Raw genomic sequence first — 144,179 nt, forward strand, 5'->3', positions numbered from 1 at the left:
ATGCTAAGACTTCAGAATTTCAATTCTGTTGCAGGACAATGTTATTTTCTCCCCTTGCCAAAAATCCAAATCCATTATTGACGAGCTGCTGTGCCTGTTGGTCCCAATCTTCCATCAAACTATACAGCAAGTATTTCAGATTCTGTAGAAACGGGCAGTCAAACAGTGGCCATTCAATGAATGAAGCATGCTGATTGCATCATGTTAGACACTTATGCTTTTGATTCACTAATTTTGACAAATTCTGCAGATGGAATGTTGTCAGTAAATTATACATCTTCTGATTATCAGAATGTTCTGAAAATAATGTTACTACTGTATTAGGCCTTTGCTGATCAGCTGATGGGTTTTAAACATGGAGAGTACTCAGTCTTGGACAGAGAGAAGTGACAGAAACTCTTCAACTGACTTTGCAGGTCTACATGTATGATGTATAAGTTCTGTCAGGCTACTTCATGTAGCCTGCCTGTTCTGATAAAGAAAATAGTTCTTAATCTTAAACACTGTTACAAGAATTGGTTTTCATGCTAACCACAGATCTTATATGCTGTGGCATTCGTTTCTGGTGAAAATCTGCATGATGTAATCAGATACAAGGCCATGTGTGGATCTCATGTGACAAGTGTTGAAAACCACATTGATTAACCAGTGTCAGTGACAGTAACCATGTACAGCCCTTTCAGTTTTAAATCATACTACCAATGTGAGTGTGCAGCTCCAATGCCGATAAAATATCTAGATCAGAAGCTTTTGTTTCCTTCATCTCAACATCCTGTATGCAGGTATCACAAACTGTATCGATCAATTTGATGCCCCGGGAACTGCTGGACGAATGAAAATAAAGCATGCATTGTCTGCTGAATGGTAACTAAGTGTACATACATGCATCCGTGCATACATGCGTGTGTGTGTGTGTGTGTGTGTGTGTGTGTGTGTGTGTTGCTTTCTTATAATGTTTTATGTGTTACAAATAACGAAACAAGGAGATATTTTTGAAAATAAAATAAATGAAACTGGCTGCCCATGGGCCATTCTAGGTTGACACATTGTATCAAAGATCTCTGTGATTTGTTTCAGACACATTGTATCAAAGATCTCTGTGATTTGTTTGATTGTTTTTGGTTGTTTTGTTGTTGTTGTTGTTGTTTTGCTCTTGAAATATTGGCTGTATGCATGTATTCAACTATTTTAAGTATCCAGCATCAGTGATGCTTGAATTGTCGATTTGGTTCCATGTGGACTTCTTTGCACACTGACCGAACTTTTGAAAAACATTCAAAACAAACTGCGACTGTTGATCACAGATCAGCAGACACCTTACCATGCTTGGCTTCTTTTCCCGTGAACTGGGAGGGGCGTCGTACTGTTCCAGGTCGACTGATTTATTCGGGACTCTGCCACAGAATCAAAAAAGCAGACTACAGCACTTGATTTTGTCAGTGGGTATACGACCCCTCGTGTCCTCGCTCTTTTGCCAAATCAATCACGGCGAGTTAAGTCCCCTGAGGAAGTGAGTTTGTTATGGAGACACCAGCAAATGCACGAACGAGGGTCATACCACTGGCTTACGTGGTTCAGTATAAGGCTGTGGGGTCACACACACACACACACACACACACACATAGTATGTGTCTGCGTATTGCCAGGATCATTTGCTAATGCCAGTCAAAACATAGACCTTCCAATCTGAAGATTGAAGAATCATCCCTTCTTCACGCTTACTCCCACTCATGTTTTGCCAGATTGTTCATCGAAGTGATAACGATTTTATTTTCGTATTGCCATTGGCGCCACGTACACACACACACACATTAGAGGACACACACACGTGCATCTTATATTAGCTTCTGTTCCCTTGACGAGAATGTCTGTTGTCTGTACATCAGACGTTAGAAAATACGATAGGAAAGTCCACTCGATCTGAGACAATGCAGGAAAAGCCCAGAGAATGGTCAGGGCATAGAAAACACTATACTGAAAGCCACAGCTGATTTGTAGATAATGCAATAACCAGTCATAACTGACGATGCGGTTTCTCTGTTCACTGCCCACTCTAATTGTCTCTCTGTCACTGTCTCTTTCGAAATGACTGGGTGTCTGCCTCAGAAACCTTTTTGATGGACTAATACTTTGAAACTTGCCAGAAACTGAAAGACGCCAGAGCTGATCAATGTGCCAAATTTGAGCTTGCTCAGTTAAGATGGATGGGCTGCATAGGTTTGGATGACAGACTGACTGACTTAGAGAAAGTAAATCCTGTAGTCATTTCCAGAACACAAAAGGAGGGGCTTTAAAATATTCAGTATGTAAATTTGCATCCAGTCACTTTGTGTGTGTGCGTGTGCACGCGCCGTGTGTGTGTGTGTTGAAGAGAGAATAATTATGATATATCCAGTGCTTGTGATGCTGTACAGAACTTCGTTGTGGCAAATGGCTTATGGGTCTCTGATACGGTCCTCAAGGCCACAGCAGTCAGTGTTGATATGGGCGATCCACTTTCGGGCACTGCCATACGACAGTCATATTAATAAGTGTATTTTCAGGGCAGCCAACTGGAAATCACATCATCCGATTGCCATGATCTGGTGTTTCCCTGGGCTTTCCCAAATACATTAGACTGAGCAACATGGTAGACTGCATGCATCAGATATCTTTTCCAACCCCTCTTGGCAAATCAGTGGCAGTAAATATGTGTGTGTGTACATATGTGTGGTGTGGGGATGGAGGTGCATGAGTGTCTTGTGGGAGCTGTGTATATTGGAATGTGTGCTAAAGTGTGTGTGTGTCATATGTAGAAATGTATGTGGGTGGGAGTGTGAGGGGTAACGTGGGTGATGGGAAATGTAGATTATCTTTGGTGTAAATGGCTCAACAATTGACTTAAATCAGAGGCTGACATAAGCTTACAGTTGGGCCAAGAGCAAAGTGCGAGCTGTATGAATTGTTTCTCTGTTGCAATGGGAAGTCAGAACGTTCTGACAAGTTAGCCATGCTGCCCATTCTTTGTGGACTTCAAAGCATCTTAAGATAGGCCAGAGAAACCTGTTTACCTGGTGTGCTTATGTCTGTGTGAGTACACATTTATATCATTTTGTCCATTCTGCAGGCATTTGTTGTTTTTGTCTGTGTGGGTGGTGCTGTCAGCATGCCCTGTATAAAACTTATTTCATCTGGAGTAAGGTGTTTGGACATGAGTTACTCAACACTCACAATCATATTATAATCATGTGACACCAGACCCAACTTCTCACAGCTTCTGCAGCATTCAGAACACAAAACAGGTGCGGAGTGGTTCAAGTGTTGGACTTTCAATCTGAGGGTCCCGGATTCAAATCTCATTGACGGCTTTTGTTGGGTAAAGGGTGAAGATTTTTCCAATCTCCCAGGTCAACATATATGCAGACCTGCTAGTGCCTGAACCCCCTTCATGTGCATACGCAAGCAGAAGATCAAATATGCATGTTAAAGATCATGTGATCCATGTCAGCGTTCGGTGGGTTATGGAAATAAGAACATACCCAGCATGCACAGCCCCAAAAGCGGAGTATGGCTGCCTACATGGCAGGGTAAAAACAGTAATACACACAAAAGCCCACTCGTGCACGTACGAGTGAACGTTGCAGCCCATGAATGCAGAAGACAAAAACAAAGATAAGACAACTCAGGCACCATACTGTCACAGTAACATACACAGGCACTCCTCTTTCAAAGAACACACCTCTGCTTTCTCTCAAACATTCATGCATCCTTGCTCACAACAAAATCTCCAGTCCACGTTCTGCTTTCTCTCAAACATTCATGCATCCTTGCTCACAACAAAATCTCCAGTCCACGTTCTGCTTTCTCTCAAACATTCATGCATCCTTGCTCACAACAAAATCTCCAGTCCACGTCTTGTTAGCAACTACAGCTTTACTGACAATAATCAAACCAAGATTCTTGACTCAGAACAACACCAAAGGAACCACAGAACTGAACACATTGTGATTAATGTACAAGGGAAAGTCCCAAACATGAGGCTATCAGTGTCACTCAACAAGACAAAAACAGTGATGGTATTACAACAGCGAGAGCCACAGCAAAGTCAAATGCAAGTCAAACTGTATGCAAACACGCATTTCAGAAGCAACAGCCAACACAAATCAAATCTTCATCATACCCCCTTTCCATCCGGACACTGACTGCCCCAATTTTATGGATAATTCCAGACAGCTGCAACAGCACAGTGGTTACGTCGTGTTGGGCTTTCAACCTGAAGGTCCCGAGTTCAAACCTCACTCACAGCACCCGTTGGGTAAAAGGTGCACATTTTTCAAGTCTCCCAGGTCAACAAATGTGCAGGCCCAGTACTGCCTGAACCCCCTTCTTGTGTATATGCACACAGAACATCAAATGCACATGTTAAAGGTCCCATGATCCTTGTCAGTGTTTAAGTGGAAACCAGAACATTCCCAGTATGCACACCTCCTCCCCCAAACACCGTATGGCTGCTTACATGGTGGGGTAAATATGGTCATACACCTTAAAGTCCACTTGCATACAAAAAGGAACAAGGAAGCTGTGTCCCAAAAACACAGAAGAAGAAGAACAAAAATAAGTAACCAAAAGCAGCTGTGAGCACTATAGGCAAACCAAGTTTCAGACAGAGACAATGAAGAAAATTTTTTCTGCTTAACATTTCAGTTCACAAGCAGTTCTAGAGCTGACATTTGGAAGAAAAAAAACTACAACACTGGACTGGAAGATGGGAGGAAAGAATGAAGTAGACATCCCAGGATGGTGCTTGCTGTATCCATCAAGTCCAGTAAGTCCTGCATTGTACATCCTCTTCTTCCACAGCATGTGAAACCATCTCTTGAAAAACACTGGAGGTACCAACAAAGATATAAAACAAGACACTACTTTTCACTACATTCAAGGTGGAGGTTCAAGGAGCTATGCAGCTTTTTTTTCTTTTTTTTTTAATATTGTAGGGAAAACAAACATTCAATAACACAAACAAAAACCAAAGTTAAAAGTAATACATTTTTTTTTTTTAAATCAAACTGCAGCAGTAATGTTTAAGTAACCATACAGAATGTGACATAATGAAGAAGAAAAAAAAGCACATTCAAAGTTCACAAATGTGTGTAAATGGTGGCGGCACGTACATGCCTGAATAAAATGAAGCTGTTACTGTCACTGCTGCTTGTTTCCCACCCAACAACAAAGGCCCACGTCAGGGCTGAGAACTCTTGTCAGTATCAATCCCACAGAACTTTGACAAACAAAACATGAAAAAAAATGGAAAAAAAAAGGTAGGCACACGTACAGTCACATTCCAACTGAATCCTGCACACAAAACAAGAACATGCATCTGACGTGGACTATTCCATCATTTTTCCACCAGAAGATTTGAAAACAAAAGTTATCTCAACACAATACACAAACTTCTATTCAACAGGCACACAAAACAAAACGAAAATCCAGTAGGTAACTCGCTTAAACAAGAATACAACACAGTAAGAACGTCTCATCATAAAGTCCAGAAAAAGACCACACACAAAAATATTCAAGAAAGCTGAATTCAATTCAACAGAATTCACATTTACTAAAATGACTGGACACAAAGGCAGAAAACATGGAAATAACGGACATATTTTGTACAGAATATTGCAAACTGTCAATTCTGGTTTCAGTATTTTTCCTGAAATCCTCAAATAATTCTGGTTTCAGAATCTTTCCTGAAATAGTTGATTTTATATTCCACTGTGAGTGTATCCACAAAATGTTCATAGATTATCAACAACGAAAGAAAGAAAGAAAGAAAAAAAAAGGTGGAAAGTCATCAAAAAAAAAAAAAAAAAAAACTTTTAAAATTGGAAATGGGAAAACTACTTTTACTGAAAAGAAAACTTTTAAAAATTGACTGAAGGCCAAATATAATTTTTCAAAGGTAGGTTTGAAAATTTTAAAACATTAAAACCGTACATAAGTGGCGCTTAGAATAAACACAAAACGCAGAGACAGAGAAACATCCAGCATCATTTTCAGCTGACAATGACCTTCAATTCATTTACAATTCATACAACACACACAGGCAAGGAAGACCATGTTTCCACACCAAATTACTGAAACAGTGCTCTCTGCTGCTTAAGACATTAGGATACCTTTATATACATGCATGGTTTACATGTGACTGTGAGCTATGTACACTTCAAGATTACACATGTAGCTGCCTCCACGTTCCAGTTTTATTTACACGCTGTCCTTGTGTCACCATGCATCTGTACACTATTTTCAAAACTTTGACCAATCTATCAAACAATTAAGTATTTGTGTATCCCTATCAAACCAAGCCACCCGTTAAAAAGTTTTCAACAACTGTAAATCCAAAAATGAAGAGATAAGTCTTCACAAGGGAGCATGGGTAATCAGTGTCAGAATTCAGACCATGGACATTTCACAATGCAATCAGTTTCAGATAATGGGTATTTCAATGCAATCACTTTCTAAATTCAGACAATGGATATTTCACAATCACAATGCAAGGAGTTTCAGACAATGGATATTTCACAATGCAGTGAGTTTCAGAATTCAGAAAATGGATATTTTACAACGCAATCAGTCTCAGAAATCAATGAATATTTCACAATGCAATGAGTTTCAGATAATGGATATTTCACAATGCAAGGAGTTTCAGACAATGGATATTTCACAATGCATTCAGTTTCAGAATTCATACCATCATCAATGCATATATGCAAATGTCAAGCTGAGCACATAATCCTCACTGAAACCAGTGTCTGTAAATATAATGCAGCTTATTAAACCAGAGTTCAGTCACTACGTTAGATACAACACTTATCGGAATATTACATAGCTTGATCAGGAAATGTAAATGAAATAGAGCCCCAATTAAGTTATTCTTATATACTAAAAATAAAAAAATTTAAAAAAAGAAGAAAGAAAAAAAAAACTTCTAAAAACTAGACCACAAAACTTAATCGCACTGTGCCTGTGGTCATGTGTATGCAGTGAACGCTTGCATTTTTTGACAGAAATCTTCTGAGCCTGATATGAAGTCCGAGAGAACGGGATGCTCACAGAGAGAGAGGCAGGGGGAGGAGGAGGAGGCTGGAGAAGTGAAGCCTCATCTTTGAAAGACCCCTGACATCCCCAAGGGGGGAAACCTAACCTTGTATCAAAACAAAACTCTGCAGACTTAACTCTTTCCATACGAACGGTGAAAGAGACGACGTTAACAGCGTTTCACCCCAATTACCATCATCAAAATATTGCAAGCGGAAGGCTCTTATACTGAAGACGTGAATGTTGACAGAGAATACCACAATTCTGACGACGGAAGCTTAAGGTTGGGTCATTCAGACACCCACTGGACATCCGAGGGGTCTGTGTAGAGGAGAAGAGAGGACTGGCCGTACTGAGTGAGTTAAAACCAGCATCACTGTCACTTCAGCATGGGACATTTTACTCTCTCTAGTTGTCAGTGTCAATACTATTACCAAGCAGAAACATTAATTTCAGAAATTTTAAAAAAAAGGTGGAGAATGGAAGAAAAAAATGAAGAGGATTATGTTCCGAGTTCTACAAAAACACAAGACAGACAGCAAGCTATCTCCAGACTACCCATTCTTTTCTTGCTGCTCTCTCCCTCTCTCATCTCTGCCTTAAAAGTCATTTTAGCCAACTTTAGTTTAATGAAAGACATTACAACTCTCTCCCTCTCTCATCTCTGCCTCTATAGTCATTTTAGCCAACTTTAGTTTCATCAAAGACATTACAAAGCTTGTTCAAAAAGCACTGCAAAAGAAAGTGGCTTGTTACATATAAAAGGGGGAGAAGAAAAAAAAAAAACCCACCCCAAAGAACCGTAACATAATGAATAATAAATCAGCCTGCACACCATAAACCTCAAGTCAACGTTACCACTGTGCAGGGGGAGGTGAGGAGAAGGGGGGTGTGGGGGGGAGACTGTAACCAACAGGAACTGAACCAGTCTTGTTCAGGCAAGCAGTTGAATCAATTTCAACAATGTTTCAGCTCTCACCAGTTAGTTTCACAGTAAATCTGACGCAGGATGTGATTCATATCGTGCTTACAAAGACGTTCAGCACACACACAAATTAAGCAGCGTCACCATGACATGTCTGTTTTGAGGGAGTAATGAAGCAGATGTGTCATGAGTCATGGTTATGAATCTTAAACTCACAACCCTCCCCCATTCATTCTGCTTGTTCTGTGAAGTTATGTGTAGAAGGGGGAAAAAAGTTATATATATATAAAAAAAAATTTTTTTAAAAAGCTGGATGTTATCTTCTTCAATGCAAATATATTCTATTTTTGACAGCTTTTTTATTCTTCACAAACACACACACACACACACACATACATATTGAAAACAATACAATATTACACTGTAGGTTCATTAAGCTTGGATGAAGAAAAGAAAAGGCCACAAAACAGTATTTAATGGGGAAAAAATCAAAGAAAGATATCCATCTAAATTAACCCAAGGTTTGTCTAACAAGTGTGGTCAGGTGTTCTTTGTCACTTCACTGAATTCACTATCATTTCCTCCAATGCAATGATTCAACAGATGACTTTAAATTTTTTTTAAATTAAATACAACAACAAAAAACCACAATAGTAAATCATTAAATGAAATAAATTACAACAGAAAGCAACAATGATCAATCAGATTTGGAACCCTGCCAAGACAAGTTCCTAATAATAGCGCACTTAGCGCATGTAAAAGAACCCATGGCAACAAAAGGGTTGTCCCTGGCAAAATTCTGTAGAAAACTTCAATAGGAAAAACAAATAAAACTGCACACAGGAAAAAATACAAAAAAATTGGTAGCACTGTAGTGTAGCGACGCACTCTCCCTGGGGAGAGCAGCCCAAATTTCACACAGAGAAATCTGTTGTGATCAAAAGAAAAACAAATATTCATAGATGTTTGACAAAATATTTTCAATCAAGTTGAAACAATTAAAAATAAAAAAAAGAATTAAAAAAAAAATCCCAACACACATACACACACATTTACATGTATATTATGTATACATATGAGATACAACAAATATTCAACAGAATTCAAATCTTTCAGCAAAATATCCATTTGGAGAGAGAGGACTATGAGAATGGGTCAATATTGGCACCGACTGCGGACTGGTTTCGAACCCTTTTTACTCCATCGCCACAATGGAGCTTTCATCTTACATCTTAACTTCGGAGATACAGAAATGACTAAGTAACCACAGTATATCTGAACATAACCGAAACACGTCAAGATACAGAAAGCTTCATAAGGTGTACATGTGTCATTGTATGTGTGTATGTGTGCAAGCATGCGCGCCAGGAAGAGAATTTAGCTCAGTTCAACTGCAGATTTACACTGCAAATAAACCTTCGAGTGATGTAGTCTAGTTCTAATCATTTAACCTCCTATCACCCATGAGCTGGATATTGTGGTATTATCATAATCATCGTGGTGATGAAGGGGCATGGTCCACAGACGACAGATTCTTCTTTCATGAAATGACCATCCATTTATCATGGATCAGCAATTTTAGTACTAGTTAAAGAGGATGTAAGCTTGCTCCAGACATATTTCTTTCTTGTAATATTTCTTTTTGTGGGGTCTAAAAACAGTATCCAATCATAAAGTCTGGAGGAGAGATTATATGCAACAACGACACATGAAAAAATGCAGTGTACAAAATGCTGAATAGACTAGGAACACAGAAAATGATAAAGAAACAAAAAGATAGAAAAGTAAACCAAGCTATGTTATGGAGAGGATGACATATATGCACACACACACACACACACACACACAATCAAAACATGCACAGCATCCTGTTAATGATCACATTTTTTTTTTTTTTAAACTGCAATCTCACACATATGCTCCCTTTCTTGAACTCCCCATTCATGGAAAATGGACATACACATTAGTCTAAAAGTCTAAACAAACCAAATTCGGTTCACCTTTGTTGCCAGATATATGATTTGTACAAGTTCCTGAGCACTTGACCTGTCACAAAAGCATTATGTAACACAAATCAAAACACTTCAAACTATTCAAAAGCAGAGATCAAGAAGAAGAAAAAAAAAACCCACTGACAACCATACATGTTCCACTGGGTAAGGTGAATCAATCAATGAACTGATGAAGGGTTTGATGTTGATCAAAAGAACTCGAGTTACAAACTGGTGCAAGAAGAAAACATGACTAAAAAGAAACTAAAGTATGCATTTCATTCAAAGCACACAGCCCTGACTTAATAAATGACAATGCACACTATCATCAACAACGTTTCAAAGTTCCCTTCTTTAGCGCTTGTCTCAGAAAGCAATATATATCAATCAAATGAACAATATATATACTTATACATAATTTTATATTACTTTTAAATACCTGGTTGGTGAGATATCGGTTACAGCTGTAGCCTGTTGTTGTGCAATATATATATATATATCAATCAAATGAATAATATATACTTATACATGATTTTATATTACTTTTAACTACCTGGTTGGTGAGATATCGGTTACAGCTGTAGCCTGTTGTTGAACAGTTTCCCAGAATAGACAAGCCCATTGTACTGTTTAGTTATTTTCACACTACTGTCCAAAGATTTCAATGTAAAGAACAAAATGAACATCCCACAGGCATATCAAAATTTAAAATAAATGTCACATTTATCATTTCAATGACAAAGGTATCAACAACAAAGTAAAACTATTATTTCAAATGACAGCAGGTAAATAAAAGTTTTAAAAAGTTAAGGTGAAATGAATTATTTGTAATCTGCAATATTACAAAACCTTTAGTACCATAAATATTAACCAGAGAAAATCAGAGCTATAACTAGGCTGTGGAGGGCAGAGGAGGGAGGTGGGGATTATTACAAGTTTAACAACTTGTCCTGTTTTATTCTATGAGATTCTGACAGTCAATGAATAGTAATTATTATTAAAAACTACAATACAGCATAGTTAGAATTATGATAATAAATATGTGTTATAAGGAGGGAGGCAGGGGGGTGGGGGTTATTAAACTGCAACTCACTTCGAATCAGGTTTGAATCCAACTGAAACACTCTAAAAGCAAACACTGAAAATTAAAAAAACAAATAAACTTCCCAAATAACTTCAAATAAAATGAAAAGTCTTCAAATGTAACCAAACTATCATTATGACTTTCATCAGACATAATGGCTAAACCTAATACTGAAACATACATAATTCATATAAAAAAATGTTTTAACAAATTAAAAAGAAAAGAGAAAATTTTGCCATGGAGAACGGGACAAGATTCAAAGGGAGGCAACTACATTTCTGAATCACCAAAACATACAAATTTGTCTCCTCTTATTCAACAAGATCATCACCCTCAAACCATACCCCCCCCCCCCCCTCCCCCAGCTTTTCCTTTGCAGGTGACCAGATAAACATAGGGGCATTTTAAAAAGATTTCCAAGTTTAAATAAACAAAATCAAATGTCTTGAATACAACAATCGTCAAAACATATTCATCATCATGACTGAACTACTTTTATTATCATGAACATTGAACCATTGTCCAAAAACAAAAGAAGTTAAAAATACCAATAACTGGGAATTATCTAGGTTGGACGTTACAAATATGTGTTTAAAAAAAAAAAGAAGAAAAGATAAAAGAAAAAAAGAAAATATTCCAAATAATAAATATTTGGCCAAATTTAGAACAAATGAACCAAACTACACTGATTTAATTTTTTTGGGGGGGTGTTTTTTTGTTGTTAAAATATACGTTTACTTGTGGAGTTATCCATACACCCTGTACACCTGCTTAAAAAACCAAACGAAAACACTGAGGTGGGAGAGGGTGGTGGTGAAAATGTCTGATAAAACAGAATTACAACTGACACAACAATTAAATTTTGTTCACGATATATTTCCAAACAAAAGAAGATATTATACTGTCTTTAAATACGTTCCCTGAAACACAATGGCCAGCACTGGCCAACCAAGCAACATAAATCATGAAAATGTTTTTAATAATTAAAAATAATCAAAAGAAAAGAAAGCCACCAACAATAAAGATAATGAACACAGCAACTGATTTGTCCAATTATTAATTACAAAATCCATTAGTCACCGCACTTTGATGCTTGGCTGAATTAGTTCTGTTATATAACTCCCAAGATGTATGTGACTTCAAAGCACAAGTTTTCTAAGAGCTGGGTTCAGGGGAGAGAACTGGCATGGCAGGGTCATGCTCCACTTCAGATTTGTCATGACTGTTCTTTTGCATGGTGGGCATCTTCAAGGGGTTGCAGCAACCTCGGCAACTGCAGTTGTGGCATGGCAGCTTTCTGCTATAGCACGCGCAACGTTGATTGAAGCAAGTGAAGCGTGAAGGGAGATTCAGGCGTGCACATTTACACACTTTCCTGGTGGGAACAGCATGGTTCTCTGAAACATTCAGACTGGAAGCCAGACGAGTGCGCTTGCACGGCGGTTCAAAATCAATTTCCGGCTTGAATGGTTTCTGCTTTTTCTGGTACTTGCCTTTGATTCTGAGTTTGGTTTGAAGGACAACAGAGTTCTTCAGTTTAGTTTTGGGAGGTAATGACTGCACCACTTTCTTCGGAGAGATCAAATTCATGCTCAAAGGTTTGGATATCCTCTTTCCCCGCATTTTTCGTCCCCGCTTGCCGTGGGAAGGCTTGGACCAGTGACCAGGCCCTTGTTGATCCAGGACGTCTGCACGCTGGGGCCCTGCCAAAGGTGGGGACAGTTTTTCATGGGGAATAATTTTCTGTGTGCATGGAGCCAGCAGTGCGGGCATCAAATCCAGCTCATCATCCAGGCGGCCTAATTTCAATGGACCGTTGTTGGGTGCTGGTTTGTCCTTGTCTGCAGCTTTGGTGACGTTTTGGACACTGGTCAGCTTTGGGGGGTTGTCTTTCCCGTCCTTCTCTGCCTGGGACTGGGAGGGCGCTGAAGTGCCGCTGTCGCTGCGTTTTCTTCCTACGGCACCGCTGCCCGAGGTCGATGGCTGATTCGGACCTCTCGGCAAAGACACAAGTTTAGGTTCAGGAGCCATACCCCACGTGGGAACACAAGTTGGCATCACCTTGTTTGAAATGACATAATCGTCCTCAAATGCCGCCGCCTCGTCGAGCACTCGGATCAGCGTGTTTGTGTGGGCGCCATTGGTTGCCGCTTTACGAATCTCGCGCCCTATTGCCGTGTTATTTATGTATTCGCACATTTTCTTAAAGCAAAGAATAAGAATTCTCATACTAGGGTTCTCGGTAAATCCTTCGTGAGTTCGACACCAACTGCAAGCTGGTCGGAGGCGCATTTTTCCTCCGATGCAGGACGAGCAAACATGATGTAAACAAATGGCGTGACTTGGACCTTTAGGTTTTAGCATGATGTTGCCACAAACACAGCACGACAGCATTTGCCGCAGGCACGGCAGGTAGCCATACAGATCCACCCAAGTACTCTTGTTGGATGGATCAGCCAAAAGGACGTACTTGCAGGTTGACAAATAAAACTCGTAGGCGTTCATCTTGTTCAGAATATGATGGCGCAGTTTTCATGGGGATTTGCGCACTTCCGTGCTACACTATTCAGAGTTCTGATTGGTTCATGTGCCAGATAGGATGACGTAAATTGCACTTGTATCTTTTTTCCGAAAACTGATAAATTTGTCTGCATTTCATCTTGGAACTGACAAGAAAAGTGAAGGCAAAATGCGATCACTTGTGCATTTCTTTGTAAATCCGAGTATCAAGGACAACGTTTCAAGTAAAATGTTCAAACACAGACTAGCGAATTGTACTGATGCATAGATCCTGGTGCTATGAGGGACGTGTTTGGTCTTCTTTTGGTATGTTTATATATATATATATATATATATATATATATCAGTCCTAACTGAAGGATGCCCCCTCTGCAAATTAAAGAAAAATCTTGATCTTCATGGTTTTGTCTTCTGTCAGATGTTTATATGTGTTTCAGTTAGAACGTGAATTTCTTCCCACACATTTTAATCAAATGAAACCAACAAGCTTTTGCATTTATGTTCAGAATTCAGTATATTTATTAACAGACATTTGTTCATCGACTTTTCATGGGTTTGCTTTCAGAGGTTAAACTATGGGCATGAAGAGAAAGTATTTGAAATGTCTGCAAATGTGTCTGTACATATGTATGTATGTATGTATACACATGTACACAATTTAAATGAGAAGAAACAAAAATGTTTACTCCAAATTAGTAATTCTATCATAGGAATGAATTGATATACCAAAGACTAGTACTTTCAGTTTTAACAGATTTTGCAGATCAGTGTAATTTTTTTTTTCCAAATTGTCAAAAGATCACTTTTTGACTCACTTGTGTAAACAAAGTGAGTCTATGTTTTAACCCGGTGTTCGGTTGTCTGTGTGTGTCTGTGTGTCCGTGGTAAACTTTAACATTGACATTTTCTCTGCAAATACTTTGTTAGTTGACACCAAATTAGGCATAAAATAGGAAAAATTCAGTTCTTTCCAGTCATCTTGTTTAAAACAATATTGCACCTCTGGGATGTGCACAAAAAAATAATGAAACCTAATTATATGCAAAACTGCATTTACTGTTAGTGTTATATTTATATTTTTTGTATTCTCTAAACTTGGCACTTTGATCTGATATTCTGATCCAACAAGAGCAGTCATTATTATCATTTTTTGTTCAAACAGGAACTTCTTTTCCTAAGCATGGAAGCTTTATTCATTTTGCAAACGTTTTGGTGCAGATAGTAAAAAAGAGAAATTACTCTGTAATTAATGCTATGGGACTTAATTTGCTTTAAACTGATCTTTCTCATCTTAAACATAACATTTTTAGATTATACTCAATACATAAAAAGCTTGGGTTTTGGGGGGTTGGGGGTGGTTGTTGTGTTTTTTTTCAGTGTATCACAAGTGAGTCTTGAAGGCCTTGCCTCTCGTTTACTTTCAGTTTTAACAGATTTTGCAGATCAGTGTAATTTTCTTTCCAAATTGTCAAAAGATCGCTTTTTTACTTTCAGTTTTAACAGATTTTGCAGATCAGTGTAATTTTTTTTCCAAATTGTCAAAAGATCGCTTTTTTTCTTTGGTGGTTTTGTGTGGATGTGTGTATTGTATAGGGGCTGGTGGTGCACGCGTTGTTTTTCTGTAGAAGAGTGGTTTATGTGATCAATATCCTAGTGACAGGTGATGGAATGCTGAGAAATGACTCAAAATGCAGTGCTGTTTCCCATGCCTGACTGTGCACGAGTCAATGAGTGCATGTGTGTGTGTGTGTGTGTGAGAGAGAGAGTGTCTGTGTTGTGTATGTGTGTGTGTGTGTGTGAACATCTGCATGAAATGTTAAAGTGCGTGGAGAAGGGACCTAAGAAAGAGTATTTTCACTGTATATTATTGTGAATTGTAATGGGAGAACTATGGTTCTGTAATGGTACAGTGAAGGCATGCGTATGCTTTGACTTTTTTTTTTATTTGTTTGTTTGTTTTTTTGTTTGGTTTAAATGTGCAACATATAAATCCTGATGCATGTGTGTGTCTGTGTCTGTGTTTGTGTGTCTGGGTGTGTGTGTGTGTGTGTGTGTGTGTGTCTGTGTGTGTGTGTGTGTGTGGTGTCACTGGATTTTAGAAGTGAAACAGAGAAACTGGAAGTGGAGAGCGAGACAGAAGAGAAACAGAGACAGAGACGTGGAGATCGAAGAGACGCAAACAATAAGGCAAAGAATGTCAAACGTCTGCACTCAAGACACATTCAGCCTAATTCATGTCTGTCTGTTCTTTATAACAATAAGACAAAGAATGTCAAACGTCTGCACTCAAGACACATTCAGCCTAATTCATTTCTGTCTGTTCTTTATAAGACAAAGAATGTCAAACGTCTGCACTCAAGACACATTCAGCCTAATTCATGTCGGTCTGTTCTTTATAACAATAAGACAAAGAATGTCAAACGTCTGCACTCAAGACACATTCAGCCTAATTCATGTCTGTCTGTTCTTTATAAGACAAAGAATGTCAAACGTCTGCACTCAAGACACATTCAGCCTAATTCATGTCTGTCTGTTCTTTATAACAATAAGACAAAGAATGTCAAACGTCTGCACTCAAGACACATTCAGCCTAATTCATGTCTGTCTGTTCTTTATAACAATAAGACAAAGAATGTCAAACGTCTGCACTCAAGACACATTCAGTCTAATTCATTTCTGTCTGTCCTTTATTCTTCAGCAATAAAGAAACATTGTTTACCAGCAAGGTTAACACTTGTATTCTTCATACCAACTGTATGTATGTCGAATGAAATTAAAAGGTGGGCATGAATAAAGAAACAAAAGGCAAACAAACAACAACAACAAAACCAGCACAAAAAAAAGCATGAATACAAAATAAAAAGGGATTTTAAAAAAACAAACAACAACCATGAAATAAAAATTGAAGAAATACAACATAAAATAAATGGCTCTTGTTGATATTCAAATGAAAGTTAAGTTTCTGTTTCAGTTTGTTTCAAGGTGTGGAAGCATGCAGACTGATCCACATACACCACTACACCACATCTTCTGCTAAACATAGAGGAAAAGAAGCAGATGCCTCATCTTCTCATTCGGATACACCGAGGTCCCGTGTGCAACATGCACTTAGCGCACGTAAAAGAACCCACGGCAACTAAAGGGTTGTTCCTGGCAAAATTCTGTCGAAAAATCCACTTCGATAGGAAAAACAAATAAAACTGCACGCAGGAAAAAAAAAACAAAAAAATGGGCGGTGGCGCTGTAGTGTAGCGACGCGCTCTCCCTGGGGAGAGCAGCCCGAATTTCACACAGAGAAATCTGTTGTGATAAAAAAGAAATACAAATACAAATAAACCTCACTCTAGACCCATCTCCTAACTGAAAAAATACAAAAAAACAAAACAAAAAAAACCAACGAAATTACTGCCAGAGGTCAAGGAAATAAGTAGGAGGAGTTTGTATTATACTCCATGTTTGGTGTTAAATATACTTACCATGTCAAACTGATGTAAGTTTATTCACTGCCTTTGTCTAAAAAAAAAAAAGGAATAAATACATTTTGTTCACAGGTTTAAAATCAAAGGTCACGGCAATACTTTTGACACACATACTGACTTTCCCTGGAACATGAACCTAAGTTGTTTATACATCTGAACTTAAGTTGTCTACACATCTCTTGCCTGATAAACAGACAGAAAGACTGAGGTGGACAGAGAAATGGACACCCAACCAAAGGAGAATGGACACCCAAAGGAGAATGGACACCCAACCAAAGGAGAATGGACACCCAACCAAAGGAGGAGAATGGACACCCAAAGGAGAATGGACACCCAACCAAAGAAGAAGGAGAATGGACACCCAAAGGAGAATGGACACCCAACCAAAGGAGAAGGAGAATGAACACCCAAAGGAGAATGGACACCCAACCAAAGAAGAAGGAGAATGGACACCCAAAGGAGAATGGACACCCAACCAAAGGAGAATGGACACCCAACCAAAGGAGAAGGAGAATGAACACCCAAAGGAGAATGGACACCCAACCAAAGGAGAATGAGAATGAACACCCAAAGGAGAATGGACACCCAACCAAAGGAGGAGAATGAACACCCAAAGGAGAATGGACACCCAACCAAAGGAGAATGGACACCCAAAGGAGAATGGACACCCAACCAAAGGAGAAGAATGGACACCCAAAGGAGAATGGACACCCAACCAAAGAAGGAGAATGGACACCCAACCAAAGGAGAATGGACACCCAAAGGAGAATGGACACCCAACCAAAGAAGAAGGAGAATGGACACCCAAAGGAGAATGGACACCCAACCAAAGGAGAAGGAGAATGAACACCCAAAGGAGAATGGACACCCAACCAAAGGAGAAGGAGAATGGACACCCAACCAAAGGAGAAGGAGAATGGACACCCAAAGGAGAATGGACACCCAACCAAAGGAGAATGTGCAAACGACCCTGTGTTTGTAAAGCGCTTAGAGCTTGGTCTCCGATCAAGGATAGGCGCTTTATAAGTATCCATATCAATCAATCAATCAAAGAGAAAGGCGAGAATGACAGAATGCTGAAGACAACAAAATGAAAGACTAACCTCTTTCCATCTTTAAAAAAACAACAAATGAAAATTTAAAGTGGTTACAAAAAAGTAACTGTAAACTACTCAAATAAAATAAAACAAAAACAGAAAGAGGAGAACTTGTTCTCAAGCACAAGAATTCTGTCATGTAAGGGCACAATAACATGTGGTTCGTCCGTCGGGATCGACGAGGAAAAAATGAGCCACCTGTGTGCAGGTCCGCGGCTATGGAAAGAGGAGAATTTGTTCTCCAGCATAAGAATTTGGCCATGTAAGGGCACAATAATATGAATTACTCCATAAAGAGCAAAAATGAAATGATATTTTAAAAAGTATTGCAGTTGTCATAATACAATCTCACTTCACAGAAGAAAGTGATTTGAATTCTGAGTTATGGTTATTGTTTACTGAGCCATATATTTCTTGTATACAATGATGACATACTATGGACACACCTTGTCATACATTATACATATACTTGTAAAAAAAATAAAAAAAATCAACCAACACACACCACACACACACACACAACATATGACACCTAAAATCACATGACACAATTAAAAATCACTTATCTATTTTTTCCCACCATGTGATGAATGAGCTATACTTCCATCATTAGATGTAAGATTTCACTGCCTACATATCTTGAGTACCAGTATATTCCAGAAATACTTACAACCACATCTTGGGTTGATGCTTGTCCTTGTCTAAAATACACACACACACACACACACACACACACACACACACACACACACACACACACACATCATTCATAAATCTAAAGTAATCACACTTATCACCAGGTTTTCCAACCAGTTTAGAATCAGCTTGTTAGTTCATAATTGGCAACAAATTACTGCAGTAAAAATTCATTATCAGAATGAGATCAGACGTACACACACACACACACACACACACACACACACACACACACAGAGGTATTGCAAAATATATCAACAGGAAATGTGATTACTGTAGACATTCACTTATGCATAAGTTTATTTTTTGTTTTGTTATGCGATCCATGCTTCCCCCCCCCCCCCCCCACCCCCCAAATTATATAGCATTATACTTTAAATGTGTCAGATCAAATGTTCTCCTCTGCTCCTGGTAACCACGTCATCTTGTACCACCTGCCACATGTGGAGAGTAAACCCAACAAGGAAATCCTATCTGGAGATGGACAGGCTATGCCAATTAAACGTGCATAAGACACACCGCATTATCAATATGACGGCATTACTAAAACAGTTCTCCAAGGAGGTTATTTGTAACAACTGATTTCTTGCCCAAGCATAAACTTGTAAGCAATAGGTACTGCTGCTGCACTATTTACTCACAGTCCAAAGCCTAAATCTTATTATCGATTATCAACACATTTCTTCACCTTGGATCAAAACACATCAAGTGACAAATGCATATAAACACACATACATACACAGCTTGTGATTCTAATAGGCTGATTCGGCTCATAAAAACACATCCATCACACACGCAATTAATAAATTTGCAAATGCTCACCCACACAGTAATATATCCATCAGTAATGCATTTTCATAAAGGCACACACACATACACACACGCTCACCTCAGTCTGTAGTTCTTGCTCCTAGCTAAATTGTCACTAAAATGCCAAACGTCTACTCTCTTATTTAAAATACACAACACAGGCTAAAATGTAAAAGAAAAGAGGAAGAGGGCATTTCCCAAAGGCTGTTCATGTGTTTTCCAAAGAAGTATGTGCGCGCGCGCACGCACACACGCACAATTAAATGACAGACACATATACATTCAATCTGGAAGACTGATATCAGTCTTGCTTTTCCTCATCATGAACCTCCTTGGAATATCATACAGATGACAACACATGTTTACATTGACAAAAATGATGTCAAAACATGAACAGAACATTTCACAGTTACAAAACTTTGCAATCAAATAGAACTTGTACCCTTTACCAAAGAAAAAAAGAGAAAAAAAAAAAAGAATGAAAGCAAAGAAAAGAAAAAAAAAAAAGGAAAGAAAGGAAGAGAAAGAAAAAAAAAAAGAAGAAAAAGAAAAAACAACAACAAAACACACACAAAAAAGTACAGCAAGAACTGAAAAAGGCTGACGACGATTATGCCCCCTTACTACTTCAGAGTGGTTTACTGTTTATCAGATTAACTCACTCAGTACGGCCAGTCCTCTCTTCTCCTCTACACAGACCCCTCGGATGTCCAGTGGGTGTCTGAACGACCCAACCTTTAGCTTCCGTCGTCAGAATTGTGGTATTTTTTGTCAACATTCACCTCTTCAGTATAAGAGCCCTCCGCTTGAAATATTTTGATGATGGTAATTGGGGTGAAACGCTGTTAATGTCGTCTCTTTCGCCATTCGTATGGAGAGAGTTAACGGGAACTTCTCAACACTTTGCCCTCCAATCCTTGTCCCTAGTTTTTCTTTCAACCACACTGTCTGAAAATAACAACAACAACAACAAATTCACCAAACTATACCTCACTAGCTGACCATTTAACAACTCATCCAAATGTGAAAACAAAATAATAAAATATCACAAATTAAATAACTTAAGTACAATAAATTCTATAAAAAAAGAAAAGAAAATAACAACAACAACAACAAATTCACCAAACTATACTTCACTAGCCGACCATTGTAACAACTCATCCAAATGTGAAAACAAAATGATAAAATATCACAAATTAAATAAGTAAAATAAATTCTAAAAAAAAAACACCCCCCCCCCACCCCCCACCCCCACCCCAAAACAACAAAAAAACTATGACAGTGAACCCACAGGACTTTCATCAAAGACTTGGAAAAAAAAAAACCCCACATCAACACCACTTTGCAAGTTTGAGTGTGTACATGCATGTGTGTTGAGCTTGAAGAGAAGGACCCACAAGCTGCATAAAGACCCTAAAAATTCATAAATTAGCAACTCTGTGCTCGTTTGTGTTTGTACGTACATGTGAACTGAAGCAAATAATTCACAAGTTGCACAAAAACGTGAAAAAATAAATCAATTCTTACAACAAATTTGCAAGACTGGGCATGTGTGTATACAGTGTGTTGAAGCAAACAGATTACACGCTGCCATGGTCAGCCTTGGAAAAAAATTAATTCTTATACAACAATTTGCAAGACTGTGCATGTGTGCATACAGTGTGTTGTAGCAAACAGATGACATGCTGCCATGGTCAGCCCACAGACTTCAGAGCACCGCCCGTCAAGGAGCACTGGGCAGGAGAACAACACTGGTCCCTGGGCAGCAGAACAAAGTTGCGAAGCTGCAGCTTCCACCGGGACGTGCTTTCGAACGCCGCGGCCATCAGAGCGATGGTCCTGGGGAACACGGTTTGACAGTCACGGTCCAGCACCCCCAACCACGACATGGCGTTCAGACTGCTGACGCACAGCCAGGGCTCAGTGGCCAAGACCGGCGCGTTACCTTTCAAGTGACGGCTGAGATGTATGATGAGCGCTTGGGGGATGTTGTAGAAAGAGACCTGCAGGCGACGAGACAGCCTGAAGACAGTCTCCACTCCCACCAGGAAGACCGACAGCTCTCCCCAGTTGACGTACAGCCTGTCGTTGATTCTGAAGCAGGACAGGGTTGGGGGCGCAGAGCGAGGTTTGGCGAGGTCCAGTGTCAAGGTGCCTGTCAGGACCAGGTGGTGGGTGGAGAACTTCTCCCCTATCCACTGGCTGACGTTGTTTGCGTTCAGTTCACGGAACCCGACTCCGGTCTTTAGACACAGGGTCTTTTCTTTGAACAGCTTGGGCAGCATGGCCCCCTCAAACACATTTGTGGACTCACACTTGCCTTCTGACGGCACAGTTTCCTGGTCACCATAAACAGACACCACTTTCTGCTTCACAATGTTGGATCCCCCTCCAGAAGAATTGGGGCTGCAGACATAAACAGAAATACCCTTTGGTGGAGGCCTCATCACCAGTTCATTTGTTTTTATCTTTCTCAAATAAACGGCACAATCTTGAAATCTCTCCATGCTGCGGGCAACAGACTGTGATGCGGACTGAAGATGCCTCTTCACCTCTCTGCCTGACGAGAGGTGAGGGAGGCCACCAGAAGAACCGTCACAGACATGCTGGACCTGGTCACCCAGCTGACCAGCCATCCTCCTGTTCTCCAGCTCCTTCAGCTGATCCTGCAGAGACATGCTCTTCAACCACGCCTTCAGCACCTTCTTCAGCCACTTCTGCTCCTTGCTGTCAAACGCAAGTGTGGTGCTGTCGGCACAAATGTGCCCCGTTCGATGCAGGTGGATGTCGCTCTGTCGAAGTCTCTGTCTGACAACGTCCTTGTCGAAGGACAGAAAGCACAGCAGTTCAGCGCTGATCAGGTAAGGCAGAGCCCTGTCCACAGCGCCATCTGTCACATGATCAGAGAAGCAGCAGTAGGTAAGGAAGACAATCTCTGTCGGACCAGCTTCCAGGATCCAGTGGCGGGGAACTCTGGACGTGTGAGTGTTGAACTCTTCTCCGCACTGCACCACACCCACAGCCTGCAGCTGGGCCAGACTGAGGTACAGTGTTCCACCGTGGGTGAAGGTGAAGACCACATGGCCGCACACGATGGCCTGACCCACCTGATGCAGCCTCACCATGGTGCTCTTGGCCAAGTTCCAGTAACACTGCACCACGGAGAACGGCTTCAGAATCCCATCGTTCACCTCCTCTGCACAGGAACAAGACCGCGGGTACAGGTCCATCTTGAAAGAGAGCATCGAAAGATCTTGGGAAGATGGGTCCCACTCGTGTCTCGCTTCCTTCATGTCTTGCTCCTTGGCACCAGATTGGTCAGTGCCACCAGCCTTATCATCGTCTGTCTCAGTGCCACCACGTTCATCATCGTCTGTCTCACTTTCACCGTCCGCATCAAACTGGACCTGAATGCTTCTGCAGCCTGTGGATTGTTCCTCCTTCAATACGCATGTCTTGGGTTGGGTCTGGATGGAGTGAGACACAGGCTGAGAGATGGGTACGGACTGAAGACTGCTGTCTGAGGCAAGAGACTGATCGCTCATCTCTCCCGCGTCCCGTGTGACATGACTTGCACGCACCCGGCTGCTCAAAGACCCTGTGGATCTTGTTACCTTTCTTGCCGTGTTGAGGACGCAGTCTTTCTGTACATCATCACCTGCCTTCAAGCCCTGCCTGTCCTGGCTAACTCCTCGGGAACTCTCGTCCACCTCACGTGAGTCACTGTCCTGCTGTTCCTGCCCAGTTTGAGTCTTCCTCTCCTCTGACTTGTGGATCACCCGCACGCACCTGCCGTCCTTACTGTTCAGCTTGTGTTCATAGAACTCACTCTGTCCCTCAACCATCTTTCCATTCACAAAGAGATGGCATGTGTATCCTAGCGGTTTACTTTCTTGATTGGTAGTGCTGGTACCAATGTCTTTTGTGTGCTTTACCAGCTGTGATGACGGCCTTGACATCTCCTGCACGTGTTTGGCATAGTGGTCATGGTCCTCTTCAATGACTGCAGCCTTGTCAGGTCTTTGGAGACTTTCTTTACTTTCTTTCTGATGGAGACTTTCTTTCCAAGCCGTGTCCGTGTCACTCTCTTCCTCATCTGTGTCACTGGACTCGACCAGATCAATGATTTCCATCGGCTCTTCCACCTTGACCTCCTGACGGTCACTCCTGGCACTGTGCTGTGGATGCTGTGTGAGAGGATCGCTCCTCCCCACCACCACCCACTTCTCCTCGTCCCAGGTGGAGTTCACTGCAGTGTCCACCATCCCCTCATCATGGCAAATGACCTCAGGAGGGCCCTCCATCCCCTCATCATGGCAAATGACCTCAGGAGGGCACTCCTGCAGGTCAGCTATGTCCCCCCCATCCTCCGTCCCACGCTCCCTCCCTTGCACTCTCTCCGTCCCATCACTGGCGCATGCCGGAGGTTCCTGCTGTGTTTGTGAGGAGCCGGCCAGACACCTGTCCTCCACTGCCACTCTCTGCCGTGTGTCACTGTGAGGGGAAGTGGTGCTCAAGTCCTGGAGGGCCAGTCGGCACAGGGAGGCGCTGTCTTCCAGGGGACAGATGTGGGGCCACATCTTGATGTAGAACTTGGCGTCCGCATGATCGTGGAACGCAGCGTCCGCCTTGGCCAGTTCTCGATACACCTTCCTCAGGTAGATCAGGTTCACCAGCAGGTCCTCCCTGAGCCTGGGGTCTTTGCCGCTGCTGCACCTGCACTCCTCTTCCAGCCTGGCCTGGGCTTCCAGAAAACGGATGATGGCTGCCTGCTGCTCCTCCTGGCTGACCAGTGGTCTCCTCCCAGCGCCGGTGGGGACATCTCTCCACGTCACGTCCATCCGGAGCTGGGTCAGGAAAAGCTTCTCTGGCTCAAGCATTGCACAGACATCCTGCTCCGGGACGGCGGCAGCCAGCATGGTCTGCACGGTGCAGTGGTCACGCGGGAGGTGGCCCTTGTGCACGAGTTCGGACACACTGATGTAGAAACCGCTGGGTCGCTTCCAGCAGTGCAGGGGCTCTGAGGAGCTGAGGAAAGAGACGTGAGTCACCTGGGGGAAGGGGATGTTCTTTATGTTCAGCGGCCTGCAACACAACACCACAGCCAAGTCAAGTCAAGTTTATCATGCCGCCTGAAACACAAAAGCCAAGTCAAGTCAAGTTTATCATGCCGCCTGAAACACAAAACAAAAGTCAAGTTTATCATGCCACCTGAAACACAACACAAAAGTCAAGTCAAGTTTATCATGCCACCTGAAACACAACACAAAAGCCAAGTCAAGTCAAGTTTATCATGCCGCCTGAAACACAAAAGTCAAGTCAAGTTTATCATGCCGCCTGAAACACAAAAGTCAAGTCAAGTTTATCATGCCGCCTGAAACACAAAACAAAAGTCAAGTCAAGTTTATCATGCCACCTGAAACACAACACAAAAGCCAAGTCAAGTCAAGTTTATCATGCCACCTGAAACACAACACCAAGTCAAGTCAAGTTTATCATGCCGCCTGAAACACAAAACAAAAGTCAAGTCAAGTCAAGTTTATCATGCCGCCTGAAACACAAAACAAAAGTCAAGTCAAGTTTATCATGCCACCTGAAACACAAAACAAAAGTCAAGTCAAGTCAAGTTTATCATACCTCGAGAAAAAATGCCATGTGATCTTGTAGGTCACAAGACAACCATAAGATATACACTTAAAAGACATGCAAAGTCAAGTCTAGTATACCATATTTCAAGAGAAATTGCCACACGGTCTTGTAGCTCACAATACAAACATAAGATATACACTTAAAAGATATTCAAAGTCAAGTTAAGTTTATCATATCTGAAGAGAAACTGCCATAAGGTCTTGTAGCTTACAATATAAATTTAAGATATACACTTAAAAGACAAGCAAAGTCAAGCTTATCATCTTTCAAGCACTCAAGACTTGATTAGCATGTTGGATTATGCTGCTGGTCAGGCATCTGCCTAGCAGACGCGGTGTAGCATGTATGGGTCTGTCTGCATGCGGTGATGCTTCCTTGAGAAACTGATACTGAACGAATGAAGGTATCTTTTTTTATCAAGGGAATAAGGGATGAGCGCAAATGGCTTGTCATCATCCTGCCCTCTTGAAAAGGGAAAATAAATACTCAATACAAAAGCATAAAATTACATGAATAAATCTCAAATTATGTCACCAAAAAAAGAAAAAAAAGATGAACAATGTAAGTAAGACCTATGGACACAGATCGTTTTCTTTTCAATCGCCAAAGACGTGGAGCAAGCACCCTGAAACCTCCGTCATTCTGATTCCCTCGCATCTTTTAAATCTCGTCTCAAAACTCACCTTTTCCCTCAGCAATAAGTTCAATCGTGGTAGGTCCACTTCCTTTGCGTTAGCTGTGCTTGACTATGTGTATCTATATATGTATGTGTACATAACTACATGCATGTATATGAATGTGTATTGTGTGTGTGCGAGCGTGTGTTTATGTAAGATTGTGCCTGCCTATGTGTGCGTATGTGTTAGGGTAGCTGTTAGATACACATGTATGTTAAAATGTATGTATGCAGCGTGTGTGTGTGTGTGTGTGTGTGTGTGTGTGTGTGTGTGTGTGTAGTCACATTTTGGTGTGTGTATGTAACATAGATAGGATGTTTTATGTTTACAAAAGCGTTTTTGTAAAGCACCCAGAGCAGATTTCTGGACAGTGTGCTATATAAGTATCCATTATTATTATTATTATTATTATTAAGTACATGCACAAATAATACACAGATCAGAAAGAAAAGGAGAAAGAAGAGACAGAGACAGAGTGAGAGACAGAGTGAGAAACCCATGGCAGGACCTGTAGGCCAGAGGCTCATTCACGTCCAGCTCACAGCTGCAAAACGGCTTGGCAATGTCCGTCAGGTGAAACATCTCCAGGCAGAACTTGAGAGCGCTCTTCAGTGAAGGAGACAGCCTGTGGTTGGAGATGTTGGTGCCCGCTCCTCCGTCACGCACCGGCACGATCGCGGCTTTGTACTGTCACAGTGAAGGCAAAGAGCACTCTTGTTTAATTTCAAGCCAATATGGACATTACTGAATTGTGTTGTGCTGTGTTGTGTTATCTTGTATTGTTGTATTGTGTTATATCACATTGTATAGTGTTGTACTGTATTGTATCCAATTGTATTGTATAGTGCTGTATTGCAGTGGATTGCATGGTATTCTATTGTATTGTACTGGATTGGATTGGACCAGATGCGGAGAACAATTTAAAACTTCAATTATGATTTTTGAAGAAAACTTTACCATGGATAAAAAAAAAAAAAAGAAAAAGAAGACAAACTAATATCATACACAATTTTTTTTTTAATGTCTACTAATGCACAATGTCTTAAGAAATGTCAAAAAGCAGTAGTTTGACAAATGTTATCCATATCAACCATCCTGCCAAGTTTGATTTCTATACCACTAAAAACTGTCACAATTAAAATTCAACACACACACACACACACACACACACACACACAAACACACACTACACACACATACACTACACACACACACACACCACTTGCGCACACGCACACCCGCCACACACAATCCTTAAAGATTTCATAACAACAAATTGAATCAAGTCGAGCTGAGTCGAGTCACACACACACACACACACACACACACACACACACACACACACACACACACCCTGCGCACCCACCCCCCACCCCGACACAGATGAAGCACCAGAAGAAAAGGAGAAGGAAACCCAGCTCCACCCACATGGTTCTTGTTCCGTGTGTCCACAAACGTGCGCGTGAGGGTTCTCTCAACCACAGGGAAGGGCCAGGTGCCAAGCATTTTCTTGTTGATCGGTGGAGTGACCTGCAACCAAACACCACCACCATAACGTCAGCACTGTGACCTGCAACCAAACACCACCACCATAACGTCAGCACTGTGACCTGCAACCAAACACCACCACCATAACGTCAGCACTGTTACGCTTGGCTCGCTCAGTGACCTGCAACCAAACACCACCACCATAACGTCAGCACTGTTACACTTGGCTTGCTCAATGACCTGCAACCAAACACCACCACATAACGTCAGCGCTGTGACCTGCAACCAAACACCACCACCATAACGTCAGCACTGTTACGCTTGGCTCGCTCAGTGACCTGTAACCAAACACCACCACCATAACGTCAGCGCTGTTACGCTTGGCTCGCTCAGTGACCTGTAACCAAACACCACCACCATAACGTCAGCACTGTGACCTGCAACCAAACACCACCACCATAACGTCAGCACTGTTACGCTTGGCTTGCTCAGTGACCTGCAACCAAACACCACCACCATAACGTCAGCACTGTGACCTGCAACCAAACACCACCACCATAACGTCAGCACTGTGACCTGCAACCAAACACCACCACCATAACGTCAGCGCTGTGACCTGCAACCAAACACCACCACCATAACGTCAGCACTGTGACCTGCAACCAAACACCACCACCATAACGTCAGCACTGTGACCTGCGACCAAACACCACCACCATAACGTCAGCGCTGTTACGCTTGGCTTGCTCAGCTTATATCAGAGAAATACACAAGCTTACAGTTGGGCCAACAGCAAAGTCAGAATTACTTGGCTTATACCAGGGACTGACAAAAGCTTACAGCTAGGCCAACAGCAAAGTGAGAATCAATAATAATGATATGATAATTGGTTTTTATATAGCGCTGAATCTTGTGCAGAGACAAATCAAAGTGTTTTCAAACCCGTCATTCATATGCATGCATAACTCTAAACTTGATAAACTGAAGACAAAGAAGAGGCAGAGAAAGGAGGCTATCTTGGAAGTAGATGGGTTTTAAGGTCAGACTTGAAAGAGCTGAGTGCGGGGACCTGACGAAGCGAAAGAGGAAGTTCATTCCATAAGCAAGGTCCAGAGACAGAGAAAGAAACAGCAGTCAACAGTGAAGTGTTTGAATCTGGGTATGCGTAAACAGAGTGGATCTGAAACCGATCGTAGAGAGCGAGATGGAGTGTAGAGGTGAAGGCAGCCGCAGAGACAGGAAGGGCAGATCTAGGAATACAATTATAACATAGAGTGCTGATCTTGTACTTTATTCTGTTTGAGACAGGGAGCCAATGGAGATGTTGCAAAAGAGAGTGACGTGCTCAGATTTTTTCTTTCTGAAACAAGTTGGGCAGCAGAGTTTTGTATGCAATGAAGGGACTGAATGGATGAAGCAGGCAAGCCAGACAATAGGGAGTTCCAGAAGTCAAGGCAAGAGAGAATGAGAGAAATGACGTGTACATGTTGCATCGGTGGACAGAGACTGAAAAAAGGCTTACAGCTGGGCCAGTGATCAATGGTTTTTCCAGTGCTATTGGAATTCTTTTATAGCACATATCCTTATATAGTGCCCCTTCCTATCTCTGTGGCCCTTCACCTCTACGCTCCATCTCGCTCTCTACGATCGGCTTCGGATCCACTCTGTTTACGCATACCCAGATTCAAACACTCAACTGTTGGCCGCCGTTCTTTCTCTGTCTCTGGACCTTGCTTATGGAATGAACTCCCTCTTTCGCTTCGTCAAGTCTCCACACTCAGCTCTTTCAAGTCTGGCCTTAAAACCCACCTCTTCCCAAAATAGCCTCACTTGCCTGCCCTTCCTTGTCTATAGTTTCTACAGTTTTATAGAGTTATGCATGCGTGTGAATGACTGGTGCGAAAGCGCTTTGATTTGTCTCTGCACAAGATTCAGCGCTATATAAATACCATTATTATTATTATAGTGCCTATCCTTGGTCAGAGCCCAGGCTCTAAGAGCTTTTCAAACACAGGGTGATTTTCACTACAGACTGCCTACCTGGGTAGAGCTGACTGACCAATGAATTTGGGCGCTCATCATTCGTTTCCTGTGTCATTCAATCAGATCTCAGGTACGCACACATACACACTCAGACAGACATCTAACATTCTACGTGTATGACCGTTTTGTTTTTATTTACCCTACCATGTAGGCAGCCATACTCTGTTTTCGGGGGTATGCATGCAGGGTATGTTCTTTCCATAACCCACCGAACACTGACATGGATTACAGGATCTTTACCATGCATATTTGATCTTTTGCGTGACGGGCACCATAGCCGAATGGTTAAAGCGTTGGACTTTCGATCTGAGGGTCTTGGGTTCGAATCACAGTGACGGCGCCTGGTGGGTAAAGGGTGGAGATTTTTACGATCTCCCAGGTCAACATATGTGCAGACCTGCCAGTGCCTGAACCCCCTTCGTGTGTATGCGCAAGCATAAGATCAAATACGCACGTTAAAGATCCTGTAATCCATGTCAGCGTTCGGTGGGTTATGGAAACAAGAACATACCCAGCATGCACCCCCCCCCGAAAACGGAGTATGGCTGCCTACATAGCGGGGTAAAAACGGTCATACACGTAAAAGCCAACTCGCGTATATACGAGTGAACATGGGATCTGAAGCCCACGAACGCAGAAGAAGAAGAAGAAGAGATCTTCTGCATATACACACAAAGGGGGTTGAGGCGCTAGACACCCAGATCTTCTCTCTTTCTCTCTCTCTCTCTCCCCCCCTACCTGCAGAGTCCAGCGGCAGTGGTGGCCCAGCTTCATCTGGTAGAAGAGGGAGTGTGCCGGCAGGAGCCAGCGGCGGTCGAAGCGCAGGCACTGGTACAGGCCCTGGAAGAGCAGGTGAGCGCCCAGCGGCGTGATCATCTGACACAGCCACTGGCGTCGCCGCAAGGTGTCTCCCATCCACAGGTACTGCTCCACATACTCCAGCTCCAGCTCCGTCATGGGCCGCAGCTGGGGTGGGCGAGAGAAAACACAGGCCACACGTGGGTCAGAGAGAAAGGAGGAGTTTGTATTATACTCCAGGTTTGGTGTTACATATACTTACCATGTCAAACTGATGCAAACTAGGCCTATCGGTTTGCTCTGCTTGGCCAAATTTCGCGCGGCTAACAGTGAAAAAAACGAGCCGTCTTGCCCCGGTCCGCTTCTCAGCCAATCAAACGCCTCTAAAAGCTATAAGCGCTGAATCATTCTGTGGGCCAAGGCTCTCCATGCCATCTTGTCAGGTTTACGCTCTGTCTCGTCTTACGCTTTTTTTGGCTATTAAGTGTATTCATTTGGCCTTATTTTGCTGCATGCGGCTTGTCTGTATTGTATTCTTACATTCTGTGTACTCGATTGAGAAATCAAAATTGAAACTGAAACATTTTTATCGAGGAGGACAAAAGAGCTAATGTGACGATAGCCTTGAGACAGCTTTAGTGGTGGGCGAGGCCCTAAGCTCCATAATTTGATTTGATTTGAGGGGAGAAGGAAGAAGCCCTTATTCAAGTTATTGGCCTGTTTTCATCCTGCCCTTGTAAAGAAATTCAATAAAATAGTCTAAGGATAAAGATTAAAAAAAACAGAAAAAAAAATCCCACTGGAAAAATAACAACAAGAATAATAAAGACAAAAGTGAACAAAATTAAACTGCATAGAAAAGACACAACTCTCCACACACAAAAAAACAACATAGTAAGCAAGTGTAGATGAGGGAGGGAAGGAAGCAATGAAGAACGAGATTGCAAGGGAGAAAGAGAGGGTGGATAGACAGGTGAGGAGAGAGAGGGGGATGGAGAGAGAGAGGGAGAGATAGGGAGAAAGAGAGGGTGGATAGACAGGTGAGGAGAGAGAGGGGGATGGAGAGAGAGAGAGGGAGAGATAGGGAGAAAGAGAGGGTGGAGAGACAGGTGAGGAGAGAGAGGGGGATGGAGAGAGAGAGGGAGAGATAGGGAGAAAGAGAGAGTGGATAGACAGGTGAGGAGAGAGAGGGGGATGGAGAGAGAGAGGGAGAGATAGGGAGAAAGAGAGAGTGGATAGACAGGTGAGGAGAGAGAGGGGGATGGAGAGATAGGGAGAGAGAGAATGTTTGTGTGAGCCAGTGTGTGTGTGTGTGTGTGTGTGTGTGTGAATGTTTCACAGAGAGAGAGAGAGAGAGAGACAGAGAGAAAGAGTGAGTGAGTGAGTGTGTGTGTGTGTGTGTGTGTGTGTGTGTGTCTATGTTTGAGAGAGAAAGAGAGAGAGAGAGAGTGTGTGTGTGTGTGTGTGTGTGTGTGTCTGTGCCTGTGTTTATGTTTGAGAGAGAGAGAGAGAGAGAGAGAGAGTGAGTGTGTGTGTGTGTGTGTGTGTGTGTGTGTGTCTGTGCCTGTGTCTATGTTTGAGAGAGAGAGAGAGAGAGAGAGAGAGAGAGAGAGAGAGAGAGAGAGAGAGTGTGTGTGTGTGTGTGTGTGTGTGTGTGTGTGTGTGTGTGTGTGTGTGTGTGTGTGTGTGTGTTCATTCTTTTGTTTTTCGATCCACAATAGTGGTTTTCAACAAAAACCCACCCCCCTTTACCAAATCCACCCTTACTTCCCAGTACCTAAGATTTAGAGTCTTTGTAACTGAGTTCAACATATGCGCAGTCCTGCGAGTACCTATACCTGCTTTGTCTGTGTGTTCTGGCATGCAGATAATCAAGTGCAAGTTCAAAATTCTTCATCCATGCCACACTCTGGGGGAAACAGTGACGAGAATGCATGCGCCCAGACATGTATAATCAACAGGATCTCATACACTCACTTCCTTACACATTTAAACATGAACGATTAAAAAAAAAAAAAGTATGGAAATTGATGACAGAACGATAACTGTCTCACCTCATCAGAAATAAGCGGAGTCTTCAGCAGCTCACGGACCAGAGTTTCTTCCCTCTCCAGCGTCTGCAGCAGCCCTCGAAACTCCAGCTCAGGCAAGAACACGTACTGCTGACTGGAGTGGGAAAAACTGAATAGGCTCCTATCCATAAATCGTAAGAGACCAAGATTGTCCATACTCGAAACCTGAAACATGCAATAAACACATAATTATTGAGACAAACAAGCAAGATTGTCCACATTAAAAAACTTTAAAAATCAGTAAATGAATGTGGAGACAAACAGACAAGAGTGTTCTTATTGAAAACTTAAACCATGTATAAACAAATATTGAGAAAAAATCCACTCTAATGGGAAAACGAATACCCTTGCCAGCAGAACAGAAGGAAGACACTGCACTGCAGCAGCATGCTCTCTGCTGGAAAGAGCAGCCCACATTTCACACACACAGCAATCTGTTGTGACAAAACGTAATACCCTTGCCAGCAGAACAGAAGGAAGACACTGCACTGCAGCAGCATGCTCTCTGCTGGAAAGGGCAGCCCACATTTCACACACACAGCAATCTGTTGTGACAAAACGTAATACCCTTGCCAGCAGAACAGAAGGAAGACACTGCACTGCAGCAGCATGCTCTCTGCTGGAAAGAGCAGCCCACATTTCACACACACAGCAATCTGTTGTGACAAAACGTAATACAATGGAGTGACGGCCTAGAGGAAATGCGCCCCCCTATGAAGCGAGAGAATCTGAGCGCGCTGGTTCGAATCACGGCTCAGCCGATGATATTTTCTCCCCCTCCACTTGACCTTGAGTGGTGGTCTGGACGCTAGTCATTCGGATGAGACGATAAACCGAGATCCTGTGTGGAGCATGCACTTAGAGCATGTAAAAGAACCCACGGCAACAAAAGGGTTGTTCCTGGCAAAATTCTGTCGAAAAATCCACTTCAATAGGAAAAACAAATAAAGCTGCACGCAGGAAAAAATACAAAATAATGGGTGGTGCTGTAGTGTAACGACACGCTCTCCCTGGGGAGAGCAGCCCGAATTTCACGCCGAGAAATCTGTTGTGATAAAAAGAAATACAACTACAAATACAAATACAAATTACACAATCCACTGCAAATGGTAATACTGACCATACAGTTCTGTGAGGCCAGCACCACACTCCTCCACAAGGTGGCTTCTTCCTTCTCAAACCAGGAAGGGAACATGCACTGACAGTCAGGGTACACAACACTCCGTGAAGAGCTCCCTCCCAACTGCTGCACACCATTCCGTGAAGAGGCCCCTTCTGTCTGGCACATGTCGTCCGTCTCTCCACCAGAGCCGACGATCTCAATGGTGCTGTGACCACTGCCGCTGTTCTCAAACGCCTTTCTCCCATCAGCCGGAGCTCCCGGAATCATGGTTTCATTTCGTGGTGCGTGTTTCTGGCTGTTCAAAGACCAGTCCCCAGAAATGGCTGAGAGGGACTGAGGAGTGACAGCAGGACTGTGACTGAAGGGCAGTTTAGGCAACGGTCCTGGAAGTTCTGCAGCATTGAGGACTGGATACACCTCATCTTCTGTGGAGTTGTTTGCCGCACCCATCTTGTCTTCACAGCTGGAAAAGGAGTCACTGTCTTCACTGCTAGAGTCCACACTCGTGGATGGTTTGGGTCTCCTCCTCGTCGGGGGCTTTGAGCCAGTGGAGTAATGCGACGCCTGCTGGCGTTTGGGCAAACGTGATTTCTGTCTGTCAGGTTTTCCGGTGTGTCCAGATGGGACATAGCCCGAAAATTTCGGAAAGCTACTTCCATGCAAGCAAGCCTGGGGTTTCTGCAACAGCGCAGCTTTGGCTGCAATACTGTGGAGTTGGACGCTGTGATCTGTGGGGGCAGGAGGACGGAGGGGGAAGCAGCAGATGATGTCCCCTTGGGAGGTCTTGACCCACACAGGGTGGGCAGGCTTATCAGGACACTCCACCTTGATGAGCTCCACCTCCTTGTGTTTCATCACAGCACTACCCCTGGTGCCAGTCTCCATGCTCTCCTGACGTTTCCTTTTCCTCCGGTTTCCACAGCTGTCGTCTGACCTCCCGCAGAAATTCTCCTCAAAGAAAACTGGTTCAGTTTTCACATCAACAGAGTGGCTGTCTGCCAGTGGATCTGGGGACGCTGTGTGACTACCAGGCATCAAAGCGGAAACTATGTCCTCGTCTAAACGCTGGAGTCTGACCACCATGCTGGACAGATCAATATGTTTCACAGATGTTTTGTCCCCGTCCTCTGACGTGGCCTCACTCTCATTTTCTCTGCCCGTTCTAATTCCTCGGTCTTCTTCTTCAGGTTCAAATTTGACCACTACGGGGTCCGTTCTGTCTGACCTGCAACTTTGATTTACTTCAGATGATTCGGAGTGCCTCTCATATTCCATATCCATGGGTTCCGTTTTGATGCTGACGCTGTCTGCTTTATTTTTCTTCTCATTCTTGTTTTGTCTCTTTTTGTCGCCATCGCCATCATGGTCATCCCTTGGTTCCGTGTCGACGGTCAGCCCTGAGTCTGTATCCATGGTGTTACTTGCTGTGTGCTCAGTCTTCTGCTGATGGCTTCTTCGCTGATCCGTCAGCCGGTTTTCTAAACTGCGAAACATAAATGAATAAGTGCAGAAAAACAAATGAACAGGAAAAAGAAATGGACGAAATGTTACTCAAAAAAGAAGAAAGTTCTAGAGAAAGCAAAAGTTTTACTTCTCTACATTGGAGAACGAGACCTACTTGCTGTTAAAAGCTGTTCGTCATTCTCTTGTCTGATTTATTGCTCATACTGAACTACGTATGAACATTCTTCTCAACGAATAAAAAGCTTCTGATGAAAACATACACTTCCTCACACAGAATATTTTTAAAAAATACAACACACTAAAACTACACAATTACTCACAAATGCTAAAACTGATCTAACAATATATGGATCAAAGCATCATGTTCACAATTTTCAATCTATTTCATTCACAAGAAAGAAAAAAAAAATCAATATGACCATCACCATGCATATCACACCACCACGGTCAGTAATAAAGTCCAACAACAGTGACTGACAGCAGTGGCACCACCATCACAGACAACAGGCTGGACAAGGTTACAGCTGACTGATTCTTCTTCTTCTTCTGCGTTCACTCGTATGCACACGACTGGGCTTTTACGTGTATGACCGTTTTTACCCTGCCACGTAGGCAGCCATACTCCGTTTTCGGGGGTGTGCATGCTGGGTATGTTCTTGTTTCCATAACCCACCGAACGCTGACATGGATTACAGGATCTTTAACATGCGTATTTGATCTTCTGCTTGCGTATACACATGATGGGGTTCAGGCACTAACAGGTCTGCACATATGTTGACCTGGGAGATCGTAAAAATCTCCACCCTTTACCCACCAGGCGCCTTCACCGTGATTCAAACCCGGGACCCTCAGATTGAAAGTCCAACGCTTTAACCACTCGGCTGTTGCGCCCGTCAGCTGAGTGATTGAACCACTGGACTTTTAATCGGAGGGTCCTGGATTCAAAACCCACTTGTGGTGCCCGGCTGTTTAACTTTAGGGGCAGATACCTTTCCAACAGATGGGCACTTGCTACAGCTTGAACCACCTTTACCCCTCGCGTGTATGTGCATGCAGAAGATCAAAGCACATAAAGGACATTTTTTATCTAAAAGGAAATTTTCTATCTAAAATTACGTTTAAGTAACATACTTACTGTGACCCAGCTAGTGCAGACTCCGGCTGGGGTCTGACATTCCTGCCTGTGCAAACTACTATCCGCCTATGCGGAGAAAATGAAACTACGGCCGATAACCTCCCGGAAGTAGGTAACCTCCCCTTTGTCCCGCTGGCTAGCGCCCTCTTTTGACGGCAGCCATTATGACTCCTGTCCTGTGCTCTCCATACGGTATGTAAAATTACGTTTAAATAACATACTTACCATGACCCAACTAGTGCAGACTCCGGCAGGGGTCTGACATTCCTGTCCTGTGCAAACTACTATCCGCCTATGCGGAGAAAATGAAACTACGGCCGATAACCTCCCGGAAGTAGGTAACCTCCCCTTTGTCCCGCTGGCTAGCACCCTCTTTTGACGGCAGCCATTATGACTCTTGTTCCTGTGCTCTCCATACGGCTAAGTTTTTTTTCGTATTTTCTGTCTGTCTGTCGATTCTCTGGCGTTCTTGTTTTTAGTCGAATTATGTCTCCAACCAGGTCACATAATTATGTAGCTCGATTGGGCGATCGCGCTAAAATTAAGGCGCGATCGCAATCGATTCGCTAACACTATGGGCCCTCTACTCCTGGCCCTCTCAACAACGCAAACCTGCCGCCTCCTCCACTTCCTCCGTTCAGTGGGTACAGAAACACAATACACTGAGCATGTACACACCTGAAAATGGAGTACGGCTGCCTATATGGCTGGGTAAAATCAGTCAGGCATGTACCTGAGTGAATGTGGGAGTTGCAGCCCACTAACCCAGAAGAAAAAGAAGACTAGAGGCTTCCTTCCTGGAATCAGTCAAGTGACTCCAAAATGGTGTGTAATCCTCATTGACGTTGGGAGTTCTTTGTTACAGAAGTGTATATTGTTATTCAATATTTCATCAAATGGGAGGGGTGTGATTTAAAAAAAAAATAAAAAAAAAAAAACAAAAAAACCCAACCTGCTGCTCTACCTGCAGTGTCCCACATGGCTTTCTGTTCCTTAGTAAATGCTCCAAAATAAGTATCACTTCACTGTTTGATCATCTTACGGAGTTCTGAATCTGATCAAAATGTTTCAAGTTGGGGAATACGACATCACTCCCGTCACTCAACCTCTCCCCACTCAAGCAAAGTTCTGTCAAACTGCCACTGCTATTGCACAGTACTGGAACACTAAAACCGTCACCCATTGCAGACCGACAGCTTTGACAGAATCGCTAAAAGCTTTTAACGCGATAAAGATCTCACCTGACTTTTAACACGATAAAGATCTCACCTGACTTTTTCAGGCTCGCTTTCCCCACAGGTTTTTGTGTCTGCATCTGAGCATGTGTAGAAATTCTCCTCCACTGAAAGTGGCTCCACTTTCACAGCAACAGAGCTGACTGAAGGTGGTCGGGTCAGCTGTGGTTCATCACCAGCCACCAAAGCAGAAACAGTGTCATGATCTAGACGCTGGACTGGCACAACCGCTTTGGACAGATTTACACTCCCCACAGAATTTTAATCCTGGCATACAGTTAAACGCGGCACCTCCTGTACTTTTCCTCTTCCCATGAAAATTGTTTTCTCCGCGCTCAAAATCTGACAACGGTGTTCTCCTGATGGTGTTTCATAAGTGACTACCATTTCTGTTTAAATTTCCTCAAGTAATCTCCTCCACCACCCATGGAAAATGTTCTAATCAACCTGCTCTCTGTGCCATTCTGATTTACTTCAGCAAGTCTGGTATCCCACATCCATGGGTTCAGTATCAATGACTACATTTCTAAACATTATTTCCAAGGTGGTGGTGGTTGTTGTTTTTTGTCCATTTCTTGTCTTGCTGTTATTTTCTTTCTCATCTGCAGGTCCTGTTTCGACTCACTGGGTCAGGTCCACACGGCTTCTGACAGTGTCAAGGTTTTGCTGCATGCCTGGCTGAGCCGCTTCCTTGTCTGGAAAACAAACATGAATATGAAAATAAACAGAAATGACAACGTATATATATATATATATATATATATATATATATGTATGTATCTCAGTACTACAGCACCATATGGCCTCAACATCAAGGACTAAACCAAATCACAGCTTCCCTCGTCCCCACCATTCGGATGAGACGATAAACTGAGGTCCCGTATGCAGCATGCACCTAGCGCACGTAAAAGAACCCACGGCAACAAAAGGGTTGTTCCTGGCAAAATTCTGTCGAAAAATCCACTTCGATAGGAAAAACAAATAAAACTGCACGCAGGAAAAATTTTTTAAAAAAGGGTGGCGCTGTAGTGTAGCGACGCGCTCTCCCTGGGGAGAGCAGCCCGAATTTCACACAGAGAAATCTGTTGTGATAAAAAGAACTACAAATACAAATACCCTGCCCATTTCCCCCTTCCCTCCCCTCCCCCTCTTTTTCCTCTTCCCCCGCCCCCCTTTCCCCTCACTGTCTAGATTCTCTCTCACTTCCTTCACCCATCCACCTTTTCCAACCAGCAGTGAACTGTTCTCAAGACAAGTGAATTTTATTCAACAGCCAGAAAACTGCACTTGTGACTGCTGCTATCTTCAGTTGCTTTGAAGACTCTATGAGTCGAAGTGCACGACTTCTCCTCTCCCCAAGTGGGTTCATCATTTTTTCTTCTTGTTTTTTTGTATCCTGTTTTGAAAGAACCCAGGCAGTCAAACCCCTTTTTTTATACCCTATATCTATATCTGTGTTTGTGTGTATATGGTTGCATACTCTGTGTGTGTGTGTGTGTGTGTGTGTGTGTGTGTGTGTCACTGTGTGTGTGTCAGTGTGTGTGTGTGTGTGTGTGTATGTGTGACTCTGTGTGTGTGTGTGCATAATTTCAGAATAAACAAATAAACTTATACCTATGGTGTAAAGCAACCCCCCCCCCCCCCCCCCCCCCCCCCCCCCCCCCCCCCCAACCCCTCCCTACACCACCCCCAAAATGGGATTCATCACCAAATTTACTCATATTACATTCTCTATGTATGATATTTCTCTTGTCTATAAGTATGACAACAACAACAACAACATTAATAATGATTACATCAAGACTAACAACCTAATAATATGCAGGCACAACCACTACTATCAACAATAATAATACTAACAGGGAGAATGGTTGGTGTAGGAGAGGAGGGAGAAGGATTATAAAGCCCAATGCAGTAGAAAAGCTTGGATTCAGTCATTGACAGCCTACCCAATACTCCTTGTTTGGGAGTGTCTCTTTCAGGATGTGATTTGAAAGTAGCTTTGTTTGTGTGTCCTCCTGTGTGATCTGTACTGCATGTGTTTTTTTGGTGTTTTTTTAATATGTATGATATATATATATCTATATATCTATATCTATATATATATATATATTGTATATATCTATATCCACACACACACACACACACACACATTTTGTTTTTGTTTTAGAATTTGCAATCTCATTAAACCTGAATATGGATATTTTTCTTATATTTCAGAACTTCATCTTCCATCAAAGTGGCTTTCTCACGTACATATGCACACACACATGGTGTGCAACATAAAATGACTGAAGATGGAACATGTTAATGCAGACGTCTGACAGTTGATGCACACATTAAATCATTGTGCCACCAGCTCCCCTGCCTCTTTGTATGATTATTGCCGGTACAGTCAACACATCGTTAACATCATGTGTACACATTTTCCTGAATGATGGGGAACTATTCTTCTGTTCTACGCTGTCTATAGTTCGCATAGATCAACTTTTTCATGGAATATTTTGCATTTTCATTGTGTGTACACATGTGCCTGTGTTTGTGCATGCTCATCAGCAAATCATTGTGTGTGGGCGAGACAGACTAAAGAGAGAGAGAGAGAGAGAGACTAAACACTGTGTGTGTATGTGTGTGTGCATGTGTGAGTGTGTGCGTGCATGTGTGTGTGTGTGAGTGTGTTCATGCGTGTGCATGTGTGTTGATCTAGACCCGACTGAAAGTGTTAATCTCAAACTCGAAATTGACCTACCCAGTCAAACTAGTAAAGTAGTGTGGTCAACCTTTAACCTAAACATAATTTCCCTTTTCCTGTTAAAAAATATAAACTATCCCATAGACAGTTCCTGTTCCCTGACTATAAAGAAAGAAACAGCATTATTGTGTGTGTATTGCAATTGCAAAATGTGTCATTAGTTGACAATTTGCTGTATTTATGTAGTGTGTGGAGCAGAGCTGTCATTGTGATGATGTTAAGAGATAATACAACCTTTTACACAAGGGAGGTAAAAAAAAAAAAGTAAAATGGAAAGGGAAAAAAAAGGAAAGAAATGATGCATTCGGAATAAAAGCATAACCATACAGTAATAATAATAATAATAATGGATACTTATATAGCACACTATCCAGAAATCTGCCCTACGTGCTTTATAAAAACGCTTTTGTTAACCTAAAACATTACATCAGTGTTACATACACACAGCAAAATGTGACTGCACACACACACACACACACACACACAATGCATAATACATTTTAACATACATGTGTATCTAACAGCTACCCTAACACATACGCACACATAGGCGGGCACAAACTTACATAAACACATGCACACTATACACATTCATATACATGCATGTAGTTATGTACACATACATATGTATACACACATTGTCAAGCACAGCTAACGCAAAGGAAGTGGACCTGCCAGTCTACCTGATAAAGGGCCCCTCTTCAGGCTGATACTGGGCAGTCCACCAAAGACTGGTCAACATGTGATGCTTAGTGATGTGTGCATAGCATAGCCTGCATGACAGTGAATGATGATCAGTTTATTGTTATGTTACAATGTGATGCATGCACAATATGATGTAATGCGGATGACAAAGATTGGTGATCTGTTATTGTTGCAATGCAGTGTATGCACAATAGAGTCTGCATGCTAGTGATTGAATATCTGTTGTGTCAGAGTCAGTATCAGTTTCTCTCTTTGTTTTTTCTTAATGAAGTGGATTTCCCTACAGAATTTTGCCAGGAACAACCCTTTTGTTGCCGTGGGTTCTTTTACGTGCGCTAAGTGCATGCAGCACACTGGACCTCGGTTTATCGTCTCATCCGAATAACTAGCGTCCAGACCACCACTCGAGGTCTAGTGGAGGGGGAGAAAATATCAGCGGCTGAGCCGTGATTCGAACCAACACGCTCAGATTCTCTCGCTTTCCTAGGCGGACGTGTTACCTCTAGGCCATTACTCCATATATATATATATATATATATATATATATATATGTGTGTGTGTGTTTGTGTGTGTGTGCACAAATGTGTGTGTGTGACTGTGTGACTGTCTGTGTGTGTGTGTGTGTGTGTGTGTGTGTGTATTCCAGTATAAACATGGGGTTCCAGTTTAACAGGGTTTTGCCACATTTTGCACAGTAATGACTGAATAGGTCATTTAGCATTTTGGTCATAATGCCCAGTCAGAGTTGCATTTCTGCGTGTCAAACTTCAAAAATAAATCTTTCTTTCAAATACTTTTTTAATAGTTTTCATTTCACTAGGTTTGTCACTTTTGAACTGCTGAGCTCTGCTATTTCTCTGCTGGGAGTGGGGATGCAATTTTAAAACAATCAGCCCATAAAATGATAAAATCACTGGAGTTTTGTACTAACACAACAAGTGCATCAACTCTGCTATTTCAAATAATATAAACGTTTGGGCCATGGGAATATTGTGTTCTTGGTTCAGTTCAGTTCAGTTCAGTTACTCAAGGAGGCATCACTGCGTTTGGACAAATCCATATACACTACACCACATCTGCTAAGTAGATGCCTGACCATTGCACTTACACCTTCAGAACAGAAAATAAATGGCATAAACAAAGAAGTGGATACATAATTAAATCACTGAATAAACAAATAAAAAATATTAATAAATAACATAAAAACAAAGCTGATAGATAATGAAATAACATAAATTCAGGGGAAAAAATAATAAAATAAACAAATAAGCAAATAAATGTAAACACACACACACCAACTATAACATGCAGTTTCACAGATATGAAAGCACAAACAAAAGCGCATAGGCCTAGCCAACGCTACACATAAAAGTATACGACCCCCGACCACCACCACCACCACACACACACACACACACTCTCTCTCTCTCTCTCTCAAAAGTCAAATAACTTGCAGCTGGATCTACCCCAATACGCCTAGCCTAGAGTTTAGAAGATTAAGAGGTGATCTCATTGAAGTATATAAGATCATGCACAATATTTATGATCCTTGCACCACCTCTTCCTTGTTTACTATGGCTAACTAGGATAAAACTCGAGGGCACAACTTCAAAATAAACAAAACTAATTTCGTAACTAACCAGTTCAGCAAGTTCTTTACTAACCGTATCATAAATCTGTGGAATAACCTTTCCTATGACACCATCAATGCACCATCGGTAAACGCCTTCAAAAATCACATTGACAAAAAGTTTAAGGACCATGTATTTTCCACAGAGTTAAATCTTTATTGAGCTGTAGATAAATGTAGTATACACTATGCCAGATTTAAACAAGGGTCTATTCACAACAAGTGATCCAAAAGCACATAAATGGGCACTGATTATGAGGGCAAAAGGATTTTAGCCTATGGCCAAACATTTCTGTGATTCTGTGAATAAGTCTGCGCAGAACTTCGGAATGCGTGAGTGTGTGCAATTCACTCTCGAGTTTGAAACATGACGTCATAAGGCTTTTTTTTTTTCATCTACTGCATTCCTATCACGTATTTTTTTATTCTCACGACTGTCACATTTTCCTGTGTGTGTGCGTGCAGCCAAAATCGCCCACCCATGAGCCCACCAAGGCTGAACTGACTCGTCAATAGACTCACAACATATCACTTCATTATAACGAAACAGTTAGGGCTCATATTTCTTGCCAAGGAAGGCAGGAAACAGACAATATCGAAACTGAAGTTCTAAAGTTTGCTTGGTTAACATTGCTTTTAAAACTAATTGTACACTTGCCCAAACAATCTTGTGTTTTTGCCCTTCCGTTGACGTTATCTGCTCTTGGCGTTTATTATCTCCCTTGGATAAGAAAGATAACTCCTTCAAACCGCGGTCACCTCATTCGGTTGTCTACAGGTTTGAAAATACGGGACACAAACCTCCGATATTCAGTTGTTGTGGTGTCAGTTGTCGGCACCCGACCCAACCGCAACGAGCCTGTGGATTTATGAACAGAATTCTAAAGCCCCTGCAACAAGTGCTAACAGTGACCAATCAACTCAGTCAAATAACCACAACCAGCACTGAGGAACCAACCGCAACCAACTAAAATAACTCACATGTGTGTGCAACACTCCAATGTTTCATCCTGGAACCGTCACTCTCTCTCTCTCTCTCTTCCTGATACGCAAATCGCCTCGAGCGAAGTTTTAATCGCACACGGTTATTAATTAGGTTGGGATCAGTGGGGGAGAGAAGGATTAAGGGATGAAGGTTTAGAGGAACTGAAAGCGGAGATAGAGGAGTGGGGGAGAGGACAAGTAACAAGACTACTTATTTCAGTGAACAATATATAGAAAAGCACTTGAATGCTTTCCCCCCCAGTCCCCGCCCTTGAAAATACGAAACGATAAAGGCATAATCAGCATGACACTGATAAAAATATATTTTTAAAAAGGACAAAAAGAGAGAGAGAAAAAAAAGAAATGCACACATCAGAATATCAGAATAATGTTGTTGTGTTGGAACTGAAAGTTGGAAACTGAAGGAACGAGATGAGAAGGTTCAAGACTGGGAACCTTGAGAGACACCCAAGACAAGACAAGACAAGACAAAATTCTTTATTTTCGAGGATAATAGATAAGCACTGGTGTGTTTGTCAGCCCCCGCCGCCCCGTGCACAGGGTCTACACTTCACAATACTAGATAAAGTCATAAGCATGGTGATGATAAGATGCACATTTTTTTTAACAATTAAAGTATACGACACACACAAACACACTGTGACACACACACACACACACACACACACACACACACACACACACACACACACACACACACACACACACACACACACACACACTTCGAATAACACAGGACATATTCCCAGTCAGGTGATGCTAACAGATGATGAATATATACAAACAAGATTGGGAAAATTTGTTTATGAATGCTGCTGCAATTTACTGCATTAACTGATTGATTAATTGTGTGTTTTTCATTCGTTCATTCATTTACCATTGCACTTGTGTCTTATAAACCTTACGGTTTCATGACAATAAAATCTATTCTATTCTATTCTATTCTATTCACACACACACACACAACTTGACTGAGCATCGTGTTAATAAAATACACTGTGACAGAACAGATACAGACAGACAGACTATCAGAGATAACTTTTTATCTATTTACACCGACAGTGAACACTAACACTTTCAGAAAATTACATCATTTGATGGAGACAGGTCCTGATAGATACTACTTTGTGGCCGGCGGCAACTTCAACAGTGTCCTGACATTGCGCTGCACACACTGAGGCAGTACACCATCTGGAATACCAGAACGACACATTCAGGAAGCCCTTATAAGCTTGACAAGTGCAGTTCCGCTTAGCCAGGTAACAAAAGAAAGTAAAGTACTCGACTTCGTCTTAGTCACACCAAACCCCACAGACGTGAAGGACTTTGCATCAGTGCCAGGAATTTCTGACCGTTCAGTTCAGTTCAGTTACTCAAGGAGGCGTCACTGCGTTCGGAAAAATCCATATAAGCTACACCGGGCCACATCCCAACTAGGATGCCTGACCAGCAGTGTAACCCAACGCGTTTCTGACCATGCTATCATAGTGAATGACCTCGACACCCATGTTCAGTACCAGACTCAGAAGAAGCGGAAGATACATCAGTTAGAAAAGGCCAGTTGGGACAATCTTGAATGCTAACCCGAGTAAGACAACACGGAGGGTTGGGTCACACGATGACTGATTCAAGAGCGGACACAGGTCTACCTTCAACAGCGTTTTGGCAGTAGCAATCAACACCCAAGTACCCATCAAAGTGAGTACAAGGAAGAAGGAATGCCCCTGGATAAACTGAAACATCAAGAAACTCCCAGCCAACTTCAATCTCACCCAGAAACTGCACAAAGCTGGGTGGAACTACATCAACACCACCATCAACGACAGCCGACAGACAAACAACACCAGACCCTTCTGGCGATACATAAATATTGGCACTGAGAAATGTTGACCAAAACTCACTGGACACAGGCCACCCGCCTCAGGTCTGGATGACAGCAAACATCTCCGGTGCTTTCAAGAATGGTGACAAACATCTGCTAACTGAGAATCACCCAATTTTCCTGACATTGTCTGCACCAGTACTTCAACCAGCACAAAATCCTGTCAGAATAAAGCCACGGCTTCAAAGCAGGTTTCTCATGTGAGGCGCAGCTGCTCATCGCTATACACGACCTTAAAGTCCTATAACAACTGTGCACTGCACAGGTTGACCTAACCATCTTTGACTTCAGTAAGGCATTTGACACCATCCCACACTAGGAGCTACTCCACAGTCTCTCCCACTTTGGCATCAAAGGAATAATGATAGACGGATTGAGTATTTCCTGACGAACAGGACTATGAGAGTGGTTCTGGACGGTGAGACTTCCAAGGAAGTCAGACTGGAATTAGGAGTCCCCAAGGGTACAGTCCTAGGATCCTTATCTTCCTGTGCCATATAAACGACCTGCTGGCAACAGATGAAATCACAGGTTTGACTGTTTGCAGATAACTGCCTCTGTCAGTACCGGGAGATGAAGAACTTTCGAGACCACATGGCAGCACTGCCACCAGATAGGTATCTACAAACACACGCAAACAAAACAAGCGTTATATACAGCCTAGACGCTACAGTGACTGTATGGCGCAAAACATCGTTGAACGATCAGCAGTCTTAGTTTCAATTTTTCAAGAAGTTATGGGGTTCGGACAAATCCATATACGCTACACCACAACTGCTGGGCAGATGCCTGACCAGCAGCATAACCCAAATGTGCTTAGTCAGGCCTTGAGTGCATGCATACATTTGTGTATCTGTCGGACTGAGAGGATTTCTTAGAATTTCGCCAGAGGACACTTTTGTTGCCATGGGTTATTTTTCAATGCACAAAGTGCGTGTTGCACACAGGACATCGGTTTATCGTTTCATCCAAATGACTAGATGCTTAGTTGCTTTTTTTTCAGGGCGAGAGTGGGATTCGAACCTGGCAGACCTCACGGACTATTATTGACCATTGAGTATCTTAACCATTCTTCAACCTTCAAGTTCCTCCTATGATCAGCAGTTGACAACAACAGATGTATTGCCGGTAATACCACAGTACAATACAGAAACTCCTTCTTCATCAGTACAGTGGAATGCGTGGATCAACCTGTCTGACGACGACAACAATTAAAATCATCTAGGTGACATATGAGTTCAGGCAGACCACCAAGAGTCAACACTGTCAGTCATACTCCCTCCTGTTGTCGTCATCGTCAATTTTTGGCTCTACTGAGCAACGTGCAAATCCAGATCTAGATGATTGCACACTGGCTTTAGTTGCCAGTTCCCCCAAGATAGTGTCGTGAGTGTATGCATAAGTCATTATGCAGTGACATTGAGGATGTTCAGCGCAGAGCAACAAAACTGCTATCACGCCTGAAAGACAAACCCTATCAGGAGAGACTGCGTGAATTAAAATTACCATGCCTGGAACAGAAGGAGGCTCCATGGAGACATTATTGAGGTATACAAATACTTGCATGGGTTTTACTCAGTCGCGACCTAGCTTCCAACTGGTGTCCACACGTGATCTCAGAGGCAATGCTTTGAAATTAGAGAAACACCAGTGCCGTCTTAATATCAGAGCAGACTACTTCTCTGAAAGAGTTGTTAACACCTGGAATGGTTTACCAGACTCTGTGGTGACGGCACCATCTGTTGACTCTTTTAAAAGCCGCCTGGACAGCTACTGGACTGAGCTGCCTTCAGTGTATGTACCTGCCTGCCAGTGTTAGCCTAACCAACACCTTTGTACTTGCCATTGCCCGCACGTCGCATGCACATAAGTAAATAGATCTCGGACGACGATAAGGCCCTTGACGGGGCCTCAACCGTCTAATAGTCAAGTCAGTCAAGTTAAACTTATTGAAATGTGATGCTGGTTAATAATTTGCCAAGTATTTATTTCGTTACAGTTTGAATTGCAATGGACGACGTTTTGATTCATCGTGAGTTAACATTAAATCAAAGGCCCATAGGGCAGGTAGATCTCGTGTAATTGCGAACGGTTCGTGTACCGCCCCACTTCGAAGCGAGTTTACTACACACATTTCACATTTTTACGCCTGCTTTGACCTCGTTCTAATACCTGAATCAATCTTCATTTTCAAGAACCAGTCAAACATAAGCTATTTCTGGCTATTCCCGCGCTCTTTCTCGTTCTCCGTTCGCACCACATGCTCGAACAATCCTAAAATCAATGGAAGGCAGCAACACTGAGGACTTGAACTTCGGCACAGTTTAAAACAGCTGAATTGATTGGATATTTTGAATGAATTGTGCATTACCAGTGCTGGGAGAATGTAGAATGCATGTTGGCGACAGGACTGAATTCCCCAAGATAGCGTCGTGAGTGTATTTGCGAACGATATTATGATATTAAGCACAACTTAATTTCCATGTGGATTAATAAAGTGTTTTTGATTTGATTGATTTGATTTGATTTGATATGATGATATGATACCGTTGCAGACCTATATTTTAGGCTTCTCAGCCTTTAGTCTGGTCTTAGTACTCAAAGTCTTATTATCACAAACGTCAAAACACTTTTTCTTGTTTCTTTTTCCTATTTTCAGCTATTTGTACATGCGGTCTGCCCAGTGATTGTCCAGCCTAGCTTTGAAAGTGTTGAGAGAGGGGGCGCTGACCACAGAATCTGGTAGGGCGTTCCATGGGTTCACCACCCGGAAGGAGAAGTAGTGCTGGCGCATTTGTCCATTGCATGGCCTCTTCTTGAGCCTCAGGTTATGCCCACGGGTCTGTCTGTTACTGTTTTCTAGGACCAGGGGGCTTTCCACTTCATACAGTCCATGGGTAAACTTGTAGGCCTCAATCATGTCTCCTCTGTCCCTACGGTACTGCATGCTGGGTATTTTCATTCTGGCTAGGCGCTCCTCAAATGTACTGTTTGCCAGCCTGGGGACCATTTTTGTTGCTGTCCTGAGAACACCCTCGATGAGGTCCTTGTCTTTCTGGTAGCAGGGTGACCACGCAACATTGGCAAATTCCAGGTGTGGGCGTATCAGTGCAATGAAGAGCTGTCTCATTGTGTCCATGTCTTGGTACTGGTATGACCTTCTGATCAGCCCTAAGATCCTGTTGGCCTTGTTGACTTGTGTCTCAATGTGCTGTCTGAACTTGAGTTCCTGGTCCATCAGTACTCCCAGATCCTTCTTGCCTTTTGATGCTTCCAGCACCACTCTCTCATCACTGTTGTGTAGTCTCATGTTGTACTCAGCTTTGGGGTTATTGCGTCCTAGATGTAGGACCTTGCACTTTGATGCGTTGAAGCGCAGTTGCCAGAGATCAGCCCAGCTGACAAGGTTGTCAAGGTCCTGTTGGATCCTATCTCTCTTACTTTCTATTTCCACCGAGTCATACACTTTCGTGTCGTCTGCGTACATTTCACAGAAGCAGTTGACCATTTCCGGCAAGTCATTTATGAAGAGGACGAACAGCACTGGGCCCAGAACACTACCTTGAGGGACTCCGCTCATCACAGGTTTGTCTCCTGCCCACCAAGAAGTCTGTGATCCATGCCACAACCTGAGAGGTGATTCCATATGATTTGAGCTTGATGATGAGACGTTCGTGGGGTACAGAATCAAATGCCTTTGCAAAGTCTAGATAGATTGCGTCTATTGGTTTCCCTTTTTCTAGTGACTTGGTCCATGCGTCTAGCACCCTCAGGAGGTTGCACAGTTACTGAGCGCTCTCAAAAGGTGTGTGTGTGCGCGTGTGCGTGTGTGTGTGTGTGTGATCAAAACCAAAAATAAAACAATCTGGTGATGGAGATAATGTTCCAATCAATAATACTGATGTTATATCTAATGGATTCAATACCTGCTTCTGTTTTAAATGTCCACATGTACCTAAACTCGTCGTTCCCATGTAGACTTGCCTGATCGCATTTACCTTCAAGCACCCCTACTATTTCTTTGACGAATGATTTTCATGAATTGCAGTGAATAAATGAGACAGGACAGCGAGATAGCATATGGGTACAGTACTCTCACAAATAAGCGAAAAGAGGCAGATATCCAAGGGGGTACAAAAAAAAAAAAAAAAAAAAAAAAAAAAAAAAAGGCCGTGAGACCTAGGCAGACAACCTGTCAGTCCATACTACCCCTACTACTGCTATTTCAACCGTTGAACCCTCCCCCCCACCCGTCCATGCCCCCCACCAAAAAACAACAACAACAAAAAACGTTGAAAAGGAGCAGACGAACTTTTCCTGGTGCAACCAATCGGAGAAGGCCTTCAAAGACAGGAAAGCTATTTTTGACGATCGAATGACCTGTTACCTGTACAATACACACGTTGAGCTGGTCGCTTCGACTGGATGTTTCGCCGACATATATACCCATGCAGTGTCTTTGAAGAAAAGAAGTTACCAAGGGAATGAAGTCAAGGTCTCTATTCCATTGATATTACATGAATTGCCTCTCTTCTACAGTTAAAGAAAGACAACTGTGTTTACGAAAAGAAGTTTCCGAACAGATCGGAAAACGGCGCCATCCGCAGATTTTCCACAAGTTGGCTTGTCACCGAGGAATTGGTGACATGAATGATACAGGTATGTATATAGAAGGATTGTTAGCTCGTGGAAAATGCCTTTCGTTTATCATATTTATACGTTAAAGTGTTATGTTTTGAAGGCCGCTATTTTTAACACATCCATCAGTTACTGAGCGCTCTCAAAAGGTGTGTGTGTGTGCGTGTGCACAAGGGCGTGAAGCAGTCCAGGAATTTGTTGCATTTAAAGTTGCATAAGACGAGACACATTTACTGTAATTTAGTGAAGTATTTGCACTCTAAACTGGATTAAGTTGTCCTATGTGTTTGCACGACTGGCAAACCACATGCACCCAAAGATTCATTCCCACGTATTTTCTGTTTGAACTCCCACACCCGCCATGCCCCTGTCGAACTTGCGTGTCCGTATTATTTACATTACATTGGATTAGAAAACTCATGCAGTTATTCTTGATCAGTCAGGATTGATTTTATTTTTTGTTAAGATTAGTCAGGGTAAGAGTACACACACGCACACATTTTTATAATTGCATTCATGATTAAGGAAAAACAAAACAACAACAACAACCAAAAAACAAAACAAAAAAAACACAACAACCCCCCCCCCCAACAGTCACTCACAAGTTTCACAGCCTGCATGATGAGTTAAACCAGGCATACAGTAGTTACGGCCATATTGTCAACATGACGGGTTAACCAGTCATTGAGTGTTGCCAAATTTTCCTTCAACTAGAAATAGAATTATAACTGTTGTCAAACCCAGAAGAAGACTGTATTTCAATAATGAATAAACATGAACAGCATCCTAATATGTTGTATCATATGGTGTGATTTGTTGTCTCAAAGAATTGACGGTGGGAGAGAGTATGTATACATGCTCTTTCTCATTGTCACCCCCTCCGGAGGAAAAGATAGGTCTACTTGGGTTTAAGCTAGGTATTTACGCCTCTGCGCACACAGGTCATTAATAGTCAGTAATGACGGCTGACCTTCCAATTTGAATTTGAAGATTGAATTGACCAGCAGCCAGCCCAATCAGTGTGGAAAGCGAACAAGCAGATGACACGACCAGATAGTGTTCAAGCAACTTAAAGCTGTTTACGATGACCTGAGTTATACCACAGACACTGATTTTCTCAGTTTGACTCAGAATTGACAGATGAAACAAACTATTGAATCAACTGCACACAGAATTGACAGATGAAACAAACTATTGAATCAACTGCACACACTTTGTCCTTGTAAATGGAAACCAGTCTGTTCCGTCTGTGCACAAGGTTCTGTCCTGGGACCTGTACTCTTTACAATCTACGCACGTCTAAGTTTGATCATCCAACAGTCTGTACCTCACTATCATCTGTTTGCTGACAATTCTCAACTGCATGATTCTACTGTTCCCTTTGAAATTCCATGTTTAGCTTCTAAATTTAAAACTGGTATCAAAAATGTAGCAAAGTGGATGAAACAAAACAAACTAAAAATGAATGATGACAAAACAGAACTCATGTTGACTGGTAATAAAAATAAGCTCAAGCAGATAAATACAATGTCTATCATTTGTTCTGGCATAGAAATTTCTTTTTCTAGTTCTGTCTGCAATCTTGGTTTTTACCTTGATTCATCCCTCATGATGGAAACTCATGTGAACCACCTGTGTAAAGTTCTTTACTTTCAGCTTCATAAGATTAGTAAAATCTGCCCGTTCCTGTCTGTTGATGCCGCCAACAAACTTGCTGTTGCCTTCATTTTATCCTGCCTAGATTATTGTAATTCTCACTTAGCTGGCCTTCCCAATGATAAACTCTACAAGCTCCAGAAAATACAGAATAGTGCAGCTCGACTCGTCCTTAAAAAGTCGAGGAGAGAGAGCACTACTGCTCTCCTGCGGACACTTCATTGGTTGCCTGTTCAAGCCAGAATTGAATATAAAGTTGCCTGTCTATGCTTTCAGTGCCTGAATTGTGATACCACACCCTCATATCTTTCTGAGCTTGTTAACCTGTACTTGCCAAACAGAACATTGAGATCTCTTGATTCCTCCCAGCTAACTGTTTCCCGATACTTCCTTTACTCCTGTGGAAAGAGGTCATTTTCCGTCTTCGGCCCAACAACTTGGAATTCTCTGCCTATTGCTCTCAGACAAACAACTCATCTATCTACCTTTAAGCAAATCTTAAAACTTATCTCTTTAAAAAATACTTGTCATAACTCAAATAGTGCTGTTGTCTCAGGCCTATGGCAATGTGAGTGTGTGTGATGGGAGAGTAGAGAGAATGGGGGTGGGTAGATGGATGGTGGTGGTGTGGTTCGTAAGGGAGAATGACCCGATTTTTACCCCTTTTACCTTTTGGCTTTTTCTATCCAAAATTTTATTTTACAATTTTTACAAAATCTGTGGCATGCAGATTACAGTTATGTTCCTTTTTATATGTATGTATTTTAAGTGAAAATTGCTGTCATCTCAGCCATTTAATCATGTGTGTGTCCGTGCGTGTGTGTTAGTGTGAGTGTTGGAGTGTAACAGTTGTAGTATTGATAGTATGTTACTGTGTGAGTTTTATGCATTGTGTTTTTATAATATTAATGATTCTGTTTTATGTTTCTACTACTTTTTGTATGCTTTCATGTTTCACTTTAGGTACTGGATTGTAAAGCGCTTAGAGCTTGCTTATGCTTGTATTATAGCGCTTTATAAAAATAAAATATTATTATTATTATTACTCCGTGAGTAGTGTGGGTGGCTGGTCAAGGGAGTGGGAGTGGGAAAGGGTAAAGGTGAGCTTGACCACAGTTATCTATTTATCATAAGTCTATGTAGCTTGATGAGGGCAAAATGAGTATTCAAGAGGAAGAGAATGGGGTGGCATGGAGATAAAGAGTAAGACTAAGAGGGGGGTTTAGGGACATCAGTAAAATAGCACACAGTTTTTACCAAAATGTTTGGTCTTGACAGTTGATAGCTTTGTGTGCGTGTGTTTATGTAAGTTTGTGCCTGCCTATGTGTGCGTATGTGTTAGGGTAGCTGTTAGATACACATGTATGTTAAAATGTATGTATGCAGTGTGTGTGCGTGTGTGCGTGTGTGTGTGTGGTCACATTTTGGTGTGTATGTAACATAGATATAATGTTTTATGTTAACAAAAGCGTTTTTGTAAAGCACTTAGAGCAGATTTCTGGATAGTGTGCTTTATAAGTATCCATTATTATTATTATTATTATTATTATTATTATTATTATTAATTTAGTTTACTAATAAACATCTTGGATACCAGGACTTCATTTGGTGGTGTGTTTTTTTCTTGGTTTGCATATTTATTTATGTTGCTATTTTGTCTCTTGTTGAAACATTCAATGATTCACAGTGATGCTATGAAATTGCATACGCAGCATAACAATAGCAAAATATGTATTCTGTTGTTCAACTGGCTGTCATATTCTGGACCATCCCATGATTTTATAATTGCTTTAAGTATAATTTCCTTTCAGGATAACATGATATACTTTGCATACATGTTTGTTGCATATCTGTTATGCGTGTGTGTGTGTGTGTGTGTGTGAACGTGTATCTGCATGTTTTACATTTATTTGCCTATTCATCATCATTGTTTTGTTTTTTTCTGTGCACTTAGAGTTGACTTAATCAAGATTTTGCGCCTTATAAATATGATTATTATTAGTTGTAGTATTTTTATGTATTTATCTATTATTTTTATTTATTTATTTATTTATTTTTAAATGTTATTTATTATTATTATATAATAATAATAATTATTATATATATATATATTTAAAAAAAAAATTGTTTGTCTTTTTTTCTTTAAATTTTTTTATTTTATTATCATCATTATTATCATTATTGTTATTATTATTATTTTACCTTTTTTAAAATAATTTATTTATTTATTTATTCATTAATACATATGCATTTTAAAATTTTTATTTAATTTTATTTTATTTTCTCAAGGCCTGACTAAGCACGTTGGGTTATGCTGCTGGTCAGGCATCCGCTTGGCAGATGTGGTGTAGCGTATATGGATTTGACTGAACGCAGTGACGCCTCCTTGATCTACTGATACTGATACTGATTGACAAAAAATGTAGCCTCTAGAATGTTTTGTTAATTTACACCTGTTTTCGCTTAAAATTTCATGGCAGATTCCCTGCAGCAAGAGTTGTGTTTCTCTGTCAGTGACAAGGTCAGTGAGATGAAAATAATCCCTAAATTGGAGCTCATTGTGTTGTTGTTTCTTTTACATGTTATAGTTTACAAGTGCATGTTTGCCCATCAACACATGCGTTATATGCATGTCTAACTCTAAGAGCATGTCAGCTGCTATAGCGTTATGGTTAGCACTGGACTGACAACTAGTAGCTTCTGTTGTTGTGGCATTGAAGACAATCAGTGGCGTAAAAAAAGAAAAAGAAAAAAAGATGATGTGATTTTTCTGTCCGGATCATTTCCTGACTGGAGTTCAACTGGAGAATGTTAACTCAAATCATCAGCAGAGTGAGAGCTGTATGATCACTGTTTCCTCCACTGCAGCTGGAAGTCATTGACAGCTTTGTGAAGCGCCATGGCTCTCAAACTAGGAGGCAAGACTGCACTGGCTTTTAGTGATTGGCCTTGGGAGATAGTTGGCCTTTGGGAACCACTGGCTTTTAGTGCTGCAGCCTTGGGAGCCAGTTGGCCTTTGGGAACCACTGGCTTTTAGTGCTGCAGCCTTGGGAGCTAGTTGGCCTTTGGGAACCACTGGCTTTTAGTGCTGCAGCCTTGGGAGCCAGTTGGCCTTTGGGAACCACTGGCTTTTAGTGCTGCAGCCTTGGGAGCCAGTTGGCCTTTGGGAACCACTGGCTTTTAGTGCTGCCTTGGGAGCTAGTTGGCCTTTGGGAACCACTGGCTTTTAGTGCTGCAGCCTTGGGAGCTAGTTGGCCTTTGGGGACCACTGGCTTTTAGTGCTGCAGCCTTGGGAGCTAGTTGGCCTTTGGGAACCACTGGCTTTTAGTGCTGCAGCCTTGGGAGCTAGTTGGCCTTTGGGAACCACTGGCTTTTAGTGCTGCAGCCTTGGGAGCTAGTTGGCCTTTGGGAACCACTGGCTTTTAGTGCTGCAGCCTTGGGAGCTAGTTGGCCTTTGGGAACCACTGGCTTTTACTTAGTTTTAGTGCTGCAGCCTTGGGAGCTAGTTAGCCTTTGGGAACCATCGCAGCACTAACTGTCCTAAAACTCTCTTGGCCGAGAGAGTGGAGATGTAACTTGTGCAAGACACTCATTTGTGATAGTGAAGCCAGGCTTGGGGACAGCTAGAGCAGCATATGGTGTCCACGCTACACTTTTAGTTTGTGATAGTGAAGCCAGGTTTGGGGACAGCTAGAGCAGCATATGGTGTCCATGCTACACTTTTAGTTTGTGATAGTGAAGCCAGGCTTGGGGACAGCTAGAGCAGCATATGGTGTCCACGCTACACTTTTAGTTTGTGATAGTGAAGCCAGGTTTGGGGACAGCTAGAGCAGCATGTGGTGTCCACGCTACACTTTCAGTTTGTGATAGTGAAGCCAGGCTTGGGGACAGCTAGAGCAGCACATTGTGTCCATGCTACACTTTTAGTTTGTGATAGTGAAGCCAGGCATCGGGACAGCTAGAGCAGCATATGGTGTCCACGCTACACTTTTAGTTTGTGATAGTGAAGCCAGGCTTGGGGACAGCTACAGCAGCATGTGGTGTCCACACTACACTTTTAGTTTGTGATAGTGAAGCCAGGCTTGGGGACAGCTAGAACAGCATATGGTGTCCACGCTACACTTTCAGTTTGTGATAGTGAAGCCAAGCATCGGGACAGCTAGAGCAGCATATGGTGTCCACGCTACACTTTCAGTTTGTGATAGTGAAGCCAGGCTTGGGGAGAGCTAGAGCAGCATGTGGTGTCCACGCTACACTTTCAGTTTGTGATAGTGAAGCCAGGTTTGGGGACAGCTAGAGCAGCACATGGTGTCCACGCTACACTTTCAATTTCTCGTGGAGGTGTCCCTGCATTCGGACAAGTTCATATATACGCTAGAATCATTAATTTTACCAGGCCTATGCCTGACCAGCAACAAAAGCCAGCATGCTTAGTCAGGCCTGGAGTGCATGCCTGTATTTGTGTACTAATTGGAGTGAATATCTTCAACAGAATTTGCCAGAGGACAGCACTTGCGTTGCCATGGGGTCTTTTTCAGTGTGCCAAGTGTGTGCTGCACATGGCAGCTTGCTTTATCGTCTGGTCCGAATGACTAGACCCTCCGTTTGATTTCCTGTCAAGCTTGGGAGACAACAGGAGTAGAGGAATCTTCTTCTTCTTCTGCGTTCACTCGTATGCACACGAGTGGGCTTTTACGTGTATGACCGTTTTTACCCCACCATGTAGGCAGCCATACTCTGTTTTCGGGGGTGTGCATGCTAGGTATGTTCTTGTTTCCATAACCCACCGATCGCTGACATGGATTACAGGATCTTTAACGTGCGTGTTTGATCTTCTGCTTGCATTTACACACGAAGGGGGTTCAGGCACTAGCAGGTCTGCACATATGTTGACCTGGGTCAGGGAGATCGTAAAAATCTCCACCCTTTACCCACCAGGCGCCGTCACCGTGATTCGAACCCGGGACCCTCAGATTGACAGTCCAACGCTTTAACCACTTGGCTATTGCGCCCGTTGAAGTAGAGGAATGACTGACAGGTTCTTTTCCAACAGGTCAGACAGCAGAGCGTTGAAGGACCCATCGTTGCTGAAAGGTCGGACAACAAGCACATGTCAGACAGGTGAAGCACAGTCCACAGGGGTGTAAAGATGGAAGATGATGTGGAGGACAGTGACCTCATCATAGTGGAGCCTTCCCCAACACCCCATACTGACGTGGATGGTAACAACAGTGGCAGTGATGATGGTGGTTGCGGTGGTGGGGGCTGCACGCGTCCTCAACGTACCTCAGCTTCTGTTGCAGCGTCATCCAGCAGCTGCATAGTTCGCACTGCTTCCTCTTCTTCCCACTGGCCATCTCCTCCTCCTCCGATGGCTGCTTCGCGAGACTCCAACATGGCCAAAAAAGGTGCTGCCGGAAGGTACATTACTACCACCTTGCTGCTCCTGGACTCGGATTCTGATTACGAGGATGTGGAGTGGGTTGGTGGACCATCACCACCCCCTGCTACACAGGATGCTGGACAGACCATGAGCTCATCAGGACAGAGACCTGCTGGTGTGTCTGAGGCAGAACCCATGAACAGGGGGGCAGGTCCTGTCACAGTGCACACTGCTGACAGGCACAGTGCTGGGTGTTCTGGTGACAGGCTAGACAACTCTGGCTCAGCAGATTCTCTGGACCTTGAAGAGGGGACTGAGAGGTGTGGGGCTGATGAAGATGATGAAGATGAATGGGAAGAAGATGAAGAAGGTGATGGTGATGATGATGATGATGTGAATGAAGAGTTGGATTCAGAGCCAAGTCCTCAGGAAGCCAGAAACGTAGCGCAGGGTCCAGCTCCATGTGAGGTATCGGGCAGATGGAAAGAAAAGAGAAAAATCACAATACTGAAACCTCCATTTTCAGATAATGATCCAGTGCCAACAAAACATCCAAAGCTGGCTCCTGGGCAGACCCATGAGAACCATCTGGGAGTTCCATCAGACATTGCTGCAGATGTAAACCAGCACTCTCAAGCAGAAATGAAACAGGGGGGAAAAGGCGATGGCCATGAAAACAGTCGCCAGGTTGTGGGTGTCTCTCAACAGTTGAAACAAATGTATGATCAGCTACAGCAGCCAGTAAGGCCTGTCCTGTTGGTCAAGTCTTCCCACGGTGAAATCATGTACTCGGAGCATGTCAGCAGCCTGGTAACTACATCTGATGCAGGGCATACCATTTCCAGTCCTGAGGACGTCAGTCCTGGACACTTAGAGCCCAAGAGCAGCTGTGTTCCCAGCCCAGACCATGCCACATCTGTTGAGCAGCCTTTGATACAGGCCCCCACTTCACCAAACTGTGCAGGAAAGTGTTCTTCAGGTTCCTGTGAGAATAATTGCAATGCCCCAGACAGCCAGCCACGTTCTGCCTTCAGATGGGACGACCGTCATGATGACCAACGTGACACCTGTGCAAAAGACAAATCATCCAAAAATCCTTTGGTGACATTAGCAAACAGAGAAACGTGTGATTTGTTTTCTTCAGGAACCCCAGATGATTTCCATTTTGTGCAACCAGAGGAAGGCCATGATGATGCCAGAATTTCAGAAACACTTTGCCCTGACCCTGAACCCTGTGATGGAGAAGTTGATGTGGATGATTCTATTTTCTTCCAAGAGAAAGATGCCAGTGGAGAAACTCCAACCACGACCAACCTTTTACATAACAAAACATTTCAGTCACACCTAAAGATGCAGCAACCATCAAAGGAACTTGTAGCTTTCCTGAAGAAAGCTCAGAACAAGGAGATCTCTGTGTGTCACCATTATGATAATCTGTCGACAGAGGAGACCGACCCTCTGTTTCTGTGGGGCAGAACATATGTGAAAATGGTCAGCGTCAAGGGAATTTTGATGGTCACCCTGCAGGAGTTGGTCAGACAGAACGTGGTGGGCTACAGTGTGTTCGGGCACCCCATGCTTGAGCACAAAGTGTTCCCGGCGGTGTGGAGTCAGGTCATGACAGCCGAGGACCACGGCAAGGCCGTCAGCATCGTCTACATCCTGCTGATCATGATTGACATACACAAGAACTGGGCCATGAGCAGAATATCCTCAAACCGCATCCAGAAGTGGCTGGAGAGCCCCATCCTGATCGTGGGGCAAAGGTGTTTGAGGACCTGCCACAAGCGTTCGTCCACCCTCACCTGTGACCATGTGCTGAGATGGCAGAGGCACCAGCAGGAGCACCAGAGCCTGCCCTTGACAACCGAGTCACCACCCACCTCCCCCACCTCAGAGAGCTCCCCAGAGAGACACCTGATGCAGTGGTGGAAGATGCAGATGCGTCAGTCGTACATCCGGCACAAGTTCTGTCACTCAATTCAGCTGATGTATCCGCTGTGTCCATGCGAGGTCCTGTCCCCAATGGACATGGAGGAACGCCGGTGGTGGAGGCAGGTGGAGGGATCAGACTCCAACTCCAAGGTGAGTGGATCTGCACGCAAGCACACACTCACATTGCTACACAGTACTTTTATTGTTCAAACGAAAAACCTTTAGAGAAGGGGGGTGGGAGGGAAACACAAACAAACCCAAAGCAAATATCGCTGATGCAAAGCTTGCAACTACAGGTGTAGGTCAGAGAACCATGGAAATCTAAGACCCCCTGTTTGGAGGTCAGCAGAAAGGACTGAGGTGGAGAGGATGGGAAACTGTCTTGATGAGAATACTGATGTGAGAGGTGGTTTTATGGTGACTTTTTGGTTTGCTGAGAATCCCTTCATTCATTTTCATTTTGCCCATCGATCCTGGTGGAGCATAGGCCATCGACGACCCCTCGCCATCGCACTCTGTTCTGGGCTGTTCTGGCCATTCCAGTCCATTTGGTCCCTTGCTGCTTCAGCTCTGCCTCGGTATCTCGCCTCCAGCTGTTGCGAGGCCGGCCTCTCTTCCTCTTTCCCTGCGGGTTCCAGGTCAGGGCTTGGCGTGTGATGCTGGACGCTGGCTTCCTGAGGGTGTGTCCGATCCAGCCCCACGTTTCGGATCTTCTCCTTCCATTGGATCTTGTAGATGCGCCTCAGACAGGTGTTGAAGAATGTCTGAATCTTCTGCTGCATCGTCTGTGTTGTCCGCCATGTCTCGCATCCGTAGAGCAGAATTGACTTCACCCTTAGCGAGTTTATATTACAGATTGTTTTGAGCATGTGTATGCGTTTGAGAATTTGATGTTGTTATTTGCTGCATGAGTATTGTTAATGCAGTTCAGTGATTAGTTCGGGTTTTTTTTTTCATGTTTATTTTGTTCTTTTGTTTATTGGTAATCCTCCATTCCCCAAAAGGGGTGAAAGGAAAGGAAATCTGGAATCTGGAATCAGCATGTTGAAGTCAGCTGGATACTTTGCGGATAAAAAGAAACCCAGGGTTGACCAGTTTACCCACTCTCCCTCACAGGTTCCTCACCATAGGCGCTCATTCGGATGAGATGATAAACCAAGGTCTGGCGTGCAGCATGCACTTAGTGTACGTAAAAGAGCCCACGGCAGCAAAAGGGTTGTCCATGGCAAAATTCTGTGGAAAAAACCCACCTCGATAGGAAAGCAATTAAAACTGCAGGCAGAAAAACAACAGAAAATGGGTGGTGCTCTCTGAGTAGTGATGTGCTCGCCTTGGGGAGATCAGCATGAATTTCACACAGAGAAATCTGTTGTGACAAAAAGAATGTTACAATACGACAGGCGCAATAGCCGAGTGGTTAAAGCGTTGGACTTTCAATCTGAGGGTCCCGGGTTTGAATCATGGTGACGGTGCCTGGTGGGTAAAGGGTGGAGATTTTTCCGATTTCCCAGGTCAACAAATGTGCAGACCTGTTAGTGCCTGAACCCCCTTCGTGTGTATACGCATGCAGAAGATCAAATACGCACGTTAAATATCCTGTAATCCATGTCAGCGTTCGGTGGGTTATGGAAGCAAGAACATACCCAGCATGCACACCCCCGAAAGCGGAGTATGGCTGCCTACATGGCGGGGTAAAAACGGTCATACACGTAAAAGCCCACTCGTGTACATGCGAGTGAACGTGGGAGTTGCAGCCCACGAACGCAGAAGAAGAAGAAGACAATACAAAACAATGCAATACAATACAATAACAATGTGTCTGCATATTATTTTTGCCTTCTCATTGATGAATATAAAAAAAATTGTCAGTTGTCTTAACTGCAGCAGCAGAAAGGAAGAAAGATATGATGATAGGTTAGTGTTTTTGAATTATGTAAGAGACAGTATCCCGTTAAAAGTAGCAGGCTGAGGACTTTTGTTCCATTAGTGGTGTGTGTTAGTTGTTACTTTCAGTACATCTGAATACATGCTGTTGGCTGCTGATGGAAGGAGAAAAAGGCTTCATTGTTGAGAAGAAAGTGTGTCTTCTTCTTCTTCTTCTTCTGCGTTCATGGGCTGCAACTCCCACGTTCACTCATATGTACATGAGTGGGCTTTTACGTGTATGACAGTTTTTACCCCACCATGTAGGCAGCCATACTCCGCTTTCGGGGGTTAAAGTGTGTCTTAATTTTCTTCCTTGATCACATAGCTGAGAATGTGTATATATATATCACAATATTTCTTTCTCTTTACTTTATTTTGCACTGGCAGCTGGAATTAAATGGCTGCATTGGTTTTTAAGAACTGAATGAGTTGTGAACGTTACACAATGAGAATAGTTGGTCAGCTGTATTGGGACTTGTTTTGTTTTTTGTTTTTCTATGGCTTTTCATAACCAACTTCACCCATACATGGGACATGTATACACACTTGTTTGTGTGCTTTTCCTGAAGTGTGTAGTCACCCCCAACACCCCCACACCCCTCACACACACACGCACCCCCCAACACACAAAGGTACAATGTTCATATGCACACACACACACACACAAACATGTACGTGCACGCACACATACATGCACACACACACACGCACCCACACACACAAAGGTACAATGTACATACGCACACACACACACAAACATGTACGTGCGCACACACACGTGCACACACAAGCACACACTCACACACACACACACACACACACACACACACACACACACACATACACACACACACACACACACACACACACAAACACACACACACACACACTCACACACACACACACACACACACACTCACACACACTCACACCCACACACTCACACACACACACACTCACACCCACACACTCACACACACACACACACTCACACACACACACACACTCACACACACACACTCACACACACTCACATACACACTCACACACACACACTCACACACACACACACACACACACACACACACACACACACACACACACACACACACACTCACACACACACACACACTCACACACACACACACTCACACACTCACACACACACACACACTCACACACACACACACACACACACACTCACACCCACACACACACACTCACACACACACACACACATATATACTGGCCACACAAACCTCCAGTTTTCAAAGCTACAGTACCTGCCGTGTCCCTCAGCAGGAAGTGAAGACAAGCATCGACACGCTGGGGCTCATCCGTTTCATGGGCCACAACGTGTTCTGCTTCATAGAGCCCACCGCGCTCTACATCTCCATCTTGGAACTGGAGCAGCGAGGGCTGATGCCCGGCAACTACCATCTGATGCTGTCTTCTTGCTTTTTGGACCAGCTCCGGAGCAGCTCTGACGTGAGTGAGACCTGTTGCTGCTTGTTGTTGCGATTGGAATGAACTTCCTCTTTCGCTTCGTCAAGTCTCCACACTCAGCTCTTTCGAGTTTGGTCCTTAAAACCCACCTCTTCCCAAAATAGCCAGCCTCCCTTGCCTGCCTCTTCCTTGTCTTTAGTTTCTACAGTTTTAGAGTTATGCATGTGTGTGAATGACTGGTGCGAAAGAGCTTTGATTTGTCTCTGCACAAGATTCAGCGCTATATAAATACCATTATTATTATTATTATTATTATTGTGTTGAGTTACTCTTTTGTTGTCACAGCAGATTTTGTTCAATTTTTTTACTTTTTATGGCAGTGATACATTGTGGACAATGAGCTTATGTGACCGATTGACAATAGCTTACAGCAGGGCCAGCAGCAGAGTGAGAGCTGTATGGTCAGTGGTTTCTCCACTGCAGTGGGAGGTCATTTGCAGCTTAGTCTTTTGCAAAGGACTATGAATCTCAAACAAGTGGAGTGATGGCCTAGAGGTAACGCGTCCGCCTAGGAAGCGAGAGAATCTGAGCGCGCTGGTTTGAATCACGGCTCAGCCACTGATATTTTCTCCCCCTCCACTAGACCTTGAGTGGTGGTCTGGATGCTAGTCATTTGGATGAGATGATAAACCGATGTCCTGTGTGCAGCATGCACTTAGCGCACGTAAAAGAACCCACAGCAACAAAAGGGTTATTCCAGGCAAAATTCTGTAGAAAATTCCACTTTGATAGGAAAAACAAATAAAACTGCACGCAGGAAAAAATACAAAAAAATGTGTGGCGCTGTCAGTGTAGCGACACGCTCTCCCTGGGGAGAGCAGCCTGAATTTCACACAGAGAAATCTGTTGTGATAAAAAAGAGAAAATCAGAACACAGAATAGGACTAGGAGGCAAGACTGCACTGGCTTTTGTGTTGCAGTCTTTGGGGCTAGTTGGCCTTCGGGAGCCATCCCAATTCTGACTGTCCTAAAACCCTCTTAGCCGAGAAAGTGGGGATATAACTTGGGCAAGACACTCTCCACTATATTCAAATTCTGTACCAGATTGTTGGAACAGCAGTTGCCTCCTCTGCTGTTGTGATGGTCATAGTCAGACATTTTGTATTTGTATTTGTATTTCTTTTTATCACAACAGATTTCTCTGTGTGAAATTCGGGCTGCTCTCCCCATGGAGAGTGCGTCGCTATATTACAGCGCCACCCTTGTTTGTTTTTTTTTCAGTTTTTTCCTGTGTGCGGTTTTATTTGTTTTTCCTATGGAAGTGGATTTTTCTACAGAATTTTGCCAGGAACAACCTTTTTGTTGCTGAAGGTTCTTTTATGTGCGCTAGGTGCATGCTGCACAAGGGACCTCGTTTTATTGTCTCATCCGAATGACTAGCGCCCAGACCACCACTCAAGGTCTAGTGGAGGGAGAGAAAATATCGGCGGCTGAGCCATGATTCGAACTGGCGCGCTCAGATTCTCTCGCTTCCTAGGCGGACACGTTACCTCAAGGCCGTCACTCCACACTGTCTATCACATACAATACATTTTGTGGCAGTCCCAGCTTGGCATGGGATAGTGGGCACCCTGACTGTGGAAAGGACTGTGGTGCTGATGTAGATCATGGCTTGCTGTGAAGTGGCTGCTCAAGATATTGGTGTGAACAGGGGCAAAATGTTGAATTTGGGAAATCAGATATTTTAATGACAGTGTTAGTTGAACCCGGTTCTTTTTAAACTCTCATGCTATTCAAATTAAACGCAGAACGCTCCCACCCCCTACCCCCATACACACACAGACAGACAGACAGATAGAAAGAGTCACTTAGACAATTTTTTTAATTTTATGATGTAGAAGATGTTCATTTTATGTTTATGATTAAAACTTCTTAGCATTGGGAATCTTTTAAGAAAAAGCGTGTTCCGTTCTGTTTCTCCCAGACTATGAAGGTTTTTTTTTAGCTTTGGGAATCTTTCGAGAATATTTGCGGTCTATTCTGTTGTCCTCGGGCTACTGTTAATACTTCTTGCTTGTCTTAGCCTGTGGAATCTTTTACAAATGTGAATGTGTTCAGTTCTGTTTCACCTGGCCTGCTGTTGATACTTCTTAACATTTAGAATCTGAAAAGAAATGGTATGCTCAGTTCTGTTAACCCCAGGTTACTGCTAAGACTCAATAGCATTGGGAATCTTCTACATAAAAACCAATGTGTAAATTCTGTTGCTCCCAGACTCATTAGCACTGGGAATCTGTTATATAAAAATCAATGTGTGAATTGGAAATATTTTAAGAATGCATTCTTCTTCTTCTTCTTCTTCTTCTGCGTCCACTCGTATGCACACGAGTGGGCTTTTACGTGTATGACCATTTTTACCCCACCATGTAGGCAGCCATACTCCGTTTTCGGGGGTGTGCATGCTGGGTATGTTCTTGTTTCCATAACCCACCGAACGCTGACATGGATTACAGGATCTTTAACGTGCGTATTTGATCTTCTGCTTGCATATACACACGAAGGGGGTTCAGGCACTGGCAGGTCTGCACATATGTTGACCTGGGAGATCGTAAAAATCTCCACCCTTTACCCACCAGGCGCCGTCACCATGATTCGAACCCGGGACCCTCAGATTGAAAGTCCAACAATTTAACCATTCGGCTATTCCGCCCGTCGAGAATGCATTCAATTGTTTTGCCCCAGTGTCCCTGTTAAAACTCACAAACATTGGGAATCTTTTAAGAAAGGGTTGTCCCTGGCAGAATTCTGTACAAAAATCCACTTTGATAGGAAAACAAATGGTCTTGCAGGCAGTCATTCTTCTTCTCTTTTTTTTCTTTTTTTTTAAAATTAATTTTTTTTTTTTTAAATGGGTGGTGCTCTCATTCTAGCGACACACTGTCTCCTTGGGGAGAACAGCCTGAATTTTACACTGAGAAATCTGTGGTGAGAGAGTTAAGACAATACTTCTTCTTCTTCTTGGTTTGTGGGCTGCAATTCCTATGTTCACTTCATATGTACATATGTTGGCTTTTTATGTGTATGACCATTTCTACCCTGCCATGTAGGCAGCCATATTAGGTTTTCGGGGGTGTGCATGCTGGGTGTTCTTGGTTTCCATAACCCACAAAATGCTGACATGGATTACAGGCTCTTTAACATGTGTATTTGATCATCTTGTGCGTATACACAAGAAGGGGGTTCAGGCACTAGCAGGTCAGCACATATTTTGACCAAGGAGATAAAAAAAATCGTCTCCCTTTACTCACCAGGCGCCATTACTGAGATTCGAACCCAGGACCCTCAGATTGAAAGCCCAGTGCTTTAACCTTTTGGCCTCTGACCTTTTCTGCAGTTAATGGATCTGGCCCCAAGTATCTTTCTGAACTCCTCCATATCTATACCCCATCTCGCCAGCTCCGTTCTTCCTCTGATACTCGACTTCTCAGGATACCTCACGTCAGAAGTAAGACCTATGGACACAGTTCGTTTTCTTTTCAGTCGCCAAAGACGTGGAACAAGCTCCCTGATAACCTCCGTCATTCTGATTCCCTTGCATCTTTTAAATCTTGTCTCAAAACTCACCTTTTCCCTCAGCAGTAAGTTCAGTTGTGGCAGGTCCACTTCCTTTGCGTTAGCTGTGCTGACTATGTGTGTATACATATGTATGTGTACATAACTACATGCATGTATATGAATGTGTATTGTGTGTGCATGAGTTTATGTAAGTTTGTGCCTGCCTGTGTGTGTATGTGTTAGTTAGATACACATGTATTGTTAAAATGTATGTATGCAGTGTGTGTGTGTGTGTGTGTGTGCGTGTGTGTGTGTGTGTGTGTGTGTAGTCACATTTTGGTATGTGTATGTAACATAGATGTAATGTTTTATGTTAATAAAGCGTTTTTGTAAAGCACCTAGAGCAGATTTCTGGATAGTGTGCTATATAAGTATCCATTATTATTATTATTACTACTACGCCTGTCAGACAACGCAAGTCTTTTGCTCACCAGGCCAGAACCATCACAGATCAGGAGCTGGCCTTTCTGAACCAGTTCTTCAACCAGAGCGAGGATGCTGCCAAGAGGGGGCGAGACAGGCTGGTGTTCACTCCGTACGGTCTGAACAAGGTCTATGAGAAGCTGAAGAAACGGCAGTACAAGTACGAGCAGCATGTCAAGGCTATCTACTACATGGTGACGCTGGGGCATCACTGCAGCTGGTCCCTGCAGGTGACCCGATTCCAGACAGTTTGTTTGCTGGGTTGTGTTGTTTGCTCAGACTGGGTTGGGGTTCCGAAGAAGAGAGTTAATTGTTGGGAATTAAGATATTTTGTGCATCGTCCAGTGGAATGGAAAAGATTTTCACTGGTTTCCTAAGGTCATATTTCGCAGTTAAATGCCTTTTCAAAAATCATCAAAGCGCATGGGTTTGTGTATGCATGCATTGTGTGCATGCATACATAATGACATATGTCTTTCGGATGAGATGATAAACCGAGGTCCCGTGTGCAGCATGCACTTAGCGCACGTAAAAGAACCCATGGCAACAAAAGGGTTGTTCCTGGCAAAATTCTGTAGAAAAAATCCACTTCGATAGGAAAAACAAATAAAACTGCACGCAGGAAAAAATACAAAAAAATATGGGTGGCGCTGTAGTGTAGCGATGCGCTCTCCCTGGGGAGAGCAGCCCGAATTTCACACAGAGAAATCTGTTGTGATAAAAAGAAATACAAATACAAATATGTTTGTGTGTGTGTGTGTATGTATGATATTATGCATACATGTTTGTATGTGGTATTTGTATCTGTCTGTGGTTATTACTGTTTGGTTTTTGTAATTCAGGTGTGGGTACTGGTTTCTTTTATGTAGGTGAGTTGTGACTGTGTTTTAAGTTCATGCAAAGGAATTGTGAAAAATGAAGTCAAGAAAGCTGTGTAGTCTATCCTATGTATCAGTAGAAAGTGATCAGTGATGTATGCGAGCTGAACAGCACTGCAGCCAGTGATAATGATAATGTTGACGATGACAGTGATGATGATGATTGTGTGGTGTTACATATACTTACCGTGTCAAACTGATGCAAACTAGGCCTATCCGTTTGCTCTGCTTGGCCAAATTTCGCGCGGCTGACAGTGAAAAGACGAGCCGTTTTTCCCCGGTCCGCTGTCAGCCAATCAAACGCCTCTAAAAGCTGTAAGCGTTGAATCATTCCTTTGGCCAAGGCTCTCCACGCCATCTTGTCAGGTTTACGCTCTGTCTCGTCTTACGCTTTTTTTGGCTGTTAAGTGTATTCATTTGGCCTTATTTTATAATAAGAAAATACAGACTAGTGGAGTGATGGCCTAGAGGTAACACGTCCGCCTAGGAAGCGAGAGAGAATCTGAGCACGCTGGTTTGAATCACGGCTCAGCCGCCGATATTTTCTCCCCCTCCACTAGACTTTGAGTGGTGGTCTGGACGCTAGTCATTCGGATGAGACGATAAACTGAGGTCCCGTGTGCAGCATGCACTTAGCGCATGTAAAAGAACCCACAGCAACAAAAAGGTTGTTCCAGGCAAAATTCTGTAGAAAAATCCACTTTGATAGGAAAAGCAAATAAAAACTGCACGCAGGAAAAAATACAAAAAAAAAAGGGTGGCGCTGTAGTGTAGCGACGCGCTCTCCCTGGGGAGAGCAGCCCTAATTTCACACAGAGAAATCTGTTGTGATAAAAAGAAATACAAATACTGTTCTGTGTCTGGTGCTCTTTGGTCTGTTCTTGTGTCGGCCTTCGGTGTCCGATGACAAGCACGAACACACACACACACACACACGCACGCACGCACGCGCGCGCGCGCGAGTGAAGTGAGCAGTGATATGAAGATCAGTATCAGTATCAGTATCAGTAGCTCAAGGAGGTGTCACTGCGTTTAGACAAATCCATATACGCTACACCACATCTGCCAAGCAGATGCCTGACCAGCAGCGTAACCCAACGCGCTTAATCAGGCCTTGAGAAAAAAATAAAATAAAATAAAATAGAATAGAATAAAATAACAAACCAAAACAAAACAAACGAACAAACAAAACAAAATAACAACAACAAAAAAGGATAAAATAAAAAGAAATAAGTAAATAAATAAATAATAGATAAATACATTTTAAAAAAAGAAAAAAAAGAACTACTACTACTGATAATAATATTTATAAGGCGCAAAAACTTGATGAAGTCAACTGTAAGTGTTAGAAAAAAACCAAAAAAACCAACAAAAACACCATGTGACATGATGAATGAAGTAAGAAGTGAAGTGAGCAGTGATGTGATGATTGAATTAATGCCAGATACGGTAATGCCAAAATGACCAGCATGATGATTTTCCATGATATGGGTTTTTGATGGATTTTGACCCTTGAACATCTCTTCTACATAAGTTGTTTTTTTTTTTTGTGTGTGTAAAGATACAGCTAACAATGAAATAATTGCCATAAAAGATAGCTTACTGAGTCACAGAAATGTTTATTTTGTTCAATTCTGATGTAGTTTGTCCAATATCAGGCTTTAACAAGGCATTCATATTGACCTTAAGTTTGCTCAAGAATGAAGAAAGCTACAAAGCTAAAACTTTGCAAGTTGACCTTATCCTGTGTTGGTCTAAGTTTTGTGCAAGAGGATTTTTGAAAATATTTTTGAATGTTAATTTGTAGCAGTTCCAATACGTTTATACTATGGTAAATTTCGAGGCTCTTGCACATCCAAAAATTCTTAAAAATTTAAAAAAAAAAAATACTTTAAAAAAAACGATACTTGTTTTGTGCTTTCCTCCCTTAAAGGGAGCTCAGAGTGCTGTACAGTTCAGTTCAGTTCAGTTCAGTACAGTTCAGATCAGTTCAGTTCAGTTACTCAAGGAGGCATCACTGCGTTGGGACAAACCCATAGATGTTACACCACACCTGCTAAGCAGATGCCTGACCAGCAGCGTAACCCAACATGCTTTGTCAGTCCTTGGGGGTGGGGTGGGGGGGGGGAATGGGCATAAACAAATAAATGAATACATCATTAAATTAATTGATAAACGTGTAAACAAATAAATAAGTAACTGAATAGATGACTAAATAAATGACTAAATAAGTAAATGACTAAATAAATGAACAAATGGATAACAATAAAAAGGTAAGCAGATATTAAAATGAAATAAAATAAAATAAAATGCAGGAAAAGAAAAAAGAAAATAGATAAGAAAACAATGATAATAATGAGTAAACAAAGAAGCAAATAACACGCACTCTCACAAGTTTCAAGTTTCAAGTTTTAATTATCCTTTCACTCCTGTTGGAGTATGGAGGGTTACTGCAAAATAATCTTTTTGTGCCCAGAACAAACATTTCCAAATACACAGTAATGTCACATAAAAGTTGAGAAAACACAAATGTCTTTTAACTCCAAAAGTATAACTTGGCAGCATTTGCAAATCTAATCATCTTACAGCTAAAATGACTTTTTTGCCTCCTTTGAGCATATTACAAAAATTAAAAACCGATTTTGGAGACAAATATTTTATAGGAACATATCTATTTTGTAACTGATCATAATTGGGACAGTCCATTATAAAATGAAACTCATCACCAATCACAGACATGTTTCAAACCTTACAAAGCCGTAACTCTTGTGGTATGCCTTTGTGTCTCCCTGTTTCAATTTCCAGCTTATGATTACTACTTCGAAATCTGAAGAAGCTGATAACATAATTATCAGGCATTTGACTTGTATATTTTTCTCTACCAAATCCACTTTTGAAATTTCGATAAAACAAACATTTACTACTCGCCTCTAGAGCATGTCTCCATAGATTTTGAAAACTCAAACATTTACTACTCGCCTCTGGAGCATGTCTCCATAGATTTTGAAAACTATCTCTCAACACACACACACACACACACACACACACACGCGCACACTCACACACAAGTACAAACACACACACACATGTACAAACACACACACACACGCCCACACACATGCACAACAGACCTGCAGCAAACCTGCAGTTTGACAGACATGGAAGCACAAACAAAAGAACACAGGCCCCAACACTACACACAAAAGCAGACGAACATAATGCTGTTGAGAAGTGAAGTGAGCTGTGAGGGTGCGTGTTGTCATGCCTGCAGGTAACGCCCCCCACTACCCAACTGCACAAGGTGCTGGGTTACCCACACCCTGAGGGAGAAGAGATGCCCGCCGCCATGATCATCCCGCACTCCTCCGCAGCTGATGATGGAGTGGTCGGTGTCCCTTGTGTGTGTGTGTGGGGGTGGGGGAGGGGGGGGGTGTTGTGGGTGTGAGTGTGTGTGCGTGTGACTTTGACTTAATTTATTGTTATAAAATCCTTAAGGATTAATGGACATAACAAAACAACATTATGAACAAAGTGTGTGTGTGTGTGTGTTGTGTTTTAGGATTAATAGACATAACAAAAGAACATAATGAACAAAGTGTGTGTGTGTGTGTGTGTTTGTGTGTGCATTTGTGGGGGTGTGGTTGGGGATGGATGTGTGTGTGTTGGTTGGTGGGTGGGTGTGTGTTTGTGTGTGTGTGCATGTATGGGTGGGTGGGTGGATGTGTGGGCGGGAGGGTGTGGATGTTTGTGTGTGTGTGTGTGTGTGTGTGCGTGTGCATGTGTGGGTGGGTGGGTGGATGTGTGGGTGAGGGGGTGTGGATGTTTGTGTGTGTGTGTGGGTGGGGGGATGTGGATGTGTGTGTGTGTGTGTGTGTGTGTGTGAAGGCAGAGCTGTTTACTGATTAGTGTGTGAGAAATGGTGTGTGGGTGTTTGTGTGGGAATAGAATAGAATAGAATAGATTTTATTGTCATGAAACCGTAAGGTTTATAAGACACAAGTGCAATGGTAAACGAATGAACGAATGAAAAACACACAATCAATCAGTTAATGCAGTAAATTGCAGCAGCATTCATAAACAAAATTTCCCAATTTTGTTTGTATCTATTCATCATCTGTTAGCATCACCTGACTGGGAATATGTCCTGTGTTATTCGAATTTTGATTATCCTTTTAAAATTGTTGCCTTGAGGTTTTATATTTAATACAATGATCAAGAAGATGGATTTCGTCTTCCAGGATGTTACACTTGTTGCACAATCTGTCTTCTTGTGGAATATTTAAATATCTACCTTTCTCAATCTTTAGGTCATGCGCACTTATTCTGAGTTTTGTTAATTCTTGTCTGTGTTTTGTATCTGATATATTTAAAAAATAGGTTTCAATTTTGTACTCTGCTACAATCGTATTGTAAAATTTTAGCTTTAATGTTTTTTCTCTTTTGTCTTTCCGGTATTTGATATATTCATTTTCTAATTTTTTTTATACACGATGTATTTCAGTCTATGTATGCTGAATGTGAATTGATTTTTCCAAATGTGATCAAGGCCTGTAATTTTGAGTATCTTTTTAACAAATATCAGCCATGGGGAAGTTGTATTTTCTTGTTGGTACATGGACTTATATATTTTGTTGATGAGGGAAGTTTCTGGTAATTGAATAATGTGAATCCAAGATGTAATAATTTGGCACATTATCTTTAAACTTATTGGGAATCTGCCCAGTTCACCTAACACAGGAAGCACCTGTGGGTGTTTGTGGGGGTGGATGGGTGGGTGGGTGTGAGGGTGTGTGCATGCGTTGGTGGGCGGGTGTGGATTTGGGGGGGGGGGTGAATGTGTTTGTGCGTGCATGTAAGTGACGGTTGTGCATGTGTGTGCACACATGTGTCCGTCACCCTCCCGTTTGTGCACTGGTTCAGTTTGTTGCTCTGTTTTCCTGTCTTTGGCAGTCTTGAATTATTATCCCATGTGGAAATTACACTTCAGCTTTACTTGTAAGTAGATTCCACTACTGCTGCTACTACTACTACTACTACTACTACTACTAAAGATAATGATAACAACCATGATGATAGAACGACACTAATCAGGATGGTGATGATGGTGACAGCAATCACAACATCATTGTTATGATAATTATTATAATAATTATTATTATTATTCTAATGATATAAAAAATGAATCATTTTTATGATACTGATGATATACATTATTTAAAATTTTTTTTATAATAATATTAAAAAAAAAAATTATTATGGATTCTAATGATATTAAAAATGATTTATATTGATGATCATTATGATAAAGATATTAGTAAATAATGAATTAAAAAAAACAAACAACAACCCCAAAACAGCACAGTATATCAACAACAACATCTCTACGACACGGCAAAACCCAGATCAGACCCTCTAACCCATGCTCCCCCGTTTCCTCCTCTCCCCAAACCCCCACCCCCACGGTTCCCCCAGGACGGGCAGAACGAGATGCTGAAGACGACGTACTACGACGGAGGAGCTGGGACCCCTCCGGCCCTCAAACAGGTGGAGGAGTCCCTGAACGAGGCCCTGAAGAGCACCATCGCCATGTTCCACCTGACTGACCTGGTGCGGCCCTTCTGTGACTGCAACATCCAGGCCACGCAGCTGCACAAGTTCAGGTCAGGGGCGTGTGGGGGTTGGGGTGGGGGCTGGTTGTGTTGGTGGTGGTGTTTGTTTTGTGGTGTGCCAGTCTGGTCCTCAAAGCGTCCTTCAGATTGTGTTGTGGTTGTGTTGTGGTTGTGTTGGGTTGTATTGTGGTTGTGCTGGGTTGTATTGTGGTTGGGTTGTATTGTGGTTGTGTTGGGTTGTATTGTGTGTTGGGTTGTATTGTGGTTGTGTTGTGTTGGGTTAGGTTGTATTGTGTGTTGGGTTGTATTGTGGTTGTGTTGTGGTTGTGTTGGGTTGTATTGTGGTTGTGTTGGGTTGTATTGTGTGTTGTATTGTGGTTGTGTTGGGTTGTATTGTGGTTGTGTTGGGTTGGGTTGGGTTGTATTGTGTGTTGGGTTGGGTTGTATTGTGTGTTGGGTTGTATTGTGGTTTGTATTGTGGATGTGTTGGGTTGGGTTGTATTGTGTGTTGGGTTGTATTGTGGTTGTGTTGGGTTGGGTTGTGTTGGTTTGTATTGTAGGTTGTGTTGGGTTGTATTGTGTGTTGGGTTGTATTGTGGTTGTGTTGGGTTGTATTGTGGTTGTCTTGGGTTGTATTGTGGTTGTGTTGTATTGTGTGTTGGGTTGTATTGTGGTTGTGTTGGGTTGTATTGTGGTTGTGTTGGGTTGTATTGTGGTTGTGTTGGGTTGTATTGTGGTTGTGTTGGGTTGTATTGTGGATGTGTTGGGTTGTATTGTGGTTGTGTTGTATTGTGTGTTGGGTTGTATTGTGGTTGTGTTGGGTTGTATTGTGGTTGTGTTGGGTTGTATTGTGGTTGTGTTGGGTTGTGTTGTGGTTGTGTTGGGTTGTATTGTGGTTATGTTGGGTTGTATTGTGGTTGTGTTGGGTTGTATTGTGGTTGTGTTGGGTTGTATTGTGGTTGTGTTGGGTTGTATTGTGGTTGTGTTGGGTTGTATTGTGTGTTGGGTTGTATTGTGTGTTGGGTTGTATTGTGGTTGTGTTGGGTTGTATTGTGGTTGTGTTGGGTTGTATTGTGGTTGTGTTGGGTTGTGTTGTGTTGTGGTTGTGTTGGGTTGTATTGTGGTTATGTTGGGTTGTGTTGTGGTTGTGTTGGGTTGTATTGTGTGTGTTGGGTTGTATTGTGTTGGGTTGTATTGTGGTTGTGTTGGGTTGTATTGTGTTGGGTTGTATTGTGGTTGTGTTGGGTTGGGTTGTATTGTGTTGGGTTGTATTGTGTGTTGGGTTGTATTGTGGTTATGTTGGGTTGTATTGTGGTTGTGTTGGGTTGTGTTGTGTTGTGGTTGTGTTGGGTTGTATTGTGGTTGTGTTGGGTTGTATTGTGTGTTGGGTTGTATTGTGGTTGTGTTGGGTTGTATTGTGTTGGGTTGTATTGTGGTTGTGTTGGGTTGTATTGTGGTTGTGTGTGTTGGGTTGTATTGTGTGTTGGGTTGTATTGTGGTTGTGTTGGGTTGTATTGTGTTGGGTTGTATTGTGGTTGTGTTGGGTTGTATTGTGTTGGGTTGTATTGTGGTTGTGTTGGGTTGTATTGTGGTTGTGTTGGGTTGTATTGTGTTGGGTTGTATTGTGGTTGTGTTGGGTTGTATTGTGGTTGTGTTGGGTTGTATTGTGTTGGGTTGTATTGTGTGTTGTTTGTGTTGGGTTGTGTTGTGGTTGTGTTGGGTTGTATTGTGGTTGTGTTGGGTTGTATTGTGGTTGGGTTGTATTGTGGTTGTGTTGGGTTGTATTGTGGTTGTGTTGGGTTGTGTTGTGGTTGTATTGCTGGTAACGCAACAACAACAAGCGGCCTATATGTGTGTGTGTGTGTGTTGGGGCTCATGTACGTTTATGTGTATTTGACTGTGCTTTCATATCTGTGAAATTGCATGTTTGGTGCATATCTGTTATGCATATGTGGGTGTATGTGTGAATGTGTGTCTCCATGTTTTACATTTATTTGTTTATTTATCATCATTGTTGTCTTTTTTTTATTTTTTTTAATTATTATTATTATTATTACTACTTTTTAAAAATTATTATTTATTTATTTATGTACGCTTATAGTCGACTTCATCAAGTTTTTGCGCCTTATTCATAATATCATTATTATTAGTAGTTTAAAAAAAAATTTATTATGTATTTATCTATTATTTATTCACCTTTTTTTTTTCTCAAGGCCTGACTAAGCACGTTGGGTTACGCTGCTGGTCAGGCATCTGCTTGGCAGATGTGGTGTAGCGTATATGGATTTGTCCGAATGCAGTGACGCCTCCTTGAGCTACTGAAACTGAAACTGTGGTTGTGTTGTATTGTGGTTGTGTTGAGGCTGTGTTGGTTGAATCATGTTATGGCTTTGTGGGGTATGACTTTGGTTGGGATGTGGAGTGATGGCCTAGAGCTAACGCGTCCGCCTAGGAAGCGAGAGAATTTGAGCGCGCTGGTTTGAATCACGGCTCAGCCGCCGATATTTTCTCCCCCTCCACTAGATCTTGAGTGGTGGTCTGGACGCTAGTCATTCGGATGAGACGATAAACCGAGGTCCCATGTGCAGCATGCATTTAGCGCACGTAAAAGAACCCACGGCAACAAAAGGGTTGTTCCTGGCAAAATTCTGTAGGAAAATCCACTTCGATAGGAAAAACAAATAAAAGTGCACGCAGGAAAAAATACCAAAAAAATGGGTGGTGCTGTAGTGTAGCGACGTGCTCTCCCTGGGGAGAGCAGCCTGAATTTCACACAGAGAAATCTGTTGTGATAAAAAGAAATACAAATACAAAATACAAATACAAATGTGTTGGGTTTTGGTTTGGTTAGAATTTCAGATTGTTGTATGGCTTGGGTGGAGTTCGGTTAGGTTCTGTGGGTCTTGGGGTCGGGATGTGTTGGGTTTTTTTTGGGTTAGAATTTCAAATTGTTGTATGGCTTGGGTGGAGTTGGGTTAGGTTGTGTGGGGCTTGGGGTTGGGGTGTGTTGGGTTTTGGTTCGGTTAGAATTTCAGATTGTTGTATGGCTTGGGTGGAGTTGGGTTAGGTTGTGTGGGGCTTGGGGTTGGGGTGTGTTGGGTTTTTTTTGGGTTAGAATTTCAAATTGTTGTATGGCTTGGGTGGAGTTGGGTTAGGTTCTGTGGGGCTTGGGGTTGGGGTGTGTTGGGTTTTGGTTCGGTTAGAATTTCAGATTGTTGTATGGCTTGGGTGGAGTTGGGTTAGGTTCTGTGGGGCTTGGGGTTGGGGTGTGTTGGGTTTTGGTTCGGTTAGAATTTCAGATTGTTGTATGGCTTGGGTGGAGTTGGGTTAGGTTGTGTGGGGCTTGGGGTTGGGGTGTGTTGGGTTTTGGTTCGGTTAGAATTTCAAATTGTTGTATGGCTTGGGTGGAGTTGGGTTAGGTTCTGTGGGGCTTGGGGTTGCAGTGGAACTGGGCTTGGTTGTGGTGTGTCTGTGTTTGGTCGGGTCGTGTGGTGTGCTGTGGCTGTGTTTGGTCGGGTCGTGTGGTGTGCTGTGGCTGTGTTTGGTCGGGTCGGGTGGTGTGCTGTGGCTGTGTGGTGTGGTGTGGTGTGGCTGTGTTGTGTGGTGTGGCTGTGTTGTGTGGTGTGGTGTGCTGTGGTGTGCTGTGGCTGTGTGGTGTGGCTGTGTGGTGTTGTGTGCTGTGCTGTGGCTGTGTTGTGTCATGTTGTGTGGTGTGGCTGTGTTGTGTCATGTTGTGTGGTGTGGCTGTGTTGTGTTGTGTGGTGTGGTGTGGCTGTGTTGTGTTGTGTGGTGTGGCTGTGTTGTGTGGTGTGGCTGTGTGGTGTGGTGTGGTGTGGCTGTGTTGTGTCATGTGGTGTGCTTTGTTGTGTGGTGTGGTGTGGTGTGGCTGTGTTGTGTTGTGTGATGTGGTGTGGCTGTGTGGTGTGGTGTGGTGTGGTTTGGCTGTGTTGTGTGGTGTGGTGTGGTGTGGCTGTGTTGTGTGGTGTGGTGTGGTGTGGCTGTGTGGTGTGGTGTGGCTGTGTTGTGTGGTGTGGCTGTGTTGTGTGGTGTGCTGTGTTGTGTTGTGTGGTGTGGTGTGGTGTGGCTGTGTTGTGTGGTGTGGTGTGCTGTGTTGTGTGGTGTGGTGTGGCTGTGTTGTGTGGTGTGGTGTGGCTGTGTTGTGTGGTGTGGTGTGGCTGTGTTGTGTGGTGTGGTGTGGCTGTGTTGTGTGGTGTGGCTGTGTTGTGTGGTGTGGCTGTGTTGTGTGGTGTGGTGTGCTGTGTGGTGTGGTGTGGCTGTGTTGTGTTGTGTGGTGTGGTGTGGTGTGGTGTGGCTGTGTTGTGTGGTGTGGTGTGGCTGTGTTGTGTGGTGTGGCTGTGTTGGTGTGGCTGTGTTGTGTGGTGTGTTGTGTTGTGTGATGTGGTGTGACTGTGTTGTGTTGTGTGATGTGGTGTGGCTGTGCTGTGTTGTGTGGTGTGGCTGTGTTGTGTTGTGTGATGTGGTGTGGCTGTGTTGTGTTGTGTGATGTGGTGTGGCTGTGTTGTGTGATGTGGTGTGGCTGTGTTGTGTGATGTGGTGTGGCTGTGTTGTGTTGTGTGGTGTGGCTGTGTTGTGTGGTGTGGTGTGGCTGTGTTGTGTGGTGTGCTGTGTTTTGTTGTGGTGTGTTGTGTTGTGTGGTGTGGCTGTGTTGTGTGGTGTGGTGTGGCTGTGTTGTGTGGTGTGGCTGTGTTGTGGTGTGGTGTGGCTGTGTTGTGTTGTGTGGTGTGGCTGTGTTGTGTTGTGTGGCTGTGTTGTGTTGTGTTGTGTTGTGTGGTGTGTTGTGGCTGTGCTGTGCTGTGGCTGTGTTGTGTTGTGTGCTGTGGCTGTGTTGTGTGCTGTGCTGTGTGGTGTGGTGTGTTTTGTTGTGTTGTGTGGTGTGGCTGTGTTGCATTGTGTGGTGTGGCTCTGTTGTGTGGTGTGGCTGTGTTGTGTTGTGTGATGTGGTGTGGCTGTGCTGTGTGGTGTGGTGTGGCTGTGTTGTGTGATGTGGTGAGGCTGTGTTGTATGGTGTGGCTGTGTTGTGTGGTGTGGCTGTGTTGTGTTGTGTGGTTTGGCTGTGTTGTGTTGTGTGGTGTGGCTGTGTTGTGTGGTGTGGCTGTGTTGTGCTGTGCTGTGTTGTGTTGTGTTGTGTGGTGTGGCTGTGTTGTGTTGTGTGCTGTGGCTGTGTTGTGTTGTGTGCTGTGCTGTGGCTGTGTTGTGTGGTGTGGCTGTGTTGTGTGGTGTGGTGTGCTGTGGCTGTGTTGTGTGGTGTGGCTGTGTTGTGTGATGTGGTGTGGCCGTGTTGTGTTGTGTGGTGTGGCTGTGTTGTGTTGTGTGGTGTGGCTGTGTTGTGTGGTGTGGTGTGGCTGTGTTGTGTGGTGTGGCTGTGTTGTGTGGTGTGGTGTGGCTGTGTTGTGTGGTGTGGTGTGGTGTGCTGTGTTGTGTTGTGCTGTGTGGCTGTGTTGTGTGGTGTGGTGTGGCTGTGTTGTGTGGTGTGGCTGTGTTGTGTGGTGTGGTGTGGTGTGGTGTGGCTGTGTTGTGTGGTGTGCTGTGGTGTGCTGTGTTGTGTTGTGCTGTGTGGCTGTGTTGTGTGGTGTGGCTGTGTTGTGTGGTGTGGCTGTGTTGTGTTGTGTTGTGTGGCTGTGTTGTGTGGTGTGGCTGTGTTGTGTTGTGTGATGTGGTGTGGCTGTGTTGTGTGGTGTGGCTGTGTTGTGTGGTGTGGTGTGGCTGTGTTGTGTGGTGTGGTGTGGCTCTGTGGTGTGGCTGTGTTGTGTTGTGTGATGTGGCTGTGTGGTGTGGTGTGTGATGTGGTGTGGCTGTGTTGTGTGATGTGGTGTGGCTGTGTGGTGTGGTGTGGCTGTGTTGTGTTGTGTGCTGTGTTGTGTGATGTGTTTTGTTGTGTTGTGTGGTGTGCTGTGCTGTGGCTGTGTTGTGTGGTGTGGCTGTGTTGTGTGGTGTGGCTGTGTTTTGTTGTGTTGTGTGGTGTGCTGTGGCTGTGTTGTTTGGTGTGGTGTGGCTGTGTGGTGTGGCTGTGGTGTTGTGTGGCTGTGTTGTGTGGCTGTGTTGTGTGGTTGTGGTGTGGTGTGGCTGTGTGGTGTGGCTGTGTTGTGTGGTGTGCTGTGGCTGTGTTGTGTTGTGTGGTGTGCTGTGTTGTGTGGTGTGGTGTGGCTGTGTGGTGTGGTGTGGTGTGGTGTGGTGTGGCTGTGTGGTGTGGTGTGGCTGTGTTTTCTTGTGGTGTGGCTGTGTTGTGCTGTTGTTGTGTTGTGTGGTGTGGTGTGGCTGTGTTGTGTGGTGTGGTGTGGTGTCGTGTGGCTGTGTTGTGTGGTGTGGTGTGGCTGTGTTGTGTTGTGTGGTGTGGTGTGTTGTGTTGTGCTGTGTGGCTGTGTTGTGTGGTGTGGTGTGGTGTGGCTGTGTTGTGTGGTGTGGCTGTGTTGTGTGGTGTGGTGTGGCTGTGCTGTGTTGTGTGGTGTGGCTGTGTTGTGTGGTGTGGCTGTGTTGTGTGATGTGGTGTGGCTGTGTTGTGTTGTGTGGTGTGCTGTGTGGTGTGGTGTGGCTGTGTTGTGTTGTTGTGTGGTGTGGCTGTGTTGTGTTGTGTGCTGTGTTGTGATGTGGTGTGGCTGTGTAGTGTGGTGTGGGGTGTGGTGTGGGGTGGCTGTGTTGTGTTGTATGATGTGGTGTGCTGTGTTGTGTGGTGTGGTGTGGCTGTGTTGTGTGGTGTTGTGTGGTGTGCGGTGGCTGTGTTGTGTTGTGTGGCTGTGTTGTGTAGTGTGATGTGGTGTGGCTGTGTTGTGTGGTGTGCTGTGTTTTGTTGTGGTGTGTTGTGTTGTGTGGTGTTCTGTGGCTGTGTTGTGTTGTGTGATGTGGTGTGGCTGTGTTGTGTGGTGTGGCTGTGTTGTGTGGCTGTGTTGTGGCTGTGTCGTGTTGTGTGGCTGTGGTGTGGTGTGGCTGTGTTGTTGTGTGATGTGGTGTGGCTGTGTTGTGTGGTGTGCTGTGTGTTGTTTGCTGTGGCTGTGTTGTGTTGTGTGGCTGTGTTGTGTGGTGTGCTGTGGCTGTGTTGTGTTGTGTGCTGTGCTGTGGCTTTGTGTTGTGTGCTGTGGCTGTGTTGTGTGCTGTGCTGTGGCTGTGTGGTGTGGTGTGGCTGTGTTGTGTGGTGTGGTGTTTTGTTGTGTGGTGTGGTGTGGCTGTGTTGTGTGGTGTGGTGTGGCTGTGTTGTGTTGTGTGATGTGGTGTGGCTGTGTTGTGTTGTGTGGTGTGGTGTGGCTGTGTTGTGTTGTGTGATGTGGTGTGGCTGTGTTGTGTTGTGTGATGTGGTGTGGCTGTGTTGTGTGGTGTGGCTGTGTTGTGTTGTGGTTTGGCTGTGTTGTGTGGTGTGGCTGTGTTGTGTGGCTGTTTTGTGTGGTGTGGTGTGGCTGTGTTGTGTGGTGTGGCTGTGTTGTGTTGTGTGCTGTGCTGTGCTGTGCTGTGTTGTGTGGTGTGGCTGTGTTGTGCTGTGGCTGTGTTGTGTTGTGTGATGTGGCTGTGTGGTGTGGCTGTGTTGTGTTGTGTTGTGCTGTGTGGCTGTGTTGTGTGGTGTGGTGTGGCTGTGTGGTGTGGTGTGGCTGTGTGGTGTGGTGTGGTGTGGCTGTGTTGTGTGGTGTGGCTGTGTTGTGTTGTGTGATGTGGTGTGACTGTGTTGTGTGATGTGGTGTCGCTGTGCTGTGTGGTGTTGTGTTGTGTGGCTGTGTTGTGTTGTGTGATGTGGTGTGGCTGTGTTGTGTTGTGTGATGTGGTGTGGCTGTGTGGTGTGGTGTGGCTGTGTGGTGTTGTGTGCTGTGTTGTGTTGTGTGATGTGGTGTGGCTGTGTGGTATGGTGTGTTGTGGTGTGTTGTGTTGTGTGGTGTGCTGTTTTTGTGTGTGTTGTGTGGTGTGCTGTGTTTTGTTGTGTGGTGTGGTGTGGCTGTGGTGTGGCTGTGTTGTGTGGTGTGGTGTGCTGTGTTTTGTTGTGTTGTGTGGTGTGGCTGTGTTGTGTTGTGTGGTGTGGCTGTGTTGTGTTGTGTGATGTGGTGTGGCTGTGCTGTGTGGTTTGGTGTGGCTGTGCTGTGTTGTGTGATGTGGTGTGGCTGTGTGGTGTGGCTGTGTTGTGTGGTGTGGTGTGGTGTCGTGTGGCTGTGTGGTGTGGTGTGGCTGTGTTGTGTTGTGTGCTGTGCTGTGCTGTGGCTGTGTTGTGTTGTGTTGTGTGCTGTGGCTGTGTTGTGTGCTGTGCTGTGTGGTGTGGTGTGGCTGTGTGGTGTGGTGTGTTTTGTTGTGTTGTGTGGTGTGGCTCTGTTGTGTGGTGTGGCTGTGTTGTGTGATGTGGTGTGGCTGTGCTGTGTGGTTTGGTGTGGCTGTGTTGTGTGATGTGGTGTGGCTGTGTGGTGTGGCTGTGGTGTGGTGTGGCTGTGTTGTGTTGTGTGGCTGTGTTGTGTTGTGTTGTGTGGCTGTGCTGTGTGGTGTAGTGTGGCTGTGCTGTGTGGTGTGGTGTGGCTGTGTTGTGTGGTGTGGCTGTGTTGTGTTGTGTGATGTGGTGTGGCTGTGTTGTGTGGTGTGGTGTGGCTGTGTTGTGTTGTGTGGTGTGGTGTGGCTGTGTTGTGTGGTGTGGTGTGGTGTGGCTGTGTTGTGTGGTGTGGTGTGGCTGTGTTGTGTTGTGGTGTGGCTGTGTTGTGGTATTGTGGTGTTGTGTGGTGTGGCTGTGTTGTATCGTGTTGTGTGGTGTGGTGTGGCTGTGTTGTGTGGTGTGGTGTGGCTGTGTTGTGTGGTGTGGTGTGGCTGTGTTGTGTTGTGTGCTGTGTTGTGTTGTGCTGTGTGGCTGTGTTGTGTGGTGTGGCTGTGTTGTGTTGTGTGGTGTGGCTGTGTGGTGTGGTGTGGTGTGGCTGTGTGGTGTGGTGTGGTGTCGTGTGGCTGTGTTGTGTGGTGTGGTGTGGCTGTGTTGTGTTTTGTGTGGTGTGCTGTGTTGTGTTGTGCTGTGTGGCTGTGTGGTGTGGTGTGGCTGTGTGGTGTGGTGTGGCTGTGTTGTGTTGTGTGGTGTGGTGTGACTGTGTTGTGTTGTGTGATGTGGTGTGGCTGTGCTGTGTTGTGTGGTTTGGCTGTGTTGTGTGGTGTGGTGTGGCTGTGTTGTGTGATGTGGTGTGGCTGTGTTGTGTTGTGTGGTGTGTTGTGTGATGTGGTGTGGCTGTGTAGTGTGGTTGTGTTGTGTTGTGTGTTGTGTTGTGATGTAGCTGTGTTGTGTTGTGTCCTGTGTTGTGATGTGGTGTGGCTGTGTTGTGTAGTGTTGTGTTGTGTGATGTGGTGTACTGTGTGGTTTGGTGTGGTGTGGCTGTGTTGTGTTGTGTGGTGTACTGTGGTTGTGTGGTGTGATGTGGTGTGATGTGGTGTGGCTGTGTTGTGTGGTGTGCTGTGTTTTGTTGTGTTGTGTGCTGTGTTTTGTTGTGGTGTGTGGCTGTGATGTGGTGTGGCTGTGTTGTGTTGTGTTGTGTGGTGTGGCTGTGTTGTGTGGTGTGGTGTGGTGTGGCTGTGTTGTGGTGTGGTGTGGCTGTGTTGTGGTGTGGTGTGGCTGTGTGGTGTGGTGTGGCTGTGTTGTGTTGTGTGGTGTGGCTGTGTTGTGTTGTGTTGTGTTGTGTGTTCTGGCTGTGTTGTGGTGTGCTGTGGCTGTGTTGTGTTGTGTGCTGTGTTGTGTTGTGTTGTGTGGTGTGGCTGTGTTGTGTGGTGTGGTGTGGGTGTGGTGTGGTGTGGCTGTGTTGTGTTGTGTTGTGTTGTGTGGCTGCGTTGTGTTGTGTGGCTGTGTTGTGTTGTGTTGTGTGGCTGCGTTGTGTGGTGTGGCTGTGTTGTGTGGTGTGCTGTGTGTGGTGTGCTGTGGCTGTGTTGTGTTGTGTTGTGTGCTGTGTGGTGTGCTGTGGCTGTGTTGTGTTGTGTGCTGTGCTGTGGCTGTGTTGTGCTGTGTGATGTGGTGTGGCTGTGTTGTGTGCTGTGCTGTGGCTGTGTTGTGTGCTGTGCTGTGGCTGTGTTGTGTTGTGTGCTGTGCTGTGGCTGTGTTGTGTGCTGTGGCTGTGTTGTGTTGTGTGCTGTGCTGTGGCTGTGTTGTGCTGTGTGCTGTGGCTGTGTTGTGTGCTGTGGCTGTGTTGTGTGCTGTGCTGTGTGGTGTGGTGTGGCTGTGTGGTGTGGTGTGTTTTGTTGTGTTGTGTGGTGTGGCTGTGTTGCATTGTGTGGTGTGGCTCTGTTGTGTGGTGTGGCTGTGTTGTGTTGTGTGATGTGGTGTGGCTGTGCTGTGTGGTGTGGTGTGGCTGTGTTGTGTGATGTGGTGAGGCTGTGTTGTGCGGTGTGGCTGTGTTGTGTGGTTTGGCTGTGTTGTGTTGTGTGGTGTGGCTGTGTTGTGTGGTGTGGCTGTGTTGTGTTGTGTGGTGTGGCTGTGTTGTGTTGTGTGCTGTGCTGTGTTGTGTGGTGTGGCTGTGTTGTGTTGTGTGGTGTGGCTGTGTTGTGTGGTGTGGCTGTGTTGTGTAGTGTGCTGTGGCTGTGCTGTGGCTGTGTTGTGTGGTGTGGCTGTGTTGTGTGGTGTGGTGTGCTGTGGCTGTGTTGTGTGGTGTGGCTGTGTTGTGTGATGTGGTGTGGCTGTGTTGTGTTGTGTGGTGTGGCTGTGTTGTGTGGTGTGGTGTGGCTGTGTTGTGTGGTGTGGTGTGGCTGTGTTGTGTGGTGTGGCTGTGTTGTGTGGTGTGGTGTGGTGTGGCTGTGTTGTGTGGTGTGCTGTGCTGTGTGGCTGTGTTGTGTGGTGTGGTGTGGTGTGGCTGTGTTGTGTTGTGTGGTGTGGCTGTGTTGTGTTGTGTGGTGTGGCTGTGTTGTGTGGTGTGGCTGTGTTGTGTGGTGTGATGTGGTGTGGCTGTGTTGTGTGGTGTGGCTGTGTGGTGTGGTGTGGCTGTGTTGTGTGATGTGGTGTGGCTGTGTTGTGTTGTGTGATGTGGCTGTGTGGTGTGGTGTGTGATGTGGTGTGGCTGTGGTGTGTGATGTGGTGTGGCTGTGGTGTGTGATGTGGTGTGGCTGTGTGGTGTGGTGTGGTGTGGTGTGGCTGTGTTGTGTTGTGTGCTGTGTTGTGTGATGTGTTTTGTTGTGGTGTGCTGTGGCTGTGTTGTGTGGTGTGGCTGTGTTTTGTTGTGTTGTGTGGTGTGCTGTGGCTGTGTTGTTTGGTGTGGTGTGGCTGTGTTGTGTTGTGTGGTTGTGGTGTGGTGTGGCTGTGTTGTGTTGTGTTGTGTGGCTGTGTGGTGTGGCTGTGGTGTGGTGTGGCTGTGTTGTGTTGTGTTGTGTGGCTGTGTTGTGTTGTGTGGTGTGGTGTGGCTGTGTTGTGTGGCTGTGTTGTGTGGTGTGGCTGTGTTGTGTGGTGTGGTGTGGCTGTGTGGTGTGGTGTGGTGTGGTGTGGCTGTGTGGTGTGGTGTGGCTGTGTTGTGTTGTGTTGTGTGGCTGTGTGGTGTGGCTGTGGTGTGGCTGTGGTGTGGCTGTGTTGTGTTGTGTTGTGTTGTGTGGCTGTGTTGTGTTGTGTGGTTGTGGTGTGGTGTGGCTGTGTGGTGTGGCTGTGTTGTGTGGTGTGTTGTGTGGTGTGGCTGTGTGGTGTGGTGTGGTGTGGTGTGGCTGTGTGGTGTGGTGTGGCTGTGTTTTGTTGTGGTGTGGCTGTGTTGTGCTGTTGTTGTGTTGTGTGGTGTGGTGTGGCTGTGTTGTGTGGTGTGGTGTGGTGTCATGTGGCTGTGTTGTGTGGTGTGGCTGTGTTGTGTTGTGCTGTGTGGCTGTGTTGTGTGGCGGTGTGGTGTGGTGTGGCTGTGTTGTGTGATGTGGTGTGACTGTGTTATGTGATGTGGTGTGGCTGTGCTGTGTTGTGTGGTGTGGTGTGGCTGTGTTGTGTGATGTGGTGTGGCTGTGTTGTGTTGTGTGGTGTGTGATGTGGTGTGGCTGTGTTGTGTGCTGTGTTGTGATGTGGTGTGGCTGTGTTGTGTGGGGTGTGGGGTGTGGTGTGGTGTGGCTGTGTTGTGTTGTATGATGTGGTGTGCTGTGTGGTGTGGTGTGGTGTGGTGTGGTGTGGCTGTGGTGTTGTGTGGTGTGCGGTGGCTGTGTTGTGTTGTGTGGCTGTGTTGTGTAGTGTGATGTGGTGTGGCTGTGTTGTGTGGTGTGCTGTGTTTTGTTGTGGTGTGTTGTGTGGTGTGGTGTGGTGTGGCTGTGTTGTGTGGTGTGCCGTGTTTTGTTGTGTTGTGTGGTGTTCTGTGGCTGTGTTGTGTTGTGTGATGTGGTGTGGCTGTGTTGTGTGGTGTGGCTGTGTTGTGGCTGTGTCGTGTTGTGTGGCTGTGGTGTGGTGTGGCTGTGTTGTGTTGTGTTGTGTGGCTGTGTTGTGTTGTGTGATGTGGTGTGGCTGTGTTGTGTGGTGTGGTGTTGTTTGCTGTGGCTGTGTTGTGTGGTGTGCTGTGGCTGTGTTGTGTTGTGTGCTGTGCTGTGGCTTTGTGTTGTTGTGTGCTGTGGCTGTGTTGTGTGCTGTGCTGTGGCTGTGTGGTGTGGTGTGGCTGTGTTGTGTGGTGTGGTGTGTTTTGTTGTGTGGTGTGGTGTGGCTGTGTGGTGTGGTGTGGTGTGGCTGTGTTGTGTTGTGTGATGTGGTGTGGCTGTGTTGTGCGGTGTGGCTGTGTTGTGTTGTGGTTTGGCTGTGTTGTGTTGTGTGGTGTGGTTGTGTTGTGTGGCTGTTTTGTGTGGTGTGGTGTGGCTGTGTTGTGTGGTGTGGCTGTGTTGTGTTGTGTGCTGTGCTGTGTGGTGTGGTGTGGCTGTGTTGTGCTGTGGCTGTGTTGTGTTGTGTGTTGTGGTGTGGCTGTGTTGTGTGGTGTGGCTGTGTTGTGTGGCTGTGTTGTGTGGTGTGGTGTGACTGTGTGGTGTGGTGTGGCTGTGTTGTGTGGTGTGGCTGTGTTGTGTTGTGTGATGTGGTGTGACTGTGTTGTGTGATGTGGTGTCGCTGTGCTGTGTGGTGTGGCTGTGTTGTGTGGCTGTGTTGTGTTGTGTGATGTGGTGTGGCTGTGTTGTGTTGTGTGATGTGGTGTGGCTGTGTGGTATGGTGTGTTGTGTTGTGTTGTGTTGTGTTCTGTGTTTTGTTGTGTGGTGTGGCTGTGTTGTGTTGTGTGATGTGGTGTGGCTGTGTTGTGTGGTGTGCTGTGTTTTGTTGTGTTGTGTGGCTGTGTTGTGTGGTGTGGCTGTGTTTTGTTGTGTTGTGTGGTGTGGCTGTGTTTTGTTGTGTTGTGTGGTGTGCTGTGGCTGTGTTGTGTGGTGTGGTTGTGTTGTGGTGTGGCTGTGTGGTGTGGTGTGGCTGTGTTGTGTTGTGTGGCTGTGTTGTGTTGTGTGGCTGTGGTGTGGTGTGGCTGTGCTGTGGTGTGGCTGTGTTGTGTGGTGTGATGTGGCTGTGTTGTGTGGTGTGGTGTGGCTGTGTTGTGTGGTGTGATGTGGCTGTGTTGTGTTGTGTGCGGTGCTGTGGCTGTGTTGTGTGCGGTGCTGTGGCTGTGTTGTGTTGTGTGTTGTGGCTGTGTTGTGTTGTGTTGTGTTGTGTTGTGTTGTGTGGTGTGGTGTGGTGTGGTGGTGTGGTGTGGTGTGGTGTGGCTGTGTGGTGTGGTGTGTGGTGTGGCTGTGGTGTGGTGTGGCTGTGTTGTGTGGTGTGCTGTGGCTGTGTTGTGTTGTGTTGTGTCATGTGGTGTGGCTGTGTCGTGTTATGTGGTGTGGTGTGGCTGTGTTGTGTGATGTGGTGTGGCTGTGTTTTGTGGTGTGCTGTGTTTTGTTGTGGTGTGCTGTGTTGTGTTGTGTGGTGTGGCTGTGTTGTGTGGTGTGCCGTGTTTTGTTGTGTTGTGTGGTGTTCTGTGGCTGTGTTGTGTTGTGTGGTGTGGTGTGGCTGTGTTGTTGTGTGATGTGGTGTGGCTGTGTTGTGTGTGGTGTGCTGTGGCTGTGTTGTGTTGTGTGGTGTGTGGTGTGGTGTTGCTGTGTGGTGTGCTGTGGCTGTGTTGTGTTGTGTGCTGTGCTGTGGCTGTGTGGTGTGGTGTGGCTGTGTTGTGTGGTGTGGTGTGTTTTGTTGTGTTGTGTGGTGTGGCTGTGTGGTGTGGTGTGGTGTGGCTGTGTGGTGTGGTGTGGTGTTGTTGTATTGTGTGATGTGGTGTGGCTGTGTTGTGTTGTGTGGTGAGGTGTGGCTGTGTTGTGCGGTGTGGCTGTGTTGTGTTGTGGTTTGGCTGTGTTGTGTTGTGTTGTGTGGTGTGGCTGTGTTGTGCTGTGCTGTGGCTGTGTTGTGTGGTGTGGCTGTGTTGTGTTGTGTGATGTGGTGTGGTGTGGCTGTGTTGTGCTGTGGCTGTGTTGTGTTGTGTGATGTGGTGTGGTGTGGTGTGGCTGTGTTGTGTGGTGTGGTGTGGTGTGGTGTGGCTGTGTGGTGTGGTGTGGTGTGGTGTGGCTGTCTTGTGTTGTGTGGTGTGGTGTGGTGTGGCTGTGTTGTGTTGTGTGGTGTGCTGTGTTGTGTTGTGCTGTGTGGCTGTGTTGTGTTGTGTTGTGTGGCTGTGTGGTGTGGCTGTGTTGTGTTGTGTGATGTGGTGTGACTGTGTTGTGTGATGTGGTGTGGCTGTGTTGTGTGGCTGTGTTGTGTTGTGTGATGTGGTGTGGCTGTGTTGTGTTGTGTGATGTGGTGTGGCTGTGTTGTGTTGTGTGGTGTGGTGTGGCTGTGTTGTGTGGCTGTGTGGTGTGTTGTGTGGTGTGGTGTGGCTGTGTTGTGTGATGTGGTGTGGCTGTGTTGTGTTGTGTGGTGTGGTGTGGCTGTGTTGTGTTGTGTGGTGTGGCTGTGCTGTGTGGTGGGCTGTGTTGTGTTGTGTCATATGGTGTGGCTGTGTCGTGTTATGTGGTGTGGTGTGGCTGTGTTGTGTTGTGTTGTGTTGTGTTGTGTGGTGTGGCTGTGTTGTGTGGTGTGGTGTGGCTGTGCTGTGTGGTGTGCTGTGGCTGTGTTGTGTTGTGTGGTGTGGCTGTGTTGTGTGGTGTGGTGTGGCTGTGTTGTGTGGTGTGGTGTGGCTGTGCTGTAGCTGTGTTGTGTGGTGTGGTGTGGCTGTGTTGTGTGGTGTGGCTGTGTTGTGTTGTGTTGTGTGGTGTGGCTGTGTTGTGTTGTGTGGTGTGGCTGTGTTGTGTTGTCTTGTGTGGTGTGGTGTGGCTGTGTTGTGTTGTGTTGTGTGGTGTGCTGTGGTTGTGTTGTGTTGTGTTGTGTGGTGTGGGTGTGTTGTGTTGTGTCATGTGGTATGACGTGGTGGTGGTGCCTTGTGTGGTGGAGTGTGGCATGGTGCAGTGTGGTGCAGTGTTATGTAATGCAGTGCAGTGAAGTGTGTTGTATTGCGACTGCTGTGTTGTGGTAGGGTGTTTTATGTTGTGAACATGTCATAAACATAAACATGGGGTGAAAAGCCAGCCTGGGGCTGAAGATAAGTGAATCAACTTGTGTGAAGTATGTTTTCTTTATTTTTTTTTTAGTTATTTGTCCGGTTTTTTTTATGCACACACACAGTAACAAGGATTCTTGTCTGATTGTCTTTCCACAGTAATTTCATCAGCTGCAAGTTTGATTTGGTTTAATGTGATAGATACTTAACGCATTGTACTTACCCAAATACCACTTTAGCACGTTCATCCATGACCAAATGGTGTTTGATCTGGTTTTGTTCATAGAGTATAGTAAATGTGATAGATACTTAACGCATTGTACTTACCCAAATACCACTTTAGCACGTTCATCCATGACCAAATGGTGTTTGATCTGGTTTTGTTTGTATAGTTTTCTTTGTGAATGGTTTCAAAGGAATCATGCTTGAGTTGTTGTACTTAGTTGTTGTTGGTGGTGCTTTATTAATTTTAAAAAAAATTTTAAAAGAAGATTTGGATTGTCAAATGTGTGGGTGGGTGTGGTGTGTGGGTGATGGTGTGAATGAGTGAATGAATGATTGGATGTATGTGCATGTGTGTGTGTGAGAGTGTATGTTTTTGTGTTTCTGTGAGACTGTGTGTGTGTTTGCGTGAGACTGTGTGTGTGAGTGACGGTGTGAGCATGAGTGCATGTGTAGTGATGACATTACTTTTAATTCAAAACCCCTTGAGTGCTATAGAACATATCACATATGTGCATAGCGATGTCACTGATGACATCATCAGAAGAAGGGAAACAACTCTGAAAGCTGAAAATTCACACAGTTCCTGTAGAGTGGTATATCTCCAGGGCGTTTTCTCAGTTTTAGGCTAACTGTTTTGGATAATGTTTTAGGACTTGAAACAGCATTTTGTAGAGTTGTTCCCCCTGGCACTGGAGGGGTTTTCATGACGGGCGCAATAGCCGAGTGGTTAAAGCGTTGGACTGTCAATCTGAGGGTCCCGGGTTCGAATCACGGTGACGGCGCCTGGTGGGTGAAGGGTGGAGATTTTTACGATCTCCGAGGTCAACATATGTGCAGACCTGCTAGTGCCTGAACCCCCTTTGTGTGTATACGCAAGCAGAACATCAAATACGCACGTTAAAGATCCTGTAATCCATGTCAGCGTTCGGTGGGTTATGGAAACAAGAACATACCCAGCATGCACACCCCCGAAAACGGAGTATGGCTGCCCACATGGCGGGGTAAAAACGGTCATACACGTAAAAGCCCACTCGTGTGCATACGAGTGAACGCAGAAGAAGAAGAGGGGTTTTCATCACCACTCTTTGTGCTTTTTGCTCACCAGGCTGCTGCAGTTTGACGGTGTTGAACTGAACCATGTGACTCCCATGAAGTTCGCCAGACACACACTGCACTGCTGGAAGCGCCGCGATGGGTTCTACGTGAGCGTGGCAGAGCTGTACGCCAAGGGCCTGGCAGTGGAGGACCTGTGTTCGCATCCCCACTACTACATGCTGCGCAACGAGAGAGTCTTCCTCAGTAACATCCACCACAGCTCGCTCACTGTCCAGGACTTACCGAAGTTGGTTAACATCCATCGCCTGATCCGCTTGTTCAAGGCCAGTGTGAACGCTGACCTGCGGAAACTGGCCGAGCACAAGTTTTATGTCAAGTTGTGGAAGCACTCCTGTCCGCGGGAAGAAACCAGCCAGCGTTCGCCCACACAGAATGTGCAGAGTTTGGGACATGGTGAAACGCCGTCGACAGGAAATGTTGTGGACCTGACAGAATCGGAGACTGCGAGAGCTGCGTTGTTGTCCTGTGCCTCAAAGACTGTGGAACTGATCGAGTCAGAGACTGCGAGAGCTGCGATGTTGTCCTGTGCCTCAAAGACTGTGGAACTGATCGAGTCAGAGACTGCGAGAGCTGCGATGTTGTCCTCTGCCTCAAAGACTGTGGAACTGATCGAGTCAGAGACTGCGAGAGCTGCGATGTTGTCCTCTGCCTCAAAGACTGTGGAACTGACCAAGTCAGGGACTGCAGGGCAGATGTTGTCATCCTCCCCCATAAATGTGATGGACATCCTAGGGTCACAAACCAAGACACATTCCCTGACGCTTCCCACAACCATCGTGTGCTTGGTCGATTCACCGAGTGTTAGCTCCTCAGTTGAGGGCAGTGGGAAGGGACGGTGTGGGAGAGCGGATGGGGAGGTGGTTGCTTGGCAACGTCCTGTCTCTGTTGCAGTGAGTGGAGCCTCACTGTGTGTGGCCGGCAGTGCCGGACCTTGCAGTCAGGTTTCAGGGACAACCTCTCTGTCCTCCAGCGCCCCTCAGGACACCGGTTCCACACCAGCGTCACGTGCTTCCAGTCATCCACAGCACCAGCTGTATGTTGAACCTGTAGTGACAGCAGTCCTGACGCAGTGTGTTGCCGGCAGCCGTCACCTGTCTGCTTCACCTCACACCATAACTCAGCCTGACCACATACCACCTTCATACAGCCAGCCTTCTCTCCCATCAGCTGTTGATATGCCCCCCCCAGATGATGGTTCGGGGTCTGTCCATCCCACACAACTCCTGCAGACAGACCATGATCCTCACCAGCATCCCCCGCGGAGCAGCGCGGCCCTGGTTGTGTCCAGACTTGAAAGCGGTGAGAGCGTCTCGGACCTGATGAACTGGCTGATAGAACAAACAGCGGGTAACGACCACACGCGTTACATGCAGTTCCACAGAGCCTGCCAGTGCCCGGACCGCCAGGTGAGCGTGTTCCCCAGCTTCTCCTTCCTGCAGTGCCTCTACACACAGCTCTCCCCCTTCACCATTCTGGAGCAGGTGGGGCAGGCCGTGGTGGGCGGCCAACTCATGTCGTGCGTCTACCGGGGGACAGAGGTCCTGTTCCCCTTCCCTGATCTCAAGAAAGCTGGAATCCTCAGCAAGGATGGCACAAACCTCACCGCTCGGCAGTTGGCTAGGCTGAAGCGGTCAGGGTCTGACAAAGACATTCACAGCTTGCCAGGAGAGGTGGACGTTATCACCAAGTTTGTGACCGCCTCCCAGACAGAGGGCTACTGCTCGGGGACTGATGTCAACCTCCTGGCCAACACCAGACTTCTGGGCGAGCTGCTGCACAGTCAGGGTCGCAGGAAGCACGTGCACCTGCACAGAGTGGGTCACATCTGCCCACAGCCTCAGTCTGTGGTCTACAGTGTGCAGAGACGGAACAGCAGCCTGGGCCCTGTGCAGACCGCCTGGATGTGTGCCTTCCGCTGGTCCCAGGATCTGGACCGACAGGTGGTGGCCAGTCGCTCGGCGTCTTCACTGCTGTGTTCTGCCGGGTGTCGTGCCGTGACAGCGCCCTCTGTTGAGGACGCCACCGGCTCTCAAGGGCCCTGCAGTAACTACACGGTGGTCATCAGAGCTGTGGGTGAGGTGGAGAACAGTTTGATGCCTCCATCTTCAGCTGAGCGGGCAGACTATTTCAGTCTGAGCCGTCTGCAGTGGAAGGACATTCTGTTGGCACGACGACCACCACACACACACAGGCAGGCTGTATGTGTCAAGGGGGACACGGGTCTGTGTGGTCAGAAATTGGAAACTTGCCATCAGAGTGCAGATGGCTGTCACCAGAGCACTGCAAGCACTTCCCTGAAAACAGAGAGTCCTCCAGGAACCACCAGCATGTCCCCCAACAGCTCACAACTTTCACATCAAAGCTCACATGTCCGTATAAAAAAAGAGAAATTGGATGCCAACATCAAACAGGAAGCGGTGGAAGCGAGTATAAAACAGGAAGCAGGATCACCTTCCATGGTGACCAGAAGATTCGGTCCTTCACTGAAGGATCTGTGGCGAGTCAAACTGGAGCCACGCTCCTTCACTCTAAAAAAGGAACTGGGCTTCCCGTGCACCTGTGGAAGTGATCATCACCAAGAGCACTGCGATACTCTCTGCTCCAAGAGTTCACCCGAAAGCCACAGTGAGGCTGCCGAGAAGAGCAGCGGCCATGGCTTTGTGAGCATTACCTATGCTCACGGCACAGAGAATCAGATCTGTTATGTTCACAAGGGCTTGCCCAAAGTCTCAGAGAGCCCAAGACCATGTGGATCGAGCACAATGACAAAACTCCTGGAGAGCTCAGCGCTGGAAGGATTGGTCCTTGATGCTGTTTGCAGACAGGTGCAGCTGTTGCAGGATGACAAGACAGTTCGACAGCTGGTCGGGGCACACACAGACCTCCCTCACGTAGTCCTCATGGGGATTCTGAACACAGAGGACTGTTACTACACGTGTCTTGGCATCGACACACGTCTGTACGTGAACTGGGCGGAAGTTGTGAGTGACCTGAGCCAGGAGGACAGAATGTTTCTCTTCAGGCAAGCGCGGTCTCTTCATGCGTACCTTTATGTGCCTCCGGCCTTTGTACACCGACGCCTGAGCTGTTGTTTCGGCAGTGATTTGGACGTGTTGCAGAGCGCCCCCTGGGTGTGTGTGAACACACTGGTGGCCATCTACAACATGGGATCAGGTTTGCTGCCTCGGGAGATGATTCTGAAACGCTTTGTGGACATCACTCCCAACTCTTTCTCCTTCCCCTTCTTTCTTCTTTTGAGGGGCGCTGGAGGAGGTGTGGGAAAATGAGAGGGAGTGAAAAACATGATGAACAAGAATGCCAGAGAATCGACAGACAGGCAGAAAATACGAAAAAAAACTTAGCTGTGTGAAGAGCACAGGAACAGGAGTCATGATGGCTGCCGGAAAAAGAGGGCGCTAGCTAGCGGGACAAAGGGGAGGTTACCTACTTCCAGGAGGTTATCAGCCGTTGTTGCTTTCGTTTTCTCCGCATAGGCGGATAATAGTTTGCACAGGACAGGAATGTCAGACCCCTGCCGGAGTCTGCACTAGTTGGGTCACGGTAAGTGTGTTATTTAAACGTAATTCTAGATAGAAAATTTCCTATGTTGAGAAAGTGACTTTAGTCAGGCAGCATAGTGGAAGATCGGGAGTGAAAAAGATGATGTTGAGAAAGTGACTTTAGTCAGGCAGCATAGTGGAAGATCGGGAGTGAAACAGATGATGTTGAGAAAGTGACTTTAGTCAGGCAGCATAGTGGAAGATCGGGAGTGAAACAGATGATGTTGAGAAAGTGACTTTAGTCAGGCAGCATAGTGGAAGATCGGGAGTGAAAAAGATGATGTTGAGAAAGTGACTTTAGTCCGGCAGCATAATGGAAGATCGGGAGTGAAAAAGATGATGTTGAGAAAGTGACTTTAGTCAGGCAGCATAGTGGAAGAGCGGGAGTGAAAAAGATGATGTTGAGAAAGTGACTTTAGTCAGGCAGCATAGTGGAAGAGCGGGAGTGAAACAGATGATGTTGAGAAAGTGACTTTAGTCAGGCAGCATAATGGAAGATGGTGGGTGGAGAGGTGTGGGGCTCCAACGAGTCACAAAGTGAGAAAAGTGGCAGGTTAGGAAGAAATGGCGTGAGAAGTGAGGAAGGAAGAGTTCGCTTTGGGATGTTGGGGGCAGCTAGGTGGAGGGGAGACAGAAAAACCTTTGAAAGAACCTCCCCCCAAAAAGAGTGTGAATATATGTGTGTTTGTTTGCATGCGTGTGTGTGTGTGAGTGTGCGTGTGTGTGTGTGTGAAAGTGAACAAAAGCATTGTTAAATCATGAAGCTGTGTTGTGATACAGATAACAGTTCAGGCAGAACACTCTGTCAGGAAAACTGACCACACCTTTACCAATAACCTCTGCTCCAGAACACTGTCAGGAAAACTGACCACACCTTTACCAATAACCTCTGCTCTAGAACACTGTCAGGAAAACTGACCACACCTTTACCAATAACCTCTGCTCTAGAACACTCTGTCAGGAAAACTGACCACACCTTTACCAATAACCTCTGCTCTAGAACACTGTCAGGAAAACTGACCACACCTTTACCAATAACCTCTGCTCCAGAACACACTGTCAGGAAAACTGACCACACCTTTACCAATAACCTCTGCTCCAGAACACTGTCAGGAAAACTGACCACACCTTTACCAATAACCTCTGCTCTAGAACACTGTCAGGAAAACTGACCACACCTTTACCAATAACCTCTGCTCTAGAACACTCTGTCAGGAAAACTGACCACACCTTTACCAATAACCTCTGCTCCAGAACACTGTGTCAGGAAAACTGACCACACCTTTACCAATAACCTCTGCTCTAGAACACTGTGTCAGGAAAACTGACCACACATTTACCAATAACCTCTGCTCTAGAACACTGTCAGGAAAACTGACCACACCTTTACCAATAACCTCTGCTCCAGAACACTGTGTCAGGAAAACTGACCACACATTTACCAATAACCTCTGCTCTAGAACACTGTGTCAGGAAAACTGACCACACCTTTACCAATAACCTCTGCTCCAGAACACTGTCAGGAAAACTGACCACACCTTTACCAATAACCTCTGCTCCAGAACACTGTCAGGAAAACTGACCACACCTTTACCAATAACCTCTGCTCTAGAACACTGTCAGGAAAACTGACCACACCTTTACCAATAACCTCTGCTCCAGAACACTGTCAGGAAAACTGACCACACCTTTACCAATAACCTCTGCTCTAGAACACACTGTCAGGAAAACTGACCACACCTTTACCAATAACCTCTGCTCCAGAACACTGTCAGGAAAACTGACCACACCTTTACCAATAACCTCTGCTCTAGAACACTGTCAGGAAAACTGAACACACCTTTACCAATAACCTCTGCTCCAGAACACTGTCAGGAAAACTGACCACACCTTTACCAATAACCTCTGCTCCAGAACACTGTCAGGAAAACTGACCACACCTTTACCAATAACCTCTGCTCTAGAACACTGTCAGGAAAACTGACCACACCTTTACCAATAACCTCTGCTCCAGAACACTGTCAGGAAAACTGACCACACCTTTACCAATAACCTCTGCTCTAGAACACACTGTCAGGAAAACTGACCACACCTTTACCAATAACCTCTGCTCCAGAACACTGTCAGGAAAACTGACCACACCTTTACCAATAACCTCTGCTCTAGAACACTGTCAGGAAAACTGAACACACCTTTACCAATAACCTCTGCTCTAGAACACACTGTCAGGAAAACTGACCACACATTTACCAATAACCTCTGCTCCAGAACACTGTCAGGAAAACTGACCACACCTTTACCAATAACCTCTGCTCTAGAACACTGTCAGGAAAACTGACCACACCTTTACCAATAACCTCTGCTCTAGAACACTGTCAGGAAAACTGACCACACCTTTACCAATAACCTCTGCTCTTTGTTTTATCCCCATTCCCAGACTCTGCCTGTTGCTTACACAGGATTTTTTTTTTTTTTTTTTTTTGGTGGTCACTCTGTTCATTGTCTTCTGGCTTGCATGTTTACATATTTTGTCTTTGATTTTGTCTACTTTATATACTTGGAAAAAAACAAAACAAAAAAAAACAACTATGTGCTCTCCATTTGTATTTTTGTAACCAATTAATAAAAAAAAGTTTTTATTGATAGTCTCCTGTATTACTTATTTGTTAAAAATAAATAAAGGAATTTCTTTATTGTCATTATACTTATTCAGACATGGAAACACATTAATTCTGTGATTATTGAAATTACAAAGGAAAGGAAAAAACAAATTACCTCCCTTGCCTTAATGACCTTTTGAACTTGTGTTATCGGTGAATTGTGTATCAGTATATCATTGCATGTGTGAGTACATTTTGTGTGTGTGTGTGTGTGTCAGTGTATTGTATGTGTGAGTACATTTTGTGTGTGCATGTGTGTGTGTGTGAACATGTACACTCATATTTTTGAAGACTGAGGCACACAGGCATTGTTGATAACAAAGAACAAAATATTTTGTACTTGGTTGACAGTTGTTCTGCTTTCAATTTTTAGTTATAGTACTGTCACTGTGCATCTTCTGCTTTTAGAAAATGTTGGCTGAAAAAAGATAATTTATGTTGTTGTCAGAAATGACAATTAATAAAATCATAAAGGAATAAGGTTTTGTTGGTGAAATATTTGTCTGGATTAAACAGCTCTTTTTTCTTTCCTTTTTTAATCAGTAAGTGCCCTTACACAACATACTTTTTGGTCTAAAATCAAGTTTTAAAAAAGGTAAATACAACAAATTCCAGTATGATTTTCAGTATGGACTTTGCTTCATCTTTTTGTTTTTACTTGAATTTCAAGTTTTCATCAACTGTGTTTTGTTGTAAATGCTCAATAAACAAACATTGCTGATCTTCATGATGAGACATTTTAGTGTACTGCTGGTGGTGTATAGTTCTCATTTTCTCCAGGTGATAAATAACAGATTCATATTCTTCATTTTCTTCAAGTGATAAATTACAGATTTCTGATAAAAAAAAAAATCGTGTGTAAAAGTTTTGTCCATTTAGTTAGCCTTCTTTTACGTTTTCCTCTCTCTCTGTGTACGTGTGCATGTGTGTGACCCAAGCAAAGTAAGTAGTTTCTCTTTGTAGAATGTTTTTTTTTCATTGATTTTCATTTGTTTTTAAACCTGTTCACGGTCTTTATGACAAGTTAAACAAGTTCACTAGTACAGTGGTAGCAGCTTCACTGTCAATACATACACAATCAGTTCTTGTAATCATCATTTAAATACTATATTTCTAAGAAAAAGAGAATTTTTGAACATAGCGTAACAAATGTAAAACACTGTTCATGTCATGTCCATGAAGCCAGCATGTGTCGTTCTGTCTTTACCTTTTATCTTCTCTTGTTTGTAGATGCTGTGTGGGGCCCGGGGTCCCTTGGCTGAACTAGGGGGGCTTAACGGTCGTACATCGACATCAGTCATCTGGAGCGCACCCCCCTGTTGCGGATTGTTGCCCTGTACAGGGATTAACCACAGGGTTATAGACGAGACAAGATACACCTCAGCTGACCAAACAGGGCTGAGAAACTAAGAAACATTGGTCTTGTAGAATCTGAAAGGAGTAGCTGTGGCAGAATTGGTGAGGAGTTTGACTCCTTCAATCCAGTGTTCGCCAGTGGTCAGGGTTGGAGGCTCTGTTTCAGCCTGTCACTCCCATTTTCCTCACTCCGGCCAGGTGTGAATGTGGAGCGATGGCCCAGAGGTAACGCGTCCGCCTAGGAAGCGAGAGAATCTGAGCGCGCTGGTTCGAATCACGGCTCATCCGCCGATATTTTCTCCCCCTCCACTACACCTTGAGTGGTGGTCTGGATACTAGTCATTCGGATGAGACGATAAACCGAGGTCCTGTGTACAGCATGCACTTAGTGCACATAAAAGAACCCACGGCAACAAAAGGGTTGTTCCTGGCAACATTCTGTAGAAAAATCCACTTCGATAGGAAAAACAAATAAAAACTGCACGCAGGAAAAAATACAAAAAAATGGGCGGCGCTGTAGTATAGCGACGCGCTCTCCCTGGGGAGAGCAACCCGAATTTCACACAGAGAAATCTGCTGTGATAAAATGAAATACAAATACAAATAAAAATACCTGACTGGATGTGGAAGGTTGAAACTGTGGAAGGAGAGGATCTGAGCCTAGCCTTCCTATGTCGAGCCCTAGACACAGTGTATAAGATAATTCACTGCCCACATGGCAGTTAAAGGGTACAGGACCTTTAAACTCTAACCTTAAATTAAGAATCTAAAAAAGAAAAAAGAAAAAGAAACACTTGCAAAATCAAATTAGTTTCAAGTAAAGTCACATTCATACACATTAACCTACGGACATGCCTCTGACGTTGACCATTCCATCCATCTTCCGTCAGTAAATGGAAAAAAACAAACTAACATGAACATAAACATGATTATGGTGGTGGTGGTGTGTCCATCGAGATCGATGATGACCATCGTTGTCATCCAGCTGGGGGAGGGTGGGGGGGAGGATGCTCATGAATCTATCTGTGAATGTGCAAATGGCTGAATAGTCCAATCTGCGCACGAAATGTTCGCTGACAGTTGGGGCAGACAAAGACAGGCATACCATTGTCAGGGAGCTTGTTTGCCCGTGACTTTCTGGCCTGCCTCTTCTGAACAGCTGCAGCAGTCCTGTTGGCCTCGCACAACTTGGCGCCTTTGTGCACAGCAGCGCGCCATTTGTCACGGTCCACTGCAGATTCCTCCCAGGAGTCAGGGTTGATATCAAACGCTTTCAGAGAGACTTTCAGAGTATCTCTGAAGCGCTTCTTCTGACCTCCGTGTGATCTCTTCCCTTGTTGCAGCTCGCCATAGAAGAGCCTTTTGGGCAGCCGATGGTCTGGCATGTGCGCCACGTGTCCAGCCCAGCGAAGCTGGGACTTCATCAGAATGATTCCATCCATCTTCCGTCAGTAAATGGAAAAAAACAACCTAACAGGAACATAAACATGATAATACATAATTAACTGAACAATGTATAAAACAACAGGCATACAACACCAAACATTGCCAATAGGCACCTCACACATCATTTGGACAAAAAGAAGAATCTAGAAGGTGTGCCTGTTCATGAAGTCCAGAAAAAGACAAAACGAATTCAAGGCCTTCTAGAATGCATGGATCAGCAAGGCAGAATATAAGGGATGACAATAGGAAAAAGGGAAAGTCTGAAAGAAAGAAAGGGGGGAGAGAAAAGAGGAAATTTCTTGCACACAATTTCAAAAAGTGGGGATACTATCTACACTGAAAGAGCACACTGATGATTCACCTGTTTTTTTCTTTTCTAGAAGGTCCCGACTATTTTTTGTCTTTTTCAGGATTTTATACATAGCATACCAATATGGGAGATGTGTCAATCTATGTGATTCCTCTCAAACACCGATTGTTATAGAAATGTGGCATCTTTCTTTCACACAGTCTCTCGGGAGATGTGTCAATCAATCTGATTCCTCTCAAACACCGATTGTTTAAGAAATGTGGCATCTTTCTTTCACACTGTCTCTCGGGAGATGTGTCAATTTATCCGATTCCTCTCAAACACCGATTGTTTTAGAAATGTGGCATCTTTCTTTCACACAGTCTCTCGGGAGATGTGTCAATTTATCCGATTCCTCTCAAACACCGATTGTTTTAGAAATGTGGCATCTTTCTTTCACACAGTCTCTCGGGAGATGTGTCAATCTATCTGATACCTCTCCAACACCGATTGTTTCAGAAATGTGGCATCTTTCTTTCACACAGTCTCTCGGGAGATGTGTCAATCTGATTCCTCTCCAACACCGATTGTTTTAGAAATGTGGCATCTTTCTTTCACAGAGTCTCTCCTCCATACACACCACCCAACATCAAATCTCAAGGCAACAGCGTCTTCCTTTGTCCTTTAATTCTCTGTAACCACAAATCTTCACAGACTTTTTAAAGAACTCATCAATTCTCTCAATCTGTTCCCGTCAACTGAACACAGAAGTCTGACATCCAGTTTTAGCACCTCGGATGTTGGTCTTTTTGATATAAAATATAGTCTCTCATCCATGCAATAGACAGGTCTTGGGAATCCAAGTGTATGCTCTGTCAGTCAGAATATTTCTTTTCAACACAAGATGGTGACCACTACTTGGAAACATAGGGGAGGGGGGGGGGGGGGGAAGAGAAATTACACGAATCTTTTCTGTTAAACCACAATTCCTCTTTGCTATGATTACAATTTCTTGTTTTTTACATTCCTACTTGAAAAAAAAAATGAAAAAAAAGTAAAATTTCAATTCCTCTCAGCAATGATTACAATTTTGTTGATTTTACAACCTGGAAAGAAAAAAGAAAGAAAAAATTCTTTGATAATGACAAGTTTCACCATGATCCATATGTGCACATGGTTCTTTCCTGGTCACTATTCATATATTCTTATACATCTTGATTATTCAGTCAATAATTTCTGTTCAAGTAATCTTGATTCAAATGCATCATGTCAAAGTACTTTTTGCATATATATGCTTATTTCTGTACAAATATACATAATACTGATAAATGCATAAGGAAGATAAGTTGCCATAATTCTATCACTAAACTCTCCATTAGTCCATTAATAATTACCTAAATACATCCCTCAAGAGAAAACACCAACCCAAAAGCACTATGTTCTAAAAACCCACCTTTTTTTTTCCCCTACTGCTATTTTTCTACAAGCACTATAACCTCTATAATCTATTGTTGCTACTATTTTGGCATTTCATCCCATTGTTGTGGATTCTGGGGTGAAACAGTGTGATACACTTGCACATCATACTAAAATTTCACTTCTTTTTTTTTTCTTAAAAATGCTCATACATCATTCACTTTACCCCTTTTTTTAATAAAAATGATAATGCATTAAACATTCATCACAAGAAAAGCTTCGCTCTTATGTAACTTTCCTCTACATTTAAGCTTGGTTAGTCACAACTGTTTTGTTTGTTATCAAACATTTTCATCATGCAAATGTTAAAGCTTTGTAGTAAATAATGACTTTTCTGATAACTGTGACTCTCTGTTATTGGCACCCAAGTTTTGACAAGAAGGGAAAAAAAACCCCAAAAACCCCCAGAGTAATCGTGTGTCAGAATGCTGGGTTACACACCATGTCCACCTTGTGATTGTTTATTTACAATGTTAGAAAAAAAAAGAAGAAAAAAAAAGAAGACTGAAACCAAATCCCAATGAATATGAATACAACAGTGATTGTATACACTTTGGCGGTCAGCTATTTATAGTACATTTACAACTGAGAAGCACACGACTGACCCACCACACAACACATAAAATGAAGAAAACACCACTGTAACACAAAACCCGCTTCCCACCCCACCCACAAATAAAACCAACCAAAAAAACTCTCAAGCAAATAGATATATATACAAAACACACACATTTTTCATTTCGTCCCCCCCCCCCCCCCCCCCCCCCCGAAAAAAGTTCTTCTAAACCTTTTAACACAACCCAATTTAAACATACAACACAGAATTGCTACAAGGCAAAAAAACAATCGACAAGAATGGCCAGGACCCCCCCACACAACCACCAGGTCAGGGTGTGTGACTGATGCTGTGTAGTATTGCTACAAGGCAAAAACCAATCAACAAGAACGGCCAGGACTCCCCCACACGCCAACCACCAGGACAGGGCGTGTGACTGATGCTGTGTGGGGACCGGGCTCCCCTGCCTGAACTTGGGGGCTTAACTCTTTCCATACGAACAGCGAAAGAGACGACGTTAACAGTGTTTCACCCCAATTACCATCATCAAAATATTGCAAGCGGAAGGCTCTTATACTGAAGATGCGAATGTTGACAAAGAATACCACAATTCTGACGACGGAAGCTAAAGGTTGGGTCATTCAGACACCCACTGGACATCCGAGGGGTCTGTGTAGAGGAGAATAGAGGACTGGCCGTACTGAGTGAGTTAATGGTCGCACACAGACATCAGTCATCCACAGCGCCCCCCCTGTTGTGGATCATCGCCACCAGGACAACAAAAGACATCACGAGGACCAGCCTCGGACCGACAATCAGGACTCCGCCACCCGAACACAGCCAGGACACAGCATGGACCACGGACATCGCCGGCAGCCAGCACGCAACAAGGACCCTCCTCGAGCAAGACCATAGGACCGACACCTTTACCACGTCATACACCCATGGAAAGGACCACAGGACCAATGCCCTGACCACGCCACACCCATGGAAAAGACCACAGGACCAACGCCCTGACCACGCCACACACCCATGGAACAGACCACAGGACCAATGCCCTGACCATGCCACACACCCATGGAACAGACCACAGGACCAACACCTTGACCACGTCATACACACCCATGGAAAAGACCTCAGGACCAACGCCCTGACCACGTCACACACACCCATGGAAAAGACCACAGGACCAACGCCCTGACCACGTCACACACACCCATGGAAAAGGCCTCAGGACCAATGCCCTGACCACGTCACACACCCATGGAAAAGACCACAGCCACGAACAGCTTGACCTTAAGGGCGTAAAGCCGACAGGTCGTTAAACTCCACTCTACCAACAAGAACTAAACAAAATGTATCAAAACAAAGAAAGAATGAGATCCCTAGTGTGTCTGATAAAGCAGTCACCTCCACAGGCAGGATACAGAATACGACAACAGAGGTAAATCTCATCCAAAAGAGAGTACATCAAAACTGATCAGTGATATAAAAGAAAAAAAAAAGTTGGCATCTGCACCATGCTTCCCCAACCACAGATCTGGGTGCAGCAATGAGATGATGCATATCGTGAGCACTGTCAGGATGCACAGTGCATGTGATGTGCGTCAGGAGAGAATATCTATCATTTGTTTAACTCGAGCAAGTCTGGTCCCAAAACTGAGAATTCACAAACACTTTCACATACACATGCGCACACACACACACGAGCATGCACACATACACATGTGCATGTTTGCACACACACACACCTACACATTAATTTTGATTAAAAATTAAAAACCAACCAACCAATCCAAAGCACATGTCACACACACACATACCAACATGTATAAACCCACTTCTTGGTGTTCACAGCATAAACCCACTCTACCATCCCTTCCATCCTCAATATTTTCCTCTCTCTCTCACACACCCACACACATTTTTGAACACCAACATATGTAAACTCACTCACACACCAATCTTCTATCCTCTCTCACACACACACACACTTCTGAACACCAACATATGTAAACTCACTCACACACCAATCTTCTATCCTCTCTCACACACACACACACACACACTTCTGAACCCAATCTTCTATCCTCTCTCACACACACACACACTTCTGAACACCAACATATGTAAACTCACTCACACACCAATCTTCTCTCCTTATCTCTCTCTCTCTCTCACATACACTTCTGAACACCAACATACGTAAACTCACACACCAATCTTCTCTCCTCTCTCTCTCACTCACAGTTCTGAACACCAACATATGTAAACTCACCCACACACCAATCTTCTATCCTCTCTCTCTCTCTCTCTCTCACACACACACATTTCTGAACACCAACAAATGTAAACTCACTCACACACCAATCTTCTATCCTCTCTCTCTCTCTCTCTCACACACACACACATACACATTTCTGAACACCAACATATGTAAACTCACTCACACACCAATCTTCTATCCTCTCTCTCTCTCTCACACACACACACACATACACATTTCTGAACACCAACATATGTAAACTCACTCACACACCAATCTTCTATCCTCTCTCTCTCACACACACACATACACATTTCTGAACACCAACATATGTAAACTCACTCACACACCAATCTTCTCTCCTCTCTCTCTCTCACACCCACACATTTCTGAACACCAACATATGTAAACTCACTCACACACCAATCTTCTCTCCTCTCTCTCTCTCACACCCACACACATTTCTGAACACCAACATATGTAAACTCACTCGCACACCAATCTTCTATCCTCTCTCTCTCTCACACACCCACACACACTTCTGAAAACCAACATACGTAAACTCACTCACACACCAATCTTCTCTCCTCTCTCTCTCTCTCTCTCACACACACATACACACTTCTGAACACCAACATATGTAAACCCACTCACACACCATCCTTCTCTCCTTATCTCTCTCTCTCTCACACACACACACTTCCAAACACCAAAAAACATAAATACCATCCTTAATCTTTCCCCTCTCTCTCTCTCTCTCACACACACACACTTCCAAACACCAAAAAACGTAAATACCATCCTTAATCTTCCCCCCCCCCCTCTCTCTCTCCCTCACACACACACACACACTTCCAAACACCAAAAAACGTAAATACCATCCTTAATCTTCCCCCCCTCCTCTCTCTCTCTCCCTCACACACACACACACACTTCCAAACACCAAAAAACATAAATACCATCCTTAATCTTTCCCCCCTCCTCTCTCTCTCTCTCTCTCACATTCACATCCCACTACCAATAAAAAGTCCACAACAGAACATGTGCTGGAAACAGCCACTGTCAACATGAAAAATTTGGTTTAAAAAAGCATCAGCAAATTGCATGAGATTCGGCTAGCGAACACCGCCATATCTTTGAACAGGAGTTCCGTCCCCAATTCGGTCTACCTCCTCCTCACTCCCCCCCACCCCTCTCTCTCTCTCTCCATGATCCACTAACATCAAATAAAGCAGGGCTTCTGATACGTTTCAATTTCTCAAGGAGGTGTCGCTGCATTCGAACAGAGCCATATACACTACACCACATCTGTTCGGCAGATACCTGACCAGCAGCATAACCCTATGTGCTTCGTGCATGCATATATCTTTGTTCATCTTCCAGACGGGAGTTCTTCGACACAATTTTGCCAGAGGACAACACTTTTTTGTTGCCATGGTTTCTTTTCCAGTGTGCCAACTGTGTGCTGCACACAGGACCTTGGTTTATGTCTCATTCCAATGACGAGGTGACGGGCGCAATAGCCGGGTGGTTAAAGCGATAGACTGTCAATCTGAGGGTCCCGGGTTCGAATCACGGTGACGGCGCCTGGTGGGTAAAGGGTGGAGATTTTTACGATCTCCCAGGTCAACATACGTGCAGACCTGCTAGTGCCTGAACCCCCTTCGTGTGTAAACGCATGCAGAAGATCAAATCACCTTCACCTTCACCTCTCCCGTAGTCTGGGTTCAGACCGTTGGGGCACCGCTGCTGACCTGGCCACCACCCCTCTCCACTCTTCACGGTTTTCTGATTTCCTCAGGGCGTCACCGAGCGTCAAGCCTGTCCACCCCCGGATGTTGTCTTCCCATCTCTTCTTCTGCCGTCCTCTCCTTCTGCCTCCTTGTACGGTGCCTTGCAGGAACGTTTTGGCAAGACCAGATGATCGGGAGATGTGTCCATACCATCTAAGTTTGCGTTTTTTCACTATGGACAGAAGGTCTTCGTAGGGTCCAATACTTTGCTGGATTCTGTTCTTCACTTCCGTGTTAGTGATGTGGTCTCTGTAGGAGATGCCAAGTAGTCTACGAAAGCATCTCATCTCGACAGCTTGGATTCTTCTCTCGATGTCTGCAGTCAGGGTCCAAGTCTCGCAGGCGTAGAGCAATATTGATATAACCAGGGAACGCATCAGTCTGATTTTTGAGCTGAGAGCGATGTTTTTGTTGTTCCAGATGGTGTTCAGCTTGTTGAGTGCCGTTGTTGTTTGGGCAATTCTCGAGAGTACTTCTGGTTTAGATCCTTCATCTGACACGATTGCTCCCAGATATTTGAAGCTGTGGACTGTTTTAAGCTTTTCGTCGTTGACTTTGATGTCAATGCTGATGCCGTTGGTGTTGTTAGTCATCAGTTTGGTTTTCTCCGCACTGATTTGCATTCCATACGATGTGGAGGCTTTGTCTAGATGTTTGACCAGGCTTGCCAGTTCTTCTTCTTTTCCAGCCAGTCCATCAATGTCGTCGGCAAAACGTAGGTTTGTGATTGTTCTGCCGCCTATGCTGACTGTTCCTACATGCTCTTCCAGTGCGTCAGTCATTATTCTTTCTAAGAAGATGTTGAAGAGTGTTGGGGAGAGTAGGCAGCCTTGTCTCACTCCGACTGTGGTTCTGAACCAGTCCCCGATGCTATTGTTGAGGTAGACGGCGCTGGTGGCTTAGAAGATCAAATACGCACGTTAAACATCCCGTAATCCATGTTAGTGTTTGGTGGGTTATGGAAACAAGAACATACCCAGCATGCACACCCCCGAAAGCGGCTGCCTACATGGCGGGGTAAAAATGGTCATGCACGTAAAAGCCCACTCGTGTACATGCAAGTGAATGTGGGAGTTGCAGCCCACGAACGCAGAAGAAGAAGAAGAAGAAGAAGGACTGGGTGCTCAGTTTGAGAAAGGGGGGGGGATACAGAGCAGGATTCGAACCCAGGCCCTCACAGACACTGGATCGGCAGATCAGCGTCCAATCCACTCTTCCACCTTCTTTCTTTCTGATAAGTTACAAATCTTTGAGGATTGCAAACCTTACCATGCAATGCATCATATCCACTACCGGAAGGTCAGGGACGCATTGTTAAGAATTATCCGAAGCCTGGACAAAGAGCACACAGACAGCAACAGACTTCAAAGAGTGAGTGACAACAGAGCTGGCTGGTGCTGCACCAAGACAAAGGCAGCCACCAGCTTTGAAACCAGCTGTCGACAACAACTCTGTCAATTCACAGCCACAGGGTGAAGAGAACAGCTCCAAATCACAGTCCCACTTCCGCTTCTCACAACCCTGTGAGCCACAGGTGAAGTGGTGGCCTGGTGGTAACACATCCTTGGAAGTGAGAGAATCTTCATCTTCCAGGATTCAACCTCTCTTGCCAGTAATTTCTCCCCCTCCACTAGACCTTGAGTGCTGGTTTGAACATGTCAATTAGATAAGACAATAAACTGAGGTCCCGTGTGCAGCATGGACTTAACACAAGTGAAAGAACCCACAGCAATAAAAGGGTTGTCCCTGGCAAAATTCTGTTGAACAAATCCACTTTGATAGGAAAACAAATATACTTAGAGGCAGAGAAGAAGAAGAAAAAGAAGAAGAAAAGAAAGGGTGGCGATGCACTTTAGCAATGTGTTCTTCTTGGGGACAGCAGCTTGATTTGATAATGAGAAATCTGTTGTCCCAAAATGTAATACAATGCAATGCAATGTTATGCAATGCAATCAACATCCACATTCATCAACACTGAGAATGTACGAACATTTTCGTCTTGAGCGGCCACAACGGCACCACACATCTTGTTTGGTTTCAATGATGGCAGACAGAAAAACATATTCTTCATTGCAGCCCGATTCGGTCAACCAAATAATGTTTCCTTTCCATGTTTTCATCAAAATCAAAAAAATATATCTAAAAGGTTAACCTGCAGAGGTAAGTCATTAAGACGTAAAGCATCTCTACAAAAGAAGACAACACTGTTAAGTGACTTAAGTAACTGCTTCCTCTTATTTATTTACCTGTTGAACAATCACTACTTCATGATTGTTCCCGCTTTTCCTCACACACAAACACACTCAAACACACACAAACACACTCAAACACACAGGCACACAATGAAATCTGTTCAACTGTAGGTACTCTAAACTAAGACAGTCAAAACATATACAAATAAAACGACTATCAAAGCCACAAGCCTTTATGTAAATCTTTTTCAGTCATTTATAAATTAATAAATGAAATGATCACACTGATAATTCATAAAACTGTGAATATTACTAAGCCTAAAACTGAGAAACTGACCAAAAAAGAAAATAAAGAAAACTGACTGAAAAAACGAAGTAAGCAAATAAATAAGCTAATAAATGATGAAAGCTCAAGAGAGTGAAACAGAGATTATGACCTATCTTCTGATCCCAAATCAATCGACCAGTCAATCCCAATCACCAATCATGATCCTATCTCCTGATCCCCAATCAATCGACCAGTCAATCCCAATCATCAATCATGATCCTATCTCCTGATCCCCAATCAATCGACCAGTCAATCCCAATCATCAATCATGATCCTATCTCCTGATCCCCAATCAATCGACCAGTCAATCCCAATCACCAATCATGATCCTCTCTCCTGATCCCCAATCAATCGACCAGTCAATCCCAATCATGACCCACTCTTCCGATCACAGGTCATTCAATCCCATTCCATGACAATCCATTTTTTTTAGGATCACAATCAATCATCCAAATCAATCTCAAAACAAGCACAATCCCACCTTCTGATCAATCAATCCCAAACAATCACAATCTCTACCTTCCTACCACAGTCAATCACCTCAATCATTCCCAAACAATCAAGATCCTGTTTTCTGATCACAATCAACCCCCCCAATCACTATACCATCTTCTGGTCAGTCAATCCCAAACAATCACAATCCTCACCTTCCAAACAGTCAATCACCCCAATCACTCCCAAAACAATCATGATCCATTCAATCAACAATCAATCGACAAGACACTCCCAAAACAATCATGATCCATTCAATCAACAATCAATCGACAAGACACTCCCAAAACAATCATAATCCATTCAGTATACAATCAATCGTTAAGTCACTCCCAAAACAATCATGATCCATTCAATCAACAATCAATCGACAAGACACTCCCAAAACAATCATGATCCATTCAATCAACAATCAATCGACAAGACACTCCCAAAACAATCATGATCCATTCAATCAACAATCAATCGACAAGACACTCCCAAAACAATCATGATCCATTCAATCAACAATCAATCGACAAGACACTCCCAAAACAATCATGATCCATTCAATCAAGAGGAGGAGTTTGTATTATACTCCATGTTTGGTGTTACATATACTTACCATGTCAAACTGATGCAAACTAGGCCTATCGGTTTGCTCTGCTTGGCCAAATTTCGCGCGGCTGACAGTGAAAAGACGAGCCGCCTTGCCCCGGTCTGCTTCTCAGCCAAAACAATCACAACCCCACCGACAGATCAGTCAACTCCCAAACAACCACAACCCCTATCTTCCAAACACAGTCACTCCAGTCATCCCCAAACAATCACCATCCAATCAAACCAACAATCAATCAAGTCACACTCCCACCCAATCAGGCTCCAGACGATCCGGTCACCAGGTCACTGGTGATCCAATCAGGCCACCTGGATGTCTCCCTTGCACTTGGTGCAGCAGTTAACCGTCAGGTTGTCATGACGAACCATGGGGTGGAAGCGCTCGCACGACTTGGACGTGGTCAGGGCGGCAGCGGGGGCACTGCTTGGCATGCTGTGTCGGAAACTGGGCGGTGCCGACTGCTTCGACAGTTGCTGCCACATGGAAATAACAACAATGATGATTACAGTGATGCTAACAATAATATCAATCATAATGACAATGATTTTTTTTTTTTTTCAATTTAAAAAAAAATTATTTTTTATTTTTTAAAATTTATTTATTTATTTATTTATTTTTTTTTTGTACGCTTATAGTTGACTTCATCAAGTTTTTGCGCCTTATACATATTATTATTATTAGTTCTTTTTTATGTATTTATCTTTTTCTTTTTTTTTTTTCCAGGGCCTGACAAAGCGTGTTGGGTTACGCTGCTGGTCAGGCATCTGCTTGGCAGATGTGGTGTAGCGTATATGGATTTGTCCGAACACCTCCTTGAGCTACTGAAACTGAAACTGAAATGACAATGATGATATTAACATTAATGAAGATGAAATAATACTAATGATGAAAATCATGTCATGTTGCCTGGAGGTCAGCTACAGGCTTATGATAATAATAACAGTGATGATAATAAAAACAACAATAATGATAATGATGATGATAATGATGACAGTAAATATAATGACTTATCAAGTGATCATCCTTGAAGAGCTCTATACAACAAATATTTAAAGACAAACTATACTGGTACGTTCCAGGAAAGAAATGTAAAATGGTGTGTATGTGTGTGGGTGTGTGTGTGTGTGTGTGCATGTGTGTGTGTGTGTGTGTGCGTGCGTGCGCGTGCGTGCGCGTGCGTGCGTGCGTGCATGTCATTTTTAGTAATCTATGCCCTTTTTTTGTTGGATGTTTTCATTTGTTAATATTGTCGTGCAATACCCCTATTGTCTTAACATGAGTATGTGTGCGGGTGGGGGTTAGTATATCGTCAGCTATTGGGAATTCTTATTTGACTAGTTTTAATCTCTTCTTATGTTGCGCATGATTTTATGCCAGTGTTTACAATGAGCCTGTGATTGCACAACTTAATTTCCATGTGGATTAATAAAGTGTTTTTGATTTGATTTGATTGATTTGATCTTTTGACTTTAATGTCATGCAGACAGCCAAAGGATAACAGACAGAAATAAAATTTCATTAAAAAGAAAACAATATTACACATCTAACAGTAGAAAAGTGTGTGGGGGTGGGGTGGGGTGGGGTGGGGGGTGCTGAGAGAGAGGGAAGGAGAGAGTGTGTGCTGGTGTGTGTGTGTGTGTATGCATGTGCATGCATGTCAGTGTGACTGTTTCTGTGTGTGTGTGTGTGCATGTGTGTATTCATGCTGTGCAGGGCACACAATAAAAGAAACAAGACTTAGAAAAAAAGAAAAGAAAAAAAGACGCAACCATCAATCAGGGTAAACACTTCATACAAAACAGAACCAAACCACCCACATCGTAAGCCAGGAGCTCTGCCTTCGTCATGCTACTTTCCCACGATTCCTCAAGCGGCATCATCACATGCGACCCTGCATGCGCGGGCAGCAGTCGGAACCGAACTGCCTCCGACAGCTGCTTGATCTGCTTGGAAAGGTCAAGGACGTTGGTGGAGGGCAGGCCGTGGGACTTTTGGCTGTTGAGGGGGTCGAAGGCTTCCTTCACTTGCTGCAGGATTCTGAAATAACAACGCAGGCTGTCAGTGTAACTGTGCCTTTCTTAAACAGTGGAGTGATGGCGTAGAGGTAACATGTCCACCTAGGAAGCGAGAGAATCTGAGCGCATTGGTTCGAATCCTGGCACAGTCGCCAGTATTTTCTCCCCCTGCACTCGAACTTGAGTGGCGGTCTGGACGCTAGTCATTCGGATGAGACGATAAACCGAGGTCCCGTGAGCACGTCCACTTAGTGCATGTAAAATAACCCATGGCAACAAACAGAAAAAATCACGATTTTGATTGGAAAACATTTAAAAAAAACTGCAGGCACAGAAAAAAAAAAGGGGTGGCGCTGCAGTGTAGCGGCGTGCTCTCCCTAGGGAGAGCAGCGGGAATTTCACACAGAGAGTAATACAATACAATAATACACCAGAAAGAAAAAAACGACATTCGTTTAAACAAAACTGAGCATGAACTTGTAATACAGCATCAATGATGGAGTCTCCTGTCGGTCCGATGGATGAGTAGGCAGGCAGGCTGATCTGTTGGTGTGTGTCCTCTGACAGCATCAATACTGATACAGTAAATGACGCACACATGTTCACACATGCATGTCTGGTCGCACACTACACTGTCACATGCGCTCACTCAAACACACAGAATCGACAGGCCCATAAAGCAATCTGCACCACAACAACGAAGAAACAACCCAAAGTAAACGCTGATCGTACATTAAACAAAAAAGCAATTGTCCATGAATAAAAGAACACACAAAGAACTGTGTTACAGTGGGGAAAAGTGTATGGGAAAGAAAACAGCGCTCGTGAACAAGGCAACTCCCTCCCCCCCCACCCCCCACACACACACACCACCACCCTTGGAAGATTTTTCTAATCTCCAAAGTCAACATAATTTTGTGCAGACTGGCTAGTGCCTGAACCCCTTTTGTATGTATATATGCATGCAGAAGATCAAATACTAAAGATCCTGTAGTCCATGTCAGAGTTCAGTGGGTTACGAAAATAAGATCATACCCAGTATAAACACCCCTGAAAAAGGAGTATGGCTGCCTATATGACAGGGAAAAAAACGGTCATACACGGAAAAGCCCACTTGTACATTTGAGTAAACATGGGAGTCGCAGGCCATGAATGCAGAAGAAATATTTCAGTTTCAATGTCATACAAGCTAAAATTCGGCCGTAGCTACTTTCATTTTCTCCGCATTGGCGGATAGTAGTTTGCACAGGACAGGGATCGAACTCCCTGCCGGAGTCTGCACTAGTGGGTCACGGTAAGTATGTGTAGTGAAAAATTCACTCACTCAAACAAGGAACCCAAACAGGCAAGACGAGAGAAGCAAGGAAAAAAAACAAAGCTGCACACATTGGTGGGGAGTGTGCTAGGAAACGGGGAAGATGGGAAGTAAAGAGAAGAAAAAAACAAACAAAACCAACAGTACAGTTTCAGTTTCAGTAGCTCAAGGAGGCGTCACTGCGTTCGGACAAATCCATATACGCTACACCACATCTGCCAAGCAGATGCCTGACCAGCAGCGTAACCCAACGCGCTTAGTCAGGCCTTGAGAGAAAAAAAAAAGAAAAAAAAGGTGAATAAATAATAGATAAGCTTACATAAATAAATAAATAAATAATAATTATAATATAAAAAAGGTAGTAGTAATAATAATAATAATAAAATAATATAAAATAATAATAATAATAAATAAATAAGACAACAATGATAATAAATAAGCAAATAAATGTAAAACATGAAGACACACATTCACACATACACCCACACATGCATAACAGATATGCACCCAACAGTACAAATGTGCGATACAAGTGTGGAAGGAAGAAGAGCAAAGCAACCCCCCCCAAAAACAAAAATTTCATAGTCTGAATGTGCTTTAACCCTTTGAGCCCGGAGTTCCTGAGCAATTTTAACCCTTCTGCCTGAGCTCCTGAGCCAAAATTTGCAAATAATTGGTATTTAATGTGTCACGGCAGATATAAAAAGAGTGCCCTGACCACCGCTTTACCGGTGGTAGAGAAAAATGACATAATGCCTAGCCACTGGTTGAGCGGTGCGTAAACACTTGTGTCGTGTTTTGCTATTGGTTGACTTATATTGAAATCGGATCTTTTTTTATCCAAAGCACATGCACAAAACACAGTGAAAAGGCGCGGCCATGTTGTACTACGTTTGCTGACATCAGAATATTACGGTTTTTCTGATTGGCTCTTCAATATAAGTCAACCAATAGCAAAACACGACACAAGTGTTTACACACCACTCAACCGGTGGCTAGGCATTATGTCATTTTTCTCTACCACCGGTAAAGCGGTGGTCAGGGCTCAAAGGGTTAACTCTCTCTGTGCTAACCTGTTAGCAAAGTGGCGTCTCAAGCGGGTTCTTCTCAAAAATGTTGTGGAGTGGACAAGGCACCGACGGCAATGTTTTAGTGTTGCCGAAGAACTTGAAATGCTACAAACTAACGGGTCGGATATCGAAGAGGTGGATGATAATGAAGAAGAAAGTGAATTAAGTGCAGAAAGCGAGCATGGGTATGGTGATTCAGTGTGAAAAATTGGCATTATTTTCTACATTATGGCAAAACTGTAAAAATAAAATGAGAAATTTGATTTTTTTTTTTTTAAGTAATAGCCAAACACGTAATAAACCAGTTCTGAAAGTTTCATTTTCTTACTCTGTATTTTGTATTTTTTGTAATTTTTTTTCCAAACCCTTACAAATAAGCCGTCAGTGGGGAAAAGTAAGGGAGAAAAATTGCCGTCCCAAATGAGTTAACATTTTTACGTTTGAAGGCATGTTTATATTGTTATATGGATGAATGTATTGTCCTGTGTATAGTCTGCTAGGCACATTTTGGTGAGTACAGGTAAAACTGATGTGATGAGTCATGCTTTATATCGAGTGGTTTTCAAATAGATTTTAGCTTAGAAAGTATTGTGAAGAAAGGGTACAACATGATTCTATTCATAAAATATATGTTGGATTTATTTGACTGACCTAATATTCAAAGTTGAATGGATTGGCCAATGATCTGTCAGAATTTCTCCTCTCCCCTCTGTTCCCCCTCCCCACCACCTTACCCACCATTCTTCTAAATTTTCTTCTTCTTTTTTTCCTTCGTGTTTTTCTTCTATCAGGCCAATTACTCTGGTGATCATAAATTTAATCTCATGTTAATATTGATATTAGCATTATTTTACTATATTATGTGCTGTTTGTTTATTTGTTTTATTTCATTATTTCATTACTTATTGTTTATGAATGTTATTTGATACAATTGATAATATGGTTCATCAGCCGTCATGATAAAATTGAAGTGCAACGTTGTGAGCACAGTATAAGCTGGACAGAGCGCTATAGAAGCATCTATGATTATCATCATTATAGAGGTGAATAAATGGGAAGGAAGGGATGCAATTCACAACAGAGAGTTGTTTCACTCTATCTTGGTTAAAATGCAATATCATCTTTCCCCAAAGTTTTTCTTTTTACACGATAACTGATGTGTGCATGGTGATCAGGGAATGGTGTTGTCTGTTACTCATTTGTTTTTTTCTTTTCCTTATTTGCTGACAGGCATTTTGAGTCAGCCGAAGGATAATTTTCTGTTCTGGCTGAAGCAAACAATAAGGTATTCTGAACTGAACTGAAAGGAGGAGTACCCCCGAAAACGGAGTATGGCTGCCTACATGGCAGGGTAAAAACAGTTATACACGTAAAACCCCACTCGTGTACATAGGAGTGAACGTGGGAGTTGCAGCCAACGAACGCAGAAGAAGAAGGGAGGAGTAAAGGAAAGCAAACGAACGAACGAACGAAGGAACAAAGCACAGCAAGGCGCTGACTTGTAGGAGTGGAGGAGTCCTGCACGCAGTTCGTATCTCTCGTTGAGCAGCTCCTGCACGGCCTGCTGGGAGTCCTGGAACTGACCGCTGTAGAACGCCCGTGCCGACGCCAGTTCCTCCACCATCACCCTGCCACCACACGGCATCGTTGTCGTCGTCATAACATGTCGTCATCATCGTTATCACACGTCGACATCATCACTGTCATACCCACACGTCTTCATCATCATCATCATCACACAGTGTTGCCATCATCATCATTATCACACGTCATGACCATCATCATTATCACAACCTACTTGTCGTCTTCATCATCACACATCATGACATATTATCATCATCATCATCAGGTCATTATCATTATTGTCAACATATCATCATCATCATCATCATCATCATCACATGTCAGCATCAGGATCACCCATCTTGACCATCACTGTCACAACCACACGTCGTCATCATCAGTATCACATGTCATCAACATTATCACATGTATTCATCGTCAGTCTCACACGTCATTTTCATTATCACATGTCGTCATCATGAGTATAACACCCACATGTCATCATCACGTCTTCATCATCATCATTATCACATGTTGTGGTCAACATTATCACACTCACACGTCGTCTTCATCATCACATGTCATCATCATCATCATCATCACATGTTGTGGTCAACATTATCACACTCACACGTCGTCTTCATCATCACATCATCATCATCATCATCATCACATGTTGTGGTCAACATTATCACACTCACACGTCGTCTTCATCATCACATCATCATCATCATCATCATCACATGTTGTGGTCAACATTATCACACTCACACGTCGTCTTCATCATCACATCATCATCATCATCATCACATGTTGTGGTCAACATTATCACACTCACACGTCGTCTTCATCATCACATCATCATCATCATCACATGTTGTGGTCAACATAATCACACTCACACGTCGTCATCATCATCACATGTCATCATCATCAGTTATCACGTCATCATCATTATCACACCCACTCGTCCTCATCAACAGTATCATGTGTCATTATCACACACACACACGCCATCATCATTATCATCACACCCACACACTGTCATCATCATCACATGTCGTGATCATCATTATCACACGAACACGTCATCATCATCATCACACCAACATGTTATCATCATCAGTATCACACGGCGTGATCATCATTATCACACCCATACGTCATCATCATATGTTGTCACCATCAGTATCAGACATCATCATCATCATCACATATTGTCATCATCAGTATCACACACTGCGTTCATCACAATCACACCCACAAGCTGATGTCATCTGTGTGTCCGCGCATGCGCAAGCATGTGTGCGTCCCAATACTTCTCAGCACATACACACACACACACGTTTTCACACACCAGGACACTTTCTCTCTCTCACACACACACACAGAGAAAAAGCCTGTGGAAGAAAGGAAGGCAGGGGAAAGCATGCACAGACCTGCTGGCCAGGTACTTGTTGTGCCACATGTGTGTGTGTGTGTGTGTGTGTGAGTGAGTGTACGCGTGTATACATGTCAGTGCGTGTGCGTGTGTGTATCCCAATAATTCTGGGCACGCACACACACACACACACACACACAGAAAGCCGGAGGAATGAAGGAAGGAGGAAGGAAGGAAGGGGAGAGCACTGACGGACCTGCTGGCCAGGTACTTGCTGCGCCACATGTCGGCCTGGATGGAGATCTGGTCCAGGTTCTCGTAGTCCTCTGTCATCTTCTTGGTGAAGTCGCCCAGCTCCATGGCTAGCTCAGCACGGTCCCTGAAGGAAGGAAGGAAGGAAGGAATCGATGAGAAACGAATGAATAATTAAATGGTTGAATCATGAATGAATGGAGCATGGTCCCTGAAGGAAGGAAGGAAGGAATCGATGAGAAACGAATGAATAATTAAATGGTTGAATCATGAATGAATGGAGCACAGTCCCTGAAGGAAGGAAGGAATGAAGGAATCGATGAGAAACGAATGAATAATTCAATGGTTGAATCATGAATGAATGGAGCACGGTCCCTAAAGGAAGGAAGGAAGGAAGGAAGGAATCGATGAGAAACGAATGAATAATTCAATGGTTCAATCATGAATGAATGGAGCACTGTCCCTGAAGGAAGGAAGGAATCGATGAGAAACGAATGAATAATTCAATGGTTCAATCATGAATGAATGGAGCACAGTCCCTGAAGGAAGGAAGGAAGGAATCGATGAGAAACAAATTAATAATTCAATGGTTCAATCATGAATGAATGGAGCATGGTCCCTGAAAGAAGGAAGGAAGGAAGGAATCGATGAGAAACGAATGAATAATTAAATGGTTGAATCATGAATGAATGGAGCACGGTCCCTGAAGGAAGGAAGGAAGGAATCGATGAGAAACGAATGAATAATTACATGGTTCAATCATGAATGAATGGAGCACGGTCCCTGAAGGAAGGAAGGAAGGAATCGATGAGAAACGAATGAATAATTACATGGTTCAATCATGAATGAATGGAGCACGGTCCCTAAAGGAAGGAAGGAAGGAATCGATGAGAAACGAATGAATAATTAAATGGTTGAATCATGAATGAATGGAGCACGGTCCCTGAAGGAAGGAAGGAAGGAATCGACGAATGAGAAACGAATGAAAAATTAAAAATGGATGATGGAATAAATCAATAAATAATCAAATGGATGAATGAATAAATATCCACGATTAATTATACGGATGACTGAACGAGTCTATCATTCAATGGTAAATTTCATTTTCTGAGGGAAATACATAAAGCATACAGCTTTTTCTAATCCAACCCAAGGAAAAACAAACAAAAAACTTAGCCGTATGGAGAGCACAGGAACAGGAGTCATAATGGCTGCTGGAAAAAGAGGGCGCTAGCCAGCAGGACAAAGGGGAGGTTACCTACTTTCAGGAGGTTATCGGCCGTAGTTTTGTTTTCTCCGCATAGGCGGATAGTAGTTTGCACAGGCAGGAATGTCAGACCCCTGCCGGAGTCTGCACTAGTTGGCTCACGGTTAAGTATGTGTAATTAAAAGTACATTTTATCTACAAGGCATACACACACTACATAGCTTAATCCACCAGGCACAGACGCTGTTTGACAGAGATACAACTGGATTCAGCCATGTTCTCTCTTGTTCGGGCAAACGATGAAGCCGACTGGTCCACTCAATGCTGTTTCAATGTAAACATGTCCACGATTAGCTGAGCATCACTACATGAGACCAAGGTTAGCAGTGACTGCTCTGCCCTTGTGATCCATAGGTCAAGAGAGTCTGAGTAATGTTACGACAGGAAAGCATGTGACCATGCTATGAAGTCGAAAATGAACTTGTCAGAACAATTTTGATATTGGCGTAACGTAGGAACAAACTGCGATCAAGCGTAACAAAATCTGGAGAAACCGTAACAGCTGGCAGCTCTGTATATCCCACATTAACTCTCTCCATACGAACGGCGAAAGAGAAGACATTAACAGCGTTTCACCCCAATTACAACCATCAGAGTATTGCAACTGGAAGGCTCTCATACTGAAGAGGTGAATGCTGACAAAGAATACCACAATTCTGACAACAGAAGCTAAAGGTTGGGTCATTCAGACACCCACTGGACATCCGAGGGGTCTGTGTAGAGGAGAAGAGAGGACTGGCCGTACTGAGTGAGTTAATGGTATCCACACCTGAAAACGCCTGTCAAACACACATCATCTCCACCAGTCAGTACAGAGCATGGTGAAAACCAAAGAAAAACACACCTGGCCAAGTTTTCCACCTTCCGCTCAAAGTCCTCGCCCACAGACGCCACCAGGAGGCGCTTGATCTCGGCGTTCACTTGCAGCTGAACGTCCAGCTGTGACCTCAGCATGGCGATCTCCTTCTCCGCCTTCTCCAGCTTCTCCGACAGGCTGGGGCCCTCAACCGCATGCGCTAAAAGTGCCGCGTCCGGGATGGGGATTTCTGTTTAGGAACACACATGGTGAGAATTTTTGGGTATTGGGGATTCTGTCGAAGAAAACACATGGTAAGAATATGGGGTAAGGGGATTCTGTCGAAGAAAACACATAGTAAGAATATGGGGTAAGGGGATTCTGTCGAAGAAAACACATGGTAAGAATATGGGGTAAGGGGATTCTGTCGAAGAAAACACATGGTAAGAATATGGGGTAAGGGGATTCTGTCGAAGAAAACACATGGTAAGAATATGGGGTAAGGGGATTCTGTCGAAGAAAACACATGGTAAGAATATGGGGTAAGGGGATTCTGTCGAAGAAAACACATGGTAAGAATATGGGGTAAGGGGATTCTGTCGAAGAAAACACATGGTAAGAATATGGGGTAAGGGGATTTCTGTCATGGAATACACATGGTGAGATTTGGGTATGGGGATTAATTTCTGTCAAGGAATACACACGGTAAGAATTTTGGTCTGGGGATCTCTGTCATGAAACACAAATTCATTGTGAAAATTTTGGTACTGAGATTTTTGTCAAGGAATATACATGATGAGAATTGTGGTATGGACGTATTTCTGTCAAGGAATACACATGGTAAGAGTTTTGGTGTGGGAATTTTTGTCAAGGATTATGCATGGTGTCAATTTTGGTATGAGGATTTCTACTGAGGAATACAAATTCATTGTGAGAATTTTGGTACTGAGATTTTTGTCAAAGAATATACATGGTGACAATTTTGGTAAGGGGATTTCTGTCAAGGAATACACACAGTGAAAATTTTGGTATGGGGATTTCTGTCAAGGAATATACACAGTGAAAATTTTGGTATGGGGATTTCTGTCAAGGAATACACACAGTGAAAATTTTGGTATGGGGATTTCTGTCAAGGAGTACACAGTGAGAATTTTGGTATGGGGATGTCTTTCAAGAAATAAGCACAGTGAGAATTTTGGAAAGCTGCTCATTTCTTCTTTTTCTTGTTGTGTTCCTTCTTGGTTCAACAAGGTAAACACAGATCTTTCACGCTGGTTATGGAACAAAAGGCGAGAGAGTGAACGCATGCTGCTCACTGACACTCTGGAGTCTGCCTCTTGAGTTAGGTCACCCCTTCCCAATCTCTAGAGAAGAAAAAGAAAATTGTTTCATAGCCAAAGAGATCTGTATCTTTCATCTTAAAATGAGGTACATGTGTATGTTTCACTGCTCATCTGCATCAATATAAAAACAACAAAAAAACAAAGCAAAACAGAACAACACAAATATACACACAGAATTTTTTAAACATTATCAATTTCAGTTCCATCATCACTGAATGACAGACTGATAACTGAAACAGGTTTGTACCCAATTATGGTTTCAACTAATATTCATTGTATTACTATTAACTACAGTATCAGAAGTGTGAGTGGACTACAGACATTCACTCACCCACTGACACTTACACACAGAAAGACAGACACAACTGTAATGCTGACAACCAAAATAGGATTATTTAGGACTCATTCCATCATGACATGCAGTTCCACTTGAAAACATGAACGATACAATAAGTGAATAACTGCAATATTAAAAAAAAAAAAAAAAAAAAAAAAAAAAAATCATAATTATCCAGCTCTCACATGTACATATGTATGAAAGTCACAAACACCACCATCACAAGACACAATTATCAACCTCCACCCCCTATACCACCAACCAACTGTGCACCAAGTGACCAACCACCATCACCTTCCCCACAACTCGTCACCCCTTTCTCACCGACAGATTCCGGACTGACTGCAGGCACACTGGGCAAATACGTCACTGACACTTCTTTCCCCTTGCCCCTCTCTCCACCAGACGGCGTCGCCTTCACTGACTCACTCCCAACCAGGACTGACGAATCACTCATTCTCCCAGGTTCATTTCTATCCTTTCTGCCTCCCCCACTTCGAACATTTGGGGCAACCACCGCTGCATTAGGTTTCAGGTTATAAACCGGCGCAGGGTCTGGCTTGGTTGAAGCAGTGAAAGGTCTCACAGCGGCTGCTTTTCTATCCCCTACCGCAGAACCAATGTCTGAAGCGTTTTGAGTCATGCCACGAACCGGAACAGCTGCAGAGATCACTGCACTTGCTTCTTGTGGCTGCAAAGGCCTTGGGGGCAGGCTGGCTGGTGACTCTTTAGGTAGTTTTTTGCCTTGGAAGCTGTACTTGGGGAGTGGATGTCGTACCAGGACAGTCTCTGTTAGCTCCTTGCTTGATGCCTGTGCCTGCGCCATTTCTTTGTACAGAGACTGATGAGGAGGTTGAGAGGGCTGTGTGGGGATACTACTCATTCTGTCAATACCATCCAGTCTGAAACATAAAAAGATGCAATATATTTTCATTCATTTGAATCGTCACACATCAGCTGGCTTTCCATTGCTTCAGGTCATCAAAACATTGAGTTCAATTCAATATTATGGCCCAGAACTAAAATTCTTACACCCGCTGAAAATAAAAAAGTATAACATATAAATTAATTTTTTTTTAAACTAAAAAAGAAACAGAGAACAAATGAAAATAGTTAAGTTCCTTGTGCCAGTAAATACTGATCAACACACACAGTGACACACACACACACACACTGAGTCTCACACTCTTGTTCACATGGTAGGCAAAATATCAAGGCTGACAGGTGAAAAACTCCAACCAAACAATGATACACTACACGCTTGTCCAGTGATGAAAGTGATTTTAAAAAAAAAAACCCACAAAAAACCCAAACAACAACCCAATATAACTGTTTAAGAATTGTAAGGCACAAAGAAAGAAAACGACTACATTCATTCAACTGCTGATGAACATCCAAAGACAAGGGATACTGTAAACATTGTGAACAGACGCAAAAAAATGAAACATATTTTGGATACAAGACGATAGACGTGCAGAAATAAACTGAAACCCATAACTGGGTATCAATAAAGACGCTTCGTAAAATATTACCACGTTTTACCAAACATACCTTAAATCCTCTAAAACAGAAAATGTTGTAAACGTGTTTTCTGACGTCTAATGTTCTCACAAGACCATCAAAATCCTACGCCCCGGAAGTTCAAAAACGGAAGCAGACCGTCAATATTTTTGACCAATCAAGAGCGTGTTTTATCCCGCGTATCGGAAGCTGCTGTTGCTACAACAAGTGCCAAGAAGACCACTTCCCGAGCCACAGAATCTCAATTTCAGTGGAACTTGTTCACATTTACACCTTCCACCATGGTAAGGGGATATTTTTAATGCGTACCCTTTCAGAAGTACGCAACTGGTTTTAATAGAATGCTTGTATTTGTTGAAGCAATTGTTTTTATCCCAATAGTCAAGGTGGTTCATGATCTAAAATCAGAAAACTAATGGAATTGCTAGTGCACAATCAGGATCGGAAAGTCTAGATTTCCCCCCCCCAATAAACTGCTTGTGTACGGATGACTAAGTATGTGAAATTGAATTACAACGTATATCAAGTATGATAATTTACCATAAGGCTCGCTTGAAACTTGAGTCGGATTGTGTTCAACAGCATTTCTACGTTGATAAGACATGCTTGCTTTGCACTGCGTTTTCACCGTACCACATACCATGTATACTTGTAAATTGTCTATATTGTTATTACATACATGATTATAATTGATAGGTACTTTTCTCTTCAGGTTAGGATGTGATATTAGAATTCGAATCAGTATATTTGATATTTGTGCATGTGTGCCATACTTTCTGTGTGTAAGCAACACAGCAAAACAGTAACAGGTCATCAGTGTCCTCTGCTGATCTGTGATATCAGTGGTTTATGTTAAATTATAATGTAACACGTGTACTGCATATGGTTTGTAGTTGCTTTGCATTTCTTTAATACATGTAATGATGTATTCATACAAAATTTTAGTGTATGCATTGTCATACACATTGTATTCATCTCACTTTTATCATTCGTGGTATGAATGTTCCTAAAACATGTACTGATGTAGTATACACAAACTGCATCATGTCCGTTTCTTTAACACGTGTGTTTATACAAACTTTTGGTGTATGCATAGCAATATATTCTTCTTTTATCATCCATGGTGTGTATGTTCCTAAGGTATGTAGCATGCAAAAGCTTCATGGTTTCTGTGTTTTCCCAGGATGATGAGCGCTTTTCCTTCATTGTGGAGTGGTATGAGGAGATGGCTGCCCGTGTTCGGCAGTTCCAGTTCTTCTACTTCCCCAACTCCAAGTCCGTTGAGATGGTGAGAGTTCTTCTTCGTTTACGGACTGCAACCCCCACGTTCACTTGTATGAACATGAATGGGCTTTTATGTGTATGACCTTTTTTACCCTGCCATGTTGGCAGCCATACTCCATTTTCAGGGGTGTGCAAGCTGGGTATGTTCTTGTTTCTATAACCAACCGAATGCTGACATGGATTACAGGATCTTGAACATGCTTATTTGATCTTCTGCTTGTGTATACACAAGCAGGTCTGCACAAATGTTGACCTGGGAGGTTAGAAAACTCTCCACCCTTTACCCACCAGATGCTGTTACCGAGATTCAAACCCAGGACCCTTAGATTGAAAGTCCAGTGCTTCAACAATTCAGCTATTGTGCCCGTCTAGTGAGAGTGAATAAGGGGGATGTGTATTGATTGTATCAGTTGTTACTGGTGGCAGTGGCAGTGATACTCATGGTGGTCATGACACTACTTGGTGGCAGCGTGTGTGTGCTTGAGTTTTTTGTTTTTTTTAATAGTTTCAATAATTTGTCATTATTATTCTTGTGTGTGCCTTTTGTTGGGGGGTGGGGAATCATTTGTTTGAGCATGTGTATGCAAATGACCATGTATATATATATATATATGTGTGTGTTTGCTTATGTGGATGAATGTGTGTGCATATTGATTTTCTTCTTCATCCTTGTATATAAATGGTGTGTCCAGCTGTGTCCATCAGAACAGCAGGGGAGACACACTAAGAGCTAGTGCAATCTTGCCTCCTAGTTTGAGAGTCATAGTTCCTTCACAAAAGACTAAGCTGAAAATAGAATTCCTGTTGCAGAGGAGAAACCATTGATTATTGTAGAAGACCTATATCAGTTTGCTGATGACTTTGGTGACTGCGCATGCAGGGTTGGTCTTTGTCTCCGTCAGCCGCTGAAGTTTGACGGGAATTATGTGGGTCCTCTAACATGTGCGCTTGGTCTTTTGCATGATGACACACACTTAGTGATGTCAGACACTACAATGTCTGTTTGTCTGCTGACTTTGGAAACAAAACAAACACAGAAATAATGCCCACTCTTCACTTGCCGGTTGCTGCAGTGATGAGTTTGAGACGCTTAGAATGAATGCCTTGTTATGAAAATATGCACCTTTGAGTATACATATATAAAAGAGAGAAAGTATTCGTCATGTGCGTTTGTGTGTGGGTTTATTTTCCTCCTACATTACCAGTGTTTTCTGTTTTTTTTGTCTTGCCAAAGTGATATCAGATTGTAGTAAAAAAAAAAAAAAAAGTGGGCAGAATGTCTTGAACAGAATCAAGGGAGAAGAATTCAGTAGATTATGGAGGTAAGGGTGGAGTGGGGGGTAGTGTTTCTTTGTGTGGTTTGAGTAGGAGATTGTTGATGCTTTCATCATGATTTTGATACATTTTTTTGTCAGAAAAAAGATCTAGCTCTATAAATACACGCTTACAGGATTATCTGATAAAGAAATAAAGAAATTCTTTGATAAATGTTTGTGAGTCAAAAATGTATGGATGTATGGCATGTGTGTGTGTGTGTGTGTGTGTGTGTGCATATGTAATATACGTATTAGATAGCACATGTTTAAAAAAAAAAAAAAAAAAGGGGGAAAAAAAAAGACTTCTTTGTTATGAAATGATATAAAACTAACATTATGTTGTTCCAAAACCTAACACATACAGAACCAGTTACCGTATTAGACAGCACATGTTAAAAAAAGAAAAGAAAAAAAAGACTTCCTTTGTTATGAAATGATATAAGACTAGCATTATGTTGTTCCAAAACCTAACACATACAGAACCAGTTACCACAGCATTTCTGTTGACAGTTTGATATAAAGAACCGTAAGCTGTTCCTCCGCACCAGTGTGAAGGACACGACCCTTTGCCTGACTGACCTCTACATCGGCAACAGCGTCAACGTCTGCCAACGTCTGCTCACCATCGTCGACTATGGCGATGACTTCACTCGCAGGAGGCTGTCCAGCAAAAAGGAAAAGTGAGAACGCATGATTCAGTTTACTTTGCAGGTTGTGGCTCCCACATGTGGAGTGATGGCCAAGAGGTAACGCGTCCGCCTAGGAAGCGAGAGAATCTGAGTGCACTGGTCCGAATCATGGTTCAGCCGCCAATATTTTCTCCCCCTCCACTAGACCTTGAGTGGTGGTCTGGACGCTAGTCATTCGGATGAGACGATAAACCGAGGTCCCATGTGCAGCATGCATTTAGTGCACATAAAAGAACCCATGGCAACATAAGGGTTGTTCCTGGCAACATTTTGTAGAAAAATCCACTTTGATAGGAAAAACAAATAAAACTACACACAGGAAATAAATACAAAAAAATGGGTGGCGCTGTAGTGTAGCGACGCGCTCTCCCTGGGGAGAGCAGCCCGAATTTCACACAGAGAAATCTGATGTGATAGAAAGAAATACAAATACAAATACAAATGCATGTACAAGTAGGTTTCTATATGCGTGACTGTTTTTACCCTACCATGGGAGCTGCTATATCTAGCAAAAAGGAAAAGTGAGAATGAGTGATTCAGTTTACTTTGCAGGTTGTGGCTCCCACATTTACCCACCTTATCACACGTTCACTTGAATACATGTACGAGTAGGTTTTTATATGCGCGACTGTTTTTACCCTGCCATGGGAGCTGCTATACTCTGTTTTGGGGGCATGTGCTTGCTGGGTACTTTCTTGTTTCCATAACCCACCGAAAGCCGACATGGATTACAGGATCTTCAGCATGTGCATTTGATGTTCTGCGTGTGTTACACACGAATGGGGATCAGCCACTAACAGGTCTGCACATCTGTTGACCCAGGAGATTTAAAAAAAAAAAAATAAAAAAAATAAAAATCTCCACCCTTAACCCACCAGGTGTGGTGACCATGATTTGAACCAAGGACCCTCAGGTTAACTCTCTCCATACGAACGGCGAAAGAGACGACATTAACAGCGTTTCACCCCAATTACCATCATCAAAATATTGCAAGCGGAAGGCTCTTATACTGAAGAGGTGAATGTTGACAAAGAATACAATTCTGATGACGGAAGCTAAAGGTTGGGTCATTGAGACACCCACTGGACATCCGAGGGGTCTGTGTAGAGGAGAAGAGAGGACTGGCCGTACTGAGTGAGTTAAAAGTTGAACACGTTTACCACTTGGCTGTAACACCCATCAGAATGAGGAGATTCTGTCTGTCTGTCTGCTTGTCTGTCCAAGTATTTTTGCCAGTCCTTATGTCTGTTTCTGCATGCATGTTTTCATGTTGATAGGTCTGAAGCCTTGCTACACTGGTGCAGACAGAATGAATTTGTTTGTTGGAACTGTAGAGCTGATGGTGATGATAGGAGGGGTTTGTATTATACTTCGTGTTTGGTGATACATATACTTACCATGTCAAACTGATGCATTCGAGTTTGACATGGTACAGTATATGACACCAAAAGGAGGAGTTTGTATTATACTCCATGTTTGGTGATACATATACTTACCATGTCAAACTCGAATGCATCAGTTTGACATGGTACAGTATATGACACCAAAATGGATACTTAATACAATACAGTATAATACAATGTGTAGCAACTATTCTCGATTGGAAACCAAGCTGAAAGTGGTTTACTAACACGGAGTCATTAGCACAACAGGCTGCCTACCTGCTCAGAACTGACTCACAGCTGCCATTGGGCGCTCATCATTCGTTTCCTGTGTCATTTACCCACCAGGCGCCGTTAACTGAGATTCAAACCTGGGACCCTCAAATTTAAAGTCCATTGCTTTAACCACTCAGCTGTTGAACATCAGTTTTCTGCTTGCATGCCTGGATGATAAAAGTTGTGTCTTTTTCGGTACATGTATTGTATTGTATTTCTTTTATCACAACAAATTTCTCTGTGTGAAATTCGGGCTGCTCTCCCCAGGGAGAACGCGTCGCTACACTACAGCGCCACCCATTTTTTTTTGTATTTTTTCCTGCGTGCAGTTTTATTTGTTTTTCTTATCGATGTGGATTTTTCTACAGAATTTTGCCAGGAACAACCCTTTTGGTGCCGTGGGTTCTTTTACGTGCGCTAAGTGCATGCTGCACACGGGACCTCGGTTTATCGTCTCATCCGAATGACTAGCGTCCAGACCACCACTCAAGGTGTAGTGGAGGGGGAGAAAATATCAGCGGCTGAACTGTGATTCGAACCAGCGCGCTCAGATTCTCTCGCTTCCTAGGCGGACGCGTTACCTCTAGGCCATCACTCCACATCAAGCACATTGAGCTCAAAATGAGAACAGGCACAGAGTAACAGTTCATCATCATCGTCATCATCATCATCATCGTCATCATCATCATCATCATCATCATCATCGTCCTCCTGCTGGGTGCAGGACCCTGGGTCTCATCAAGCCGGACGCAGTGGAGAAGCTGGGGCAGGTGCTGGACAAGATCACCCAGAAGGGGTTCCTCATCTCCCGCCTCCGCATGTGTCGCCTGGACCGCGACCAGGCCCTGGACTTCTACCGTGAGCACCTCAGCAAGCCCTTCCTCAAGTGAGTGGGTGTGGGTGTGGGTCTGTGTGTGTGGGGGTGGGTGGGGTGGGGGGAGTGGGGGGGGGGGTTAGGTGTGGGGGTGGTTGGGTGTGTGTGAGTGGGTCTGTGAACTTCTTCCAGGAACACCTCGGCAAGCCCTTCCTCAAGTTTGTGTGTGTGGGTGTGTGTGGGTGTGGTTGGGTGTGTGTGTGTGTGGACTTCTACTGTGAGCACCTCAGCAAGCCCTTCCTCAAGTAAGTGTGTTTGTGTGTGGGTGGGTGGGTGAGATGGTCGTATGTTTCCACAACATAAACTTACGATGACAGGACAGGGCAAATGATAACAGGGCTACATTGTGGATCAGTGATCTGAAAACATTGTTACAGATGACAAAAGACAGCGAAGAATTTGTTTGTCTAGATATAGACACCCTTGTACACTGTCTGGATATAGACTCCATAGTACACTGTCTTGATATAGACATAGACACCCTTGTACACTGTCTGGATATAGACTCCATAGTACACTGTCTTGATATAGACATAGACACCCTTGTACACTGTCTGGATATAGACTCCATAGTACACTGTCTTGATATAGACATAGACACCCTTGTACACTGTCTGGATATAGACTCCATAGTACACTGTCTTGATATAAACATAGACACCCTCGTACAAGTAAAAGCCCACTCGTGTGCATACTAGTGAACGTGGGAGTTGCAGCCCACGAACGCAAAAAAGAAGAAGACAGACACCCTTGTACACTGTCTTGATATAAACACCCTTGTACACTGTCTGGATATAGACACCCTTGTACACTGGCTTGATACAGACACCCTTGTACACTGTCTTGATATAGACATAGACACCCTTGTACACTGTCTGGATATAGACACCCTTGTACACTGGATATAGACACCCTTGTACACTGGCTTGATACAGACACCCTTGTACACTGTCTTGATATAGACATAGACACCCTTGTACACTGTCTGGATATAGACATAGACACCCTTGTACACTGTCTTGATTTTGACACCCTTGTACACTGTCTGGATATAGACACCCTTGTACACTGTCTTGATATAGACAGACACCCTTGTACACTGTCTTGATATAGACAGACACCCTTGTACACTGTCTTGATATAGACACCCTTGTACACTGTCTTGATATAGACATACCAAGACATCGAACGCAGAAGAAGAAGAAGAAGATACAGACATAGACACCCTTGTACACTGTCTGGATATAGACATAGACACCCTTGTACACTGTCTTGATATTGACACCCTTGTACACTGTCTGGATATAGACACCCTTATACACTGGATATAGACATAGACACCTTTGTACACTGTCGGGATATAGACACCCTTGTACAGTGGCTTGATACAGACACCCTTGTACACTGTCTGGATATAGACACCCTTGTACACTGTCTTGATACAGACACCCTTGTACACTGTCTGGATATAGACACCCTTGTACACTGGCTTGATACAGACACCCTTGTACACTGTCTGGACATAGACACCCTTGTACACTGTCTGGATATAGACACCCTTGTACAGTGGCTTGATACAGACACCCTTGTACACTGTCTGGATATAGACACCCTTGTACACTGTCTGGATATAGACACCCTTGTACAGTGACTTGATACAGACACCCTTGCACACTCACACTGTCTTTATACAGACACTCTTCTACATTGTGTTGATATATATATATATATATATATATATATATATATATATATATATATATATATATATATATATGACTGGCTTCCATTCATAATGTGTCATTTGACTTGACGTCTCCATACATGCGTGATGTTGGATTCCAGTGCTCTGCTGGACTACGTGACGAGCGGCCCCGTGGTGGCATTTGAGATCGTGGGAGAGAACGCGGTTGACACCTGGAGAGAGGCCATCGGACCCACAGACCCCTCCGAGGCCCGCAAACAGGCCCCCACCAGCATCCGCGCACAGTACGGCACAGGTGGGTTCCTACGGCCGACAGGTGCTTGTGAGAGGTTTTCGGATGACACAATAAACCATGGTCCAGTGTGTAGCGTGTACTGAAGTGCACATATAAAAGAACCGACAACAACGAAAAGGTTGTCCTGGTGAAATTCTGTAGAAAAATCCACTTTGGTAGGAAAAACAATACACCTGAAGACCGAAGAAAAAAGAGAGAAAAAACAAAGAAACCAGTGGCGTTGCACTGTCGATGCATGATATCCCTGGAAAGGGTATCCCAAATATCACACAGAGAAATCTGTTTTTGACAAAAAGTTATTACAAGACAAGACAATATAATACAAGACTGTACAATACAGAATGTCTTCAGTGTCGGCAGATTCATGGGGGGCTGTTGTTTGAGGGACGTGGTGGCGGTCTCCACTCTGGGAGGGACGCTCACTCAGTCTGGCTCCGCGACTAAGCCATTGTTGTCGTTAGTAAGGGACTTAGTAGGTGGTGTCCTAAGTACGTTAAATCAGAACAGGCACCACTGAACACCACCGAAGTGACTCAGCAGCAGTGCAGGGTCTCCTCTGGTGTGTGGCCTCTTGGCGACCTAACATCGATGGTTCCCTGCGGACTGCCGACGCTGGAACTGTGACGGACGAACCCGGGTGTGGCCGTGTATGGGGGAATCTAAATGAGCGGCGTGGGAGTAATGCCACTGAAACGGTGCAGATGATGGGGCAGCAAAAATAAAATAAAATAAAACAAAATAAAATAAAATAAAATAAAACTGTAGTACACAATAACATGAAGCGGTGGCCGAGTGGTAACTCGTCCACCAAGAAGCTGATTGAATCGGAGGGTTGGGATCGAATCCCACGGTCGCTCAGATTTTTTCTCCCCCTCCACAACACCTTGAGTGGTAGTCTGCATGTTGATTTCTGTTTGATGAGGTGGTAAAACGAAGTCCACAGCATGCACTGAGTGAATGTAAGAGAGCAACAAAAGGGTTGCGTGAGCATGTGCAATGTTGAAGCAGGACTGAACGACACGGAAATCAAATTGTGAGCGCCCAAAGACATCTTACAGTTAGCTGTACCTGGGTAGGCAGGCTGTCGTTGTTCTTTAGTTTAGCGTCTTTTCACTATTAGTGATATTAGACAATAGGCTGTTGTGCAAATGACCGTGTGTTTGTAAAGCCCACAGAGCTTGGTCTCTGACCAGAGATAAGCACCATGTAAAGATCAGTAATAATGATGATAATGCAGAAATATACGTTCCTGATGCTTTGAAAATGGAAGGGATCTCTCTCTCTCTCTCTCTCTCTCTCTATATATATATATATATATCTTGGTGGCAATGTTTTCCCCAAGAATGGTACGAAACACTCTGGGTGTCTCTCTGTCTCACAGACAAGACCTGCAACGCGGTTCACGGGTCCGACAGCCCCAGCTCCGCCGCCCGAGAGATTGAGTTCTTCTTCCCGTCCTCCGGCGCCATGCCCCCAAACACGGCCAAAGTGGGCAACTGCACCTGTTGTATCATCAAGCCCTCCGCCCTCAGAGCAGGTGAGTGTTAACGTTTTTGTGCTGTGTGAATACTGGGACTCGGAGCCACATCAGGAAAAGGAGGAGTTGGTTTTGTACTCCATGTTTGGTGATACATATAAGGTAAGATAAGATAAGAATAACTTTATTATCTCCAACTGGAGAAATTTGGTCAGGTGCATTATCACAACATAGACAAGTAAACAACATGGGGACCATAACTGTAAAAGTCAACAACAGCTTTTATGAATATTACGAAGATACAAATGTAAAAAAATATCACATACATCGTTTCATACATACATCCACACACTGCAGGTAATAGCTAGTATTCTTAACGTAAAAACAGAAAGAATTAAGAAACATTATTTGAATATAATTATAAACATAGCCTGCTTACAATGTCTAACTGATGCAAATTATTTGAATATAATTATAAACATAGCCTACTTACCATGTCTAACTGATGCAAACTAGGCCTATCGGTTTGCTCCGCTTGGCCACGTTTTGCGCGGCTTACGGTGAAAAGACGACCCATCTTGCCCAGTCTGCTCTTAGCCAATCAGCAAATGTACATTTTACCTACAAGGCACACAAACGTTTACTTGGGCCTACCTGCAACACTGTGTAACTGCTACCAGAGGCTGTTGGTAATTGTTACATTAGGTCTGTTTTCCACTGTCCAGTCTCTTATTGGTGCTCTGTTTATACTTCTCTGCAGTGTAGTGGAAAATGAACTTGTCGGAACAATTTTGACGTTGGCGTAACAAACGTCAGAACAAACTTTAATCGAGCGAAACAAAAAAACGGCGAAATCGTAACAGTTGGCATCCCTGAATATATCAGTCGGAAAAACAAACTCCCGTTTCTCTTCTCACAGGTGTGGCCGGCAAGATCATCAACGCCATCACAGAGGCCGGGTTCTGTGTGGGTGCCGCTCAGATGCTCAGCCTCGAGAAGGCCAACGCTGAGGAGTTCCTGGAGGTGTACAAGGGTGTGGTGCACGAGTACCCGGCCATGGTGGCCGAGCTGTTCTCAGGGCCGTGTCTGGCACTGGAGATTGTCGGAGGGGGAGGCAACGCTCAGGTGGCGTCCACGTTCCGTGAGCTGTGCGGGCCTGCCGATCCTGTGAGTGTGTGTGTGTGAGTGTGTGTGTGTGTGAGAGTGTGTGTGTGTTGTGATTGTTTTTCCGCCCTGTGTGTCTGTCTGTGATTGTTAGTGGGTGGAGAGATGAATGGGGCTGTGTCAGTATGAATGTCTGGCGAGTGTGTGTGTGTGTGTGTGTGTGTGTGACTTGTTTATCTTGTGATGTGTATAGGCAGATGAATGTTATGAAATGTATCTGCATCAATGTATGTATGTGTAATTGTATTTGTAAATGCTGTGTGAGATAGGGCGTCTAAATATTCTTTGTTATTATTAGTATAGTGGTGCTGGTGGTGTTTGAGTTTCAGTTTGTTTTGAATCAGTTTTAATGTTTGTGTGTGTGTGTGTGTGAGAGAGTGTGAGTGTGTGTGTGTGTGTTTCTTCCCTTTATTCAATGTATTTCCACACTGAGTGATGATAAGACGTGTATGTCTGTGCCTGTGTTTGACTGAAGCCTTCAGTGCAAATGACTTCATGTTTGAAAAGCGCTTGGAGCTTTGTCTCTGACCAAAGATATGATCATCACACGGAGTGATGGCTTAAACAGCATATATTTGTATTTGTATTTCTTTTTAACACAACAGATTTCTCTGTGTGAAATTCGGGCTGTTCCCAGGGAGAGCGTGTCACTACACAACAGCGCCACCCCCCCTTTTTTTTTTTCTTTTGTTTTGTTATTTTTCCTACGTGCAGTTTTATTTGTTATTCCTATCGAAATGGATTTTTCTACAGAATTTTGCCAGGAACAACCCTTTTGTTGCCGTGGGTTCTTTTACGTGCGCTAAATGCATGCTGCACACGGGACCTCGGTTTATCATCTCATCCGAATGACTAGCGTCCAGACCACCACTCAAGGTCTTGTGGAGGGGGAGAAAATATCGGCGGCTGAGCCGTGATTGGAACCAGCGCGCTCAGATTCTCTCGCTTCCTAGGCGGACGCGTTACCTCTAGGCCATCACTCCACTCCATTTTCAGTGGCATTACTCCCACGGCCGCTCATTCCAAGTCCCTCATACACCGCCACACCCAGGTTAGTCTGTCGCAGCATTTATTAAGATTTGTCACTGATCCTGACAGTGCGTTGTGTATGTGTGTGTGTGTGTGTCTGTGTGCAGGAGATAGCTCGCCATCTGCGTCCCCGAACGCTGCGTGCTCTCTTTGGAACGGACAAAGTGCAGAATGCGGTTCACTGCACTGATCTGCCGGACGATGGACAGCTGGAGGTGTGTGTGCGTGTGTGTTGTGTGTGTGTACATGTGTGTGTGTGTGTGTGTTGTGTGTTTGTGGGTACATGTGTGTTTGTGTGTGTATTTGTGGGTACACGTGTGTGTGTGTATTTGTGTGAGTGTTTGTGGGTACACATGTGTGTTTTTGTGTGTACATGTGTGTGTGTGTGTATGAACATGTGTATGTATACATATTTGTATACATATATTTGTGTGTGTTGTGTGTGGGGGTGTTTATGTGTCTGCATAGGTGTGTGTGTGTTGTGAGTGTGGGTATTTATATGTGTGCGTATATATGTATGTGTGTACACACGTTTGTGTGTGTTGTGAGTGTAGGCGTTTGTATGTGTGTTGGGAGGGGGGTATGAGTGGGTGTATGTGTACATGTGTGTGTGTGTGTTTCCACATGTGTGCGAACTTATGAGTGGGTGTTGAGATTTGAATAGTTTGTGTATAATTCTGAGCGTGTAAGTGAATAGTTGGCTCAGAGTCACAAGCGAATGTGTGACACTGATGAAGAGGACACCCTGGCTGTGAAAAGAACCACACAGTTGAAAGATCTTCAGGAAAGCATGCAGTGAACAGTGTTCAAAGGACAGGAAAAGGAAAACTTAGTTTGCGCCCTCTCTGCAAGTGTGGATTTTCCGTCAGTCATGGTGACTGCTATGACTGCTGTCGCAATGAATAAAAGAAAAAAAGATAATCGTGTGTTCATGAAAATTCTTAGAAATTTTATGTTTCTTCCTGATTTTTGACTCACTTTTGTAAACAAAGTGAGTCTGTGTTTTGACCCGGTGTTCGGTTGTCTGTGTGTGTGTGTGTGTGTGTGTGTCTGTGTGTCTGTGGTAAATTTTAACATTGACATTTTCTCTGCAAATACTTTGACAGTTGACACCAAATTAGGCATAAAAATAGGAAAAAATCAGTTCTTTCCAGTCATCTTGTTTAAAACAATATTGCACCTCTGGGATGGGCACAAAAAATTAAAAAATGAAGCCTAATTATATGCAAACTGCATTTACTGTTATATTTATATTTTTTGTATTCTCTAATCTTGGCACTCTGACCTCTTATTCTGACACAACAACAAGAGGAGTCATTATTATCATTTTTTGTTCAAACAGGAACTTCTTTTGCTAAGCATGGAATTTTTATTTATTTTGCAAACGTTTTGGTGCAGATAGTAAAAAAAAAAAGGGAAGTTACTCTGTAATTAATGCTAGGGGACTTAATTTATCACAAGTGAGTCTTGAAGGCCTTGCCTCTCTTGTTGTATCATGTTTGTGATGGTCCGCTTTTGGTGGAAGGTATGTATGCTTGCTTGTTATGTTATTAATTTTTCACAAGTGTCATGACAAACTGTCATAGCCATTGATGAATTTTTTAAAATTGTTTGTTCCAGGTGGAATACTTCTTCAGAATTCTGGACCGTTAAGGCGTGAGGGCATCCACTCTGTGACTGGCTTAGACAGCATTATTATTGTACAGTGTTTCCACAGAAACAGTGAACCCTGCATATATATTTGAATTTGTTGTTCAGCCTGTTGGAGAGGGCAAGGGGATGTAGCAGAAAATGAAGAAAAGAAAAGAAACGAAAAGAAAAAAGGCTGGCTTTAGTTTGTTCAGCAGCCATCATAAGTGATAACTGTGACAACTGCAGCCTGTACCACCGACAGTTTGAGGGTTTACACATTCACACCGCATTGTGAACTAGTCTTAAAGGATGAAACTGTTGACATGAATATTTTTTTGATTTAAAAGAAAAAAGCATCATGTGTCACCAAGAGAGTTGATTAATCTTAAAATGAATAACAGAAGGGTGGGGGGAGTGGGTTGAGGTGGAAGCGAATTTGTTTGGTTCCTGTGAATGCCTTTTTATGTTATACACCTTTATGTCTGATGAATGCAAGATTCTCTGTGTACATAATTAGGTGCCAAACTCCTGATATAGATTTGTTCACTGTTTCGTCATGTGTGCATAACAGCATCTTTGATGAGGTTCTGATTTTTTTTTTTTTTCATAATTTAAAAAAACCAAAAACTACAGAGAATCATGAAGAACTGAATACATTTTGTGATATCTTATATCCTTGGTGTGTGTATGTGAGTACTGAACAACTGTGTGTATGTGTGTGCGTGCGGGTGTGTGTGTATGTGTGCGCATGCACGTATATGCATGTAGGACTGAACCAGTTTTTCCAGGAAAAGGAATGCCCTATCCATTCTTCTTTCACACTGAAGAATGCACTGACCCTTTCCAACCCTCCAGTGCCTTATCTGTGTCAATCTTTTTAACCAGCATCACGCATCGTGGGTCTAGTAGAATAAAAGAATCAATTTCATATTAAAATAACTCCCGATTTCGTGTATACGTGGAAATCAGTTTTGGAATTGATTTTTTACCTTTTCCATGGTCTAGGTTAACTCTTTCCATATGAACGGCGAAAGAGACGACGTTAACAGCATTTCACCCCAATAACCATCATCAAAATATTGCAAGTGGAAGGCTCTTACACTGAAGAGGTGAATGTTGACAAAGAATACCACAATTCTGACGACGGAAGCTAAAGGTTGGGTCATTCAGACACCCACTGGACATCCAAGGGGTCTGTGTAGAGGAGAAGAGAGGAATGGCCGTACTGAGTGAGTTAATCAATAAAAAAACAGGCATGTCTAGCAAATAGCAACAACCTTTCTGACAATACTTGTGGATCTCACATTCTGCACTGTCTGAAGAAGGAAATGTATCCACACAAAAATGTAAACTGGTAGTCCAGTTTTGATAATACAAAAAGCACAGGAAAGGGTTTATGCTGCTTCAGCGGTCAAGTATTTATGGATAGAACTAATATGTCTTATCCCTACATATGCAGACTTACAAATATTTGAAACATGCTTGTCCAAGGACATATGGCCAGAGATGATGTAACCTAAGTTTCTAGCAGAAGGAGCAAATGGTATTTCCGAAATTCCAACTTTGATGAATGTGGGATATGGATCAAGGAGACGTTTCTTGTTAGTCGTGATCAGAAGGGCTTCAGTTTTGTCGTCGTTTGGTAATGTTCCCACAGTGTGTCAACAACTGACACACCACTGACATGTCACTGAACATTATCATTTATGTAAGCCAAGATGCAACAGCATTTAAACCCAAACATGATGTCCAAGCATCACACCATAATACCTGTAGCAAACTGCAGGGAGGGGTGGGGCATACCCGAATACCCCTAACTAGTACTCCATTTAGGCAAGTAGTAGCTACATTCTATACTTTCACCACTTTTCTTTCAGTCATTAGCTTCAAACACAATTAAGCCACACACACGCTAGCTATACTCTCTCACAAGTCGTGCTATCTGCATCAACACATTTCAGTCACATTAAGTTGATTAACTGTGAAATACCACTTCAGCCAAATGTGTCTCAATTCTTGTGATACAACATAAAAATTCACCAAACTGTGTTTCCAGAACTCAGAAACTAAGTTACTAACAAAGCATAATACAAGTACAGGCGATTACTCACTGCTCCCACGTTTTATGTTTCACTTTATATTCATGTAACAGAACACAGTCCCACTGGGCCAGTGTGTTTGTCACAGAATCTAACAATACCAGGAACCAAACATTCAACTCGGTCCGAAAAATAGATGCTAATTTGATACTTACAGACTTGTCAGTCTCAGTGGTCTTTTTTTTATTCTTCTAAGCGAGGTAGAAATGGACGAATGGAACAGATGTTAATTTGATACTTACAGACTTGTCAGTCTCAGTGGCTCTTTTGGATTCTTCTAAGCGAGGTAGAAATGGACGAATGGAACAGATGTTAATTTGATACTTACAGACTTGTCAGTCTCAGTGGCTCTTTTGGATTCTTCTAAGCGAGGTAGAAATGGACGAATGGAACAGATGTTAATTTCATACTTACAGACTTGGCAGTCTGGCTCTTTTGGCTTCTTCTAAGCGAGGTAGAAATGGACGAAACCACTCTGCAAACCAGTTTTATCCTCTCACCCCATTCACTCTATGCAAATTATCTTCAAACCCAGAACCTTCCCAATTGGTTGAGCTGGGAATTAGGAGGAAAGATCGCCCCGCTTATTAGCTATGCGTCTGTTCCAAACAGATCATGTTACACACACACAACAAGGCATCTATCCTGCCAGAGATCAACATTGGAAGGGGGGAGGAAGGGGCAGGAGGAGGAGGAAGGGGGTCACTGTTGAAAGACAAGACAAGACAAAATTCTTTGTTTTCGAGGATAATAGATTAGCACTGGCGCAGCGTTCAGTTGTTTTTTTTATTTTATCCATGTCCCCGCCCTGAAACAGGGTCTACACTACACAATACTACATTAGAATTATATGTCATTGCATGCACTGCGCAATGCTACTTAAAGTCATAACTTGCGTACACGATACTAAATAAAGGCATAATCATGGTGACAATTACACACACACACACACACACACAAACACAAGCATGGTATTAATAACTACATAGGGGAAAGAACATAGAGAACATACCCCCCCCCCTCTCTCTCTCTCTCTCTCTTATGCACACTTACATATAAGCATACAGTGTGTATGTTATCATACTATACTAATGTAAATGTGAAGCACTGATATGGGCCTCTCTCTCTCTCTCTCTCCCTCTCTATGTATATATATATATATATATATATATATATATATACACACACACATATATATATATAAAGACTATATGCACATATTGTTACACATAATTATACAGTCAATACATCAATTTGACAATGGAGCAAATGGCAACTACTGCCACATCTAACAGAGAGAGAGAGGAACGAAGAAGCTAACAGAAGTAACATGCATGACAACAAACGAACGAAATATTACCATAAAATAATCAGTACTTCAATTCACACAAATACTGAACAGGAGTGCCGCATGATGAGGTGGGGGTCAGTAGTGGGGGAGTGAGAGGAGGGGGGTCGGGGGAGGGGGGGGGGGGGGGGGAAGGAGGGGCCGCGGAGAGAGGGGGCTCAGTGAAGATTTATCACCGGGTCAGTGGGGGAGGGGTGACATAACATTGTGCTGGGACGTAGAACTCACTACTTAGATCAGTGACGAATGGGGATGCTATCCTCTGAGATATCAACTTCTTGCTCTACTGACTCTCTCGATCTGCACTCAGTCAGTGGCCAGCATAGTCTTTGGGTAACAAAGAGAGGGGTGAGGGAGGAGACTGAGGTGAGTCACGTGAGGGTGGGGGAAATTGGGGGGGGGGGGGGGGGGTCCACTCATCAGTTGGCAGTGTGTGCCGCGACTGGAAATCTCCACCGCTGGTGTCTGATACACTATGTCAGTTTAACTCACTCAGTACGGCCAGTCCTCTCTTCTCCTCTACACAGACCCCTCGGATGTCCAGTGGGTGTCTGAACGACCCAACCTTTAGCTTCCGTCGTCAGAATTGTGGTATTCTTTGCCAACATTCACCTCTTCAGTATAAGAGCCTTCCGCTTGCAATATTTTGATGGTAATTGGGGTGAAACGCTGTTAACGTCGTCTCTTTCGCCGTTCGTATGGAGAGAGTTAACAAAGTGTGAACATCTTGGGGGGGGGGGGTGGGGAGGGGGGGTGGGGGGGTGTTCCTCCCTGTGTTTTTTCCACCCAGTTCTTGTTCTCATCTCTTTTCCCACACATGTGTTAAAAGTTAAAACTCCATGTGTACAGGCGTTATCAGACTGTGAATTTGAAAAAAAAAAAAGTTTAAGAAAAAAAAGCTTTACCACATATCTGTAATTCTAGCTGCTTTATACAAGCAAAAGGGTCAACTGAGCAGATGCCTACATAAACCGTTGCGCGCGCGCGTCATATGTGTGTGTGTGTGTGTGTGTGTGTGTGTGTGTGTGTGTGTGTGTGTGTGGCGGTGAGTGTGACCGACGTGATCAGTAAAATGTGTGACTGAATAAACCTCTTGACGTAAGTTGAGAGATCAAAACAGAATAAAATGAAGTAGATGTCAAATATCTACGTGATCAGTAAAATGTGTGACTGAATAAACCTCTTGACGTAAGTTGACAGATCAAAACAGAATAAAATAAAGTAGATGTCAAATATCTAAAGTAAAAAGTAAAGAAATAAATGAAATCAGTCCAAAATAAGACTTTTTATTTGACTGAAAAAATAGATTAATTGATGGCCAATATTTGGTTATTAACGGAGAGATTTATCAGTAAGCGGCGGTGTGGCTGTGTGTGCAAATGTATTTTATTATTAATTAATACCATCACTGATGGAAACATCACAAATACCAACTCCAGGCCATTGAATGGAAAACACGTGCACACACGCATGCATGCATAATCATACAACACACCACACCAGGAACCAGGAAACTGCAGATCAGTGAGCTTACCTTGTATTGTGTGTAAGATTTTAGAGTCCTTTATCAGGGATGCTATAGTATCACACATGACAACAGACAATCTGTATGCAGACTGTCAACATGGTTTTAGACAGAGAAGATCCTGTACAACACAGCTCCTAGAAGTAATTGAAGATCTCACAAAAATGATAGATATGGGTAAACCTGTAGACATAATTTGTTTAGACTTTAGAAAAGTATTTGGCTCTGTACCACATCAAAGACTTTTATTAAAATTAGCTTCATATGGTATTACTGGAAACATACTGAACTGGACAAAAAAACTTCTTGTCAGAAAGAACACAGGTAGTTAGAACTGGAGAAAAAATGTCAACAAATGAAAATGTTGTTAGTGGTATACCACAAAGTAGCATACTTGGCCCAGTGCTTTTTACAATATGCATAAATGACCTTCCTGAAAGTATAGAAAGCAAATGCAAAATATTTGCTGATGATACTAAACTTTACGGCAATGCACAGAATAGTATTACACTACTACAAAAGGACTTATATAAGTTACAGGACTGGACTGATAGATGGAATCTATACAGTTTTAACGTATTAAAGTGTAAAGTAATGCACATGGGAAGAAAAAATCCAGAAAACAAATACCATATGATAATAGAAGACACCACACAGGACACTGAAAAATGTCAAAGTGAGAAAGACCTTGGCATATATATATATATATATATTTATAATAAAATATCATTTGACATACATATACAGAATATAATAAATAAAGCCAACCAGATGACAGGAATAATTAAGAGAACATTTACCTATTTAGAAAAGATACATTTCTTAAACCGTATAAAGCACTGGTAATATTGTGTGGCAGCCATACCTCAAGAGACAATCTATAGCTATAGAAAGGGTACAAAGAAGAGCAACTAAGTTAGTCGTCAGTTAAAAGAATGCAGATCTATGAGCTATCAACAGAGACGTATACTTAAATCTGCATTCATTAAAGGGTAGAAGGCTAAGAGGGGATTTAATAGAAACATACAAAATGTTAAATTGCTACAATGTAGATAATGTGAATAATATTTTTAGAATGTCAGATTATGAGAGTACAAGAAATTCAATGAGAATTTGTAAAGAGCACTGTAATACTAACCTAAGGAAAAATTCATTAGCTAATATAGAATTGCACATATATGGAATGCACTACCTATCGAAACTAAACTTGCACAAAATACTAATGTATTCAAAAATCTCATTGCCATGAACATCAATTTAAAAGAAAAAATTATTGACTTTGACGCAGAGTGATTTACAGTACGGCGTGTAAAAGAAAACATATATGTATCCCACAAATAAAAGGAGACCGATATTGAAGGGGACATAAAAAAGGCCGTGAAACCTACTACTACTACACGTCACACTGATAGAGCAAAAATATTGCCAGGATGTGAATCAAGTTGCCACCAAGAAAACGTTGGTCAAGTCCTATTTCAACATCCTAAATTCATGAACCTATTTTGCTGGCTAATTTTGTGCATGCATGAAATGATACTACCATCAGTAGCTGTTGTTACCAGCCATTTTCAGTGGATTTCGACTCTTTAATTTGGCCGTTAATTTACAGTCACTAAACTAACGTGCCACTATATCTAGCTTTTTCCGTTTTTGGTCCCACAAACCATGAAACTGTAACCAATAGGTGCAGTTATTGACGATGCTTTCTTTCAGTCCCTTAATGGTTTTTGTTCAAAATGTGCTTGTGGTTATTAGTCAAGTAAAACTATTTTTAACCGTCACAGGCAACTTTAGCCGACATCGAGGCTCATGTTAAGTGGGTCAGCCTCATTGTGAATCAGCAAAGCCAATTATAGTAACAGCGGTGGCTTGTTCAGGATTTGTTTATTTGATGAACAGTTCTGTAGTAATCAATACGTTTTGACCATTCTTTATTTGTTTCAAAACACAACAATATTAACATATTTAAGTTGTAGCTGATGCATAATAAGAATTAAAATGGAATTTCTTCATCACAAGTTTTAGTAAATTTGTTTTCAGGGAAGGAAACGCACCACAGAAATATGAACACTGCAGTGTGACCTACAGGGTTCCTGAACCGCCGTCGAGTTATCGCTTCTCGGCCTTTTGGCTAAGATCAAAGTGTAGTATCTGTTCTTATCAGCTTAATATCTGATACGCCCTCTACCCGGGGGCTACGATATTAAACTGATTTTTGAACCTCGGCGAAGTGTCAGGGGCTTGCTCCACCTTCGCCACGGGTTGGCCTGGTATTGCAGTACCTCCAGGATCGGCCCACTCCCCTCTTGGGGAGAATTAACAATCCAAAAGCAGAAACAGCTTTTCTCTCTTTTTGACTCCCTGTTCTGACTAGTAACGATTAATCATCTCAAGGTTTCGTGTGCATATACTCTTAAGCTTGGGGAGAAATAGCAATCTAAAATAAGAAACATCTTTCCTCTCTTTAACACCTCATCCAAACTAGAAACAATTCATCATCTCTCTGTATAACGTGCATAACCTCTTAATGAAGTAAGCACTGATACAGCAATGTTTTGGGAAGAAAACGATTAGCCATCTCTCTGTGTGATGTGCATAACCTCTTAATAAAGTAAGCACTGATACAGCAATGTTCCGAGATGAAGAAAACAGCCTAACAATTCAACCTCAATTCAACAGCATTGTTTTGAGAAGAAGAAAATTAACGATTAGCCTAACAATTCACCCTCTCTCTGTATAATGTACATAACCTCTTAAGTTCAAAGTATGCACTGATAGGCAATGTTTTGAGAGGAAAATTAACGACTGGCCTCAGTAAAATGATGAAAGCCATGATTGAAAGGCATATCATCTTCAGTTATGTCATTTGAAAGTGTCATGTCTCTTTGCTTTAAATGTTTATTTGTTTTACAACAGTATGGAAATAACGTTTGTTGGTGAAGATGTGTGTGTGTGTGTGTGTGTGTGTGTGTGTGTGTGATCCTTTGGTGGACACTTCAATCTATTGTGGGTGTTTGTGATTTGCAAGGATTGACAACTTTTCATTTTGAGTCAAATTCTAATTTTGAACTTGAAGTTAAGGTCATTCCCAACTGACTATGCAATAACGTTTGTTTGGTGGAGATCAGTATGTGGAAGTGTGTGTTTTTGCAATGAACGGTTCGAACAAATTATGAGTACGTTATTGTAAGATGCATGTAAAATGTAAATTCTGATCAATGATGTCTTCAGGGGAAAAAAAATCCAAAAGCAGAAACAACAATCCCAAACCAGAAACATCTTTAATTTCTGTCTTCATATCCTTGTCAGAACGAAAATTCAATGTGTGTCTTTATAATCGGTTGAACTATTGTATATGTTTGTTTTGCCTGAGTTAAACCATTAACTAATCAGCTTACACTAATGTTTTGTGAAGAAGAAAAATAAGTAAAAACGATGAAAGTTTTGATTAATAGACGTTATGTTTATTATCTTTAGTGAAGTTGCTTCAAAATGGCATGTGAATGTCTTTACTTCCATTGCTTATTCATTGATTGATTTATTTATTTTACAGTAATCGTTAGAAGATACATTTTTCACACATACTGCGATTTCAATAAATTAATGCGATTTTACCAAATCTATAAAGTTGGCGCACCCTTTCTGTGATCTGATATGATTCGATATTCTCCAAAAACAAACCCCTTTGTGTGGGGCATTCAAGGGGACCGTGAGTTATGTCCCTTCGACAGTATCCGCGTTCACTCAGTCTCGCAACTTTGGAATTCTGGCGTCTATGTTTTGCCCAACTCAAACCGAACCATTCTCATCCATCGTGAGTGTGCGTGCGTGTTTTCTTTGCGTGCGTGCGTGCGTGCGTGCGTGTGTGTGTGTGTGTGTGTGTGTGTGTGTGTGTGTGTGTGTGTGTGGTGTTGTGTGACACGGACAACTCCGCAAGGAAAGTTAACCACAATGATCCAAGGGTTATTTCCCTTCTATATGACATAAAACGAGCAACTTAGATCAGTGGCATGTTATTTATTTGTTTAATTTATTTATTTATGAAAGAATTGTGCCACTTTCTTTTATCCCCCGCTCGCTGAGTTTATCAGTTTATAACGCTTAAGTTAAATACATACATCCAATTTGATAGAAAGCCAAATGCTGCCATACGCCGGCAAATTATTACCAGCTCTTACCTTCAGGCAAACGGTTCTGTGTCCCCAAATTTAAAACAAACAGAACCAAATGCAGCTTTTATACTAACCTCAATTCAGCTATTAAACAGCAATAATTGATATCTGATCTGTGATAAAACAAAAAAATGTATACCAGAGTGTGTGTATGTGGAATGTGACATCTTAAATCAAAGTATTGTTGAATTGCATTGTTATTATAAACTTTTTATGTCTTATGTCTACTTTTAGTTTGCTATTTCATGCCTGTTTTATTCATATCCTTTAAATGATTTTGTGTTGCACATGTATGGCTGTGATGATGTATGTATGATTTACTCTAAGTTACCTTTTAAAGGTTTCTGTTGTGTTGTTGTAGTCCGCTACTGTGACTGATTATTTATCACGTTGTACGCATGGGTTGCCATCTAAACATGTTATGTCTTTTATGTATACATGTTGAATGA

At 43.5% G+C, this 144,179-nt stretch overlaps 6 protein-coding genes and 1 non-coding gene across 8 annotated transcripts in view; 3 read left to right on the forward strand and 4 right to left on the reverse strand.

The window, feature by feature from the left end:
* LOC143288773 (mitochondrial import inner membrane translocase subunit TIM14-like) overlaps positions 1-1,485 on the reverse strand; it is a 12,310-nt gene extending 10,825 nt beyond the window's left edge. The window contains exon 1 of the mRNA XM_076597400.1: positions 1,322-1,485. Within this exon, the coding sequence (XP_076453515.1) occupies positions 1,322-1,324 (3 nt within the window). The 5' untranslated portion in view covers positions 1,325-1,485. The remainder of the gene's footprint in view (positions 1-1,321) is intronic.
* A 9,961-nt stretch (positions 1,486-11,446) lies between these two features.
* LOC143288961 (uncharacterized) lies at positions 11,447-13,601 on the reverse strand. The gene has a single exon (XM_076597658.1). The coding sequence runs from the start codon at positions 13,574-13,576 to the stop codon at positions 12,227-12,229; it is 1,350 nt and encodes a 449-aa protein (XP_076453773.1). The 5' UTR covers positions 13,577-13,601; the 3' UTR covers positions 11,447-12,226.
* A 7,397-nt stretch (positions 13,602-20,998) lies between these two features.
* On the reverse strand, positions 20,999-37,959 carry LOC143288960 (uncharacterized). Its single transcript, XM_076597656.1, has 7 exons — positions 37,392-37,959; positions 33,521-35,006; positions 32,383-32,565; positions 30,269-30,496; positions 27,428-27,529; positions 26,508-26,686; positions 20,999-24,758 (listed from the first exon to the last, which is right to left on the reverse strand). The coding sequence occupies exons 2-7, from the start codon at positions 34,934-34,936 to the stop codon at positions 21,368-21,370; spliced, it is 5,499 nt and encodes a 1,832-aa protein (XP_076453771.1). The 5' UTR covers positions 34,937-35,006; positions 37,392-37,959; the 3' UTR covers positions 20,999-21,367.
* Positions 37,960-49,776: 11,817 nt separating this feature from the next.
* LOC143288962 (uncharacterized) lies at positions 49,777-94,511 on the forward strand. Of its 2 annotated transcripts, none has more exons than XM_076597659.1 (7): positions 49,777-49,990; positions 56,679-59,093; positions 62,169-62,357; positions 66,365-66,583; positions 70,503-70,616; positions 72,704-72,891; positions 89,581-94,511. In XM_076597659.1, exons 2-7 carry the CDS (start codon positions 56,775-56,777, stop codon positions 92,876-92,878), a joined length of 6,327 nt encoding a protein of 2,108 aa, XP_076453774.1. In that variant the 5' UTR covers positions 49,777-49,990; positions 56,679-56,774; the 3' UTR covers positions 92,879-94,511. The 2 variants fall into 2 exon arrangements, with proteins under 2 accessions (XP_076453774.1, XP_076453775.1); XM_076597660.1 differs by having other exon boundaries at positions 62,172-62,357.
* An 11,389-nt stretch (positions 94,512-105,900) lies between these two features.
* Positions 105,901-121,582, reverse strand: LOC143288963 (golgin-45-like). Its single transcript, XM_076597661.1, has 7 exons — positions 121,494-121,582; positions 120,267-120,844; positions 118,311-118,512; positions 116,204-116,326; positions 114,503-114,631; positions 110,421-110,640; positions 105,901-109,076 (listed from the first exon to the last, which is right to left on the reverse strand). Exons 2-7 carry the CDS (start codon positions 120,823-120,825, stop codon positions 108,903-108,905), a joined length of 1,407 nt encoding a protein of 468 aa, XP_076453776.1. The 5' UTR covers positions 120,826-120,844; positions 121,494-121,582; the 3' UTR covers positions 105,901-108,902.
* Positions 121,583-121,631: 49 nt separating this feature from the next.
* Positions 121,632-135,257, forward strand: LOC143288774 (nucleoside diphosphate kinase homolog 7-like). The gene is made up of 9 exons (XM_076597402.1): positions 121,632-121,747; positions 122,647-122,751; positions 124,574-124,743; positions 127,135-127,296; positions 129,130-129,284; positions 130,666-130,821; positions 131,681-131,928; positions 133,062-133,169; positions 134,575-135,257. The coding sequence occupies exons 1-9, from the start codon at positions 121,745-121,747 to the stop codon at positions 134,605-134,607; spliced, it is 1,140 nt and encodes a 379-aa protein (XP_076453517.1). The 5' UTR covers positions 121,632-121,744; the 3' UTR covers positions 134,608-135,257.
* Positions 135,258-141,669: 6,412 nt separating this feature from the next.
* Positions 141,670-141,862, forward strand: LOC143289356 (U2 spliceosomal RNA). Its single transcript, XR_013056238.1, has one exon. It is a non-coding gene; the product is annotated as a U2 spliceosomal RNA (small nuclear RNA).
* Positions 141,863-144,179: the final 2,317 nt, after the last annotated feature.

Source organism: Babylonia areolata, chromosome 13 (genome assembly GCF_041734735.1).
Source record: "Babylonia areolata isolate BAREFJ2019XMU chromosome 13, ASM4173473v1, whole genome shotgun sequence".
Taxonomy (NCBI): Eukaryota; Metazoa; Mollusca; class Gastropoda; order Neogastropoda; family Buccinidae; genus Babylonia; species Babylonia areolata.

Excerpts from the sequence above, each read along its gene's own strand:
- LOC143288960 (XM_076597656.1), bottom strand. The coding sequence starts at position 34,936 with ATGGATACAGACTCAGGGCTGACCGTCGACACGGAACCAAGGGATGAC. Across the intron at positions 32,566-33,520 it reads TGGCCTCACAGAACTGTATG|GTTTCGAGTATGGACAATCT; the intron begins GTCAGTATTACC and ends TGCATGTTTCAG. Across the intron at positions 30,497-32,382 it reads CTCCGCTTATTTCTGATGAG|CTGCGGCCCATGACGGAGCT; the intron begins GTGAGACAGTTA and ends CGCCCACCCCAG.
- LOC143288961 (XM_076597658.1), bottom strand. The coding sequence starts at position 13,576 with ATGAACGCCTACGAGTTTTATTTGTCAACCTGCAAGTACGTCCTTTTG.
- LOC143288962 (XM_076597659.1), top strand. The coding sequence starts at position 56,775 with ATGGAAGATGATGTGGAGGACAGTGACCTCATCATAGTGGAGCCTTCC. Across the intron at positions 62,358-66,364 it reads AGCTCCGGAGCAGCTCTGAC|GCCAGAACCATCACAGATCA; the intron begins GTGAGTGAGACC and ends TTTGCTCACCAG. Across the intron at positions 70,617-72,703 it reads CCGCAGCTGATGATGGAGTG|GACGGGCAGAACGAGATGCT; the intron begins GTCGGTGTCCCT and ends CGGTTCCCCCAG.
- LOC143288774 (XM_076597402.1), top strand. Across the intron at positions 122,752-124,573 it reads ACTCCAAGTCCGTTGAGATG|TTTGATATAAAGAACCGTAA; the intron begins GTGAGAGTTCTT and ends TTCTGTTGACAG. Across the intron at positions 133,170-134,574 it reads CGGACGATGGACAGCTGGAG|GTGGAATACTTCTTCAGAAT; the intron begins GTGTGTGTGCGT and ends TGTTTGTTCCAG.
- LOC143288963 (XM_076597661.1), bottom strand. The coding sequence starts at position 120,825 with ATGAGTAGTATCCCCACACAGCCCTCTCAACCTCCTCATCAGTCTCTG. Across the intron at positions 116,327-118,310 it reads AAGGTGGAAAACTTGGCCAG|GGACCGTGCTGAGCTAGCCA; the intron begins GTGTGTTTTTCT and ends TCCTTCCTTCAG. Across the intron at positions 109,077-110,420 it reads CAGAGCTCCTGGCTTACGAT|CAACTGTCGAAGCAGTCGGC; the intron begins GTGGGTGGTTTG and ends TCCATGTGGCAG.